The 111,757-nt window shown below is 33.2% G+C and overlaps 1 protein-coding gene across 4 annotated transcripts; it reads right to left on the bottom strand.

Moving 5' to 3' along the window:
* Window positions 1-1,921: 1,921 nt before the first annotated feature.
* On the bottom strand, window positions 1,922-89,765 carry LOC127723031 (MAM and LDL-receptor class A domain-containing protein 2-like). 4 transcript variants are annotated; one of them, XM_052229444.1, is made up of 38 exons: window positions 86,415-86,664; window positions 68,622-68,683; window positions 67,331-67,513; window positions 67,054-67,146; window positions 65,049-65,246; window positions 64,094-64,168; window positions 62,781-62,885; window positions 61,968-62,058; window positions 60,224-60,365; window positions 56,825-56,900; window positions 54,663-54,875; window positions 53,065-53,191; window positions 48,993-49,109; window positions 46,537-46,646; window positions 45,058-45,173; window positions 39,745-39,899; window positions 38,612-38,725; window positions 38,020-38,111; window positions 33,080-33,212; window positions 29,480-29,655; window positions 28,119-28,200; window positions 25,506-25,580; window positions 24,423-24,511; window positions 22,882-23,011; window positions 21,172-21,347; window positions 20,343-20,427; window positions 19,697-19,834; window positions 19,616-19,651; window positions 17,097-17,191; window positions 16,526-16,658; window positions 15,677-15,852; window positions 14,389-14,467; window positions 13,025-13,153; window positions 9,722-9,813; window positions 9,214-9,346; window positions 7,433-7,614; window positions 3,922-4,003; window positions 1,922-2,489 (listed from the first exon to the last, which is right to left on the bottom strand). In XM_052229444.1, exons 1-38 carry the CDS (start codon window positions 86,494-86,496, stop codon window positions 2,476-2,478), a joined length of 4,386 nt encoding a protein of 1,461 aa, XP_052085404.1. In that variant the 5' UTR covers window positions 86,497-86,664; the 3' UTR covers window positions 1,922-2,475. The 4 variants fall into 4 exon arrangements, 3 of the variants coding, with proteins under 3 accessions (XP_052085404.1, XP_052085405.1, XP_052085403.1); XM_052229445.1 differs by lacking the exon at window positions 86,415-86,664 and adding an exon at window positions 89,743-89,765 and having other exon boundaries at window positions 19,616-19,834; XM_052229443.1 differs by having other exon boundaries at window positions 19,616-19,834.
* Window positions 89,766-111,757: the final 21,992 nt, after the last annotated feature.

The raw sequence follows: 111,757 nt of genomic DNA, 5'->3' as shown, positions 1-111,757 counted from the left end.
TATTGATACAGGTGACGACTTTAAACCAGAATCTATGACAAACGGATGCTCCTTAATTTCCAATTGTCAACTTCCCATTTCTCAGCGGTAACATACCCTTCTATCCCGTTGTATGGCAATAACATATCTTAATTAATATGTCACAATCTTGCATGTGCAGACTATACGCATTTCATTAACAGGGATGTGCTTTTAACATAAAGACCGCTCCAACAGAATTGTGAGAAAAAACGACTAAAAAAATTAAAATAACAAAATTACCGAACTAAAAGAAAAATTCAAAACGGAAGGTCCCTTAACAAATGGCAAAATCAGAACGACATCAAACGAATGGAAAAAAACCTGTCATATTCCTTACTTGGTACAGGAATTTCCTTGTGTAGAAAATTGTGGATTAAACCTGATTTTATAGCTAGGTAAACCTCTCATTTGTATGACAGTCGCAAAGAATCCCATTATATTGACAACAATGTGTGAGCAAAACAAACAGACACATTAGGCAAAAATGTCGAAAATTCGGGTACAGCAGTCATCATTGTGTTTTAATCTTAATCACTGTGAAAACAATCAACTATGTCAACAAAGAAATCCACACTACTTAAGGTTTCTGGTCACCATCATGTAGTGTTATACCGATACGATATGCAGGTGTCTCAACTCACTAGCGACATATTTTTGCTGTCTTATATCTTTAGATACCAAAGGTTGTGTCTAACTGTAATTAACCAACTGCGTCCTATTCCCTATTTTGACATTTTCCTGAGTGTCGAATAACCATGTGTTGCTCCGCTTGAAGGTCACACGATTCACTCAGTTTTTAATTGTTACCTTGATTTGTATCTTCTCAATCAATTTCTGAGTTTTGAACATCGGTAAACTACTGTTGCCGAAATTTGATAATATATCAATGAGTGTAATGAAAATTCAAAGTATCACAAAACACAAACACCAAATATAAAAAAGTAAAATAACAAAAATACCGAACTCCGAGAAAAATTCAAAACGGAAAGTCCGTAATCAAATGGCAAAATCAAAAGCTCAAACACTTCAAATGAATGGATAACAACTGTCATATTCCTGACTTGGTACAGGCATTTTCTTATGTAGAAAATGGTGGATTAAACCTGGTTTTATAGTTTGTCTTTAACATAGAATCTGAGTAATGTTAAAAGAAAAAAAAAAAAAGCAGTCAATGCTCAGTAGTATAAAAAATAATTTCAATCAAGAAAATTGCTAACACAGCAGATATTAAATATTATGAAATTGCACATCAAATATCCAATTATTCCTTCACACAGAAGATGGGTAAATCAGATATGGGTTTAATAACTTTACAACATATGACCATTACATGTAATAATTCAAAATTCTCTGTTCATTAATTGAGAAATTAATAGGAAACTAAGGCTTCACCTCCCTCAAGCAAAGTTGGCCTTAGACTAATTTGGTTTTTCTGTTAAGGGTCCTTTTTTATGATATAGCCCCTAACGTTGCAGCGTGTTTACGCATCCCTGGCTTACACACGTTTAGCTTTGAGTGTTCCTGTCGAAGGTAAATCCAGACATGCGCTTCGGACGCACACATTTTATAAAGCGTGATTTTCATTTACAATGTTTTTTATTTCAATCACATTGCAAAATCATCCAATTAATTTACAATTTCATTTGCCCTTTCTTAGAAATGTAATTAAATGTCCAGCAATTGCATTTGAAAAGGGATTGGTAATTACATTATAAATTACATTTTCTAAGTTATTGAGTGAAGATTACATACTCTTTAGTTTTCTTTGTTGTATTTGTTAGACGGTTGTTTGTCTTTTGGTCATCTTTTGTTTTTCCCCCATGACATTTTCAGTTCGTTTCCGACTTATGATTTTAACTATCTCTTTGGTATCTTCCGCCTCTCTTTTACAAACAATAAATATGATTGATCATTTTTATTCTAATAACTAATGGTTACTGAATACATAATTATACATTTAGAACAATAACATATATATCATATATGTGTTAATAAATTACATGGTAAACACAAAACTTTTGGACAATTTAAATCAATTTCCATCATTTTCTGATATCACTGTATACGTTGTTTTAAAGAAAGAAATGTTCAAATTTATAAACCACGAACCCGACTCTGAAAATCGTATAATGATTGTTTTAGAAGAACATACAACCCAAAGTTTGTTGACACTTGCTTTCAGCTTAGTACTTGGTTTCGTTGATCATCCTTTTGCAATGAAACTTTAGAAATTCCCACATCAATTATATAAAGCGGATAATAAGTATATTGTGATTAATTTACACAATTAATATATATATATATATTTAGGATTTTTTCATACAACTGTTAGTAGAGATAATGTATAAGTAACTGTTTATATCACATGACCATAAAGTCATTTTTGTCGAGAAAGCTCTTTGTGTTAATATCACATAACCATTGAGTCTTAATTTCAAGGTTTTTCTTTTTCTTCTATTTTCCTGGAACTACAAAAAAGATAAAAAAAAAATAAGTGTTATATGCTCCCAAAGAAAAACATAAATGGCATAAAAAGCGATATTGCTCTATTCCTCTTTGATACTGAAAGACCTTTGAAAACATTGGTTTTCCTCAGTATTTTTCGTAAAACATGATAAAGAGTCATACAACTTCCTGCAAATTTGTATATGAGTAGCATACTATTTCTTTTTTTATTTATTTATCTGCTTACTGAAAAGCATGTTCCTAAAAACCGTTTGCACCAAAAATCATCGGGAACTTCTTAGTTACCATAGCACCTACGTCATATTATTGTTTGCCTTATTTAAAAAAATTGTTATAGTATTGAGAATTATTCAAATGTTTCACTTTTTTTAAATATCACCATCTTATGCATTCTGTATCATTAACAAAGTACAAGGATGATATATCTATATAATGTATCCCTTCCATTCTTTTTCTATTTCAATCCGAAATAAATACTCACCGTTATGACAACTAAAATATAAGTTTATACAAAATCAACTAATTTAAATGTTCAAGTAGAATATGATATGCTTCATTTAAAATGAAAGTTTGTATTACCGCATCATTGTAGCAAAAACATCAGGATTTGCATATGTGTTAACTACAGAATTGAGTTAAAGTCATATTTCTACCCGGGAAATGAACCAGTTAGTTTGCCCTGCTCTCAGTGAAATATGAAACTTTTGTAACAATTAATGTAGACGAAGAAGATGCTCGTTTTGTCAAAGTCGAGCAATATGGAACAGCGGAATTTGTAAAGCTAACCAAAGTAAAATAACACTAAAAGAAAAGCTGATATTGCTGTTTTACTATTCCAGGACTATAATTTGGAACTGTCTTGGAACTTCGTTTTGAATGGAGGAAATAAAACAATGTCATTAATGTATTCAATTTCGTATTAAAATGTTATTGAATTTCAACAAAAAACATCCTTAATCATCTAAAGTATCTAAACTCAATCATATAGTCCCCTAATATCATTAAAGTCAAATAGAAAGTTATATGTGTAGTGACTTTTGTTGGCGAAATATTCAGTGGCAAATATTTCATGCATATTCATAAAGTTGAACGGATTAGAGCTTTGCGGCAAGGATTTTGCTCATTAATGAAGGCCGTACGGTTATTTACTAACATCTACGTCGTTAAGTAGATAATTACCTCATTAGCAATGATAAATATCTCCCTATTATAACTTACCCAGATAATATCTCCCTATTATAACTTACCTAGATTTAACTTCTTTTGAAAAAGGAAGACAGTTATATCATTGAAATAATCATTGAGAAGTTCGACTGTTTACATCCTGTGTGTTATAACCTCGTTTTATCTTACATAATTCAGAAAAAAATCAAAGCTTTTCTAGGATTTAACTTTATCAAACAGGTTATTTTTATGTATCGGAGTAACACTTACAACATCCGCCAGACTTGAGGGTGAGATCATCAATAGCAATGTCACCACTGTACGACGAACCTCTGCTCGCTTCTATGGTAATCTGAAAAAATATTAATGAATATATCTATGCCATAAACATGGTAAAGAATCTCTTTAACAATCATCATTATTGTTACAAGCTCACTTTCGGGTTCAAGTAAAAAAACATACATCACTTGCATATATATCATCAGCAATCATGTATACTTTATAATTGTTCTGAAAAATTAATTGCGATTTATAATAAATTGTTCGTTGACTTATGAGTGATTTTTGCAATAATGTTTTAAAGGAAATGGCTACATATGTCTTTCTAGCTAATCCATCCATGACAGATAGATATAAGAATATGTGGTATGTGTGCCAGTGAGAAAAGTCACAATTTGTTAAAGTAAAACATAATAGGTCACAGTATGGCCCTCAACACGGAGCCTTGGCTCACACCGAACAGCAAGCTATAAAGGGCCACAAAAATGACTAGTGTAATATTATTCAAACAGGAAAACCAACAGTCAGGATGTCTTCTGATTAGAGTGATAAAGTGTTTCCGAAGGTAAAAACCGGGAAAGACTTCATGCAATCTGATTGATATACAGATCGTATGTCCATGCTTCGCATGTAAGGACCAAAATCACTTGTTCTACTTTATTACACCAGCCTATGAAACTTATGCCTACAAGTCTTTGCAGGTGTGTATCATTATGACAAAACCAGAAGATCCCGAAAGGTATTGAAAACAGAAAGCAGTACTCAGAGTTATCAGGTACTTGTATTCAAAGCATGGAAAAGTGTCTGTTTTTTTCTGTAATCAGATTGGAATTCACGTGAACAATTAGGGTACCATTCAGTTACTTAGAAACATCAATCAGGAAGCAAAGTAAAGATTGTTCATGCGAAAAATGTGTTCCCAGTACAAAAGCAAAAATAATGAACAGCATGGTAATTGACAAACTACTCTGGATATCTGAGAGAAATGCTTGAAGCTGAAATTGCCGACATTACAAGAATTGTTTGTCTTTTGATTTTTCATTTTTTATCATGGTGTTGTCAGTTTGTCATCGACTGATGCGTTTGAATATTCCTTTGATATCGTCCGTCACTGTTTGAATATTCCTTTGGTAACGTCCGTCACTGTTTGAATATTCCTTTGGTAACGTCCGTCACTGTTTGAATATTCCTTTGGTATCGTCCGTCACTGGTATTGTCCGTCATCGTTTGAATATTCCTTTGGTTACGTCCGTCACTGTTTGATTATTCCTTTGGTAACGTCCGTCACTGTTTGAATGTTCCTTTGGTATCGTCCGTCACTGTTTGAATGTTCCTTTGGTATCGTCCGTCACTGTTTGAATATTCCTTTGGTAACGTCCTTCACTGTTTGAATATTCCTTTGGTATCGTCCGTCACTGTTTGAATATTCCTTTGGTTACGTCCGTCACTGTTTAAATATTCCTTTGGTAACGTCCGTCACTGTTTGAATATTCCTTTGGTATCGAACGTCCGTCACTATTTGAATATTCCTTTGGTATCGTCCGTCACTGTTTGAATATTCCTTTGGTATCGTCCGTCACTGTTTGAATATTCCTTTGGTATCGTCCGTCACTGTTTGAATATTCCTTTGGTAACGTCCGTCACTATTTAAATATTCTTTTCGTATCGTTCGTCACTGTTTGAATATTCCTTTCGTATCGTCCGTCACTGTTTGAATATTCCTTTGGTATCGTCCGTCACTGTTTGAATATTCCTTTTGTATCGTCCGTCCGTTGGTAACGTTCGTCACTGTTTTTATAACTTCCGCATGGTAGAATAACACTTATGTATCCAAATCTACAGACAAAAACCCAAATTACAACAAATCAGTACTTCTTCATAACTCATTCGATATACTTCTAAATTTATATCTAAACTGAGATACATCCGAATGTGTTTTTATGAAAAATTCTTTTCTGAACCTGAAAATTTAAAAACCAACATTGTTACAAAAACTGTGTGGAAAAAGTGAACGGTTTTAATGCTGTATATTTATCAAGCTGTAGACAAATGTGCAAGTAGTCGACAAAGATGCACCAATGAAAATAACAAACAGAATGATTTAACGAAGAAATTAAGGATGGCATTCATTATAGAATAATGCATCATTAAAGAAACTTTGGCATTAAGGGGTTAAATAAAACAAAACAAAAAAATAATTTCAATTTTAAAATGGAGTATAAAAATCAACCGTCTTATACCCCCTAGATATTGTTAATACATTATAAATGCAATTTCACATAAAAAATTATTTCAAATAATACGTCTGAAGAACAAAAGTGGCAAAAATGCTGATGCTTCACGAGTTGGTTGACCGTTATGGAATAACCGTTTCACAGATGATATCGGATATGTTCCTTATGTCGTAACTACAACACCCTTCCCTTTTCACGAAAGTGACCTACCGAATTAGACTATTTACTGGATTTGTAATAACATAAGCAACACTACGGGTGTCACATGTGGAGCAGGATCTGCTTACCCTTCCGGAGCACCTATGATAACCCCCAGTTTTTGGTGGGGTTCGTGTTGCTTAGTCTTTAGTTTTCTATGTTGTGTCATCTGTACTATTATTTGTCTGTTTGTCTTTTTATTTTTGGCCATGGCGTTGTCAGCTTGTTTTCGATCTATGAATTTGACTGTCCTTCTGGAATCTTTCGTCCCTCTTTTACGATTTTAGACTCATCTACGACCTAACACCGACAGTAGCTATGTCATGGATACCAGAATAACTGGTATTTCAATCAGAATAAACACAGACCAACCTTGATACCAAAATGGGAACCTGCGTCTGCTTATCTCTCGTCATGGAACTAAACTGTATCATTATACAAACTAACAACTTGAATACCAATAAATAAATAGAATCTTGCACTTTCACGTCTATAGTTATGTTATGCTACAATTTACAGTTCAACCCTTTGTCAATTTTGAGCTTCATCCAAAAAAATTGTTGTTTTAACTTTACTAAAATTTACAATTTAAATTCTAATGTTTCATTTATCAAATATCAAACGTAAGTAGATTTAAATCATCAAAGTAATTACAGTTAACTTAACTGTATTCATTCCATAAACGCATTAATACAAAATAGGGTGATATGATATGAATGCCAATGAAACAACTATCCATAAGAGACCAAATGAAGTGTGTGCAAGCAAATATGGTTACCAAACGGCCTTCAACAATGAGACAACCTATACCGCTATGAAAAGTACTGACATTAGGTCAACCATGGGTGAAGCATTTCTTTGCTGCTCAATTGCAGGTAATCAGATTGAATCGTAACTCTAATTGGCCTTAGGCGGCCGAAAGGATCAGTCATCGAATCTATAAATATCCTTATAACTGAGAATACATACAAAAGGCTATTTCAAAGCTAAAGTACTAGAATAAAAACAACATGATTCTTAAATTGTGGTATGTCTGTAGTAGCAGTTCTCTGTTGTAGAAAAATACTTACAACAGGATTAGTAATTTGTGGTAACTCTAAAGTAGAAGTTTTCCATTGGTCGGGATCTGGTTGTTCTCCAGTTTTTTTCCAAATACTTGTCAAAGAGGATGTTTTATCCCCAAAAAATACTTCTAATGTTCCAATACCTCTCCCTTTCATATGGTACTGGAAGGACAGACACCAACCTCCAACTGAAATAACAAAGGAATTTTTTAAAATAACGAAATAAGCTATAATTATCGGTGAGATATCCATCTTCAAGAATATTAAAAACTGCCAAACAATATAGTTTGAATGCATTTAATTTTCATAGGTGCCTATAATAAAAATGTGATAAAAAATTATTAAAAAAAAAAACACGATGGTGATAGGGGCGTCTTTATCTTATTTTTAGGCTATGTTTTCTTTCTCTATTTAAAAAATATTGTGCCATTTATTGTATGTTCTTTATATTGTAGCACCATATTATTCTCTATTATCTAACATGGTTGGTCATTATTCTCTTTTCTGTAAATCCCATCTAAACAATCATGCATGCACTTTACTCAAGTAATTGTTTAACACTCTTTTTTTATCCATGATGGTCAAGATTACACAGCACGGTATATAATCGTTTTGTTCTATGGTGGTTAAGTACACAACATGGTATATTTTTTTTTTAAATTAATCTAATTTATCTACATTCCCTCTCAGTGCTTGCACTACAGTATTTATTGAAGATAAGCCTACCTTGTAAAAAGTAAAATAAAAATACCAAACTCCAAGGAAAATTTAAAACGGAAAATTGGCAGGCCAAGTTGAAAAAACAGCTTTATCCATTTTCACTCTGAATGTACCAACATATTTGTATATATTTTACAGTCAGAAACAAATCCATTGTCTGAAACGTTTCCAACCCGCAAACGTGTCTATATGAGATCACTGAACTTCAAACATGTTTACCTTGTGTAGGACGCCGAAATGTGTCCATCAATTTATGAAAAGTGAATCGTTATCAAACGAGGGTAGGAATGATCTTTACTGACAGCTGTCAAATGATCTTTACTGGCTACAGCTAGCGTAACATTGATTATTTTTGTATCGTGATCGTCCTGAACATGCATGAAACATTTGCAACTGGACGTGAAGCAACCAACATTTAAAAAAACATGTTTAGACCTATCGTGATTCGTTGGAGGTCCTGATCAAATTTATCTTTACCGTTTTTCTTTAGAACTTGGGCTGTTATTTCTTGTTTGGCAACAATTTCTGTGACTAACATTAAGTGTTTGACTGCGTCCAGATTCCTTTGTATAAACAATTTTATGTATCAATCATTATCCTCTCTGTTACTTTTCTGATAATATCTGCAGTTTTACGATGTTACCATTTTGGATTTTATTCGTGTAACTCAGTTCCTTTTTTGTCAATATCCTGGAACTGTATCAAACTCTGCAGTGATGTCCGTTTATAGCGGTTTTGTTTTGAGTTTGTCTTTATATTTTTGTCTTCAGTTTTTGATTGCCCTACATATTATTGATTCACAGAGGACATATTAGCGCTAAAAGTTTTGAGACGTTTTGGTGTCTAAATGTGGACACGTAATACGGATATAAATTTTTGGATACGTTTGGGCGAGGAAAAAAACGTACACGTTTTTGCGATTTGTGACTTTTAGGACACGTTTGAGTGAAATAGTCACGTTTCGGCGAAGAAGAAGAACAAAAATCAAATTTTAAAATTTACAGTTCAGCCTTATTTCAAATCAATCTCAGCGTCGACACTTTTTTATTTATTCTATAAAAGCTTACCTTGTAAGTTAGTCGCTTCAGTTGTGAGAACAGCTTTATCTCCAAACTTTCTAGGGTCTGACGCCTCTGTATATAAGTAGTAAGTTCCTACAGCTGCTATATCGGGTCCAGTATATGGACTTGGGGTAGTAAACTAAAAAACATTGGCTTGATGATATCAATTTTATTTACAACAATATCTTCTTACAATGGGTCCTAGAAAGAAAATAAATCATACATTTTTTCGAAAGTCTTTTCCACGTGTGTGTAAAAGTGAGCACAGAACTCATTTTTTTCTCAAAGCAGACTGTTTTATGATTAATCTTATCGTTAAACATATAATGATATGAAACTGTCAACAAAGAGGTATATATGTGCCTAGTTAGGTAAAGTGGATAACCATTAATGTAGCTTACTCGATCTAAATATGAACAATATACTTACTTTAAAGTCGGCAAATTATGACTGGTCTAAAATCAAATGTAAATAACCGTTTTTGAAACATTAACCAGGTTGTAAAAGAACTTACAGAATTCCAAGTCCAGTCAAAATCATCCTGTGATGAATTCTTGAAAATACATGGTGCATCAGTCTCAAATCCACAACTAAAACTTGATAAATCTGTAAAAATATCAAACTTGTATTTCCTGATAAATCTGTAAAGATATCAAACTTGTATTTCCTAATAAATCTGTAACATGTGTAAAGATATCAAACTTGTATTTTCTGTAAAATCTGTACATGCTGTAAAGATATCAAACTTGTATTTCCTGATAATTCTGTAAAGATATCAAACTTTGTTTTCCTGATTAAATTGAAAAGATCTCAAACTTGTATTTCCTGACAGATTTGTAAAGATATCAAACCTGTACCTCTTGATATATCAAGAACAAAGTATTATACTTTGTATTTCCTGATAAATCAAACATTTGTTTAAAGTCTGTTTACTTTATCAAAACAGACCATTTAATTCAACTGTGCATCAATCTAGTAAGTAGCTACGTTGGATATATATTGCTTCTGTAAGTTGTTAACAAATGTGTTTGGTCTTATTTGTCCTTGTAAAGACATTAGACAAATCCTGTTATACCATTTACTAAGTACATTTTGTAAATTTAAAAAAAAAATTAAAAAATGTCTATTTCATCCAAGCCATGACTAGTCATTAAAGTAATGTCTTCAAGATCATTGTTCAGATTTGTAGCTAAAAATGAAATTTGCAGGAACCGTTTGGCTAAATAAACAGAAAGAATGAACGTCGGCAAAACATATTTTGACAGTGAATGCATAAACACAAAATATACTTACTGTGTGAATATCTTTTTGAAGGATACATGTAGTTATGGTTCATATTATTCATACATACTGTAGATTCATTTATTTTCGTGAGTGGAAGAAAATATGGTATTCTCATAGATATTTGATATACTTGCCGAATTATGTCATTTAATGCTGTATGATCGATGAAAAGCAGTCTGATTAAAATCAAACCTCTCAGCGCACCTGTTTTCTGATATGTTGCGCGACATATAAATAAACGATTGCAAGTGAGAGGTTTGATTTGAATATGTTTTATTAAGGTGGTACCCAACACCTTGACTAATATTAATTTGGCTCGTTTAATTTTCTTAAAATTTTGACAAAATGTTTACTTTGACCCTTTGACAAAAATATAAAAATTTCAAAAAAATTGAACCAACCACTTTATCAGACAAATTTCATTGGTTATAAAGCAGTTTGACAAACACTAATTTTGATCATTGAGTAGCTTAATATTTCCTTAACAATAAAACGTGATTAAAACGTTTAGCTGATTTTTACAGAGTTATCTCCCTGTAGTGTTAGGTACCACCTTAATATGTTTTATTAAAGTACATTGATTTATTCTTTATTTCTACAAATGAAGGATTATTTGATGTACAATTGATCTTAGCCAAAATTAGTAACTTCCCTTTTTTCTTCTTCTTATATAATGAAAAGTAAAATAACAAAAATACCGAACTCCAACGACAATTCAAATCGGAAAGTCCCTTATCAAATGGCAAAATCAAAAGCTCAAACATATCAAACGAATGGAAAACAACTGTCATATTCCTGACTTGGTACAGGCATTTCCTTATGTAGAAAATGGTAGATTAATTCTAGTTTTATAGCTAGCTAAACCTCTCACTTGTATGGCAGTCGCATAAAATTCCATTGAACAAAACAAACGGACATAATTTTTGGGGCCCTTTATAGCTTGCTGTTCGGTGTGAGCCAATGCTCAGTGTTGAAAGCCGTGCTTTGACCTATAATGGTTTACTTTAAGTTATTTTGACTTGGATGGAAAGTTGTCTCATTGGCACTCATACCACATCTCTTTACATCTATATTATAAGTAAAAATGTCAAAAATAGGGGTACATCAGTCAACATTGTGTTATAATCTTAATCACTATAAAAACAAACAAATATGTCAACAAAGAAAAACAAAGTGGCATATAGACAAAGTACATAAGCAAAAATGAAAGACAAGAAAATAAAAAATGACCACACCACAACAACACATTGGCGGGATGCGTAAGTACCGAGCCACACCAAAAAGATATTACCAAAAAATGGACTAAACAGTAAAGGTTAATAATTTACAAAGACAAATAAAAGAACACTATAACAAGTTAGATGATAAACAACATCAGAACCTATACTTCAAGACCATCATGTATAGTTTGTGAAGTAAAGACCTATTTATCGTCTTGATTATGTATGATATAATTACAATTTGGACATTAAGGAAGCAACAATCAATCGATATAGATCTACATTTGCACTGATTAGAAAATGTGCGAAGTCTAAGTACAATTAGTAACCTTGAACTTGGCTATTTTTAGGTCCCTTTTTGTCATATTCTTCTTCACGTCTTTAAGCCTTTTCGATCGTTGGCTTTAAAATGTTTGAGTTTGAGCTTTTCGGATGACGGTAAATACAGAAAAGCGCATCGGACGCACGAAATTAATAAAGTATTATTTTCATTTTACTGAAAATATCACTGAGATGGTCCGTGTCCTCTGTTACGTGTGCAGTAGATTGTGACTACGGTCTCCGTCTAGGACAAACTAAATACTTTAAAATTGGTGTTTGAACACAACATTCAGATTAAGAGCAAAGCCTAGGTCGACTCGAAGTTAAAATAATGTGGGCGAGTTGAGCGAAATATCTTCCTGTAGCCTTTAACCGTTCGTCCTAGCATGCTTAAAATCAAACTCAGTTCGTTAGTCTTGTATTAAGCAGGATATTTCCATATCATATTTACATGATATTGAAAAACACATTGCATCAATCAATTTAAAATAAATGCATATATATACTAGTTAACACTAGACATAAAAGACTGATCAATCAATGTTACTTCAAATCAAGCAGATTTTACATTATTTTGTAAAAGATCAACACCATTGAAGACTGAATATCCTTTTCAAATCCTTTTAAGAAGTGGAAAACAACCTATTCAAAAATGACAAATACCTGTATATTTAGCTGTAATGGTTATTGAACCATGAATGATTTACCCTTATAATTGTTTTCAAATAATTGATTTAAACAACAGCATGTTTCTTCCCATCATACATGGTCTACTTGATGCCTTATATTACAAAATAAAATGTCACACCTTTATACATTTCTCTCTCAAGAAAATTTACAAAAAGTATCTTGCATAATTTTAATAAATTTTAATCTTTATCTACTTGAATGCAATATTTCTCAATCTTTTAAAGTAAAAAAGAATGACGAAGAAACACCTCAAAGCCACTGTTGTTTGACATTATCCTTACATTTACATATATACTCATTACCTTTAACATCACAAGAATCTCCTGACCAGCCTGTCATACAAATACATGTATATCTAGCAGTACTCCCATCCTCATTACATCTACCACCATTGATACAAGGGTTTGTGATACAGGCACTTATAGCGGGACCTACAAATATCAAAGTGTTAGAGAAGACAAAAAAATTCGATTTGTCTTCAAAAATAACAAAAAGGTCTAGACAATTACAACGACTTTCACGACGCAAGACAAGTGTCATTGGAACAGGTAATGGTTATCCTCAGTTCACCTCCAGTTTTTGGTTGAGTTCGTGTTCCTCTGTTTTTAGTTTCTATGTAATGCTTGGTTATTGTTGTTTTTTATTTCGCCGTATTTATTTTTTGACCTTTATATTGTCTGTTTTTATCGGAAATGATTTTTTCATTGACTCCTTGGTATCTTTATTTTTTTGTTTACTAAGTCCAATGGCCGTAATCAAACCAAAATAAGGTCAACCAGAACGAACTGCAAACTCAATATGAAACCTATTATTATACACTAATGTACATACATCAGATCAATATATGCAGGCATAATAACGAGAGAGAAAAAAAAAGTCTGGATAACTGTTTTATTTTAAATGATTTATTTAGAAAAAAAGATTTTATAAAAAAAAAAAAAAAAATGAATAGCTATGATAATGCATACTATTATTCTGAATAAACATTTGTAAAAACTGCTTCTTAATTCATGCATGCTTATGAAAATAGCAGATTGTGGATAAATGGAACTTCTTAAGCTAAAATAAAACTCGAAAATCATAATCTAAGAAAATATTGTCATTTTGAATAAACATTTCTGAAAACTGTTTTTAATTGCTGTCAGTGTCATATAAGAATAGCAGATTAGGGATAAGTTGAACTTCTTAAGCTTAAATTAAACTAAATATATCGAAAACCATAATCTAAGAAAAAATTTTCATTCTGAATAAACATGTGTGAAAACTGCTTTTAATTCCTGTCAGTGTTTTATAAGAATATCAGTCAAGGGATAAGTAGAACTTCATTAGCTAAAATGAAACCAAATAAATCTCGAAAACCATAATCTAAGAAAAAAATTGTCATTCTGAATTAAAAAAAAACCATTTGTGAAAACTGCTTTGAATTCCTGTCAGTGTCTTATAAGAATAGCAGATTAGGGATAAATAAAACTTTTGTTTTAGCAAAAATGAAACCAAATAAATATCGAAAACCATAATCTAAGAAAATAATGATTGTAAGTATTTGAGAATTTCATTATGATCCATTATGCCAAAAACGTAAAAATGCTTTGGGTCATTCCCTAAAAAAGACATGAAATATATGAATCTATCAGAGATACCCTACGATTCTGTTGTCGGTACTTACATTCTCCAACGCTAAGTTTTACTGAATCAAGGGCTATGTCAGATTTAAATGATGAGCCTCTAGATGCTTCGAATAAGATCTAAAATGAAAGTAAAAATTCTGAATCTTCTGTCTTTTTTTTTTTTATCATACCTTGAAATGAATCTTCTGAAAAAATTATTAGAAATGAACATCGGGAAACTACTCTTCTAATTTGTACGGCGGCTTGTTTTCTGTTATATATATAAACACAATGTCTCATTGTTATATGAAGGCTTACATTTTAGTAATGAAATGAAAATAAAATTATATAATGTCGTGTCTCCAGAGAGCTGTCCTGGATAAACATCACAAGGAAAATGACATTTTGGAACATTGCTAGTAACATATGTTGCCTTAATTCATACAACAGTACAAATCAGTTACATTGGAACTAACTAATTAGATTTGTTCTACCCCCTCCCCCACTCCAAAAAAGAAGAAAGAAATCTAACAAAATAACACAGACATAAAGCACCATCTCCAACGGAAGAAGAGTTAAGACGCAATCAACAGTGTTAATAACGCATGGACTTGTGCAATGCCGAACCATAAGTTTTGACATGATACATGGGTAGCAATATAACATGTTATAATTTCATGAATTTATCGATTGAAAATACAATCAATGTGATTAAAATGTGAATATGGGGCAGGTTTTCAAATGCTTTTCGGGCCGAAAAAAATCAACTTCTCCATTAAAAAGTAAATATCGTGAAAAGAACGTATAGATTTGCATCAAAATAGCTTTCATTTGTATTTTATATAAAAAATGTACTTTATTCTTGAGAACAATTGCCAACTAACTTTTTGTGAAAACCGTAGATACTTCCTCTTTAATAACATGTGAAAGTTTGCTTTAAACTAAATGTATCTGTTGCATATAGATTGTAACTACTTTTATCAATATTCTAATAACAGGTGAAAAATATGGCATTAAAACCTTTTAAGGGAGTTTATGGACTTTTTCGAAAATATATTAAAACGTATGGATCATGGAGCTATTTTCAAGCTAAACGTTAGAACAAAATGAATAAAACAAAACAATATTCAGTATAGGTAAACTGTCGCAATAAAACGATAAATTACAGAAATTTTCTTCATTTAAAAAAAAACTACAATAAAATTGCATTTCTGTCTAAAAGGACATGTGCTTAATTAGTTAAAGCACATTATCTAGACCAATTGTGTCTGCTAGTTTACAATCAAAGATGGCGAACGATACCGGATTGATTTAAATACAAAGAAAACAAATAAACAATTGGTTTACCACTGGATTGCTGAAGCTAGGTGGTAATTCCACTTGATGATGTTTCCACTGATCCCCTTGGTCGCCGGACATTGACCACACAGATGAAAGAGCACCACTTTCACCATATTTAACATCCAACATACCAGGCTCACCATACATATGAAGGTAAAACTGTAAGCAATGTGTACTTTTACCTGAAAGTATATATAAAATTATTTCAAAAGTATTTGAAGTGATATCTCATCATTTTGATGTTTCGGTTTGTCCTGGATATATAATGTAAAACGAGTTTGAAATTAAACAGATCCATACAGACTTTGCACTCCATCAGTCTAGACTGTACTCAATTTTCATGCGTAAAACATATAATTAGATTTTACGATACCTACACAGAATCCAGACTTAACGATTCTGTACTTAAAAAATTGCAGTACTTATAGTCTATATATTACTCATTGCCAGCATAACTGTCTATATATATCATCTATTTGTTATTCGGTTGCTGTATCATTAGTGTACCCCCACATTTTTTTTAGTTATAGTCTATCTCAGTATTAACATTTGTATATTACTCGTATGAAGCATACACAGTCAATGTATATAACTCATCTAACGTAATTAAAGTCTCTATGTAACTTATATGTAGTATTTACCATCTATATGTATCTCGTTTGCAGTATCTAGTTTATACATAACGTATAGGCAGTATACAAAGTCTCCATCTATATATAACTCATCGGTAGTAATAACAGTTTATATATTTAACTCATCGACAGGGTAAATAGCCCAAATGCGTTATCAGTAGTACTAACCATTCATATATTACTCATTAGTTAATTCAGTATCAATAATATGTTTCTTACTCACCGGCTAGTCTTGTATTAACAGTTGACAACACAGCTCTGTCCCCCAGTGAACGTGGAGAAGACATCTCAGTGTAAATATACCCAGAACCTTCATAGGCATTATCAGGACCCGTTGAGGAACTAGATGTTGACCCCTTGAAATAAAAATATGATAAAAGAGAAATATCTTAAGTCGAAATTGTGCAGAACCTAAAAGATAATATGATCTCCTGCTCAACAGATCATGTGTATACTGATGACTTTGATAGTAATCCGCAGCAAATAATCTACTTCATGTCTTTTTCTTCAAATATTTAAACGTATTTGAATTGAAGCATTTACTTAGTTATAATTGATTCTAAATTGTATGTCTTATAATGCCCCTCAGCAAACATCTAATCCTAACAGAAGGAAGCAAAGGTTAGAAGAAAAAAAGTTGTGTTTTACCAATAAGACTGACTTCACTATAATGACAAATTTCTTCATTGCTAAAAATTCTATGAGGTATTATTCTGTTTTGTTATTGTCTCATTGATTCATACCCAATATCTTATACATGTTATATTCATTTGTCATAAACATGCAACACTCACAGTATTAAAATCCCAGTCAAAATCATCCTGATCAATATTTTCAAATACGCACTTCCCTTGACCTTCAAATCCACATATGTATTCTGATCTGCAATCTGCAACACAAAAAAAGAACAAGTGATATTTAAATCATTTCAAGTCCTGTGTTTCTAATCCCTCTTCCAGAGCAAGGGTGACTATTGGCATTTAAACCGTCCCATATATATATATACAAGAGGCAGGGTATTTTGAGGAACCCACTTCTTAAGAAAATATATTCGCAAGATTCCCTGTTTACAAATTAAGACATTAGTATGAATAATAATTAAGAGTTGTAAGATACCAAAGGGACATTCAGACTCATAAGTCGAAAATAAACTGACAACGCAAAAATGCTCAAAAAAGAAAAAGACAAACAGACAAACAACAGTACACAAAAAAACAACATAGAAACTAAAGACTGAGCAACGCTAACCCCACCAAAAAAGGGTGAACTTGGTTATTCTGTTTATCGACCTTTTGGTCATGAAGTTTCTAATTTGTTTTCGTTTTTATACAACCATGTTTAGTCCCCTATGTTATCAAAAGTTGGGTAGCCAGTACGTTGGTATTGGCATGAAAATACGGATATTACTTGATTGAAATTTGCTGTTGATTGATTAATTGATTGATTGTTGTATGCTTAATATTCAGTGGCAAATATGTTATGCATATCCATCGCGTTACTAAGAACAATTAACAATACCCAACTAAAACAAGCATTATATTCATTATTCATCGATATAAAAGTAAGAAACTTTTTGATAGGTTCACATTATTTAAAAAATTGAAAGGAAAAAAATCTGAAGCATAATCGTGGATGTCTATTAATTAAATTTTAACTGTTCCTGGCAAACCTGGTACACTGTCAAATCTTAACCTTTTGTGTCTGACTGTTTTGCATATTTGCCAAATATATCAAAGTATATCTTACCTTGTTTAAGAGTGTAGGCCTTGGTAACCCCTAAATTTTCCTCTCGTTTAATTTTTCTTTTAATTACACCATTTAAAGGGTAGGGGTCCATGCACCATCTGCCAAAGTCTTGTTGAAATTCACCATTGCATTTTGTGTTTAAGGTATATTGAATATAACCAATTTTGGGGTACACTAACAAACGGTCGCAAACACTAGTAGGCATATATTATTATGTGTTTTTGCACATGTCCTAATCAGTAATACCCTTGATGGTTAAGATGTGTAGTAGAAACATACTTTAAAGTAAATGTGATATAGCCTAAAAGTAAATACATGGTTTAAAACTATTGAACAAGTCGAAATTACTGGCCAGTTCAGATAACATATTTATTTTTCAAACTTAGCCGGAAAAAAATATCGTTTAATTCCAACAAAAAATTGCCGAAACAATTATTGTTTCTCAACTTTGAAAATCAGAAACTTTTATTGAATTTGACAGTTGAAATTTACATAATTTTCATACAATTCGGCTTCTAAACATAGCCTTTTTTTGGACAATATTCATTTTTTACATTATTTTTGTGTGTTTAAATGAAAATTGTATGGTCTTAACAATAACTGTAGTCAACTTTATCAAGAAAATCAGTTATACTCAGCATAGGACGATTACCCTTGGGACTAATTGACATATCTACATTGAAATACGTAATGTTGGTTTCTCTACCCAAGACTACAAAATGCCCCTGTCATCGGTCGAGCAGACCGTCAATTGGACATTTTGACAGTTTGTCACTATCTAGTACTTTGTGCTAATGTAGGTTATCTGTTAGCATTAGATTGAACTAGAATGGATGTTTCGATCATATCTTCTAGAACATTGCCGTTTGTATTTGAAAAACCAAAGACATACAGTTAAGTACAGACAATCAACCAATATATTAGTAGTAAAACCTTCTAACTTCATTATTCAATCTACTTTTTTCCAATTCAATTTTTCGTAAACCTTTCAAATGTATGAATGTTAATTTTTCTTACTTTTCAGATTTAGATTTTTTAATCTTGAAAAAAATGATTCTCTTAATTTAATGTTTGGTCGATTCAAACTCCTGCATCATTCCCATAACCAAATGTAAACAACATAAATGCTTTATCACTATTTCAATCACTGCTAGGTTAAAACGCTCAAATGACTTCAATACCTTTGTAAGAGTTGTTTCCCATACCCCAGATATATCCCCTCAATAGGTCATGCAAAATATAAGATATTACCTACTAGTGACTGAAATTTTCCTTGATGGACATTTATGATTTAATATTCCAAACCTATCTAAAAAGAGAAATTTTGTTGTCTTCTACTCAAACTAGTCTAGTTCCAACTTTGATCGTACCCTTGGGTGGTTAAGATTTTCCTTTCACCGGCTTAAATGAACAGTTTCTCATCTGTCTATTACTTCAACAAGGCTCGAAGAAATGATTTATTTTCTATCAAACAAACACCATCAATTAACATACCTGTTGGTTGATTGGTAAATGTAGATTCTTGATTTGTAGAGGTAGAAGCAAGCAATCCCATTAATTAACTTACCTGTAGGCTGAGTTGGATTTGGTTTAGTTGTAGTTGTTTTAGTTGTAATTGGTTGAGTTGTAGTTGTTTTAGTTGATGTTGGTTGAGTTGTAGTTGTTTTAGTTGTAATTGGTTGAGTTGTAGTTGGTTTAGTAGTAGTTGGTTGAGTTGTAGTTAGTTTAGTTGTAGTTTGTCGAGTTGTAGTTGATGAGTTTGTTGGACCATTTGTGACTGGGTTGGCTGAAATAAAATATCACTTTAGAAAGTCAAAACAAATAAATTCAAAATTCTTTAAAATTTCTATTCTATTCTATAATCTTCAAAAATATAAATAACAAGTAATCTAAATCATGTCTGTCCATTGTAGAACTGAATTACTAGTGGTTTTTGCATGAAAATTCAGTACTTTTAGAAATTGTCACACAATATTATTTCGACGATCCCATTTACTCTTTCTAGAATTCATGCGATTTCCTCAGTCTATAGATTCTGAGTTACTCCTTTTTGAGTTGATGCTATTCCCTCATTTTATTTTGTCTGGTCTTAATCGATTTGTGAGATTTGTACATCGGCAAACTACTGTCGTTTTAATTTACAGAATTTGATTTAGTACCTTTTAGATTTTTACTTGCCTAAAAGATTAATCATGCACAATGTTCCTTAACCTTTGACGTTTTGTGCAGTTTAAAACTGTGCATGTAGTTTCTGAATTATAGCATAGAAATAAGATTTTATATACAAATATTACCATAACAGTTTCCACTTTTAAGTTCAATATCATCTAAAGCAATATCTCCTCGATATGTAGTTCCTTTGTTTGCTTCTATAAATAACTGCAAGAGGAAACATATATAGAAATCAATTTCATCGTTATTAGTCTGTGAAAAACAATACAAGATGAATATCAAAAATTAATTCTATGTTGAATGATCTTTGATCTTTGCGAAAATATCAATTAATCAGAAAATCTAATGTATCATCAAAAGGATTACCAATTGATGATTACTGCAATGGTTAATTGCATTTACCTTTGGAATTTCAGAAGACAAGTATTCTGCTAGTCAACAAATACAAAAAGAACATGTATGACAGTCTGTAACTTGAAGTGAGGTTCGAGTATTTTGTTTTGCTCTGTGTTGAAGGCCTCACTATGACTTTGAGATGAAGAACAGCATAAGACGCGCTGTTCTTTTGCCTTTTGTGAGTGTGCTGTGCATGTGCTGATCTTCTGTCATGGATAGATGGGCATATCCTTTCTTTTTCTATTCTTTTGGTACATAGATTAAAGTACCATAAATATGCTCAGCTTAACATGTAATCATTTCTAATCATACAAGTAAATTAACTTGTACAAAAAAAATCTTATGTGTGTTTTGGTCCTTTAAAGATTTTGTTTTGATTGTTCCTTTTAAACTGATTCCCAATTTGTATAGACCTGTATATTGACCTCTAAATCAACTCTTTTATGTTGTTACTAAAATTATTTACTTCAATTACATATCACAATTAATATATAACAGTCTACAGATGAAAATAAATAGATGTTGTACGGTGGCAAATGAAACAACTTAGAGAACCTTCATTCGAGCACCAGATGTAAATTCAACCATCCCTTTATTCCACTGGTCACCATGGTTACCAGATTGTTTAAAAAGTTCGTTTTCAGGGGCTGTAACTCCTGTTGAAATTTTCAGATCTCCCATTGTATCTGCTCCAAACATGTGATATGCAAAAGTCAAACAGTGATCACCACCTGTAATTAAAGAAATGATATCTTAAACATAGTCACAACCTAAACCTTTAAAATACATACAGTAACCTATGTTTTTCGAATATTCTTAGAAAAAAGAAAGCTTTAACTACAATCTTGAAAAGAAGAAAAATATATAAATATAAAGGTTTGTTTTGTCATCATTTACTAGCCTTAACACGGAAAAATTCTTGTCATTTTGTTTATTACTGATAAACATGAAAAGCACGTTTATTTAATATAAATTGACCGAATCAATTAAAACGTATTTCCGTCACAAAATATTAATCTTTGATTGTTGTGAATGTAAATATTTATATGTTAAAGTGCACTCCCAGTGATTTTCTGGACATTTTTCAGCGAGATTTTCGTTTTTGAAATACAGTGCACGTTGTGTTAAAACGTTGAAAATATTAACTGCCAACATCCATTTCTTAAGCATAATGTCTACGCTGCCATCTTCAATCCCTAACAATATGACAGAGCGACAACTTAGAGCATCAAACCTTTCTTATTTCACAAAAGATTTTCCAATTATTGATCGTCAAAAACTTTTATATTCTTACAATATTTTTTAAAAATATTTTTTTGTTTATTTTGAGGGAGGATTGACCTTAAAAGCGTGTCGGCTTTATGCCATATTTTTCACTTGATTAAACTTCTAGATCGAATATCTAAACAACATCTGATTTTGAGATATATCTCCACCCAGAAATCACGATACAGAAGTTCATTGCTGTAGATCTTTATTTCTTTCATGTCAGTTTGGATCATAAAATATATTTCTTAACGTTCTCAAATATATTATTTCTTGCAGTTTGGTAACAATTAGCAGGGAAAATGATTTTTTATGCTTTAGTCATAATTTCGATTCGAAGTAATTTTGACCCCATGTCTGAGGATGATTTTGGTAAAAGAATATAGTTTGAAATGGAGATCATAAACAAAGCATTTAACAAGTTTTGAAATTTGTGTTGTATACGATTTTTCAACAGATTTACACTAAGTTTTTGGTGTAATTTTCTTATGTCAGTAATGTTTATGACAAGGAGTTGAAGACATTACCCATAAATATTACAAAAGTAACACAATGAAGTGTGTCCCTAAACGCAATTTTTGGTAAAAATAGGCATTGACATAAATCTGACTTTTTTATGATGATGTCAAATTGTATATGTTTAGTCTAAATTTGTCAGTCATGTTTGATGGCAATTTATCAGGTAACAATTGAACCTAAACATGATTTTGAAATTTTTTTACTGCTTTTATCAAAGCATTCTATTTTCAATGTTGATTAACTTCTGTTTTCAGAAAAGATTGATGAAAACACCAAAACTGACAACAGCAACTAGCAACAAAAAAACTTACAATGACCTTTGGTGAAAGGTCAATATTGATTAGAAGTTAGGAATATAATACTAGTGATGTAATGCGAGCTTATTTACCGTTTCTATTTTGTTTTTAAGATTGTGTCAATAATTTATATTCCTGCATCACTTTTCATTCATATTTCATTAAAAACAATTATACTATTTACCATTTAATGATGAAGAAGACATCAATCTAGCAACAGAGTTGCTTCTCACTGGGGACGATACCTCTATGTACTTGTACATCACACCTTCAAAGGCAGAAGCTGGTCCTGTTTTCGAAGATGTAGTTTCCCCCTAAGTAAAATCATATATTTAAAACGATCAAGGTTTAAATCATATTTTTATCATATTACTTTGCAGACGCTATATAAATATTATGACATTTGCATATGCTGAACTCCTTTTAGACATCAGATTCAGTTTGGATTGGACGGAGTTGACGGAGAGAAGATAATTCAAGAGTTTATTTGGCAGTGCAAAATCACCTAGAACCACATGATTGCATGCTATCTATTAATCAGAATAACGGCCTTTTTCAAATGTGAAACATAGCTTAGGTTAATGACATCATTTGACTATAACGTCATCAAGGTGACATTGAAAGGGAGCTTAGTCATATATCTAACAGATTATGGAGATGAACATATTTGCTAGATTAACAATAAGAACGTGAAAAGCCTTGAACAATTATTTTCTATGGATTAGATAAAAACAAACCACACGTTATTTGCAAACATTTTTTTGGGCAAGGCCTGAGCTCTATATCAGTTATCAACATACATGTATATCAATTAAACAGTCTCCCTTGACAGAAATCTTAAACTTGGGCTATTTCATAACCGCAATAAATAGTGCTAAAGCATTCAGGTGATACAAATGCCAGAGATATTTGTGAGAATATATTAATACTTAAGAGGCAACAGTATCATATACTTTTCTAATCTTGTAAATCAATATTCAATATACAAGCCAAGTTAAAATAAACACTGGAAGAATTGCACAAACTCCAAACGAAGCTAGACCAGATTAGTGGAAAGTGTCAGTGTCTCCTGTTATGCATTCACCATCCGTAATGCGATTCAAACTCATTCTAAATTTCAATATGTTGATCCCCGACAAACACCATTACCACAAAAAAAACAAAAAAACAAAAAACAAAAAACAAACTCTAAATAAACATTTATTCTCTCATTTTTTTCATTTCGTACAAACGAAATTATTCAAACCAAATACTTTTAAATCAAAAGAAATAAAAGAAGGAGAACATTTACAAAACTAAAAAATGCTAGCTCCCACAGATGAGACAAACCCGACCAATACTTGTTACCATCCTATTTATTTTACAATATAAGGAAGGTCCCAATATAACGTACCATTTTGTTTTTTTTTTTAAAATAGGCGAAATATAACAACTAAGCAATCAAAATTCATGAGTTGAAGATAATTCAAAAACATAATAGCAAAAAAGAAAATCGAAAAAAAATCAGCAAAACACTACATAGAAATAGAATGCTCAATTATGCAACAGTGGATGAATTCATTTTGGCATGAGAATTCTAAGAATTTTATCAAATTAATAATTCAGTTTAAAACTGTGAGGTGAGAAAAAGTGTAATACTTCGTTTTAGAAAAATGGAAAGTGCCAAACAAGACATATGCATGTGTGTAATCATTATAATTACTTAAATTAGTTGCCATGACTTACATAATTAGGAGTCCAATCAAACTCGTCATCAGTAGCTTCAACCAAAAAACATGAAGCACCAACCTCAAATGTACATGCTTGGCTGCCACCTGTAAAGAAAGACAATAGCCCGGGATAGAAAAAAATGTTCATTCCGTTCGAATTAAAAATATATATTATCGATCGATGTGAAAATAAGCTATATTTTCTTTTCATGCAATATTAGCATGGTTAAGAGTAGATTTGATATAAAAACATGAACAAATGGATCTTTTACCTAGTTTAAAATTGCAATCCGGAAGCTGAAATCGAACCACGTGACTTTAAATTTTAATTTTTATCATTGGTCACACAAATGGCACCCATTATTGACTGCAGCTATGGCTACGGACCACATTGGGCTATTTAAAAGCTGATACAGAGGATCGCTAAACATCATTGGTTGATTGTCGTTTGCTTAACATTCAGAATTATATATTTCAGGACGACACTTAAACAAGGAACAATCCCTAACTGTCCTCTCTCTAAAAGTTTGATATAAACATTTGGTGTATGATTCTTTCCCCACATTATACACAAATAGATATAATACAATTTCAAACCTTTTTTGAATAGAGAAACATTGTCAAATCAAAAATCTTCCAATCTGTAAATGATTTACTTTTTTAAGTCTTTTTCTCATCTACATTTTGTCAAAGTTGAAATCGTACATGTGATGGCTTTCACGTCTTATGATAGATTAACCATGTATCCTACTCAAAGTCTTGTCAAATGAACAATCACACGTAAGATTGTTCTAAGTTTTTTTCTGGCTAGGACAATGGATGGATTTCACTTTTGATGTACCCCAAGTTTGGTACCATTTGAAATCATACCTAAGATTCTCCTAAATTTTCTTGTCTAGGACAAATAAGGATAGATTTCCTATATCCCTGACCCAATGTCTTGTCATCCCTAAATGTCCCAGAAAATGTTTGAGTATCTCTTAATTGATACTGGTTTTGCTTGAAACCATCTTGTAAGGTTCTGATCTTCAAAGATCTCACTTCAACGTTGATCAGCAGTGGGTGTACAAAGATAAACAAAGAAAGTCAATAAACATACCTGTTGGCTGAAATGTAATTGTAGTCGGCTGCGTTGTAGTTTGTGAGTTCGTTGGAGCAACTGAAGCTGGGTTGGCTGAAAAATGTAACTACCAATTTAAATCATAGGACAAACCCATTAATATATAAACTGCTGTCCCAATGCTTTTTCTAGCAAAAGTAACAAAATAAGATGCTGATTACAAATAGAAGTCTAGTCGTAAAATCCTCAGGGAAATAAAAAATGTAGTCTGATCATTCAGTTTTTGTTATGCCCCACCTAGGGGCATTTTGTTTTCGGTCTGTGCGTCCGTTCGTTCATTCGTCCGTCCGTCCGTCCGTCCGTTCGTCCGTTCGTTCGTTCGTCCGTCTGTCCCGCTTCAGGCTAAAGTTTTTGGTAAAGGTAGTTATTGATGAAGTTGAAGTCCAATCAACTTGAACTTAGTACACATGGTCCCTATGATATGATCTTTCTAATTTTAATACCAAATTGGAGTTTTGACCCCAATTTCACGGTCCACTGAACATAGATAATTATAATGCGAGTGGGGCATCCGAGTACTATGGACAAATTCTTGTTCTCTTTTATTTTTATGTCCCTATTTGTCATGTATAGCTCCTCGCATCTTCAAGTAATCATACATCCTTGGCTGGTACTTTCCCTTGCAACACACGGGTATCTCAGACACCCTTGTTGTCAAGTCAGAGACAAACAGACAAAGGACAGGGAACCAGTCTATCATACATCCTTGGCATTATTTTTTGCGGTGTTGAGCATTCTGATTGAAGGTTAACCTAGAACATCGCCACGGACGCACCAAATTTGTTAATATTATTTGCATTTACTATACTACTGTACTTGTACTTATTTTCGCGAATTATGTATTTTAAATAAGTTCGCGGGTATTAATTTTCGCGATTTTTTTTCCAAAAATAATATTAAAAAATCGTAAGAATTATAATTATTGTCTAGTGTGTCAATATGAACTGTATTAATAGCGTAAATAGCCGTTGGGTAAACTGTAATAAAAGTAAATGCGTAAATAGCCGGCGGGTAAACTGTTAGTACTGAAATGATTTCAATTTCAATTCATTCTTTTGTTATTCTTTATTTGTAAATCAATATGTTAAAACGTTGGTTATTTCAGGAGTACGACCAGCCACATTTCCGCACGTAGTAATCGTCGTGTGTATTTATTTGTGCTTGTTTTATTTTCATAAAGTCTAATTATAATTATAATTTTGTTTGTTATCAAATGATTACAGTAAAGCTTTCAAAAACATTGTCTGCTACTTTACACACATGTTTGTAAATCAATGGATAACAACAACAATAGAAAAGTCATTGTAAAATTTTAATGTCGGATAAAGGAATTTAAATTCATTGATCACATGTGACCTTTCCGAGTCTGTATATGTATCCCTGCATGGATTAAGCGTAAAAAGAAAACGAGACCAGGTGCATGGGTAAATCGTGGTTTATTTGTAATTCGGGTATAAAAGACAGCCAATTAAATACAGTCGCTTGATTTGTTCCCGACGATGTACAATAATATTGTTATTGTGCGTCTTCAGGCCAGCGAATCCCAGAATGCAGTGGCAATACTGTAACATTCACTGAAGCAATTTGACGACTCAGAAAACAGTGACAACAGTCCGGGTCAAGAGCTGACCGTCAACATTCTGGCTACCCTAGAATCACCACAGCAGCTCATTACCTGAACTTGCGGGTCATTCAACTGAGAAACCGGATTGTGACAGCAACAGAAACAGCCTTCGAAGAGTATCGACACAAACTCTTATGTACCGCTCTTTTTAAAAGTACTAACTCGCCAGATGAATTTAGGTTGGTTTGCCATGAGATGCAATCCCCGCCTTGCAAGAGTTCGATCGAGCAATTCCTAATGCAAAGACGAGATGGCTGTAACCGTGTTTAAAAGCAGCAGAATGAAAGTTTATAAAGAAATTGTGATGCCTAGGTCAACAACTTCGTCAGCAGAAGTGTGGTGATGTAGAGAGCAATATAGTACAGCCAGAACACACGGCTGGTGTATATCCCTGGCAATAGAAACTACCCTCGCTACAGAGACAGAATAATGTCTTGTCTGGCTTTGACCTCCGTCAGGAAATTTATCAGCACGACAACGCTCGACTGCACACTGCTACAGTAGACTCTCTTGTATAAAAGATTTTTACAGACCTTCTATGGCCATTCAAATCACTAGATTTGAAACCAATCAGGCATTTATGGAATTATCAAGATCTGGCCGGGCGTAGTCGACAACCAGCGCTTCAAAATTTCAAGAAATGGCATATATATATAAAATGATGTAAAATTCTACAGGACCTTATTCGGCGCTTAATTTAGTTGATGTAAAGACGGATCAGAGCTGTCTTTTTAAGGCTTATGTTTGGAAAACCAGATATTGACATTATTGTGGCGCTATCTGAATGTTTTGTATATTTTGATAAATTCCGTCATTTGCAGGAATTGTGAGTTCGGAACAATGAATATGCAAACTTTTAACTCAATATGACACTTATATCTAAAATTGAAATTGATTTTGAATATTTGAAGTAAATTCTTTTTTTTTTAACATGTTCGGGTTCTTCTTTTAAAGAGTAAACATCTTACCGCATGATCCTGGGGTTAATGAAATATCATCAATTGCAATGTCGCTTGACCAGTAAGATCCACGAACAGCTTCAATTGATATCTAAAACAAATCACAGTTCATTATGTTTTACTGGCATAAAATAGTCTATATACAACTTATTGATATTTATGTTTCGTTATGTTGCAGAAAATACTTAATAAAAGATATGATTATAATTTACTTACTTAGGACCAGGCAAATTTATTTCATGACATTACTTTGTAAAAAGGGTGCCTCTATTTGAATGCTAGAAAGCAAATATTCAATTTAAACAAAAATGTAAAAGTAAGGGAAATAAGTATCTCTGAAGATATAAGCTAAAAGAGAAAAAGTACTCCTGTTATATGTTTCACCATTAAAAGCTTTTAAAGGCTCTGGTGGAAAATTGTAGGGAGGGGATCGCTAACACAATTTAAATTAATTCCCTCAACCTTAACATGACTAAATTTCATCATCTAGAATATCAGCAAATCCAAATGTGAACAAAAAATAAGGTGCACATCATCAATGTATACACCAACCAGTCTAGAACGTTGAACGATGAATAGTTTAAGGGTTGAAAATTGTAGGAAGTAATTAAACAAAATGAGCACTCTACATAGAGAATGGAGCTGGAAATGTGTAAGATTTTCTATCTGACAAATCAGCAGCAAATCTCAAAAAAGTCCAAAAAATAAAATCTTCAATGTTTATACAAATATTCTAGAAAGTTTGATGATTGTGCATTGAAAACTGTAGTGGAGGTATTTATACAAAAAAGATACCAGTAATTGAAAGTTGCTTAAAATGAAGAAATTTCACCATCCGGAAAATCCGTAAAATTCTTTAAATGTAAACACAAAGTAATGTGTACTTTGGCAATGTTTATAAAAACATCTTTGAAAATTTGCTGATTTTGGGTTAAAAAATAAAGAAGGCGATGAGAATAATATACAGGATTTTGTGCAATCAAACGAGAACCCAATCCAATTTGAAAATAACTATGCTTGCAGAAACGAAGCTTAATGTATCAAAAGTGAATTTACTTAGTATCATGACAATCCGATATGTAGTATAGAAAATATACCAGTTTTACATTTGATTTTTGTTTTCATCCTACTGATTCCTATTGACATTTTGATTCAATAAACTTCTATTATAACAACGCACTATATTATTACATTTTCACTGGAATAAGGTCTATTTTCCTAGTGTTTGAAAAAAATGAGAAAGCAGTTTTTGGTTAAAAACTTTATGCTTATATGTGTAAAAGTCATAAAAAAATAGGGTTATACACACAAATCAAAACCCTCTTCTGTTTGCTTAAGTCCTTTATTTGAGGAAAAATTAAAAGACTTACCTTACGACCAATCATAGCAGGTACGTTGACTTCTCCTTTTATCCAAAAATTGCCCTGAGCTCCGGATCGACTCCATATATTAGACTTTGCTGTATTTTGTCCCTCAGAGTATATATTTAATGTACCCATATGAGTTCCTTTCATGTGATACCAGAATGTCATACAGTGGTCGACATCTACAAATGCATCATATCACGCAAAATTGAAATAAAGATACCAATTTATGAAAATTACAAGGAAGGTTAAGCATATGTTCATCTCTGTGATTATGCTGTAGGAGATAACTTTAGTTTAAATGTTATCAATTCATATGGATAATAAGAATGTATAGAACCGCAAGTCAATTTAACTTGAATTTTTATATACGGTAAGATAAGACATTTGTTTATCCACATTGATAATGTATGTCTTTACATTGATCAAATATGGGTGCCACATATGACTGAGGATCTGCTTACCCTTCCTGAGCGGGTTCTTTTGCTCAGTCTTTAGTTTTCTATGTTGTGTTTTGTGTACTGTTGTTTGTCTGTTTGTCTTTTTCTTTTTTAGCCATGTCGTTGTCAGTTTATTTTCGACTTATGAGTTTCAATGTCCCTTTAGTATTTTACGCCTCTCTTTTAAGGTAAAAGCTATTAATAATCAAATAATCTGTGGCGATGAAGACAAGATGAAATTGCTCGGCTACTATCTCATTGAGGACAATAGCCCTAAGATGAGATGTAGCCAAATAACTGCCTAGAGTTTGAAATACTATATATAAAAAAATGTGGTATGATTGACAATAAGACAACACTCCACCACAGATCAAATGACTATAGGTCACCGTACGGTTTTTAACAATGAAAAAAACCTATACCGCATAGTATACTATAAAATTCCCCGAAATGACATGTAAAACAATTCAAACGAAATAAACACACGGCCTTATTTATGAACAAAACAATAAACGAAAAAAAAAAACAAAACAAAAAAAAACTAGCTGTGTTGGAACCACACGAATGGCCCCGCTCGCAAATAAAGCCTGAAGCCATTTTTAGGAATGGAAATTTGAGAATGAAAGTCCGTATAACTGTTATTTTCACGATATTTTCAAAGTCCAAAGCCCGTTATTTCGGCACAAATCAGCAAAGCAGAGCAGAACTAAACGTAAACTCAATCTGTAAGTCATCATAGTAGACTCACACACTAAAGATCAGCTCAATATGTGAAGTCGTTTAGAAAAAGTCTGTATTACTCTAATTTTCACGAAGTCCAAAGCCCGCTATTTCGGCAAAAATAAGTGAAGCGGAACCAAACGTAAAATCGATCTGTAACTTATCATAGCAGTCTCACAAATTAAAATTCAGCTCAATATGTGACGGCGTATAGAAAAAAAGTCAGTATAACTGTTCGTTGCGGAATGACGGATAAGGGTAAAACTATATGTCTCCGACTACTTTGACACTTTATATCTCAATAATTTTTTTTAAAAAGAAGCTTATTTTACTAGAAATTGAAAATGAGGGTTGTTTTGGGACTTTAACTACAAAATTTAACTACACAAGAAAAAATTCTATCTCCCTACTTTGAACTTTTAATTTCTATGTAGCAACGTTCTAGAAGCTGCTGTTTATGGAATATATAACTCAATATGATATTCCAGGGCTTGCTTTTCATAATTTGGTTTTTTGAGGGAGAGCTGAAGCCATCAAGAGTGTTATGGCGGCCAACATGATTTATTTGAACGTTATGAAATATCTGTGTCAAAGATGACCATTGATATATTCAACTTTTGTCTTTTAGCCTTGAACGAATATTTCGTTCTCTATTCCTCGTTAGTGACATTACTGATGCAAATTGTTTTTTTTTTTTTTTGCAATTTTTTATTTTATCAGAAAAAAAAACCCAAGCATTGAGATACATAGATATATAAATAATTTATGATATAAGTATTAATATTAAATTTTTCAATGGCAGTCAAAAGCTAAAATGTTAGGTACTCTAAATGTATGCATATATATGGTAATTATCTACTAGATCCTACTCATCTTTTAACAAACACTCTGGAATAAATTACATGAATACGTCGAAAAAATTTAATGATGGCATTGGCCTTCTCCTCTTTCCACATGTATCTGTGTCAATACTATGATGTCGAAAATGAGAGGCACCAGGAGAGACCACCAGAGATCATTAACATATAAGGGTCAGACATGACAATTTTGGAATTAGTACTTTTATGGATTGTTCTTTGTAACTGTTTCGGTCATGGTGTTTTCTCTTTTTCTTCGATGCATAACTTCCACGGAATCCCCTCCTCCCACTCTACCTTTTTGTAACGCACAGTTTTTAACTTTTGTAGTTTGAAAATTTAAGGATTGTCATGTGTTTGGTGATGTAATCCTATCTTCTATGTGAACAGGACTAAGTGGTCAGACAATTTTAGTACTTTTGAGTAACACAACAAGTCTTACAATGTCATTATGATACAATATGCAAAAAAAAATTAAAAGTCCTATAACTTCTGCAAAAAAAAAAAATGAAATCAAAATGGCATTGTTGGTCAACTACAAATAATGGAAAGTAATCTCACTTTGTATAAAATATTTGGGCATATGGTTGCATTGAAAAAGTGTGTTTATGCTTAAATAGACCAAACAAGGATGTTATTACATTAATTTTGCCAAATCTGTCAAATAAAAAGTTCAGTACTGTGACGTCAACTATAAATGAAAACCATTTCAAAACATTTTAAAAACATTTTTAAAAAACAGTCTAAGTGACTATGAAAGCTAATGCAAATCTTTGACGTTCAAAACGTATATGCTACAATAGACCAACAAGGGTCAATGTTCGATAACTCATCCAACCAATTTCAAACATAAAGGGAGCAAATTATTAAACATTTACCACAGTAGGAATGAAGTAGAAACGCTTTTAAACCACGATCTCCTTTCACAAAAAAAAAACATATTTCGAAAACAGCCATGATAAGCTTATGTAATATTCTATACAAAGCGCAATAATCTCGTCATTCACCTAAAAATCTAACCAAAACTTTAAACAGACTATTCACAAGAGATAAAGTTACGATGCTGTTGTCAAATCATTAAAGATAGGGTCTTTGCGTCGTTTCCATTCTCAATTTTATTACCCCTACTCTACGCAACAAAATAAAGAGGAATTCAATTGCAAAAATAAAACTGAAAATATAATATCTTAAAATGCTTTGTTAGAAAGGGGGGAAGATATCAAAGAGCCAATCAAAAACTTTAAGACAAAGAAAAATAGACATTATTATAACCGAACAATATATGCCTATCAGACAAACAAAAGCCGACTTAACACTACACAGAAACTAAAGATTTAGCAACACGAATGGCACCAAAAAACGGGGTAAACTCATTTGCTCAAGCTTGTTTAGCAGTTTCAGATCTACTAGAAGAGTCCGCCCTGTCTCAATGCGGGTAGACATAGAGTTCATTTGCCTTTTCCACAAAAAGTCTTGCAACAAGTTTGTTGTAACATTTTGTCGAATTGTTTGCTACTTTGAGAGCTTTCTTTTCTGCTGTCAGATTTCTTGAAGGAGAAAGCTAAAGGCTTATTTTTTTCTTAACTTACTAGGTAGCTGTAGATTTGTAGATTTCACAGCTTTATCACCAGCCTGAATGTTTGCTCCTGTTGCCTCAATATACACATATTGATACCCTTTGTGAGCAACATCTGGTCCCGTATCGGGTGATGGTGTACCTTTCTGTTTGAAAAAAAAAATATAGAAAATAAAAGTTAATAGTATTGACGAGAAAAAAATAATTTATGTTCTGCACCGATGTTGTCTCCCTTTTTATGATTTTGAACAGTAATGAATTCACAGTGAAACATTATACAACAAATAGCAACTAAGAATATTGCATTCCAGGAAATTTTCCTATTATGTATCTCTATTTTGTATTGAATTCCTGTTTGTTGGTCAACAGGTATCATAATTCTCACAATTTCATTTTTTTGAATGAGTAATTCATGTCATTAAAAAGAAAAAAAAAGATTCCAGCAAAGACTTCCGGCATAACAATATACCCCCTTCATCATAGAAACTATCCTAACCCTTTCTTCTGTATTTGTCCTCTTTTTTATTTCGTAGCTTTTGTTTGTTCTTATTTGTTATTTTCCTGAACATGCCAATAAGTACAAAATTCGTTGTTAAAAGGCGATAACTCATAAATGTATGACCCCTTGTGTTCGGCAATTGGACATTTTTGAGGATCATGTGCTGATGATCATTTTTGCTCCTAACAATTTCTACCAATCCTATATGGTTTTTGAGATAAAAAGCAAAAACATCAAAATTAGCAAAAAAATTTACTTAAGGACAATTACCTATTAAGGGTTATCGTCTGATAATGATGATGAAAAAGAAGAAGGTAGATTCTGGGGATTTTTGTCTTATCAGATTATCTTTATAATGGATTTCCAGATATAAGGCAATTGATTGATTTTACTCCCATGTTTTACTTTTAGTCAAAGCGACAATGTTTGCTGCAAAAACAACTTTACACAAGTCTGGTTGAAATTTGTTTAGTAGTTTCAGAGAAAAGGATTCTTCAAAATTTACGACGACGACGACGACGGACGCCAAGATGGAATAAAAAGAAGATAAAAGAGTCAAATAACTCCCGGACAACAAATCAGAAAATCGTTGAAATCAAATAAAAGTTATACAGACTTTTAGTAAATAACTTAATTCAAATAAGCTATAGGCATGTAATTAGAATTTATCTAAACAACTATACCAGATATGCTCGAAAATACAATTTTTCTCCATCAAGGAAATTTGTACACACGGAAATATATGAATGTACAGTAAGTGTATTCGTTCAATGAAATCAAGAGTCCTCAAAGCCCCGAAGAAAATGACATGTAGATATGGTATGATATTAACACTGCCTTGTCCTGGAACAACACAATGAACTATTTTCCACATGTCAGATCTTAGGATGTCAGATTAACATGAAACTATTTTCAAACTCTTAAATGAAAATAATTTGTCCTATCTAATATATAGCATTTAGAGGTTGGATTTAAATATAAACGCACAGTGCACATACATCTAGGGGATAACAATCTTTAACAAACGATAGTTGTCTTCAACATATATGTTAAAACGGAAAAGAAGACCAAGGGAGGGACAATTAAAAAAAGTATTATATGAAGAACAACGATCATCACAGCAAAACAAAAACTGCTTAAGACTAGCAAATCAACCACACACTACGGAAAAGTTTTCAATTGGGCAGCATGAACCCCAGGTGCTGCAGAAGGGTTAGCAGTTTCGGAATCTTCCTAAGTCTACACAAAGTACAAATAAGTTCACTACAAGTAAACCATATCTAGGGAAACATGTGTATTTCTGATGTCTTATTGGCGTAAACTTGACATCTTCTTTTGTTATAACAATGACAGCCATCGTTGAAACTCCTGACCCTAAATAAACAAACCATGATACAACAGAGTAGAAAAAGTCAATTAAGCTCCCAATCCTTCCCTCTTTTTTTTTTAATCTTAATCAGTGGAACAAAAATAAAGCAAGTCAAATGTCTGTTATTATATGTAGTCATACCAATAACAGTCTTTAGTTTAATTTTGCTGAAAAAAAGTAAAATAACAAAAATACCGAACTCCAAACGCGGAATGGCGGTATAAATAAACAGCTGCGCCATGAGCGCATGATACGCCCGTCGTCTTGTGTGTGAATTTTTATGCAATAAGCATAAATAGTTTCTGACATACGGCGTGACATGCTAAAACCCCCCCTTTTTTTTACAAAAAACTCAATATCTCTAAAATAAAATTTTGAATCAAAACCAAAAAGTATACAGATCTTTAGATTAATATAACTAAGAAGTGTGTAAAATTTTAAGCAATAATCATAAATCGTTTTTGAGATACGGCGCGACATGTGAAAACCCCCCTTTTAAAAAAAAAAATCAATATCTCAAAAATAAAATTTTGAATCAAAACCAAAAAGTATACAGATCTTTAGATTAATATTACTAAGAAGTGTGTAAAATTTTAAGCAATAATCATAAATCGTTTTTGAGATACGGCGCGACATGTGAAAAACCCCTTCCCCTTTTTTTACAAAATACTCAATAACTCAAAATAAAATTTTAAATCATCACCAAAAAGTATACAGATCTAAAGTTTAATATAACTAGGAAGTGTGTAAAGTTTTAAGCAATAATCATAAATAGTTTTTGAGATACGGCGCGACATGTGAAAAAAAAACACACACCTGTTTTAGTTACTAAATCCCGTAACTCAAAAAGTTTTAATCTTATTATCACCAAAAAATATACAGATCGTTTGACCATCATTAGAAACAACTATGTTAAGTTCATGAAATTCGGATAAGTCATTCTCAAGTTACGGTGCGACATGTTTACGCCGGACAGACAGACGGACAGACAGACGGACAGACAGACAGACAGACGGACAGACGGACGGACGCCGGACATTTGTAAAACATAATACGTCCCGTCAAAAATTTGACGGGCATATAAAAAAGTCAACTGCACATGATACCAAACACAAATATCAAGTATGAGAGATCTCTGTCAAATAGTCTCAGAGGAATTACGATCACAAACAAACGGTTCTAAGTCTCATAAATCCCGTAAAATTGAGGCGGAAGATCCCAAATGCTGATTCAAATCACAAGTCGATGGTAAACTGACAACGACATGGCAAAAAAACGTTAAACTATCAAAAGACAAACAACAGTATACAAAGGACAACATAGAAATGAACAGATAAACACAAACCCCATTAATAATCGGGGTGGTCTCAGTTGCTCAAAACAGCAGAATCTGTTCGATTTGTGATATCTGTTGTCATGTTGTTCATGTCGGTACAAATTCGGTGATAAATCAAATACGGAAAAGAAGATGAGAGCGTGGTTACGAAGGTGGAACATAATGAAAATATAAGAGCTTGTAAATTTATGACTTTAACTTCATCACTTTGAATTCTTGGTTTACTAGCTTTCTTGTAAAGGACGACAATGTCCTTGAGGTTTAATAGCCATAAGGCTATTAAAGTAAGAGTAAAAATCGAATCAAAATGTCTGCACGATATGGTCAATTACATATCATGGCAAACAATTCCACTAAGTATGAAAACTAAAACTGACATTATCAAGTAGCTTGATTTCTGGATTGACAACATAGTTGTTACGTGTAAAGGACGTGTTTTAACAAGAAATCGGAACTCGCATGGGAACCAACTGCGTTCTCCTCCTTCCAACCTGTAACTCATTTTTGCGCTATATAAAGGATGTCCTCTCAATAAATAAAATCAAAGTTTAGTGACTATTCTGAACGTATCTGTTTAATCGAACTAAAAAAAAGGTTACAGCAGATACAGTTATGTCTGCCTCAATTCATGACAATAACGGTCGTTTGAAAACAAATCTTTATAAAAATTAAAAGATGATTTCAGTTTCCAAATTGTGAATTTTCCATTTCTATTGTAGCAACATTACAGCAGCGCCTGCATATGGAGTATATTTCTCCTCGTTGAAACGCCATTCCAGAGCTTACATTTCCTATCATGATTTCCTTGATAGACGGTTGCTGTTTACAAAGAAATTATAAAAAAGTATAACACAAATACCGAAATCCAAGGCATATTCATAAAGTCCATAAAAACTGACAAAATCAATAACTATCAATCAACGGAACAAGTGAAAAACAACTGCCATATTCCTGACTTGGTACATGCATTTTCCGAAAACAAATGTTGGGTTAAACCTGGTTTTATAGCCACCTAAACCTCTTCTTTGAATGACTGTTGTTTATGGTTCCGTTATATACTAGTAAACAAAATTGGGTGAGCAACCAAAACAAACATAATAGATTAATATGACAATAATTGGAATCCAGCATCCAAAACTGTGAAACATACATAACAGACATACCACACAACAAAACAAGAGGTCCAAGATGCTAAGTTGATGTCATCCCTTTTGAAAATTTAAGAACGCTATCAATAGTTGGTTGACCGTTATGAAACATCTGTTTCACAGATGACGACGGATATGCTCCAATTGTCGTAACCACAATCCAGTCCTTATTTCTTCGGAACTGACCTTCCGATTTGAACTTATCGACGAGTGTGCACTTACACGACCAACACGACTGGTGCGTCATATGGAGCATGATCTGCATACCATTCCGGAGCATCTTATATGACCCCCGGTTTTTGGTGGGGTTCGTAGTGCTCAGTATTTAGATTTCTTTGTTGTGTTTTGTATACTGCTGAGTGTCTTCATGTCCTTTTTTTCAGTTTTAGCCATGGCATTTTCAGTTCGTTTTTTTTTTACATGAGTTTAAATATCCCTTTGGCAACGCCTCTCTTTCACCCTCGAAAGGGATGTGGGTACAATTATTGTTGTTCAGCACATAGCCTCACCAATTTGTTGAATATAACGCTGTGACGTAAGCGTTTGAAAATAATACACAGAATGCTTTAGCTTCTGAGAGGGCACAATGTTCTTTACTTACATTCATATATTCCCAATTCAGCTGATGATTTGCCTCATTCTCAAAAATACACCTTTCTCCATATTCAAACGAACACTCGAATACTGAGGATGCTAAAATATAAATTGTTAGTGTAGCAAATTACATTGACAGTTCGTATGATATTAAAGATAAATATTCATTATAATTGTAATTTTTTGTATTGTCTATATCATTACAGGATAAAGATCTAATCTTATGTTTTTAGTTTCTGACCGGGTTCGTGTTGCTCACTGTTTAGTTTTCTGTGTAGCGTTTATAATTATTTGTTCGTCTTTCCGTAGATTTTCGTTTTTTTTTGTCATGGCGTTATGACTTTACTTCGACTGAATATTTTTAAAATGTTCCATTTGTATAGTCGGCCTCTCATAAATAAGGTCGATACGACAGTATAAAAATACATACGAAATTTCAAATCATTTCTAAAAGCAACATCTGAGTAACACACAAAACAAATACTGAAGCACAAATAGACTAAAAAATGGATTCATGAACGGTGAGACAATGTCATTGCAGTATACCACTCTTTCAATGAGTTGGTATATGAACACAAATGTATCGTTAGCATACTCACTAGTCAGTACATCGCAGTTTGTCCCTGATATACCTTGGTTACATGTACATGTATAGCCACTGGTACCCTCAAGACTATTGCACGTTCCATATACACAAGGGGCATTGACACATCCTGAGAAAAATAATAGTCACCTTTAATACATATAAAGAAAACAACTGAAAAATCTTTCAGTGCATTTTTATTACACATCTTTTCATAAATAAAAATACATTTTAAGACGGAACAACTGGTTACGACATTTAGGTAAAGAGAAAAAAAGGTTAACTGAATTGATAAAAAACAACATGTGATGCTCGCTTAAAAAAGTTTCCCTTTTACCTTTTTTTCCTTTTTTGATTCGAGCGTCACTGATGAGTCTTTTATAGACGAAAAGGGCATCTGTCGTACAAAATTAAAATCCTTGTATCTATAATGAATTTATTTCCATGGCTCATTTTGACAAGTTTTTCCTCCAGGTAACCCAAAAATTGTTATACCAGTCGACATTTATTTAACTAACATTTAAAGGACAACAACATATGACTGCGATCATATCTGCTATGTTTTAGACAAACACACTGAGTCATATTATTCATGTATAACCAATGATGTAAATGTTCAAAATTTACAATCTACAGAACTACAAATCACCCTTTCCTGGACGTATTATTCTAATTCCGTGCCAGGGACAATATGGTGAGATGAACAGTGGGAGCGGTATTCCTACTACTTCTACTCAACAGTCCCTTCGGAACAGCCAGGGACAATGAAATACGAAGTTGAAGGGCAATAAAAAAAAAACAAATGTTCCCGATAAAAGCAATTAAAAAACTTCATTTGATAAAAGCTAATAAAAATCTTCAAATTTCGTATTCGAATGATCAATGGTTTAAGAAAACAGTTGATAAGATGCTTGAAAATTGATAACATTCTCAAAAAACGTGTTTTCAATACGGATAGAATATATTTAATAAATAAATCATCGTGCTGCCTTTAAGTAAAATATCATCAAAATTTAACAAATATTGATTAACAAAAAAGTAATAACGCAGAGACATATGGACACATACAGTCTAAAGTTAAATCGTCCAAACTGCTCTACAAGGTGGAGACACAATTGAAATAAATTCATTTTTAGGGTAACTACAAACCTTTTCCAATTGATTGAACTTTAATGGAGAATCCTGTTGCAGCTGGTTTTGTTGAGAATGTGTTACTGTCAAATATAATCATCATGGCATTGCTCAACTCATCTAGTGTACTGTCCCATATCTCTGCATCCGCCACAAAGTTTGTACCACATTTCCTGTATTTTAAAAGAAATATTCAATGATAGAAAAAAAATGTGGTGCAACACTTTAGATTTTCAAACTGTTATTTTACAGAAAAATGGGCTTTAAGATTATTTTTTTTGTATGGCAAAAAACTTACAGGCCTTTTAGGAATGTTGCCTGCTTATGAACTGACCATTATTTCTAACACTAAAAGCTATTTAAAACATATCAAATACCCCAGTGTAACAAGTCTGAAAATATAGAAATGTCTCACTGATTCGTTGATAATGACAAAATTTGTTAGTTAAGCTTTTAGATCAATTTCTTACTACAGGTACATGTATAAAGAAAAAACGAAGTTATCAATGACCAAGACAATGAAGTAAATTTACCCAACAGTTGATATCCGATTTTCAAATATAAAAAAAACGATATAAAAGACAAATCAAAGAAGCAAAAATAATAGTAATTACATATACAATGCTTATTTTTTTTAAAAACCAGACGCGAGTTTCATCCGTATGAGGCTCATAAATTGAGCTCTAATATTGACAGTTGGAAGACCAAATCAATAAAAAGTTTAGGAATATTGAAAATCAAGAATTGCAAAACATAATGCCAAATCTGAAGTAGCTAATCAATACCTGTATATATATATATATATCGATATATACCTATGTGTTTCAAATTATTTTAAAAGTAGTCTTTACAGTAGATATACAGAAAATGACCGCATTAAAGATATTTTATTTCAGCACTTAACGTTTACCAAAGAACCAAGAAAATTAGCGCACAAACACACAATACAGACATAGAGTATACATAATTGATATACATATTACAATAACAAAGACATTTATTCAGACAAAATCTGTAAGAATGACTTGTGCAACTTACATATATTCTATACACTAACTATACTTGACCTATTACTAATAGTAACTGAGAGAATGACAACTTCATATAACGTTAACATTATTCATTGTGAACCATAAAATTAAAATAAGGTCAAGGTCGCTGAACCCTGTCAGACAAACCTTCCAACCATTATTTACACGCATACAGTTTCCGTATTGCTTATAATAAGGGAGAAACTAATGATATCAAGAAAATGTTACTTCGATCAATGAACAATAAATAGAATATCAAGGCTAGGTTAAACCTACCAGAAGGATATGTAAACTTGCAAAGATTCAATATCTCAAATATTGTTGTCCAACTATTCGTAATAACTAAATTAGAACGTGATAAAAAAGACTGTATATTTTTATGCTCTTTTTGAACCATGAAACTGATAAAACTGAGATAAAAGAAAACAGACATATATACTTTCGTGTTAATTTGACCTGTTGACACAATTTGAAATGCATTTCTGTTATTCAATGCTTTCTTATTTTGTGTTATATCTCGTCGTACTATTTTTAATATGTATCACCTTTGATAAGTATTTAGTATGACGATAAATTTTCACTTCTGTACTCGTATACTATGACTAACAAATGTAAAAAATGTTTCGGTACTCCTAACAACAAAATTATTATATTTAAATTAACCTGTGTACGTTACTTTATTTAACGCCATTTTGTCCTAGGTTAATGTTGTCTTTTTGACATTGATACATCTTTTTTATTTTATATTGTGTCATAGATTCAAACCTATTCGTTCAGTGTATATTTACTTGTTTTTTGTGAATATGTCTTTTTGATCGAGTAAAGCCATTTCAATTGATATTTTATTGTGTGTCTTTTTATGTTGTAATGTTACACCACTGTTTCAGGTTAGGGTGAAGGTTGGCGCCTGTTAAAACGATTAAACCCGCTGCATTTTTATGCACCTGTTTTAAGTCAGGAGCTTGTTGTTCAGTGGTTGTCTTTTGTTGGTGTGGTTCATAAGTGTTTCTCTTTTTTTATATAGATTAGACCGTTGGTTTTCCTGTTTGAATTGTTCTACACTAGTCATTTTGGGGCGCTTTATAGCTTGCTGTTTTGTATGAGCCAATAAATGATATCCATAATGCAACCAACAATACTCATTTCGGACCTTTCTGTCCTAAAAAACTATACCTTAAATCCAATTAACAATACTCACTTTGGACCTTTCTGTTCCAATAAATTATATCTCTACTCCAATCAACAATACTCACTTTAGGCCTTTGTGTTTGTTTTTATAGTGATTAGGATAATAACACAATGTTGACTGCTTTCCCCCTATTTTTGACATTTTTACCTATTATGTCTGTTTGATTTGTTCACACATCGTTGTCAAAATAATGGAATTTTATGCGACTGTCATATGAGTGAGAGGTTTAGCTAGCTTTAAAAGCAGGTTTTATCCACCATTTTCTACTTTAGAAAATGCCTGTACCAAGTCAGGAATATGGCAGTTGTTGTCCATTCGTTTGATGAGTTTGAGCTTTTGATTTTGCCATTTGATTAGCGACTTTCCGTTTTGAATTTTCCTCGGAGTTCATTATTTTTGTGATTTTACTTTTTTCGCAATAAATTAAATCTATAATTTAACCAACAATACTCACTTTGGACCTTTCTGTCCCAATAAATTATATCTATACTCAAACAAACAATACTCACTTTGAACCTTTCTGTCCCTATAAATTATATCAATACTCAAAACAACAATACTCACTTGGGACATTTCTGTCCTAATAAATTAAATCTATACTCAAAAAAACAATACTCACTTGGGACATTTCTGTCCTAATAAATTATATCTATACTCAAAACAACAATACACTCTTGGGACATTTCTGTCCTAATAAATTATATCTATACTCAAAACAACAATACTCACTTGGGACATTTTTGTCCCAATAAATTATATCTCTACACTAACCAATAATACCCACTTTGGACCTTTCTGTCCCAATAAATTATATCTCTACTTCAATCAACAATACTCACTTTGGGCCTTTCTGTCCCAATAAATTATATCTATATTCCAACCAATAATACTCACTTTGGACCTTTCTGTCCCAATAAATTATATCTATATTCCAACCAACAATACTCACTTTGGACCTTTCTGTCCCAATAAATTATATCTATACTCCAAACAACAATACTCACTTTGAACCTTTCTGTCCAAATAAATTATATCTATACTCCAACCAACAATACTCACTTTGGACCTTTCTGTCCCAATAAATTATATCTATACTCCAAACAACAATACTCACTTTGGACCTTTCTGTCCCAATAAATTATATCTATACTCCAAACAACAATACTCACTTTGGACCTTTCTGTCCCAATAAATTATATCTATACTCCAACCAACAATACTCACTTTGAACCTTTCTGTCCCAATAAATTATATCTATACTCCAACCAACAATACTCACTTTGGACCTTTCTGTCCCAATAAATTATATCTATACTCCAACCAACAATACTCACTTTGGACCTTTCTGTCCCAATAAATTATATCTATACTCCAAACAACAATACTCACTTTGGACCTTTCTGTCCCAATAAATTATATCTATACTCCAAACAACAATACTCACTTTGGACCTTTCTGTCCCAATAAATTATATCTATACTCCAACCAACAATACTCACTTTGAACCTTTCTGTCCCAATAAATTATATCTATACTCCAACCAACAATACTCACTTTGGACCTTTCTGCCCCAATAAATTATATCTCTACACTAACCAATAATACTCACTTTGGACCTTTCTGTTCCAATAAATTATATCTATACTCAAACCAACAAAACTCACTTTGGACTTTTCTATCCCAATGAATTATATCTATATTCCAAACAACAATACTCACTTTGGACATTTTTGTCCCAATAAATTATATCTATACTCCAAACAACAATACTCACTTTGGACCTTTCTATCCCAATGAATTATATCTATACACCAAACAACAATACTCACTTTGGACATTTTTGTCCCAATAAATTATATCTATACTCCAAACAACAATACTCACTTTGGACCTTTCTGTCCTAATAAATTATATCTATACACCAAACAAGAATACTCACTTTGGACATTTTTGTCCCAATAAATTATATCTATACTCCAAACAACAATACTCACTTTGGACATTTTTGTCCCAATAAATTATATCTATACTCCAAACAACAATACTCACTTTGGACCTTTCTGTCCTAATAAATTATATCTATACTCCAAACAACAATACTCACTTTGGACATTTTTGTCCCAATAAATTATATCTATACTCCAAACAACAATACTCACTTTTTACCTTTCTGTCCTAAGAACGTATACCTATCTCCAACCAACAATACTCACTTTTAACATTTCTGTCCCAATAAATTATATGTATACTTCAATCAACAATACTCGCTTTGGAACTTTTTTGTCCTGATAAAGTATACCCATACTCCAACCAACAATATAAAGATAAAGAGATGTGGTATGATTGCCAATGAGACAACTATCCACCAAAGTTCAAATGAAGTGGATTTAAGCAATTATATGCAACCGTACGGTCTTCAATAATGAGAAAAACCCATACCGTATTGTCGGTTGTAAAAGGTCCCGACATGGAAAATATGAAACTACTCAATTGAGAAAACTAACGGTCTAATTTATAACAAAACAGTATACGAAAAACTAATATGACAGACATGAACCAACGCCAACAACTGGACTACAGGCCCCTGAGTTGGGTAGGCACATAAAGAATGTAGCGCGCTCAACCCTCCCCTAATCTGGGGCAGTGGTGTAGTACAACATAACAACAAACTATAAAAATCAGTTGAAAAAGGCTTAACTCATCAGATGGATACAAATATAAATACATCTAACAAAAACACAAAGTGGACGTGGACGGGTACTTATACATCCCAAAAACAAAAAGACACTAAGTACAGATATGAGAGTACTGCCCAGTTACTGACAGCTAGTTCAAAGTCAATAACAACTTATGAAAAAAATCATGTATCTAAGACTAAAATATCAATCAGTACACATCCAACATCCAATGGATTTAGTATAAAGACGTCATTAACAGTCAGAGAAAAACATGCCCTTGTGCAATGTCAAACTATAAGTATCGACAGATTGTAGTACCGTGAAAGTACATATGTGTACTATTAAGTATGGTTTTAATTTACTGATAACAAGATCAATATTTACACCAATAAAAACAATATTCAAAGATTTAATTACAGTGTTGAATACTCACTTTGGGCCTTTCTGTCCCAATAAATTATATCTATACTCCAACCAATGATTGCATGCAGCATCAGAAGATATATCCATGTACTGTACTGAAGCTCGAACTATATTATTAGCAGTTCCCTAAAAGTAATGTAAAATATACACCACCTGGAATGCTTCAAGAAAGCTTTAAAATTAACTAACTATAATTTAATGGAACTGCATTGATTACACTAGATTGTAAATATATCAAATGGAGTACAGGCGTATACCTGTTTGAAATCAAACAATTGAAATGGAACTCTTTATTTTCAAATAGAAAACTGAAAAAGTTGGCAAATTTGGATCGTTTACCTCAGTGTATATGGTCCTTACACGTTTAATATAAAATATGGGATGTTTTTTATATTACACATTACTTATTCATACACTAACTACACTAAGTAGTTAAACGATAAAGTTTATATTGAAATTGCTCAATAAAAAAAAATGCATTTCTTAATAAAAAAATAATTATTTAATATAAAAAAAAAATAGACACACAATAACTGATTTTGTTAGGCGCAAACCGTTTGTGATCCTGAATATGCATATTCAAGTATTTCATTTAAAACAAACAAAAGAATGATAAAAGATTGCTCTTGGAAAAGTATTATCATGCATCTCTGTCCCGGCAACAGTATTTTGTAAAATATCCTGCAAATGGGTAATATTGAATCAATTCTGGTGAAGCAGAAATCTATTTGAGTACATTTTAGTCATGCTTGATAGTTTGATAGTTTGGTTTTAAGCCGATTGACAAATCTTACCTAATAAGATACACGCTGGTTTCTTTGAATAGTATTGTAATTTCACCAGTCGAAAATACTTTTTAAACTAGGTATACTCTAGATCTGTAGGATAATATGTCGGATAGTTTTAAGATCTCACCTGAAGAAAATCCTTCAATAACCAAACTCTATGTTCTTGTGTGACAATTAGCTTTACAGTTTGATTTCAAGAGGTGTCAATTCCTTGGAGTTCGGAGTTTATGTTATTTTACTTTTTTCTTAAATCTTTAGGATGTACCCTTCTCTTGTTTGTTACTTTTTGTCAGATATTTGGAATCCTCTAGTTTTATCCATGTAGTGCCAATAACAATTTTGCCCTCTAATGCTTCCACATTTTTTCAAATTTTATTACATAAAGTTTAAAAGGCCATTTTTGAAAATCTTTTGAAATCCTTGTTTTTTTCATAATTTTTAAAAGTGAAAAGATGTCAATGTTAGATGTATGAACAATCTAGAGAGGATCATTTCCCGCCAAATTTTCAATAGATTATATCTCAAAACAAGGACAAGGAACTTTCATATTTTTCTGTTTTTAAAGTTACGTTATTTTTTTATACATTTTATACATTTGTGCTATCAATTATAACAGTCATCTTTAAACATTTTCACTCTACACCAGTGGTATACTTGGTTGTAAATAAAGATTAGTGATTTCATCAGATGGCAATTCTTACCTTTATTAACCAGGTACATTCTAGCCCTGTTGGATAGTTAGCTGGATAGTTTGGTGATTGGATGAATCTTTCCTCTCCTACCCCAAGGGTGATAACACCACCACACGTTTCTATAAGAATCAATATTTATTGTTTTGTAGTCAACGCCTAACCGAATATACATTTACCCTAATATTTTTAAGATCGCTTAAATAATGTCGTTTTAATGATATTTTTTTTTCTTTTAATTGTTAATAATGTAAGTCTTTTTTCGTTTCATTGTATCGCGTATTAGCTACAAATAATCTAAAATACACAATTAAAGGATTCGTGAATCAATTTGATACACCATATGCAAATTTGCAAATATACATAAGTGTTCATGTAAGCCAAATAGCAGAAAGCCATTTGTAATGTATGAATCAAACTTTAAAGAGAATCAGATATGTCGAGTCAAATCTATGTTAAGACTCAAATCTGTCTCGTTTCCTCAGATTTATTTTGTGCCAATCTTATATTGTGTCATAGATGTCACAAATCTATGTCCTTTCTAAACTGTGTCCTTTTAAACAAGTCGTGCCCTGTCCTATGTCACCTAAGTATGTGTTGATTTAAAAATTAGTAAAACTTCATCGAGGAGCATGAAAAATGTTTTTGTCGTCATATCTTTGCTGAATACTGAACTAGTAGAGCATTTCAGAGACAACAGATTTCCTAAGAAATATTTCAGGACTCTTACACCAATCATTTGGATAAATATTCAATTCTGGCAAATCAAGCTATGGACAGTTTTAATTTTAAATTATATTGATTTTCGAGATTTGTGCCAGTCTGAATAGTCAAGCAGTTTCCAACTGATTTTCAAAGTGTTTTCTTAAACCACGGTCCCGGGTGAGGAGAAGGTTAAGAGCTCGCCATCATGTCAACCCTGTTACATTGTATTTGTACCTTGTCGTCCCAAGTCACAGCTCATTGCTGAAAGTCTTTATTATAAAAAGGACACGGATTTGAAAAAAATAATGGCCAGCAATGTGAGTGAAATGACGAAACGGGGCAAACATCGGAGAAAACACACGGATTTGAAAAAAATAATGGCCACCAATGTGAGTGAAATGACGAAACAAGGCAAACATCGGAGACAAAGACACAAATTTTGAGGTAGGACAAATGGCCACAGATATGAGTAACGTGACGTCTTTGCACGTATTTCTGATGAAAGGATTCAGATTTTTACGCTGGAAATAGATTTAACCCCTACAGATATATTAAATAGTATTAAACAAAACTCCTGATCAAAACCTGGACATTGCAAAAATAACCATACAATTTTCCAACCGACCGTGCGAGACCCTCATGTGTAGTCAAGCTTGTTAAACATTCCCTAGTAGTATTAATTTATCAATAGTCAGGCGATAAAAATGTGATTGGGCGGTATGTCGAATCTTTGTAAAATTCGGTATGTATATGACTCGTTATACTGCGTTTTAATATCGACATAATCATAAATATGGCAGACCATTGATTGAGTGAATTTTAATCGGAAATGCTAGCACTGGAATATAATATCAACTGGAAGGTACATACTCAATATGCAGGCGCTGCTGGAATTTTGCTTCGAAAAAAGAAATATCACAATAGGAGATCTAAAAAGTTTGGTTCTCAAACAACCCTTATCTATATTATTCACGATTTCATGCAGACTTAACTATATCTTTGGTATCTTTTATTTCAAGTTCGATGAGATGGGTTCGCTGAAAAAAGCCACCAAACTTTGAATAATTAAGTGAACGAACATCATATATATAACGGAACGAGAAGTTATAAGCTGACGCTAGCTACTTCTTATTCTGTCTGTAAAGCTTCAGTATAAAGTATAGAATTTTGAACATCGAATTAATATTATTTGCAGATCTAAGGCCGCGAAATTACGTTGCTAGCGAGTTGAGGAAACGAGAGATTGTATCGGTAAGCCAAATCCCTGATGTTGATTATGAAACGTATACACTGTCGATTTCAATCGATCTACCTTATAATTCTGTTGGAGTAGTTTTTGTGTATGAATAAATCGTTAATTATTTTCGCCCAGAAAGTCAACTATTTCTTATGCAATATTATTTTGAACTTTCACCTAAATACACAACGGTGCATGGAGGGCGTACGTTCCCTTTGATTGGAAAATAAACAATTTAATTAGTATGAAATCGTCCAAACTTTTTTTTCTCTACGATCGGCGGTATTTCTCCACTTTTATGGAATTATCTTCTCTTGTACAGATGTAGCATATTCAAACACCATTGTCGTCTGAATTTCATACGATTCTCCCAGTATTTATCATCGGTATACTACGGAGGCTCCTTATTCAAACAAGCGATTAGAAAAATAAACTGTTATTATTTCAATCTAAATACTAATTTATTTCAGTATTTAAAGCATTTATTGTATTCAACATTATTCATAGGAGTTAACTGGATACTTACGACTATTTGAGACCGTTTGTTCACAGGTAGCACCAGTCAGGTGTTCTGGACAAGTACATGTGCATTGGAAATTGACGAAACCGCCATTCTGACAGTTAGGTCTGTTAGTGCAGTGATCTAAATATAAGACATTATAACAAAAATATATCAATTAATTACATTTGTCTTAAAAGTGTTTTTATTGACATTGTTTATAAAAACAAAAAATAGACATTTTAAATATTTTAATATTGTTTATCCCTTTTTTCAATTGCAATTGTTGGCATTGTAAGCCAATGAAGGCAACTGGCGATAGTCCGAGGGCAATATATTTTGTGGCAAAACATCCAAATGGTTAACACATGCCTGCATTTGGTTTCTTTGATCTAACACTACATCCTTTAAGGAGTATGACGTCAGCGGATAGCGTGATATGCCTTTCCATATTGCAAAAGACACTTATCAACTATAGTCGTACATCTTGTCGATACTTATACTGTAGCATGGTCATGTTTATCTCACATTATTAAAGAAGTCTTTTTCAAAGATAGGTTTGTTGGAGTTGAGGTGATTTCGATAATTATCTGAGAAAACAAGATTTATCTATTACTTGAAAATAGGCTCTGAACTATCTTACCGTAACTGCGAGTACTCTTACGTCGGTACGTAATGTCTTTTGTCTTTTTGTTATTGGTTTTTGTGATTAGTACCGATCTGATGAGTTTATCCCGTTTCAAATGATTTGTACAGTTTGTTCAGTTGTTTGCACTGTAACACACCTGTTCCGGGTTAGGGAAGGCTTGAGCGCTCACTAACATGTAAATCCCCATCTGTATGTGACTGTGCATATCTAGGAACATGTTATTAAGTGGTTGTCGTAGGCTGCTGTCTGCCAACATTGATTTTCGTTTATTGTTTTAGTATAAAGAAAATCACAAAAATACTGAACTCCGAGGACAATTCAATCGGAAAAGTCCCTAATCACATGGTAATATCAAATGACAAAACACATCAAACGAATGAACAACAACTGTCATATTCCTGACTTGGTAGAGGCATTTTCAAATGTAGAAAATGGTGGATTGAACCTGGTTTTATAGCGCTAAACCTCTCACTTGTACGGCAGTCTCATCAAATTCCGTTATATTTACAACGATGCGTGAACAAAACAGACATAATAAATAAAATAGTCATAATATTGGTACAGCAATCTGAGATTTGCTTATTGACGAAGTTCGCCCGGTTACCTGTTATTGTTCACATCTCTGTTCTTTAGACTATGAAAAGTTATCTCATTGACAATCATACCTTATTTCCTTGTTATCATACATTTTTCTGATTGTTTACATTTCTATGAAAAACTAGAAGCTCTCAAGAGCCTGTGTCGCTCACCTGATTCTACTTTGGTTTTGGAAATCATGTAAAAGTAGATTAAAATCATAACAGATACCCTAATAATGAGTGAGGCCAAATTTGGTTGAATATTGGTCCTGTAATTTAATAAAAAATCCTGGTGGCCATCTTGAACAGTAAATCGGCAACAAAGTAGCAATACTTAATCAGCACCTCATAAGAAACATTTATGCCATGTTTTGGTTTCATTCCATTCAGTGCACCTCTAGAAGAAGCATTTGTATGTATTTCCCATAGGTTCTTATGTTAAAGGAAGTCCCCCCCCCCCCATTGGCGGCCATCATGGATGAAGGATCAGCTTCAAAGTAACAAAACTTAATCAGAACCTCATAAGGAACATTCATGCCATGTTTGGTTTCAATCCATTCAGTATGTGGTTCTCTAAAAGAAGACATTTGTATGTATTGTCCATAGGATCCTTTGTTAAACATTGGCCTTATCTGGCAGCCATAATGGACGAAGGATCAGCTTCAAAGTAACAACACTTGGTCAGCACCTCAAAAGGAACATGCATGCCATGTTTGGTTTCATTCCATTCAATGGTTCTCTAAAAAGAAAACATTTGTACGTATTTCTCATAGGGTCCTATGTTAAACTAAGTCCTCCGCTGGCGGCCATCTTAGATTATGGATCAGCTTCATAGTAACAACACTTGGTCAGCACCTCATAAGGAACATTCATGCCATGTTTGGTTTCATTGCATTCAGTGGTTCTCTAAAAGAAGACATTTGTATGTATTTCCCATAGGGTCCTATGTTAAACTAAGTCCCCTGCTGGCAGCCATCTTGGATTACGGATCGGCTTCAAAGTAACAACACTTGGTCAGCACCTCATAAGGAACATTCATGCCATGTTTGCTTTTATTCCATTCAGTGGTTCTCTAAAAGAAGACATTTGAATGTATTTCCCATAGGGTCCCATGTTAAACTAAGTCCCCCGCTGGCGGCCATCTTGGATTATGGATCGGCTTTAAAGTAACAACACTCGGTCAGCACCTCATAAGAAACATTCATGCCATGTTTGGTTTCATTCCATTCAGTGGTTCTCTAAAAGAAGACATTTGTATGTATTTCCCATAGGGTCCAATGTTAAACTAAGTCCCCTGCTGGCGGCCATCTTGGATTATGGATCAGCTTCATAGTAACAACACTTGGTCAGCACCTCATAAGGAACATTCATACCATGTTTGGTTTCATTCCATTCAGTGGTTCTCTAAAAGAAGACATTTGTATGTATTTCCCTTAGGGTCCTATGTTAAACTTAGTCCCCCGCTGGCGGCCATCTTGGATTATGGATCGGCTTCAAAGTAACAACACTTGGTCAGCACCTCATAAGAAACATTCATGCCATGTTTGGTTTCATTGCATTCAGTGGTTCTCTAAAAGAAGACAGTTGTATGCATTTCCCATAGGGTCCTATGTTAAACTAAGTCCCCCGCTGGCGGCCATCTTGGATGATGGATCCGCTACAAAGTAACAACACTTGGTCAGCACCTCATAAGAAACATTCATGCCATGTTTGGTTTCATTCCATTCAGTGGTTCTCTAAAAGAAGACATTTGTATGCATTTCCCATAGGGTCCTATGTTAAACTAAGTCCCCCGCTGGCGGCCATCTTGGATGATGGATCCGCTACAAAGTAACAACACTTGGTCAGCACCTCATAAGGAACATTCATGCCATGTTTGGTTTCATTCCATTCAGTGGTTCTCTAGAAGAAGTTCAAAATGTAAAAAGTTAACGCCGACGACGGACGACGCTGGACGACGACGGACGACGCCGGACGACGACGGACGACGCCGGACGACGGACGACGGACGCCAAGTGATGAGAAAAGCTCACGTGGCCCTTCGGGCCAGGTGAGCAAAAAATTATGTCTTTCTAATACCATCAGTTGACTTTTTCATTGATAGAATTCAGAGAATGACGGGAAATGTAAAAACCCGGTACTTTTGGAAAATATTCGAAATAACGTAACGTTTTAGTAGTTTGTTTGCTTGTTTCATCAATATGTGAAAAGAACTGAGATCAATTCTTTTGAATTTGAAATTTACACCATCTACACATATAAGAATTATGTAGACTTAACTTTATTTTATTCAAATGAATTTCAAAAACATTTCAGCATCAGAATTCATAATCTTTATAATATGTTTACTTGCAAACCAGTTGAAAATGAACATCAACTTCAAAAAGACTTATCAGTACATTTTCAGGTAAACAGGTACTAAATTTCTGTCTGCCATCAAGTAAACCAGTGTTAACATCTGACCTGAATAAGGTGTATCAAATGACGGTTTCGGTATTGCTGTTTTGTATGCATGATGATAAAATCCAACTTTTTGAGAAATCAGACATGAAATGTAAAGATATTGCAAATCTTTTCTGAGAAATCTGTATGTGTAAATAAAAAAAAACTTTGATATCTTTGGCTTGAATTTTCAGTTACAGTATTAATACTATAGCGAAAATTATGGCAGCATCGATAGATTGTTTGTTGTTTGCTTAACGTCCAGTTCCGAAATGTTTCATGGATACAAATGGTAATACAGAGAACTTCTGTAATTGACATTACAGTAAGTGCTTACATGCGTACATAAACTCTGTGTAAGGTCTTTCCAATTATTGAATAGATTCCTTCAAGATTGGACACATAGTTCTTTGAAAATTTCTTCACTTACCTGCACATTTATATGCATCTGTAACATCTTGTATATCATAGAACTCTAGACCATCAGCTGAATCAGCCAAAAACTCTAATCTTTGATCTTTAAACTTGATAGTTTGTTTGCCATTCGTGGAAAAAGCCTACCAAATGAAAGAGAGCAAAAAAGTCCAGTACAAGAAAATTCCAATTCATATCGAATTAGTATACCTGTAAAGCAACAGTCCACACAATACTACACGGAAAGATATAGATAGAACCATACAAATCACACCGAAAGCCAAGATTGTACTCAGGTGCTCCGGAAGGATAAGCAGTCACTGCTACACTAGTTGCACCTGTCATGTGTGATAATAGGAAACCGATGCTTTGTATGCTTAAAGAGGCCTTGACCAGGCTTTCTTTACCATGTGATATATTGATAATATATGCGTATACATATACAGCAACTGTTCACACAACACTACACGAAAAATTATAGTTTGAGCCATATAAACCACACCAAAAGCAAGGAGTAGTCTCAACTACTCCGGAAGTATAAGTGAGTGATACTCTAGCTGCACCTGTTATGTGTGATAATAGATAAACGCTGCTGTGTATGCATTGAGGATCCTTGACCAGGCTTTCGTTTCCATGTGATTTCTATTTACTATATGCGTTATAAGCTATATAAATTGCGTGCATTCTTTTTTACGAAATAATATGTTAATAACTTTGCGTTTTTGTTATCTATTATACTATTATATAAGTGCTAAGTGCTTTTCTTACAATGATTTGTATGGTTTGTTCTTTTATGTAAGTCATGTTAGTTCATTGATAAAAATTGAAAAGAGAGAGTTTTGAGATCAGAAAAAAATATGACCCCGTCTGATATTAATGTGCCTGTCCCACGTCAGTATGTTCAGTTGTTGTCTTTAACGTGACATCTTAAATGTTTTGTTGTTTTTTTTGAGAATTTGGTGTTAATGACAGTGATTGATTCTCTTTATTTCTGTAGAACGTATGTACACTAGTGATTAGTTAGAGGTTGTGTTCTGGATAATCGTGCCAATTACAGGATTTAATGTAATTAACAGGTATACAATTAAATCTATTTCAGAATTTATAATGTCACCACTTTCATCTTCATTTTACTTATTTTTATACAGTACATTTCTCATACTGTTTGATTAAAATGACATCATAGTATGCTACTGCAAAAATAAGTATACTTATTTTAACATTTTAATTTTAAGAACATTATTTAAGCCAGAGAACCTAAAACTCACATTTATAATTTATATATATATTATGGTTTTTCCTCTCTCTTTTACAACAGCTTCATTGATTACATAATCTTTAATAGATAACTCAAGTTGCTTCAAGTCTTTCTTAATGTTCTGTTTATTTGGTGTTGATGACAGCTCTTTGACAGTGTCTGTAAAAAGTGTTCACAATATTTCTAACCTCAGACGAGTAAGAGGTGAACAAATAGCTCCGAACCCTGTTGAGGACTATATATTAACCTTGAGATATCTTTTGACTTGTGAGGTGCTATTCATGAATCGCCACAATAGTCCACATATCTTTTTTATATGTTACAGTCTTCTGTTTTGTTCTGTACTGAATACTTACAAACAAACTATACTGCATAGATGATTCTGCATCATAAGGGTTATTGTCTTGTGTGTTATACTTCTCCATGTTGTTATTTCTCACCCATGTCAGTCCATTCCACCTTTGCTGTACGTTTGGCCATTCAATTGTTACGTAATTATCACGATCACTTCTAGATTGTTCGTGATGTCCTCCCATTGCATGTAACATTTCATGCACAGCTGTACTGACCTACAAAAGATGTATTAATTTCTTCTGTGTTGACATGAATTATCATTGATACGGTCATAATTATAAATTAACTTTACATTTTTGAAATACTAAGGCTTTTCTACCTCAGGAATAGATTACCTTAGCTGCATTTGGCAAAACTTTTAGGAATTTTTGGTCCTCAATGCTCTTCAACTTCGTACTTTATTTGTTTTTTTTAACTTTTGTTGATTCGAGCGTCACTGATGAGTCTTTTGTAGACGAAACGCGCGTCTGGCGCAAATACAAAATTTCAATCCTGGTATCTATAATGAGTTTATCATTAATTTAAACTTGAGAATTATTGAAAAAGAAAAATTAAAAGCACAAAATTTGATGTAAAATTAGAAATTTATTAACTTGTATAAACATGATTAAACACAAATACATGTACGTCTTTCATATTAAAGTGTTGATCACTAGTTCAACTACTAGAAATTATTATTAGTTAAGAGTACCTTCAAATAATCCAAAGTACGATAAAGTTTAAATTATCTAACTGGAAATAAAAGTCATTATTCAACTCCATATATGTGCAAACAGAGTTAAATGGATCATTCCTTTCAAACTACGTATATTGCATGGACAAATATAAGATGTTATAGCCATGTCACTCAAGTGCAGAAAATTACTGTAAATCAACTAATTTTCGCGAGTAGAAAAATAATGCAAATATAAATCGTCGCGAAAGTGTAAAACTTGGATCTTTCTTTACTACACCAATCAAATTTCAAAATTGCGAAATTAAGTCGCCGCGAAATGGGCTGGTAAGGGCTAGACGCAAAGTAAAGTATCCGCGAAAATAAGTTGGTTTACAATATTTTGGATTGTCAATTTTGCGACACTACTACTAGTATGCATGTCAACACATCGACAGTCCCCAGGTAGGGTAATGATTGTCAGTGTTACAGATTTTGTGTTCAACTGCCATGGAAAAAACTAAAGAGTTAGGCAGTTCACGTTTATTTAGTTATCATTCTGAAAACAATCAACTGCCATGGTAAAAACTAAAGAGTTAGGCAGTTCACGTTTATTCAGTTATTATTCTGTAAACAATCAATTTTTCAATAAAATCTTCAAGATTGACCAAACATTTCCACTTAACGTATACAATAAACTTTAAAATGAACGACAATTTTATCAAAGAGAACTTTAAAGATATCAAAATGATTCAATTTTTAACACAAATGTGTTAATCAAAAAGTTTCAAAACACATATTCAATATCAAAACCGGAATGAATCGACGATTCTCTTATCTTTCTAAGTGAAGGTATCAAAATCAAGAATCGGCGTGTTGGTAATCAACTGCTTCTATGTTTTAAGGAAGACTGTCTCCTGCCTACGAACAAAAAAAGCTACTGTTACTAAAAATTTTTTTTTTTAAAGTTATGTTTTACCAAGGCTCCTGACCAGTTTATACAAGTTTTGGTAGGAATGGATTAAATTCATAGTTTCTTTCTTATGACAAAGATTATATGTATTGCATCTATAGGAACAAATGTGTATTTCACCAGAAAAGATTTTTGAAATCACTAAGCCAACTGGAATAAAATAAGATCTATTTTTAATTTCTTATCTATGTACACTTTAAAGCTATTTGTCAAGCAGTACATATCATTTCAGACGTCTCCTTTACATTTTGACGTTACATGAGAATATTTCTGACGCCATCGTGCAAAAATGATTGTTATATTACATCTAAATGTAAAAATATAGGTTCTAGTGTCATGGACAGTGATGAGGTCCTTTCGATAATCGTCCAAATCTTTCTAAATGACTATATTAAAACTGATTTTACGTAAGCTTAAATATCTTAATTTATAATTTTATCTGCAAATGCAAAGTCGATCTCCTGAAAAGTTGGAATGTTTCAGGCCGACCAACAATAAAGTAACTAGTAAACATGTATGTATAAAAAAGACATACTTACACTAACACAACCTGGTTCTTGTAAGCTTAGGTACTGTCCATTAAGAAAAACATTGCCTACATAGGACCAACAACCTCTAAAAATTAAATAAATACAATACTTAAAATATATAGAATGCAAATATCACTAATTAGACTAAACACTGTGGTAAATATTTCTTATTAGACCAAAGACTGTGGTAAATATTTCTTATTAGACCAAAGACTGTGGTAAATATTTCTTATTAGACCAAAGACTGTGGTAAATATTTCTTATTAGACCAACGACTGTGGTAAATATTTCTTATTAGACCAAAGACTGTGGTAAATATTTCTTTTTAGACCAAAGACTGTGGTAAATATTTCTTTTTAGACCAACGACTGTGGTAAATATTTCTTATTAGACCAAAGACTGTGGTAAATATTTCTTATTAGACCAAAGACTGTGGTAAATATTTCTTATTAGACCAAAGACTGTGGTAAATATTACTTATTAGACCAAAGACTGTGGTAAATATTTCTTATTAGACCAACGACTGTGGTAAATATTTTTTATTAGACCAACGACTGTGGTAAATATTTCTTATTAGACCAAAGACTGTGGTAAATATTTCTTATTAGACCAAAGACTGTGGTTAATATTTCTTATTAGACCAAAGACTGTGGTTAATATTTCTTATTAGACCAAAGACTGTGGTAAATATTTCTTATTAGACCAAAGACTGTGGTAAATATTTCTTATCAGACCAACGACTGTGGTAAATATTTTTTATTAGACCAAAGACTGTGGTAAATATTTCTTTTTAGACCAAAGACTGTGGTAAATATTTCTTATTAGACCAAAGACTGTGGTAAATATTTCTTGTAAAAGAAATTGTAAGGGTCAACATGATGAGGTTGTTTTTTGTTTTTGTTTCTATTGCTTTAATTTGTTATGTTTTGTTTTTAAAAGGGATAAGGATAAGAATGACCTACAGCAGGCACATATTTCGTTTTCACCGAGTCTATTTTGAGTATTGTATAGATCGCTTTATTGGAAATCCAGCATTTGATACTTGTCAATGGAAATAATGACGGAGATCAGCATTGTTTCGATTAATTCTTCAGCGTTATTAGACTGAGATTGAATTTGCTTCACGGTTGATACTTGCAAAGCCTAAGACGTGTATTCTTTTGATTCAACCATATGCTCCGATTGAGGTTCATGTGATTTCCCTAGTTTTATTAGTCCTGTATTGTATGTTTAAAATAGATTTACTGGTTTTGGGTTTTCGGTATACGTCTGTTGTCTCTTACTTAATTTATGTTGACGACATATACATAAACATGTTAGAATTGGATTTCAAAATTAGTCCGTGAAACCCTTAAAACACGTGTTTTTTTTCCTCATATTGCGTCGACTATAGGCTCTTTGCAGATTTAGTGTAAACAATATTTTATTTTAGAAAATAATAACGTAAACATTACAAAATGACAATTTTATTGGGATTGGAAAACAAGTGAATCTTTGTAGATTTAAGCATACAGCAAAATAAGGTTTTTTTTCAACAGATTGGATATGAAATAAAATTTTATTAAATTTTTCGAGGAAGATGTTACATTTTTCAACTAATGCAGTTTGTTAAAATGGTAAATTACTATCATAAGGATATATAAGCCGAGCTTTTGGTATACTTATTTATTAGCAAGAACCAAATTCTATGCATTTCAAGACTGAACAGGCACCAAACTATCAAGTGCTTAGTTTAAAGTAAATACAAAGGAGCGACAGATTATCTAAAATTTAGTACACATGTTTCAAAACAACATTTTTTTTTTATCAAACAAAGGCGGAAAAGTTATGTATAGTATTCTATGAGAAATAGAATATTACTAGGCTTAGCTGTGAATACAATTGGTTCTTACGATTGAGTATAAAAGTGATCCGGTAGACGTTCAGAATTTGTTTCAACACCATAAAGTGCAAAACGGCATCGGATTCAATATATAATAACACACAGCGTCGTGGGGACAAATACATTTTTTTCTTAAATTAAGATAAAGCAATGCGATAAATGTAGTTTCTGCAATGAACCTATTGAAGATTTTAGGACATAAGTTGGACATGCCGTAAAATGTAAGATTTGTGGATAAATTAAACTCGACGATTGGATTTATAACAAAACACAAATAATAAGTCCTTTAAACAGGGATATATTTTATTAAGAAATTGAAGACAAACAGTAAATATTAAAATTTAAAACTTGATAATTCTCTTCACAATCTTATTTTATTTATAGGACAAAACTTGAAAAAAATCAAATACATTTTTCCGGAGTCAAAAATTACCTCACAGAAAATCTAATAGTAGAAAAAAAATTGTTAAATTTATGCTGGGACCCCTAGCTTCCAATACTGAAATAAGTTGTAAAAAAAAACCCTAAGCATTACGTAATTTAGTCTTACTATCTATAGTTTAGCCGTATCCACATTTGTTTTTAAATTTTATATTGTAAAATAATTTTGTGTTGTCATTTTTGCACTCATATCCACATGTATACTTTTATAAAATTGAGTATGTAAATGGGGAATGTGTCAAAGAGACAACAACCCGACCAAAAAGCAGAAAACAGCCGAAAGCCACCAATAGGTCTTCAACACAGCGGGAAAATCCCGCACCCGTAAGGCGGGCCTCAGCTGGCCCCTCAACAAAAATGTGTACTAGTTCAATGAAAATGGACGTCACACTAAACTCCAAAACATATCAATGAATTGAAATTAAAAATTATACAAGACAAACAAAAGCCAGAGGCTTTATAACTATTTGTGCTTGTTTAAATTTAACCCCATGAATAGAATGCAATATCTAAACATATTTTCGCCATGAATGTATATAATGTTGCCAAATATCTAAATTGCTGTGTTTATTTATTTTTTCTCCAAAATATAAGTCATTCTTAATGGAAAGATACTATGAAAGCAGGGGATATATAGTGAAACCTGTCTGAACCGAAAAGCTGTCTTAACCAAACATGCTCCTAAGTACAGTCATATCACATTTTATCTGTTATGAACCCGATTAAACCGAACATCTGCCAAAACCGAATAAAGTACCAACGAGGTTTAGTTGAGACGGGTTTCACTGTATTGTAAATGAGGAATGTATACTTTAGAATCATGATTACTAAGAAGTAAACACTAGTTCCTTCAATATACAAATAATGTGTTAACGAGGCCGGGATAAGGCATTTTATGTATACATATCACAATTGATATAATTTTCAGTAACGTATGGTACAATCAAAAACGAAAACACAAGAAGAACTGCATTTCATATATAAGTTATAACGTAAGTTTATATTTCTTGGCTAATTGGATAATTTCATTTAATAAAAATCTCTGATTAACATCCAAAAATGATTATGAATTCCATCACACTTACTGTTCATTTATAAATGTTACGAAATTCTGGTGTCCAAGTGCTGATGGGTTAAACAGGGTATCAGTGGTTGATATCCATTTAATACATGTAAAGTCATGGAATTGTTGAATGGCTTTGTCGATAACTGTTACAGAGCTTGTAGCTGCAATGATAAAAAGAGATGTCGACAATATTATAGAGTTGAAAGAAAATAAAAGTTAAAAAAGCATTAAGTCTATCTGCTACACATATTTCAAGTGAATCAAATTAATGACGAAGAGGACAAAAAATTAAGTTGTGTCAAATATCTTATCAAAAAACCTCTCCAAAAAGAAATACAAAGTGAAACAGAAAATCAATACAACAGATGACGTATACTTTGTCTAAAATGTAGCCAAACAATGTTAGATCTGCATGTCTGTAGTAAGCAAATTGTTTTTACGGAATTTTAACCTGCGGTTTTGTTACTCTATCTGCACTCTGTCCAGCCCCCAAGACCACATGACCAACCTGGTCATATCAATATATAACTTTCCTAATTCGAATATTATCTTTTCTTGTCGTCTTCATCTAGTGTTGATATATTCTGGCATGTGGAAAGAGTACCGTACAGTTCAGCTGTTTTGTCTGTGATTAGATTACAATATATCAAACAGCGTTACACCGTCGCAGTCATTTGTGAAGGGAACATGAGTTTGTTAATGATATGATTAAAACAAACCTTTCTTAATTTCCTCGTACAAATATAACAATTATTATGAAACTAAGGTTCTAACTCGCTCATGCAAAGTTGAATTTAGATGGATTTGGCTATTATCTTTGGTCCTTTTTTGTTTTATAGCCTTCACATGTTTCAGGGTTTATACATCCTTGGCTTTTAAATTTTTCGCTATGAGCATTCATGGTGAAGGTAAATCCAGAAAAAAGCGTTAAATTCATAAAGTTTGAAGTGTTAATTTTAATTTTAATCATTAGTTTCAATATTAATCAATTATTTTCAGGCAGGTTATTAAAACTTATTGCCAATATTTGGTAGTATTCTGAACTCTTTATTTCACATGTGTAGGAGCCACCATTTGACTTTAACCTTCCCATTATATGTAAAATTTGCCAATATGGTACTTCTCAAAATAGGAAAATGTTCGTATCATTCTAAATGCAAACATGACCCTTTAATTGCAAAACGAAACCATCAGACGCTTTTTTTGATTTAAAGATGCTGACATGTGTATATATATACCCAATTTGTAACATTTCCACCTATTGTGTATGTTTGTTTTGCTCATTATAATGGAATTCGATGCGACTGTCATACAAGTGAGAGATTAGCTAACAAGTTTTCATCCACCATTTTCTACACAAAAGAAATACCTGTTCCAAGTCAGGAATATGACAGTTGTTTTCCATTCGTTTGATGTGAGTGAGCTTTTGATTTTGCCATTTGATAAGAGACTTTCCGTTTTGAAATTTCCACGGAGTTCTGTTTTTTTGCTATTTTACTTTTTGTAATGTTGTGGTCTTTTTCAAATAAAGTATTCTCAGGACCACTTAGGTTTTACATAAGAATAGCTTTCGTTAGTCCAGTAAAACCTTTCCTCGTCAGGTTTTCAAATAGTTCGACTTGTACAACAAACTGTCTCAAAATTACACAAGGATTGCAATGTAAAACTATCCTGACTGTCCGGATCAATCGAGTGATATGTTTTATATTTTATAGGAAACAATGAGTGACACTATTTACGCTTTTAAAAAGTGAAGTACTTACACATGTTATATATCCTATAGGGAACAATTCCGTCTTTCCAAAGATAATCTGTATCAGTATCAAAATTTCTATATCTGATGTCTGATTCGACCTGGAAAGCATATGCCGTATGGTGTTAATATCAAGATTTAAAATTTGTAAGGATAAAACAAAACAGTAAAGTAAATCAAAATCTGGTATTTCGCTTGCTTTCAATTGATAATTAAGAGTAAACCAATATGTTTGTTTACATTTTTTAAAAATCTAGATTACCATAAAAGTTAATAAAAAACAATAAGAAAAAATTTGTCTGAATTTGTTACAGATATATATAAATAGATATCACTATATCTATTTTTATCCTCAGCAATATAGAAATGTATCTTGTCATAAAGTTCAACATTAGAAAGGAAACAAAATAACTCGTAACTTTCAAATACTTTTGGTTATAAATGTAGGTAACTGGATTTATTACCAATTCTAAATTTAATCAATTATGTAAACGTTGTTATATCTTTTTGCCATAACTTTTGTAATTGACTACCCTTATTCTAATAAGGAGTAAGTTCAAACAAGACTTAAAATAGTACTGAAAATCCTGGAAAATCGTAGCTTGGAAATAACAAAAAAAAATTCTAAAGAAGTTTATGAGGTAAATACTGCACATATTACTAAATTCCATTTATCTTCCAACAACATTCACATGACATTTAACACTCTCAATATGCTAGAAGCTCTATTGTTAACACAATTTTCAATACTGTACGGATATCTCAATCAAGATATGCACATGTTTGACATTGGTATACAATGAAGTTTGTAAATTCTACTCACCGTCTTTTTTAATTCAAGTTTAGCTATCTGTTCTGGTATAAGTCTATGTGAGTCGTGTGAATCACCGAACGTCTTAGCACTATCTTCTGGATGAAGTCCCTGAACCTGTTCATTATAATTACTTTTAAACACGATTTTGTTCTTTATTATTGTTTTCAATATCCTTTGAAGAATGCAAACGTCTGGAGAGTACCCCGAGGAATTTGTTTGTCCTTAATACTGTCACAATGATATTTCATTATTGGATAATAAATAACAAACAACTATGTTATACGGTTTTAAGAAAAAAATACTACTTTTTTGTTTTATTTTTAATGGATTAAAACATACCTATCAAACATTATAAAGTTTATGATAGAGTGAACAAATGTTTTGTTTTAAGTACATTTGGCTTTGTGTATCACAATATGTTGCTTTTTTAGTTATAAACCTGAATATTGGTGAAACCATTCCTTGTAATTTTCAAAATATTATAATTGAAATAAACATAAAAGTGAGACATGCATTCTTTTGACAGCGATCCAACACCCACCAAGATAAAAGACACTTTACGGTTAACAATCAATGTAGATAAATATCCAATATGGCATGACCTGGGACAAGCTTGCACACGTTTAACAATTTACACGACTCCTTATTTATGTACTTCTCAGATATTTTTCTATGCAATCAAAAAAGTATAACAAAACTACCGAACCCCAAGGCAAACTCAAAAAGTGGAAGTCCATAAAAACGGACAAAATAAAACACTATCAATCAGAGGAACAAGTGAAGAACAACTGCCATATTCGTGACTTGGTACAGGCACAAGGTTAAATCCTAAAACACTTTACTTACATTCTTCATTTTTGCAATGATGTTTCTGCATTTTACCAAAATAAAGTCATTTAACACTAAACAGCGGTATTTTTTTCTTAAAACCGTAGAACATAGTTGTTTGTTATTTATCCCATATTGAAATATCATTGTATTAATTTCTACAATATAATCTATCAACGTTTTTTTTTTGGTGTTGCCCTAATACAATGGGACTAAACACTTGTCTTATAATTGACAATTTATGACATAGAAACTAAATAACGAGAAACCTTACTTCGTTTGAAAAAGACAACTGTATATGAATGAACATTCAACCTGAGAATTTCGTTTCTATTTTTAGAAACTATTTACCGCAGTGGTACCATGGAACACTAAACCTTTATATTTTGTTGGGATGCTGTCATTTAATTTTCTTTCGTATTTCACTAGTTACTAGTATGATACTCGGGATATTTTTTCCCTGTAGTCATCTTTAACCTTGTTAGAATACTTACAAGATGTAGTTTCCCCTTGTTCTCGATTTCCATGCCTTCAAGTAGGTTAGATAAAGGGTCATTTGGATCAATATTCTGAAAAAAAGAAGATTGCAACATGTACATTTACATCTTTTAGTAAATTGTAAATTTCTAGCATATAAATATTTATTAATTAAGAAAAAAAAACTATAATTGTTTGTTTTAAAACATGCAAACAGAAAAAAGCTGAATATTTGCAGTGAAATGTTATATTGGCAGAACACATGTATAGACTTCCTTCAAGAATTTTATCTTTTCTTCATTTTAGCAAAACAATAAAAAAAAACTAAGTTTACAGCTTGATAAAACTTTGAAAGCAAATCAACAATTCTTTTTTAATAAATTTTTCCATTTCCTCATCATTATAATTATATTCCTAAAAGCCCTGATTTTGTTTGTCAAAATTTCTCAAAATTTATAAAAAGAATTATTTAAAAATTCAATAATAAACCTTATCTATATTTCCACTTAGCTCTAAGATTTTCAATGATAACAACTGAGTTCACGTTTCAGCTTGTTTTGAGAAAGATGGCGTTAAGGTGCTCTATTGAGGTATGCAATTACCATAACGGCATGGGATGATTAAAAATTATGGGATTATGTTAAAAGCTAACCTCTGTTTTAGGAATTTATACTCTAATATCAGCTTATGCTTGAATGTCCATGGGATTCCAATGCTTTTGTACAAGGTCGAAATATCAAAATTTCAAAATCCATGTTATTAACTAAAATAAAGAAGATTTTTCTCAAAGGCTTTGTGCTAATGTTTTTCTTTTTGACAAGCATTCAACATATTCATCATATAGCCGTCACACATTATTGATTTTAAACGCAATCATTTTTATTTAAGATGTCATGTAAAGAAGACTCAATTCTCCACCCGGTCTATTTACTATGTAACAAAGAATGAATTTTTGCCAAAAATTCTTTTTACCTCCGGATTGTCTATTGGTAATTCTTCTGTGTCTTCTTCTTTTTCCTCTTCGTTTCCTTTTCTCCAATCTTTGATTTTTCTCTCTATCAACAACATTTCTTTATCAGTAAATATTGGCATGTATTCTTGAGACTTGTCAGGTCTATCAAGACGTGTTTCGGATGTAGGCAACTTTTGACCAAATTTTACCTGTCTCCCCTAAAAAAACCAATTCAGAATTAACATACAACATGAATTGTTAAAAAACCAGAACGTTAGTTTATTGGTTTATGTTTGTTTAATGTGTTTATTACATTTGTCCAAACTATCATTACTAGCTAATAACCTGTTAAAGTGATTAGGTATGAGATGGTTCAACTATTGGATTCATTGGATCGTAGTACAGAAGATCGTTTTTAAGTTATCGAAGACCTTTCAAGACAATTTCAAGGTTAATATATACGATACTAATACCACGTTTATGTCATGCTGGATGAATGGTATCTTGACATTTATGCAGACTGATAGATTGATCAGGATTATAACATGTTTATACCTTATGCTCTTATACAAAACCAAAACTGAATCAGAATCATGGCAACACGTGACAGTCGGATGCACTATCTGTACAAATTATTATAAATTTGAAATAAACAAAAGAAAGAATATAGTGTGCAGGTATAAATTTACGGAACAAAATTTCCACACGCGCTTGACAACAGCTTCCATCATACCCTTCCTTTCCTTTTTTAAAACAAAAATGAAAATTACTAATTGAGTATTTTAAGTTTTCGAAATCAACTAAACTGAGGGCATCACATGGACTCCAAAAGGATTTAAACCAGGCACGTCGACAGGGTAAGCGTCTCATGCTATGCATACATCAATCCCCCCCCGTTCGAAACAAAACTAAAAATGTAACAATTGGGAATAGGGCATAATCGGTAAGTTAGTATATCAGACGACTATTCTCGTACCTTACCTAAGACAACGTATCGTTAGTGAGTCAAGACACGAACACATCGTATCGGTTGACTTATTCGTCATACAGACTGAAAAAGTTCTAGAGTGTCGATAACAGTTGTTTTTCCTAATGCCTCTGTTGGAGCAGTTTATGCACATCATTATAATGAAATCCGTATGTGAGGGACAGAAGATACCAAACACATGATTCGAAAACGAACTGACAATGACATGGCAAACCCCTCCCCCCGAAAAATGACAAAAAGCCAAACAATAGTTTACAAAAAACAACATAGAAACCCAAATACTGAGTCATATGAACCCAACGAAAAACAAGTGGTGATTTGAGCATGCAAATTCCCATCGTTTATATTGATATATGTAAATGGCTAACGATTTGACAGATCTTTCAACTGAGCATGGATAATAGTAGCGTAGATAGTAAAAGGTTTAAATTTTTTCGAATTTACTGCAAAATTGTAAAGATGGCAATTGAAGACTTTGTAATAGATTTCTAAGAATCAACACCAGACATCACTGGTGAAGTAAACTTCATCACAATTTGTCTGAATTCCATCTTTAACAATAAAAAAATAACGGTAGTAAGATCTTTGTAAGGATTTTCACACGACCTGTGTATATATCGATCTTTATCAGGATTTTTGTGAAATTTAGGTATCTAGTTTAAAAATGGGAAGTGTTCATCGTCTCCTTTATGTTTATACCATAGGAGAGAACACAGATTTGTGAATTCCTGAAATCTCTCCTTTGCAGGAATATATGAGGGAATCTCAGATTGCTTCAAATCCCAGTTTCTTAGTTTCACATACAGTAATGATTTTTCATTCCAAAACAAAAATATAAAACATTAACCAAAATTATGCTTTAGTGATAATACTAAAAACATTAACAGTACCACTTTTACTGCATCAGATGCACATTTCCACAAATGATGTCTCCTCAGTGATGCTCGACGCCAACAAATTTTGAAAGTCCAAAACCTAGCTTATACAAACGTGGAAGAGCTGGTAAAACCGATAAGGACCAATAAAGAAAGCCAAACCTGTAGCTTATCAATCTCATTCATCTCCTTTTCATTCGAATTCTCTTGATCCTTTTCCTTTTTGTCTTCGGCATCACTATATTCTTGTTCATCCTAAAACAATGACGTAGAAACATCAAACAAATCGTTTAATTGTTTTATATTTTAAGAAACAAACATTAACATAACAGTAGGTTTAACTATTACTAATGTTTTTCATAAACTGAATACAAAGAAATATCTAAAACATTTTACTTCATAAATTGTATTTGCAATAATGAACAAAATTCTGTTGAACCTGATTCATTTTATTCTCTTGTGCTTTCATTTCTTCTTCTGTCTCCTGGGAAGTCTCCATTCCTTCTTCTGTCTCCAAGGAAGTCTCCATTCCTTCTTCTGTCTTCAAGAAAGTCTCCATTCCTTCTTCTGTCTCCAAGGAAGTCTCCATTCCTTCTTCGGTCTCACTTTGATCTTGATCTTCCTGTAAAGAGTATAGCATTGGAAAGACGTCTTTTTGCACTTATAAATATCATTTGAAACAATAAAAAATGGTTGCTTTAAACAAAAACTGATGTCTAAAATTAATAATATAAAGTCTTAAAAAATCCGCAAACTAAAAATCAAATTTTTAAATAATCTAGTACTTTTCGAAGTATTGAAAAGAGTGAGTAACAGCAACAAAAATAATTTCTTAACAATTTATGTGTTTGCATGGCAATCTATAGTTCTAGACGTTTAAATTGAGTTATTCGGCGACAATAAGAATATTTAAATATACAAAATAAATTACCTCAAACTCATGTGTCGTTTAGTATTTTGTAGACTGTAAAAATGCCATGTCTAGTTTGTTGTTGGTTAACGCGCAGTCATCTGTAGTTGTTTACATATTTGCCTTAAGTTTGATCATTTTGGATTGTTGTCACATTGGCAATCATACTACAGCCCCTCATTTTTACATTGTAATGACATTATGGTACTAAGTGTATTCAAAATACTAATTAAAGTAGGCACGATAATATGGTCCCCTTTTTATTGCCATCAGTCATTGAAATAGAACAGTTTTGACCAGAAGCTGGATACTTATCTTTGTTAAGTAATCTACTAGTATGTTTATAAGTTATGCTTTTATGCACTTGCAATTTCTTATCATAATGTCCTCTGTCTAGCAGTATTAACATTAAATGGCTGTCTTGCAATTGCATTTTCTCATCATAAGTTCATCTGTCTATCAAAAACTACATTTCAGGGCTGTCTTATACTTGTATTTTCTCGTCATAAATTCTGTTGTCTAGAAGTACTCACAGTTCATGACTGTCTTGTACTTGCATTTTGTCATTTAAAGTTCTGCAGTCTAGAATTGTTTTACTATCCATTACTTACATATTCCTTTAATCAGTATTGTTGTCTTGTACATGAATATTACAGGAATGATGTCATTAAAAGTTCTGCTGTCTAGAATTGTTGTACTGTCTAGTACTTATATATTCCTTATATCAGTTTTGTTATCTTGTACATGTACATGAACAGGAATGATCTCATTAAAAGTTTAGTTGTATATCAGTACTACAATATTGTACTATAGTACTTACATATTCTTGTTCTTTTAGTAGCTGTTCAAGTTCATTCAAATAATTTTCAGATTTTGCATCTCCTGAAAAACGAAATATTTAGCTCATGTGAATTTTATATACAAGTGGTGAAGTTTAGTGTACTATTGTTTGTCTGTTGGTCTTTTTCTTTTTTAGCCATGGCGTTGTCAGTTTATTTTCGACTTAGAAGTTTGAATGTCCCTTTGGTATCTGTTGCTTCTCTTTTATCTATTTTTTATCTATCCCCAATCGGTAGCCTATCTTGGATCGTGCTTTTGTACAATACAGTCAGATCTAATATAAAGAATATCTCTTTTAATAAAAGTCCTTTTTGGTTGCCCAACCTCTCCTTGTCCCACTGTAGTAATATCTATACATCAATTTATAAGGTCACTTCTTAGACCAATGAGGTCGTTTTCTGTGGCCCAACTAGAAAAGTCTTTATACGGCTTTCACTGTATTTGAATAAAAATAATGGAAACAACTACTCATTTGTTTGCTCATTAAGGGACTGTATTTTCAATAACTGGGATTAAACAGCAATAACTTTTTTTAAAATACAGACATACAACACAACTAATTAAAATTTCAAACAAATATACAAATAAATCTAGAGTTGAGCCAGAAGCCCAAATAAACGGCCTGTAAAGGAATATATTTAAAAGTTGAATTGCGTCATTAAATCTATTGTTTTTTTTTGTATTTCTAAATGTATTATGTTTGAAAGTATGATAAGAAAAAATATATCTCTGCCTTGTATTTATAAATATATAAGCTTGAAAAAGGAACTGATTTATATTTATTCCAATGTTTTAGAAATTTGTCCCCTTTCCCGACCATTTTTCGTTATTTTATATGTGACGTCATCCCTTGTCCATTGAAATTTCGGTTGAACAGTAAAGAATAATGTATAAAAAGAATATATCAGCCAAAGAAAGGTAGGCAAAGGGTGGCATCATCCAAAGAAAGGTAGGCGAAGGGTGGCATCATCCAAAGAAAGGTAGGCGAAGGGTGGCATCATCCAAAGAAAGGTAGGCGAAGGGTGGCATCATCCAAAGAAAGGTAGGCGAAGGGTGGCATCATCCAAAGAAAGGTAGGCGAAGTGTGGCCCAGCTGTTAATATTCCAGAAAACTGTCAAACATTTTGCGAAATGAGGCAATCAATTAAGTTTTTATCAAATTTATTTCTTTTTATGACATCACAATTTCCTCACATATGACGCAATTAGTGAAAATCGTTTCTTACTGAAAAATTGGACACCATAACACATGTTTTCATCAAACTTTCAAACATTATCGCAGTCCCAATTGTCCGATATGTAGGGTCAAAATTATGAGTTAGTGAACCAACTCCAAACACAGAGACGCCAACAATTTTTTTGGTGTAGTTGATAGTAAGTGCGTTCTGATTGTTTCATGCAAACCGGATCGACCAGGATGATTGGCAGGACATTTAGAATGCTGTTGACTGTAGAGAACACAAGAAACGCCACTTAATCTGAAAGGACCATGTTAATATGAACAGGTCTTAAAAGACTGAACAATAAATAATTCAGTTATGTTTAGTCTTTCAATTAATTTTTCGACTTTTCCACTGCAGTAAATTCAGTACTGTTCTGATACTTCGCCTTTGGTCAATTAACATCTGTTTATTCCTGTTTATTTTTAGATAGTTCAGTAGCGTTTAATTATTAAGACATTCAAGCCTTCATCTTCCATTACTCTGAAAGTTCTTCTAATAAATAGTTTTGCTATATGAGATATAGGAGGCGAAGTAGTCATGATCAAATAGTATTTTAAGCATTTAAATGTCTAATGATATCAAAAGGAAATCAGGCCGGGGGTTAGCTAGTACGAGGTTATATTTTTGTTATTTGGCAAACAATGTACGTGTGTTATTCTGACTGGTGCCCAAACTACACTTGTCTACTTTATCTTGGTGTCATTTCTCAGGACTTCTCTCGAATGAAATATTCTGAATTTGGGTATCGCTAAAGTACTTTACCTGCTTAACACTAGGCAGGTATTAAATGCGAAAAAAAACACAAGGTCCATAGTCATAGCTATTCAAAACAACATTTTATTCATTCTTAATTATTAATTTTGAATTTTATAACTATTTTTACATGTTGGAAGTGCTGACACAATATATATATAAAAAAGTTATATACAAGTTGAAATACCAACCCCATTGGTTTCCTGGTTAAGGCATGTACAATAAACAATAAAAATATTTGCATTATTTACAACGTGATTTTTCCCTACAAAAATCCCCGATTCTTATCTCAGAAAATCGTAAGATTACTTAGCGTTAAAGACGTATTTGTCATGAAAATAAACAGACGAAATTCAAAATGTTTAAACATCTTGTGCAATTAAAAGAACAAAACCTGCATAGACCAGCAGCATGCTGACAACTATTATTCTTTAGAAAGATTGAATATTGTCAATTTTACTTTCAAACTCTGAATCAAGGCCTTTCTAATTTGAAACTACAAGACACAGAAGGTGATCTTTTAATGGTGGTTTCTTTTACGATTATATTTGATAAAAATACGAGCCGGTATTCAGGCCGGTACGAACAGTTGTCAATTTAAAAATGCTAGTATGAAAAGCAAGTTTCTTCTATCAAGGTTGATAAATTCAGAAGATGGTCTATTCGAATTATACAGATCTTTAAATATTCCTTACGTGATTGTTGATAATATATAAAATGTATCAGGTTTCAATCATTGCATATTTATACCCGAATCTGAGAAAAAAAAGTATCGCTATCATTTTCATGCATTAAAATTGACGTTTGTTCAAATTGACATGTCGATAACAAAAGGGACTTAACATGGTTAAAAAGGTATACAGTAATATGTCAGTTACATTAAAATACAATAGTATAAATTACAATGGCATGTGAAAACCGCAAACAAGAAAGCTTACATATCAAGGAAGTGTTTTGTTTTTCAATTTCTAATTAAAATCTATTGTTATTCATACCAAGGATTTTAATTGTTTATCAAGGAATTAAGACAGTACGTTTTATGCAAACATGTTTTGTTAAATATCGATCTCATGCAGAAACGTTTTAAACAATGAATTAAACTGTGCCTTTCATGTATACGTAACAGTTTCAAACCATTCTATGAACTATGCATATATTGTTGTTTATTTCTGTTGTCATTTGTCCAGCAACTTTTCTCTGTTCAAAATTAAATGAAAAGAATGGGTCTATGGTTTTTTTTCTCAAGCTAAGCTGATGCAAAATTGTTAGATTTTGTTTCGATTGTGTATGAAAAACAAAATTGTGTGTGATACAAAGAAAGGTTGCAAATCAAATAAAACTTAATCAAACAGAGACATTTAATATATATATACAGACGTAAAAATAAAAAAAAAAACACATTTTTTAAAAATTTTGATGAAAAGTCTGACAATGAAAGTTCATTCTTCTCTAAAAATTTGCACATTTCATTAAAAAACTAGACCGAACATTTTCTGCTATTTAACAATCCAAGACGTCGAATGAAACCCCATCTGCCTTAAACAAATTTTGTGACATTCACAATGAGATTTTCGGTCTTTATGGCTATGTTATCACAACTGTCGTGATACAGTTATGTTTTCTTTGCAAATATATTAGAATGATGTAAAAAGATGATTTGTTTTGAATAAGTCAAGATAAACAAATCTGATATTTATTTGGTGAATAAAGAATAACTCAAAATGACAGAAAACTAATTGTTCTTTTGAACACATGTACTTCTCTATCTGTGGGATTAATCATTTAAATTGAAGTAGATTTGCATGATACAAAAAGGTATATACCCTTATTGAAGTTTAAAGAAACTACATGTACATAGCAAATCGTACATACACAATTGATAAGATTTAATCTTTGCGTACAATATTATGGTTGCATAATCCTGTTTTTCTCCTGATAAGATTTGGCACACAAGGGCAACACAATGATACCAAAAAACTGCGTTCGTGCAATTTAATATTCTTCTATGGACAAAAGTCTTCATTATCATATACTCTTTGTAATTACATGTAACTAATAGTTTTACAGTATTAGAGGTGTGTTATCAAAGAGTACAGAAATATCCCAAATATGCTAAGTGGGCTAAAGTATTATCAACTGACTCAGGTGTAATTATTGTACGTCTGTTCGCTACGTTATAGCTTTGTAAGGTGTAAAAGTGTTGAAGGGAAAACCTTTCATACTATAAATTTCTGCACCATCATCGCTTTTAAAATCCAATAAAAAAGAAGCCTTCAATATTATATTGACATTTGTGTGCTTAAACCATAAAAATAGCAAGTTGTATCGAGCTTTTCGTTTGTTTTCCTATGCATTGATGGGATATTGCAACAGGACGTACGCAGCAGCCATTAATGTCGCCTTTTTTTGAGAACAAAATAGAATTATTGAATGCATTGTAATTATTGTAAGCCAATCAAAAGTTCGAATGTTTCGTATAAAACATATATGCAATGTAAGTTTATTAACTTTTGTTAACAGATATCAAGATAAAATCGAAATTAGCTTATAAAAATATTTTCAAACCAATATTTGAGAGGGAGCAAAAATACTCGAACAATGGTCTATGATATCTGCACATACAATTGCATACCGATATGCAGCAGCAGATTTTAAATCGATTATTCTATATTTTTTGACAACATTCGGTTAATGATCCTGTAAAAATGTTACACTAAAACAAAATCATGAAAAGTCCCAATGGTCCTGAAAAAAAAACATGTTTTTGTGAAAGAAGTCTTATTTGGTTACATGAATAGGTAAAGTAAGACTTAGTAATTTTATTGTATTCCCCCAAAATGATCATATAATACATGCAGAACATCATCCTTGGTTCAACTTTTTACTCTTTAAATTATTGTTCATTCTCAAATTTTCAATACAAAAAGAATTGTTTACTTACTCAAATTTGAATTGTTGTGAATATTGCTAATTAACTTTGTTGACCATTGAAGAATAATTGATTAATAAACTACTTTACAATACTATAAATGTATAAATTATTGCGGGTATTTGTTATTGCAATTTTTTTTTTTAAATAGACAAAAATGCGAGTTATTATTGCGATTTTAAGAAAGGTAAATACATATATATGTATGTCATGTATGTATCAGGTATCCGAATATATGTGAAGTTGGCGACCGGTTCGTTCTTTGTTATACGATATTCAATATCAAACCGGCTGCTAGCAGTCGGTTCGATATTCAAATTTCTTAGTGTAATAAAAATTCCAATATTCGATAACATTAAAAATATGATAGTCATAGATATAAAGAGTAAAAAGATATGAAGAAACTCGTTTTATGACCCCTAAAAGCTGTCGTTAACTCTCGTTTTCCTCAAATATAAACCCATTGCCCCTTAGCATTACCCTTATGTTAATCGCACATTTGTCTTTATGAAATATAGATTTTTATCAATAAAATGCACAAAAAAAAGATGTACTTTTATACATGGTATTTCTAGAAATAAAAACAAACGATCACTCTAGTAACATTTAAAGAGATAAATAGAAATAATAATGGAAAGCCAAAAATAAAGGAATTGTCACTTTTCAGCTAAAAAATTTCGAAAATTCATGTAAAAGGGCACAGGGCAATGGCTATACCTCCCTGATCTCTCAATCTTCATAATATTAAGCAGATAGTTAGTTGATAAAGAAATACAAATGATCCCAAAAGGAATTTGGGTAAACTTCTCATCTTTTATGTTTACGGAGGGCTCAAAGTACCAGTTTGATATACTTTGAGCTCTCCGTAAACATAGAAGACGAAAAGTTTAACCAAATACCTTTTGATGTCATTTTTATCTATATATTTACTAACTATATGCATACTATTATGAACATTTAGAGATCAGTAAGATCTAATCAACGCCCTCGGTCCTTTTTTCTGTATATATTTTGAATATTGTAATAATTTCCACAGGCCCTTCCATAGTAAGACAATATAACAGAATACATAACAAAAGGAAACATTAAAAAACGTAATTACATTTATTGTCCACTGCTTGGTTGATCCCCAGTTCCCCTCCCTACAATTGGAAGTCACACTGAAACTGAGCGGCCAGGATTGGAAGTATCCCCCCATGCCCTCCTTTTGAATGATTCCTTTTCTTTCCCTTTGTGAATTGCCTAATATCCCACATACACCATTGTTTTCTAACTGTGGATGCACTGTGAGCAACTGCTGATTGTGAGGAGATTCACAATGTTCTAAGAAAGCAATGCCAGGGTCCCATTGCTGTGACTGTTCTCCATTCATCATCCCTGTTGGCATCAAACCAAGGGCACGGTCCCAAACTTTCAGCTTTGAATAATTATCTTCTTTCAACTAATCAAACTTGCCAAATTGCCTCCCATTCAAGACCAGACATTGTGGAGACCAAGTGGTCCGGCGCATCCCTCTTTCTGACAAAGGACCGAGCCCTTGATTTTATACTACCCCTGCCTTGAAAACAGCTGTATTCCCTAGATCATGAACTAGGGTCTTAGATTGTACTATGACTCCAATAGGGGTTTGATGCTGGCCCAGAGATTTGTCCCCTAATTTCTCAGACTCATCTACACATGACTGCATAGTTTCGGATAACTCTAGTCGGTTTAATGGAGTCTCTCATTTGGAACATGACATTACAGGGCTGGTGTTATTTATTGGGTGATTTTTTGGGCCCCCCTCTTATGTTTCAGGAATTTGGTTTTCTAGATCTAATTTTCCTAATGGTATTCCTGAAATCACGGCAATCCCTTCCGGCATGTGACCAGGTGTTTGAATTGGATTGAGAATGAATGACTCACTAACAGAAACTTTCTCTTGTGATATCGTTTCCCCTAACCTGTGTCCTTGTGATGTCTGATCTCTTCCCGTAGGGTGTCTGTATTGGGTGGGGTGATGTCCCCAGAACCCACTTGCTGGACTGCATTAACCAGGGAAGTAAGGGAATTATCAAACATGAGGTCCTTTACTGTTTGTTGCTGCGAATTATTATTAATCGTCTGTTTGAAGGATAGCCCCCCCCCCCCCTGGGAGGATCAATTGGTCCTCCTGGGCAACACTTATTTGACTTATTGTACCTTTCCTCATCCTATTTGCAAAGGAGGGGTGTTGGTTTATTTTGAGGTCCTTTATACTTCTCTGTATGAGGGCCAGACTTAGACCTCTGGAGTCGACCCGTTGGAGTTTAACGGACCCTTGGTGTCCTCAAAAGTAACTTTCTTGAAACCTGGTTTAGGAGAACTTGCTTGCAACAATTTAGGGCATCCCCTTTTAAATGGCCAACCTCACTGCAGTGGAAACAGCCTCCCCCTGGGAACTGAAGAGAGGGGCTACTGGATCCGGGATGGGCACTGTTCTTTACAGCAGAGGACAACTTCTGAATTTCAAACATTAAATTCCGCATGGTTCCCTGTACCTCCCCTTTAAACGTGCTAATCTGGGTTTGCAAATCCCTGACTTCCTTGGGGGAGGGATGCCCAGTGACTTCGGACATGCACTTTTTACCTCCTTCCTGGAAGACCAGTCATACATAGCTTGGTGATTATGCTGATGCCCCCATATTTTATCCACTGCCTCCTCAATGCTTTGGGACTTAACATTGGAGGTCATCATTCCCGCCTCCTTGTCTGCTGCCCCCTGACATAACCTCAAGACCGCCTGTTAATACATATGGTCCTCGGACAGGTGGCGAAATACTTTGGTGGCGAGGGACAAGACTATGTTGGCCAAGTCCTTCAGGGTCTCGTCCCCACCTTGTCGGGCAACGCTAAATTGAACCTGAGATGTTTCTGGCAACCCATAAAACCCAAACCGTTTGGCCAATTTATTCACTATGTCTTCATAGGACAAAACATGCCTCCTTTCCACCAACAAGGCATAAAACTGGCTTGGTTTTTCGTCCAAGGACCAGCACAATTGGTCATTGCGCTCCCCTTGGGACCACCCGCTTACCTGGGCCAGTCGGGAGAACTTGGCGTAAAATGCCTGCCAATTTGTTTTTTCATCGTACTTGAGACTCTTTTGCAGGACTGGTGGTCTACCCCCATGTGGGCCCTTAGCCTTCTCTTGGAATTTCTGGGCCTGTGTGCAACCCATTCCATAAGTATCCCGTCCTGAGTGTCTGTGGTCTCCCATCCCCATTTTTCCTGAACCTTGGTACCCCAGACTATAACTATACATATGTACTGGGATCTCACTCACCCCTTTGGAGTCCAAAAACATTGATAGTAACGCCTCAGTAGATCTGTGTACTTTGCCCCCTAGTTCCCTGGGGTTACTGTACTGAGATCGTGCCGTTTCTCCCTTGTACTTGATAGCCAAACCCCCATTTTCCCTGTCAATATCTCGGAGGTTACTATACTGGGACCTTTTGCTATTAACCTCTTTTGCCTTTCCTCTGGAGTGGGTCCACCTTTCCCTGACACCACAGCCAATTTCCCCACACTCAAGAAAGTCCTGGCTCCTCCCGAAAGGTTGGGAAGATGACCGAACTGACATCTCCTCCCTTGCTGTTCTCATTTGCACTGGGGTCCTTAGCCCCTGACTAGACATAATCCCTCCCACATAACCAATTGCTTCCCTAGTGGTAACATATCCTAGTTCCCCGGGACCCCCTACCCCTTACCTGTATTAAGCTCTCAATTCGCTGCACTTTCTCTCTGGGCCCCCTTTCCTATTTTGCCCTAGGATCTCCAATTCCACCAAACCCCCTGCTATCAGGCAAAAAAGGACTAAATCCATGACCTCCCGGACAGCTGGTGTCAACCTTAATTACTGTATCTGACTCAGGTCCTCAATGTCAATGACCCCTAGATCATCCCTCAACTCCCATAGTTTGCCTGCAATTTTAGGGTCCATCCCAGGAATGGATAACAACTCCTCAAAGGTGGCCGAATTAATGTTCACCCTTGCCATGTGAATGTTTTCGATTTGTAATGTTTTCGTGTGTAGTGTTGTGCAAGTAATTTTCAAGGATGCCAGATTTGTACACTGGTGCCTTGGAACTATTCAATTTTACCTACCAAGTTTTTACAGTATATAATACACGGAAACTTTTCGATTTCAAGACCCCTAGAGAACCCCTCATCCATCATTTTCTACATAAGAAAATGCCTGTACCAAGTCAAGAATATGACAGTTGTTATCCATTCGTTTGATGTGTTTGAGCTTTTGATTTTGCCATTTGATTAGGGACTTTCCTTTTTGAATTTTCCTCGGAGTTCAGTATTTTTGTGATTTTTCTTTTTTCATACAACGAGATCCCCAAACATAACAGCGTCACCACTGTAACATTCCGGGGTTCCAGCCGAGAGTTCCTTGAAAGATGCAAATAAAGTAAGGAAAACAAGTTACAATGAAAGTCGGGCAAAATAAACCCAATTTAGTCTTTCTCCTCTCCCACAATAGTAAAATAACGGCACAAAAAAGTTAAAAAAAATTTATATCCTGCTGATGAACTGTCAGGAGCACCAACAGGGGCAATATGGCTAATAATATCGGCTGCTAAATTCCAATATCCAGGAATTTATCAATCAATCACATGGGGTTAACGCCTTTCCCTAAAAGGGCCCCGTGAACGGCCAAGTGTGATACCTAGATAAAATAACTACTTTGTGACTGAAACAAACCCTATTGTCCCCACAAAACTCGTTAATTGCTACTTCTGAACAACTGAAAGTGGCAAACACTTAAAATTAGTGACCTGTCAGGGTTCACTAATGTCAAAATGTCGACTGCTATTGTGGCCCTATCTTTTTTTAATTTGGTCAGAAAAACGACCTCCCCGCTTAAAAATTCGACCAAAGGCTGCTCGCAGACGCCAATGTAATAATTATCGCGTCTGCTTACTTGTGGTTTAGTACTAAATGGTACTGATGCTCTATGATGGCTCTCTGTGTAATTGTAGCGTCTGCTTCCAAGTATTCATTCATCCAAAGAGGGGGATTGTATGTACTTCCGGTAGTTCGTCCTAAGATGGTTTGACTAAATACCTACCGGATACTACAATATTTGTTCAAGGGAAAATATCTTTTTTTTTGGGGTTTTCCATAGTTGTTTCTATTTATATTTTCAAACCATTCTAGTTTAGCTGTGTGTTTTTGTTTCTTGAAATATCATCTTTTAAATGTACATCTTTGATTATATATTTTATCTATTGATAAAAATCTACATTCCATAAAGAGAAATATTTGATTTACATAAGGGTATATATGTATTTTACGATAACTTGAATTGGACGGAAAAAGATTTCCCACATCTCTTTTTACCTAGTACCTTTTGTTAGCTATTATTCGTGTGTTTCTTTGTCCTATATGTTCTCCCATTTATTTGTATTGTGGTCCTGTCATGTGATGTTGTCGTTTTGGTGTTGTGTTTGACGTTGCCATAAAAGCGGGAGGTTTGGCATGCCACAAAACCAGGTTCAACCAACATTTTTTTCTTCAAATGTCCTGTACTAAGTCAGGAAAATGGCCATTGTTATATTATAGTTCGTTTCTGTGTGTGTTACATTTTAATGTTGTGTTTTTGTTGTGTCGTTGTTCTCCTCTTATATTTGATGCGTTTCCCTCAGTTTTAGTTTGTAACCCGGATTGGTTTTTATCTCTATCGATTTATGAGTTTCGAACAGCGGTATACTACTGTTGCCTTTATTTACTTCTTTTAACTATTACTATAACATGTATAATGCTTTAAATATTATTGAATGTTTTTATTATATTCAAATAAGAAAATATGAGTATGGAACCGACTGCAAGCAGCCGGTTGGATATTGAATATCGAATAACGAATAATGATCGGTCGCTAACTTTACATACATGATATCCGAATGCTAGTTCTTATTATTGCCATACTCAAGGAGTCGCATCATTTGCATTCATACTTGAATTTACAAGTGAAACATATAAGGTTTTAACTACGTAAATTTTGTAAAAAAAAACTCCGCCACATTTTGTGCCTATTCCATGCCGCGCTTTCTATATCATGTGCTATTCGTTGTCTGTTTGTTCGTCTATCTAATTCGGAGGACTAAGGTGTTGGTTTGATCTGTTGCATTGTCTGATATTTGTCGTTATTCTTGTTATCCTTTTAAAAGATTATTAAATATTTAAAAAGCGAAGAAAAGATTAAGCCTTAATTGTCTATAAGTGAACCTTTAAATGCTCTATCAAGTGTCGGTCAGCAAGTGATGAAGTTGAAATCATTCCTTCGTAAATTTTACGGACGCCATCACAAGTTGGTTGACCGTTACGGAATATCCGTTTCACAGATGATAACGGATATGAGCCTAATGTCGTAACTACAATCCCGTCCCCTTTTCCCGTATGTGACCTACTGAATTAGACTTATTAATGGGTTTGCACTAACATGAGCAACACGACGGGTGCCACATGTGGAGCACGATCTGCTTACCCTTCCGGAGCACCTGAGATCACCCCCAGTTTTTGGTGAAAATATACAAGTATGTATTCTAAAGAAATTTATCCTGTTGAACTTACTTTGAATAAAGCTAATACTAACAATGACCACTGTCCTTTCCTCGATCTTGATATCTATATCATTAACGGGAAGCTTAATACAAAAATTTATGATAAAAGAGATGATTTTTCATTTCCTATCGTTAATTATCCATTTTTAGATGGTGACGTTCCCTTGTCACCATCTTATGGTGTTTAAATATCTCAACTTGTACGATTCGCTCGTGTATGTAACAACGTATTAGATTTTAGCGAGAGAAATTTATGTATTACTGAAAAATTATTACACCAGGATTTTCGATATCATAAACTAGTCAAAACATTTACTAAATTTTATCATCGGTATAAGGACATCATTCGTAAATATAACTAAACATGCAGACATCTTATACGTTCGGGTATTTCACATCCAATCTTTTATGGTAATATTCTTTACAAAGCACAAAAATGTCAGTATTCACCTCAAAAGCTAACAAAACCTTTAAACAGACTTATTAAGAAGGGATATAGTTACGATACTGTTGTCAGGTCATTAAAGATTGCATATTTTGGCTTTAATATTGATTCACTTCTAGGGGTTTTGCATCGGAATTAAACATATTTATTCTAAAACCAGTTGTTGGCATGACACGGGTTATGTTCTTCTCATATATGTTATGACGGAATAATTCTAAACCCCTAACAGGAGGGATTGTGCCTGATATTCATATGATGAAGACATAATCTTTCAATCAGTTTAATTGAGGTCTGGAGCTGGCATGTCAGTAACTGCTAGCAATCTGTTGTTATTTATGTATTATTGTCATTTTGTTTATTTTCTTTTGTTTCCTATTCTGACATCGGACTCGGACTTCTCTTAAACTGAGTTTTACTCTGCGTACTGTTGTACGTTTGTTTTTTCGACATTGGCTAGAGGTATAGGGGATGGGTTGAGATCTCAAAAAACATGTTTAACCCCGCCGCATTTTTGCGCCTGTCCGTCAGGAGCCTCTGGCCTTTATTAGTCTTGTATCATTTTTAATTTTAGTTTCTTGTGTATAATTTGGAGTTTAGTATGACGTCCATTATCACTGAACTAGTATACATATTTTTTTAGGGACCAGCTGAAGGACGCCTCCGGGTGCGGGAGTTTCTCGCTGCATTGAAGACCCATTGGTGGCCTTCGGCTGTTGTCTGCTCTATGGTCGGGTTGTTGTCTCTTAGACACATTCCCCATTTCCATTCTCAATTTTAAGGTCTCGTTACAACTCCTTTCTTTTATTTTCTGCACAACTAGTCGCTAAATCAACCATTTTCACATAAAATGTCCTGGTAATAGTACTTGACTAAGTATACTAACAATATATTTTGACCTGGTTTGAATGCTGTGAAACGATGATTGCATCTTTGTTGTAAATCAACTAAACCGAAGCAGATTTACAGTAATAATTATCCCATGAGGACGCGGTGTGTCAGTGTAAGATCACCCCGACGGCCGGAGGCCTGAGGGTGATCTTACACTGACACACCAAGTCCGAATGGGATAACTATTTTACATCCCAGCTGTACTAGATTTTATAAAGAACCATTTACGCTTCATAACATCTAGTCTTAGAACGCCGAACAATCATTATAATATACTTTATATATATTACTATATAGTATATACCCTTTATGAGCCCCGGACACAATGTTTGAATATGCTAATTAACTGAGAGTTGTTTTTAAGTTTTATTGTGGATTTGACATTCCCGCCAAAATGTTATAGAACAAAGGAAAGCATTCAGAACAAAGAAACGTAAGCTAGGGTGATCTAGTAGGGGTGATCCGGCTCAGATCACCCCTGGTAGAACAAAGAAGCTGGGATGTAATGATACAGACACTATTTGTCATCAAAAGGCATATGCACATTTTCAAATTTCAAAAAGAAACTTACATAACAGATTGATGAGACATTTAAATTTTTATCTCAGCGTACAATCTTATAGATGATTACTTTATTCTCCTGATAATGTTTGCCATACATCATGGTTTATTGAAAGCATTCGTGCACATTGATATTCTTCTATTGACAATAGTATGATAAATATTATATAAAGAACTAATATTTACATACAACAATAACATTGTCAATATTTCACATTTTACCACATGTTCTTCTAGGGTTAATATACTAGTCTTAACAACTGCTTTCAGTTATTATGTTCACAACGTTATTGTGTATCAATTTGGCGCCACTCAGTCTTTGAAAATAAGCAATACAATATGACGAAAGAAATCAATTGATTGATTGATTGCTGGTTATTTAACGTTTATTGGACGAACGAAATTATTATAGGAAATAAATTATAAAAAATGCAACACAAATATGATAAATAGTATGCCGAAAATGCTGAAACGATAAACGCTCTATGAAATTACCACAAACTTCAAATCATTTAATAGTACCAAACTTATTCCTGTTTAATTTGATTTGTCAGTAGAACAAATTTATGAAATGACGTTACCAAATGAGTACGATCGGTACATTTGTGCTGATACGAAATATCATATAGATATTCATTTTCTTTAAATTTACTGTTGATAAAATATCAAAGTTTTGAAAACGCTAAGCTTTGTTCCACCCCGAATAAACATTGCCTTATCCGTATTTGGTACAACGCTTCGGAATTTTCTGTTATTACTGCTATTCAACTTTTCAACTTCGTAGTATTTTATTTGGCCTTTTAACTATTTGATTTAATCGTTCGAGTGGAACTGATGAGTCTTATGTAGACGAAACCCCTGTTGGCAAAACAAGTTATAATAGATATAAGAAGATGTTGTATGAGTGCCAATGAGACAACTCTCCATCCAAGTCACAATTTGTAAAAGTAAACCATTATAGGTCAAAGTACGGCATTCAACACGGAGCCTTGGCTCACACCGAACAGCAATCTATAAAGGGCCCCAAAAATGACTAGTGTAAAACCATTCAATCAGAAAAACCAACGGTCTAATATATATAAAAAACGAGAAACGAGAAACGCTTATGAACCACATCAACAAACGACAACCACTGAACATCAGGTTCCTGACTTATGACAGGTGCAAACAAATGCAGCGGGTTAAAACGTTTTAATAGATGCCAACCTGCACCCTTCCTGAAGCAATAGTGTAAAAACACAACATAGAAAGACACACTATAAAATATCAATTGAAATGGCTTAACTCAATCGGAAGACATATTAACAAAAACAAGTGAACATACATTGAACGAATAAATTTGATCTATGACACAATGTAAATACAAAATTGATAAAAGAAGGGGGTTAAATGTAAAATAATATCGAAAACAACCATAACTTTGGACAAAATGCCGCCAAATAAAATACTGACATTTTTCCCATCAGTTGATAATCACCCCAACGGCTCATGGGCATATTTTGACCACGGTATATAAAAAATGGCATGAATAAATATAATCAAAAATATTTTTTCAGGATCTCTATATCTCTATATTGTTCATTTAAAATATGCATCTCTTTATTTGCTGTTATAAGTTATATCTGAGTCAAACTATTTTATGTAAAGTTTAGAAACTGCTGGTCAGGTATTGTCTTTTCTAGATATATGTGTAGTAAGTATAAGATCAGTCTGTACGGAACATATGACATCAACATGGTCACCAAACTTTAGATAATTCAGTTAGATGCAATTATCACATTTATGAGTTGCACATTTGCTTAACTTCGAAGATATTTAGCATAACATATATTTTGCAAATTATGTTAGACCTTTAATTGCTTTTCAACATAATTATATTCATTTAATTCTCATCACTACTTTCCAGTACACAATCTACAGATTATCTTCCAACCAAAAAAAATTAAAAAATGATTGGATCTCAATTTGGAAAGCATAGAAACTAATTCACTGTAACATACAAAACAAAATGAAAACATTAATCTGCTGCCTTCAAAACTGTTTGCGTATTAATTTGCATCATGCACGCCAAAAACTAAATTTAAGAATGCTAAATGTTTATAAAAACATGGAGTTCCATAAAACGAAAAGGATAAAAATTATGCAGACGCTCACTAAAAAAGAAAAAAATTCAATTGAATGACATGGATGCACTATACAAATAGATAATCTTTTGGAAGGATGCGAACTCATAATACCAAAATATTGTCTATTAGAATGGTCTAGATGAACAGTAACAAAATGTAATCCATTTGAATTATGTGGATGGAGTATATCAAAAGACAATTCATTAGTATGAAGAGAATGCACCGTACCAAAAGATATCCGACGGAATAACACAGACGCATGATTCCAAAAGATAATAAATTGAAATGAAGTGGAAGCACAAAACAAAAAGATAAAACATTGAATACGATGGCAAATAATAAAAAACGAATCAATTGAATAGCATTGAATGATCCGTATTCATTATACCAAAAGATAAGTCATTGAAACGATACGGATGCATAGAACCAAAACGATGTTCATTGGAGAATGAATTAATGCAACAGTAGTTTATAGGTGTTTGAATCTTATCAATCGATTAGGAATACAAATCAATGTAACAGACGGAATCGCTTGAACTCCCAAAAGGAGCTCCACTGGGTTCGTAGATAGGTTAAGCGTCTCGCGCTACGCATGCATCATTAAAACGTTTAAACCCGCTGCAATTGTTTGCACCTGTCCTAAGTCAGGAATCTAATGTTCAGTAGTTGTCGTTTGTTGATGTGGTTCATAAGTTTTTCTCGTTTCTCGTTTTTTATATAGATTAGACCGTTGGTTTTCCCGTTTGAATGGTTTTACACTAGTAATTTTTTGGGGCCCTTTAATTAAAGCTTGCTATTCTGTGTGAGCCAAGGCTCCTTGTTGAAGACCGTACTTTGACCTATAATGGTTTACTTGTATAAATTTTTACTTGGATGGAGAGTTGTCTCATTGGCACTCATACCACATCTTCTTATATCTGTATGTATATCGTATCAATCACGTATTCGTGAAGGTGACCGTTAAACTCATGTTTGTCTATTTCAGTCCTTACTTCATCATAACTCTGTTTGAGCAATTTTGTTTCAGGAGCACACTCCAGCTGATGAAATCCATAACGTATTAATTGAGATATGTAAAAACCATACGATAGGACAAAGGGTGTGTTATTGATAAGAAATTGGAGGTTAACTATTGAAAATTTGAAAATATTACGTTTGTCATATATTTTAGTTTGAGGTCGTCATTCTGTGTCAATATCAGGAAAAAGATCAAGATATTAAAGACCTTCTACTTTTGGTAGTATCCCTAATCTCACGTTCACTGGGATATATAAGTTGTAAGCACTCACTAAAATGTTTGATATTGACTAACAGGATCATCAATATATGAGAGTGAAATTTAAGAATTTAGCAAGATGTATTTTTTTCGTTTAGTCTCGGAGAAGATTTGTAGGAGTTCTGCTACTTTTGAGTGCAACAATAACAAGTCGGTCAGCAGGGATGCACATTTAGTACCCATTGGAGTACAGACTATCTATTTTAAAATCAATTCACCTAACCAAACAAATAGTTTGTCGAATAAAAAGTTCAGCATTTTGGTGATTTACTCCTCGGTGTGTTCGTTTTTGGAATCGGTACGTTTATTCACAGAGAAAGATTTTTTATGACCAAAGAATTGAATTTCTAACAACCCCATTTTTGTACCAAAAAAACTTTGTATAATGAAACGATGTATCCGATCTTGGGCATGTATAGTTGTATGGTTAGCGTAGAAAAAACAATAATTAAGTTAGAATAATAATTGTAAGAATTGTGATAGCAGATTGTGCAGATGATCTTAAAAATGTTAAAGAATCCATATCTGATTTACACAGCTGTTTGAATATCAATCTTTAAAATATTTCTGATTGCAATATTTTACCGTAGACAGAAAAGTGATCAAAAAAGATATTTAGTTGAACATTTTGACAATCCAGCTATATATCGGTCTGCATTTTTTGGTAATTGTAAAATTTAGGTTTCGAGTATATAGACAGGAGATTTAAATTATCCTTTTTTTATGTTAACACCAAAAAGGAGAGAAGGATGGATCTGTGATCCTCTAAATAATGGCAAGCATAGAAATAAAAGATAATTCATAGGAATGGTGAAGATACATTATCCGAAAAGTTGCTGCATTTGAAAAACACGGAAGCACAGTATAAAATGATAAACCATAAGAATTATATGAATGCATAATAACAAAAGACAATCCATAAGAATGATACAGATGGATATGACCAAATGATTATTAAAGTGAGTAAAATTGTTTTACTTACGCAAATACTTTGCTGGAATTTTATGCGATGTGATCAAACAAGTATTCCAAAGTACAAACACAAAAAACAATGTAGTTTTCATGTTGAATGAAAACTTTTAACTGAACAAATAGTGAAATACTTTTTTTGTGTTTTTCTGTTATATCATTCTATCCACAACTCAGTTCTGGTTTTAGCTTAGTTTCTAAAAGTCCTGTTTATATAGGCGGAACCATTCACCCATGTACTAGAATGTACTAATAATGTTCTCGTTGCAAAAAAAAAAAACCCATGACGTAGGCGATTTAAATACATATATGAAATGTATTGTATTTCAAGATAGTGTGTCGGAATAATGTAGAAAGATATTTTAAAATAAAACTTGGTCACCTTTTTTAGTACTCTATGTCATTAATTTGAAACTTATATTTTAATTTTCATTATTGATTTTTTTTTTTTAATAAATTGATGTTGATTATAATCATTTGAATACACCGATAGAAGAAACAAAAAAAGTTTCACACACAATAGAATTGAGAATGGAAATATGGAATGTGTCAAAGAGACAACAACCCGACCAAAGAGCAGAAAACAGCAGAAGGCCACCAATGGGTCTTCAGCGCAGCGAGAAAATCCTGCACCCGGAGGCGGGCTTCAGCTGGCCCCATAACAAATATATGTACTAGTTCAGTGATAATGGACTTCATACTAAACTCCAAATTATACACAAGAAACTAAAATTAAAAATGATACAAGACTAACAAAGGCCAGAGGCTCCTGACTTGGGACAGGCGCAAAAATGCGGCGGGGTTAAACATGTTTTTTGAGATCTCAACCCTCCCCCTATACCTCTAGCCAATGTAGAAAAAAACAAACGCACAACAGTACGCACAGTAAAACTCAGTTTAAGAGAAGTCCGAGTCCGATGTCAGAATAGGTAACAGAAGAACCTAGCAAAATGCTATTTTATATGGTTCACATTCTTTTCGAATGTAAAGCACAATCTTAATGTATAACAACATATTCTACACATATGTTTATGTACTTTAATGAATTAACCTATTTACAGCTTTATTATGAAATCTTAAAGGCTCAAAAATAAAGAACTGCTACTCCAACTACACCAAACATCTGAGGTCAATGTTTCTCTCTCCATATGTAATTTTAATTGTTTTATATATTTGTGTCGGAGCTTTATATAGCCGACCAAACAGTATGGGTTTTTTCTCGTTGTTGAAGGCCGTACGGCTGCCTATAATTGCTTACATTCACAGCTTCTTATTTCTATATTCTAGAAACTCATTTTAAATGACAAGATTAAAATTTTGTACGCCAGATTCGCGTTTCGTCTACAAAAAACTCATCAATGACGGTAGAATAATAAAATTTAAAAAGGCCGAATAAAGTACGAAGTTGAAGAGCATCAGATGACCTAAAATTTCGGAAGGGTTTACCAAATACAGTTAAGCTAATAATCTTGAGTATTTCGAAAAAAAATCAAAGTTTTGTAAACAGTTTATATATAAAAAAAGTAAAAACACAAAAATACTGAACTCCGAGGAAAATTCAAAAAGGAAAGTCCCCAATCAAATGGCAAAATAAAAAAAAAAAAAAACACATCAAACGAATGGATAACAACTGTCATATTCCTGACTTGGTACAGGCATTTTCTAATGTAGAAAATGGTGGATTGAACTTGGTTTTATAGCTAGCTAAACCTCTCACTTGTATGACAGTCGCATCAAATTCCATTATATTGACAACGATGCGTGAACAAAACAAACAGACAAAATAGGTAAAAATGTCAAAAATAAGGGTACAGCAGTCAACATTGTGTTATCATTTTAATCACTATAAAAACAAACAAATGTAACGAAGAAGCACAAAAATTATGACCATATCAATGATCATGCATGTCAACACAACAGTGCTGTATACTGGGTTGGTGATACCCTCGGGGAGAAAAACTCCACCAGAAGTGGCATCGACCCAGTGGTTGTAAAAAAACTTATCATAGATACCAGGATTAAAATTGTGTACGCTAGACCCGCGTTTCGTCTACAAAAGACTCATTAGTGATGCTCGAATAAAACAAGTAAAAAAAAGTGCGAAGTTCAAAAGCATTACTAAACTATCTCGTTATCATGTTACAGTAGCAGGAGTCAGATTTTTCAATCTGGAGTCAAGAGTCTTTTAGAAATACCAGTTATTAGTTTTGTAGGGTGAATGAATTTGCCGATTTCCCTTCCGCTTTAGCTCATAATATGGTAACTCACTATCATCTTTACACATATATTGCCAAACACTTTTCGTCTTCAGTTTACCATTCAGGACAAAATATGACATAGCCGGCTGAGATATCCGAAACGTTTGAGGCCGTTTAAGTGCCGAGATCTGTTAGAAATGTCAAGCAGATGATAGACAGCTAAAACAAATTCATTTCACGATAATTTTATTGTAATAAATACAATGTTAACAATTTATTCGAATAACATTTTATTGGTGTGTTATTTTAATACCATGATTATCTGTAGCGTTGAATGAGCAAATTTCCAAGTATTGTGTTTTAAAAACACATGTTTCTCGAAACTGAAATCAACTGGTTATAAGTTTAGTATAGCAAACACCATAGAGAAGTCTTACTAAATAAATTGGGAAGGAATACATCAATGATAATCAGTTCGAAGGTTTGTTTGCGGTAAAATCTGGCGGGATAAACGTGTTTTTGAATATTCACAAATTATTTTGAAATTTCTTTTTCTTCAAATAAAAAGTATATGTTATAGTGTTTATTCTAATCAAGTTTATCAAGATTCCTTTCAGACTTAAAATATGAATATCGCGTGAGAAATATTAAATGTACAGCGATAACCCGTAAGATAATCCTGTAGTTGGGTATGGTTAATTTTCAAAAAATTATAAAGAAGTTCAAATTAAGGTCACTAATAGGTACATTTAAATTTCAAACTAGATCAAATAAAATGTGCTTTGATTTTTAATTTGGTATATCGTTAATTTACTACAATAAAAGTCCTTGCATAAAATCAGTAAAATACGAACAATTATTTTGAATTTCATAAATTTTTTCGTTTCTGATGTTAAAACCAGATTAAAACCAGAAGTAAAAATAATAACTTTTATTTCAGCATTTAAATACTACACAGTATTGGATTTAAAGAACTTGAATATTCAATATACAATATACGGCATTATATAGTATGTATTCACACATTATAAATATCGAATTAAAGAGCGGATTATGGCATCAAAACATTTAAAAGGTTAACAACACATATTAGTAACATTTTGAACAAGAGAAGATTGTGAATGTAAAGCAGGAGACACTTACTCTGTCGAGGCTCCAGTTCTTGCTACTTTTGAGTTAATACGATTCCCTCAGGTTGTGTGTGTTACCTTAATTAGTAGCTTTAAAAAAAATTACTCAGTCGTATCACAGGAAATCGGTCACTGAAAAGAGTTTTAGTAATCGTGAATAATTTGTTTTCTTATTACCAGTCGGTATCTTATGTGCTATGTTGTGTTTTGTGTACTATTGTTTGTCTGTTTGTCTTTTTCTTTTTTAGCCATGGCGTTGTCAATAGATATAAGAAGATGTGGTATGAGTGCCAATGAGACAACTCTCCATCCAAGTCACAATTTGTAAAAGTAAAACCATTACAGGTCATAGTACGGCATTCAACACGGAGCCTTGGTTCACACCGAACAGCAAGCTATAAAGGGCCCCAAAAATGACTAGTGTAAAACTATTCAAACAGGAAAACCAACGGTCTAAGCTATATAAAAAACGAGAAACGAGAAACACTTATGAACCACATCAACAAACGACTACCACTGAAGAACAGATTCCTGACTTAGGCCAGGTGCAAACAAATGCAGCGGGTTTAAACGTTGTAAAAGGCGCCAACCTTCACCCTAACCTGAAATAATAGTGTAACATCACAACATAGAAAGACACACTATAAAATATCAATAGAAATGGCTTAACTCAAACAAAAGACATATTAACAAAAACAAATAAACATACACTGAACGAATAAATGTGATCTTTGACACAATGTAAATACAAAATCAATATAAAAAAAGGGTGGGGTGGAGTGAGATGTAAAACAATATTAGAAAGTCAACTATAACCTTGGACAAAATGCCATTTAATAAAATAACGTACACGGGTAAATAAAAATAATTTTGTTGTAAGGAGTACATGGAGTACGGAAATATTTTTGACAAAATAAATAAACTTGTTGTTTATAGTACGAGAACAGATGTGAAAAAGTATCGTCATACTAATAACTCAAAGGTTGTATATATTAAAAATAGTGAGACGAGATATAACACAAAATAAGTAAATATTGAAGCACAAAAATGCATTACAAATTGTATCCACAGGTCAAATTAACACGAAAGTACGATTTACTGAAAGCTAGTTAAAAGCCAAAAACAATGATAAAAAATCATGTATCAGAGACTAAAATCAACTAAAACACATCCCAGGGATTTAGTGTTTTAACGTCATGGACAGTCAAAGAAGACATGACTTGTGAAATGCCAAAATAAAAGTATCGACAGGCAGTAGGATAGTTAGGGTTTAACCTTTTAATAAATATGTATAATGTTATATAGAGATAAAGTTATCTCTATATAGAAAACGAACGTGGGTGTGTATTTATACATCCCCAAAAAACATTTCAAAAGAATACAAATTTAGTTATGTTTTAATTTGTTGATGAAAAAATCGATATTTGTGCCAATGTAAACAATATTCGAAGATCTAATTACAACATTGATAAGATAACCTTTACTAATAAGTTTGTTTAAAGTTTCGATGAGTTTACACGAATCACATAGTGATTTCCGCGCTTTCAGCACAATATAACCGTGAAAGTTAGGATGTGAAATACCGCATTTTTATAAGTTTTCTACAGGTACAGACAAATTTACTAATCAAATCTTTTTATCTATGAAAGAATTTAGTAAAAGTTTTAAGTAATTTATGGTAACGAAATCCCTGACTTAATAATTTACCAGTGATGCATTGATTACGTTCGTTAAAATCTATGACATCACTACACACACGGGCATAACGAACGAGTTAGTATCTATCGCCTCTCTTATACGTTTTGTAACATTTTTATATGTTAGGTCAAGCGTGTTATCTGATTGTATCAGGTTTTCGTACATCTGTATTTTCACACATAGCCATTTGATACAGTTAGAGATCATCAGAGATTATATTAATTAGGAGTTATATTTAGATTTCTCTTTTTGACTAGTGAGCCCTAATGATTTGCATATGGTGCCCTAGTAAATTTATGTAAGGAGCACGGAACACTAGGAGCCCGGATCACCGGAGCACCCGGAGCACCCGGACTTCCGGAGCACAGACTACACGGAACCCGGTTGCCCTAGTAGTCTTTATTTGTATACGGGCTTGTAGGAGTCATATAAAAGAGAGAAAGAGCGTGAGATAAGGGGGAGAGAGAATTTATAGTGAGGAGAGGTCAGTTACGTTTATTTAGTAGAGAGGAGAGCCGTATTGTTGAGCCTGAAGTTAGATGTACATTGTGTTATACTTGTAACTTTGTTATAGTCTTATGATTTTAATAATACAGTATTGAACTTTTATTCGATTTCGTGTTTATGTTCACTTACAAGATTTCGTTCAGACTGCACCAGGATCCATTTATTTATTTATGTGACCAGGATTCCCTTAATCACGCTACCAGTAGATTTCAAGGGTAACCCTGTTAAAGAGTATACTTGGCATTTGTCGTCCGTGTACGAGTGAAAGGCACGACCTGAAACTTAAACACCCAACAACACAGCACAAACACACGGATACGCACTTTGGTTCAAGTACCATACTACACTTTTTCGTCACATTGGTGGCAGCGGTGGGATCTACTGTGTGTGACTTCAACGAACTTGTAATAATATAATGGAAACACCAAGAAGAAGAATAAGGACATCAACTCAGGCTCCAACGCTCTCTCAGGTAAGGCAGAATTGCTTAAGAAGTCAGATATTTTCCCCAGCAGCTTCTGGGTTAAGTAGTTCGCCTGCCACTGGTACTCTCCATGATGTTCACACGGAGAATATGCCAGATAACCGGTATCGCCGGAGAATCGGGCATTGTTCACCCAGGAACTATCAGGATAGAGCTGTCCAGGAGATGAGCAATACGGAAAAAGACGGAGGAAATGGTTGGAAGAAATTTTGGCAAATATTGGTTAGTTTGCTTACTCTCAGTAGCGGCCTCGTCGCATCAGCAGGGATTTATTTTCCTAACAACAGGGTAGTACAGAAGTCTCAAGAATATGTAATGATTGGATTATTAGCGATAATATGCCTGATAATTTCAACGATAGTTTTGAAATTTGTATGGAATTCCGTCATTTCTGGTTATAAGGCAGAACACTCTGTACATTCATGGTCCAGGAACAAGCGAAGCCCTAATCCTATGTATAATGGGCTTAGTCGTACTCCGGATAATGTTATCACTGATACTGGTACGCCCTATGACTCAGATGAAATACCCTTGTACTCGAGCCCTTGGCCTTATTGCCCTGTTATAAACGGGCAAAGGCAAATGGAGCTTGAGTCACCCGGGCAAACATCGGAAAACATGGGCTTATCACTAGGACATGTCCAATTGCCAGAGTCTGATAGTATAGAAAATGAATGTACTGACATAAACGGAACGACTACGGAATACCCGAATACTTGGTGTATCCGTGGAAGGAACGTTCCTCCATCTAATGAATATCCTGTACGGAGGACCTTTTCAGGAGCAAGGAATGATGTTTGGAATGAGTTTATTCAATACTTCGAGAATATATCCGAGTTAAATGTATGGAACAAAGAAAAGTCACGAAGGGGCCTACTAAGCACTCTTAGGGGACAAGCGGAGACGTATGCATACGGGATGCCAGTTATAATACAGAGAAATAATAATCGTCTAAAACAAAAGATGGAAGAGAGATTTGGACATACGGCGATGAAAGAAAGGTATGTAACAGAGGCAAAACTGAGAAAGAGAAAACCGGAAGAATCTTTGAGAGATTTTAGTCAAGCCATAGAGGATTTGTACCGTAGAGAGTATCCGGGCAATCCTGAGATTGTAGAGGAGAACTCTATTAAAGCGTTCCTTGACAAGTGCGGAAAGTCAAAAGATTTTCGCCTTGCTGTCAAGCGAACCAGACCTAATACCCTGCAAGAGGCGGTAATTAATTCAATGCAGGAGGAATGCTTAAAGGTAGGTGAAAAGGACCTCGCCAAGCATTTAAAACCAGTTCAGCGGCCTATATTTGAAGTTGAAGACGGGGATAGTGATGAAGATGTAACTGCAGAAGCAGAAGGAACACGAAGAGAAAATGTCGACAGAAATAAAGTTCCTGATAATTACCCACGGAATAACGATAAAGGATCCCAAGGGCGATTCTATAACCGTGATATATGGCATGGAAGAGACAGATCCCCGATGTTTAAAAATCGTCCACCAGAATTTCCGGAACCGAGAAGGGGACCGTAGAGATCCTCGAGAGACAGATTTACGCAGAGGAGATCGACACCAGAGGCCAGGTGTCGGTCATCCGGCATGGACGGTCTAATGAAAAGAAAAAACCCCATAATGAAACGACGGAAGAAGATAGTGAATAAACCAAGTGACTTTATAAACAGTTGTTTATTTATTGTGTAAACTATGTTGTTTTATACAGAAGTTTTTCTGTGTTTGTTTATAAAGTAGAAGTTTAGCTTTATTTGGTGCTCGAAACCCTAAATACATTTTTATGGTGTCTCGAAGCCCTTTAAAATTACAATATGTCGCTTGAAACCCTTCAATCATGGTGTCTCAATGCCCATTAAACAATGATGAACTACATTTTTTTAAGACCAGTAAACTCCATTGTTTTGAAAGTCTTAAATCTAAAACTATTATGTAGACTTAAAATATATCATTGTCAGCACTATATAATTTTTGTATTTTTGTTATATTTCTTATTTTTAACAAGTGGTGCTTATTTTACATAGACTTAAATTTTGTTCGCAAAATTAGTTTAAAGTAATTTTGTTTATATGGAGCCCTGTGACCCTTGTTATTTACTTGGTGTTACCTGGTCCAATTTTGAGTGTACGTTTAAACATTTTAAAGAATCAAATCTTGGATTCCGATGGTTTTTTTTATATTCCATAATAAAAATATGATATCTCTGTAAGTTGTGTTAAGTTTTGTTATTTAGAATCGCATAATACTCAAAACTAGTCAGGGGTGCTATTTTTATATTTTAAAAAGTTATGATAAGGTTTTTTTTTATTATCATCTATCTCAGGGTACATGTACATTTTTGTTTATATATATAATTTTTTTTATCTTAGAAGTTCTTTTGATGCAAACTATGATATGTTTTTGATATATATACATTTTTTTTATATACATGTACTACTTGTTGGCTACGTGTGTATTTGTTATAAGGTGCTCAAGAACAATATTTAATTAAATTTTTTTTTATATAGTGCTGTAAACAGTGGAAGTTCATAGTTAAGAGGGGGGCTGTGTAAAATTTTTATATGTTTTAAAGTCAACCGTGTTATCTGATTGTATCAGGTTTTCGTACATCTGTATTTTCACACATAGCCATTTGATACAGTTAGAGATCATCAGAGATTATATTAATTAGGAGTTATATTTAGATTTCTTTGTTTGACTAGTGAGCCCTAATGATTTGCATATGGTGCCCTAGTAAATTTATGTAAGGAGCACGGAACACTAGGAGCCCGGATCACCGGAGCACCCGGAGCACCCGGACTTCCGGAGCACGGACTACACGGAGCCCGGTTGCCCTAGTAGTCTTTATTTGTATACGGGCTTGTAGGAGTCATATAAAAGAGAGAAAGAGCGTGAGATAAGGGGGAGAGAGAATTTATAGTGAGGAGAGGACAGTTACGTTTATTTAGTAGAGAGGAGAGCCGTATTGTTGAGCCTGAAGTTAGCTGTACATTGTGTTATACTTGTAACTTTGTTATAGTCTTATGATTTTAATAATACAGTATTGAACTTTTATTCGATTTCGTGTTTATGTTCACTTACAAGATTTCGTTAAGACTGCACCAGGATCCATTTATTTATTTATGTGACCAGGATTCCCTTAATCACGCTACCAGTAGATTTCAAGGGTAACCCTGTTAAAGAGTATACTTGGCATTTGTCGTCCGTGTACGAGTGAAAGGCACGACCTGAAACTTAAACACCCAACAACACAGCACAAACACACGGATACGCACTTTGGTTCAAGTACCATACTACACTTTTTCGTCACAGTTTATTATCAATGTACGTATACTTTCCACATCAATATTTTTATCCACTGAAAACATGGTAAACACCTAGCTATATATAGATTTATACTCTTATTATTAAGATACGTATATTCTGCAAACTACACATCTATACGTCAATTTAATTTACATATATTCGTAGGACTCTAAGATGTGATGGTACTCTAAAGTGCGACGATAATATGTATCACGTTCGAAAAGGAAAAGATATGCATGTTAATATGTTAAACATTTAAAAAAAAAACTTTCAAAGATAGTTGCCATGGTAATTAAGGTTATAGGAAATCTAAATATAATGGGATGGTCACTTTTGAGGCTATTTCCTGTTGTGTATTTGTAAGAAAGCAGTGATAACAAAGAAAACAAACGGAGGAAATCACATCATCTTAAGAGAAAGAAACATGTAAGTTATTACTTTAAAAATTCTAATATTATGAATGACAAATACAATATGTTTTTTTTTAATATATATAAGGGATGTTGTTTACAAATAAAACATATAATTTCTATCATTTTATAGCATTGATCTTACGTTTCGGGTGAAATAGATTTTGTTTAAATCATTTTTAATCCTAAATAAAAATAAATAATTGCCACTGAACATACGTATCATTAAACAAATTGTATATTACCAATATTTCAATATTTTATTTCTGAAATCTTTGTTAAATATGAAGATTGCATTTATAACCATTATCAATGGAAAAGTCTGTTTTAGGATGTACCTTGTTATGTACTGTTTCAGAAATGTTGTTTAATGATTTCTACTTCATACAAACCTGAAAGAACAAGTTTACATTCTAATATAAATTTATAGGTCAGGTATTTGAATACTACAGAAGACAAAATAAATCAGAGTTCAAAAGGAATGGTAGGAAATCGTAGACAATATTCTTGCTAGAAAATGCATGGAAATGGAGATGGGACAAAATGCAAAATGAATTACTTTAAGAAGTCTTACCATTATGGTAAAGCATGCCTTATGCCTTTTGCTGTGGCGGCGCCTTGTATAGTCTAGGTAAAATATAAAAAAAAAAACTATTTTCCACCTATTTATCATATTTTTGTTGTGCCAGGTCACCGAAAACAATGTATTTTTTGTCTTTTTGCTTATTTGTTTAGGATTTAGTATATTCTTAAGAAGTATACATTGAGTACTCATTTATTCATTACTCTATTACAGGGGCAGTGAAATAGTTTTTATGAAGATTTGCTATACTTGATAAGAATTAAAGATAAGACGGAGTCAGAAATAGTGACAAAAAAAGTGAAACAGAAAACAAAAGGAACACTCTTGTGAATAAAAACCATGTTAGAATACAGAACTAGGAAAATAAGTGTATGAAGTAAATTACATATACAGTAATGAATTATTATCAATAGACTTTATAATTTTCATTCTAGATCTGATTTAGCAACGTGTAGATACATAAAATTAAACTTTTAACACTTTGCTGGTTGTCTAGCTAAAATAAATTATATATATTCATACCTTTGTGTTCATTATTTAAGAAAAATAGGTAACATAGATGTGTTGATTGAATTCATTCAAATATGGGTAAAATTCTAAAGTACAATTCCTGGAGAGAAAAATTGATTGATTGTTGGTTGCTTAAACGTCCAGTGGCAAATATTTCATGCATGTTCAGGAAAATTGATAGAAAGTGGAAAAATAATAAATTGTCAGGGTAGTATGTAAGAAACAAAATGGTATAACAACAGTGGATCCTTAAAACGCAACAATTGTAACATTTTATAAAACTAATACTTTCGCAATTTTGAACTGATGTAAAAATCAGGAATTATTTCAGCTGTTGCTTGGTTGGATTTTAGCATCCTTCATATGGATCGAAAAGTTTACAAACTGAACCAACAGAGTGCCAGCGTTTGTTATAAGTTTGTAGTACTACGTTGGCCCAACATTTGTTCAACATCGGCCGTATTATTCCATTATTGGGCCAACGTTGGACCTATGTATTGTATAAAACCTTATTAAGTTGTGCCAACGTTTAGCCATCACGTTGGGCCAACATAGGGCCACTTTGCACTTATATATTGGGCCAACGTCTAAAAACAACGTTGGGCCAATGAATGTAGATACGTTGGGCCATTGTTGTGCCAGCGTACAAATGTTGTCTGGGACTAGGTTAAATTTTGGTTCCTGATTGGTAACACAAGGTTCTATAAAGGTTCCAGATTGGTTACACAAGGTTCTTTTTGAGGTTCCAGATTGGTTACACAAGGTTCTATCAAGGTTCCAGATTGGTTACACAAGGTTCTATTAAGGTTCCAGATGGGTTACACAAGGTTCTATTAAGGTTCCAGATTGGTTTTTCATAACGTTATATCATAACGTTCTTATAACGTAACTGGTAGTCCACACATGAAATTATTAAACGTGTTGTTTTCAATTTTTTACATCACTGGGTCGATACCTCAGCTGGTGGACTATCAGTCCCCGAGGATATCATCAGCTCAGTAGTCAGTACTTTGGTAATGACATGATTTATAACGAACCTTTCTAAAATTGTCCGTTGTTAAATTTTGAAATTATAAAGAAACTAAGGTTTCAACTCCCTCAGGCAAAGTTGACCTTAGATGAATTTGGCTATTTGTTTTAGGTTTTTTTGTCATATAGCTCTTCAACTGTTTCGGTACTTTTACATCCCTCGGATTTCAAATGTTTGGCTTTCAGCGTTCCTGATGAAGGTAAATCCAGAAAAGCGCTTCGGACGCATGAAATTATTAAACGTGTTGTTTTCAATTTTTTAATGTTCCCACAACGTTAAATCACAACGTTTTCACAACGAAGAGAAACGTTCCAGGAACTTTCTGAACGTTTTTGTGTTTTGTGGGTTGTAACCATTATGTAAATATTGATACAAATTGCATTTTGGTGTCTTTTAAAACAAATCATAAACCTTCAGATATCTTTATGACTTATTATTGACTAAAAGAAAACAATGTCCATTTCCAAAACTTAATTGTGTTGTAATAATTTTTCCGTTAGTTTTCTCAATTGAATTGTTTCATATTTTTCATGTCAGGGCTTTTTATAGCGGACTATACGGTATGGGGTTATCTCATTGTTGAAGGCCGTACGGTTTGCCTTTAATTGCTTACATCCACTTCATTTAAACTTTGGTGGATAGTTGTCTCATTGGCAGTCATACCACATCTCCTTATTATTATACACAGCTACTTTTGCATAGGTACTATTTCTGTACCAAAAATCTATAGTACTGGAAATCTACTTTTAATATTCAGTACTATTTTGTTACTTTAAAATTATTGTAATATTTAGGTACCTGTATTTTACAGTACTTGATATGTACTTGAAATTTAAGTACTACAAAATTTTGGTTACATCGTTACATTTTCAGCATTTTGAAAGTTTGTCTATTTTAAATCTCTTAAAGTTATGATTTTCAAACATGGAATATTGTTATCACTGTTGGCATTACTTTTGTACCAAACATTTCAAGTTCAAATCAAGTACTGTAAAATACAAGTACCTAAATATTACAAGAATTTTAAAGTAAAGAAATAGTAATTAATATTAAAAGTAAATTTCCAGTACTACAGATTTTTAGTACAGAAATAGTACCTATGCAAAAGTAGCAGTGTATTATATTAAATACTGTTATTTGCTTTAAATAGCCCATATCAGTATCTGCTCTTCGTATACACATAGTTACATACAACGTCAATCTTCACAACTCGAAATGCCCAGTATGATAAGGAGTTCCTTTTCACAACATTTAACTTTCCTATATATTCTGCTTTATGAAAAGCCCAAGTTTTGACAGGTATTAATCATTATACTTGTAACAGGTAAAGATACTTTATATACTATATATATCATAAGATGTGTTAAGTCAACTGAAAGAAACTTTTCTACCTTTTAAGGTAGATGGGGTGTCTAAATTATAATCCATAGAATTTTTTAATAATTTGCCAAAATGTAGTTTATATCAAGCTTTTTAAAAAAAAATGATAAAAAGAATGGGTCACGGGGCTTATTTTCACGCTACAGGTTGTTCAAAATCAACAGATTTTGTATAGATTATGCATGGAAAACCCTATTTTCTGCCATAAAACGAAAACTGCACCATAGAATTTTCAGATAAAATATGAGAAGATAGCTTTAATATAATGCTTTCAGATAAGAAAAAGAAAAAATGGGGTCACCGGACTCGTTTTCTTGCTACATAATAAAATAGGTAAATTCCTAACACATTCTATTGTAAAAGTACCTTTATCTGAATTATCTGCCCTTACATTTGAGTTGCCTCCCCTTATGTGGCAAAGTTGGAAAAAATTGAATCAAACAAAAGTTTTCTGTTTTTTTGTAAAATACAACCATAAATATGATAAAACATGTCATTTTCTATATTGAAATGAAAATTCTTACATATGAATTACCTACTACTCTCAAAATTTGCACATTCTATTAAAGATCTAGACCGATTGTTTTCAGGTATTACAAATCCAAGATGGAGGAAGACACCCTATCTACCTTAAGATAATGCATCTTTGGTGTAGTAGTATAATTACAGGTACAATTAACGAATTACTCCCTCAGTAAACACATGCATTACACTCTTGCACTTTTTACATTTAAATACCATTTTTCATTATCTTAAGTTATACCTTTATGGTGCAAATTCCAATTACACCCGTACTGTGTTGAACACTCATTAACAGGGTCTTTTCTTTTTGTCGTACATTTACACATGTACACACGTGAAAAAGTTCTCATTTTGATTTTGTATGGTTCACTGTCCATTTTAATTATGTCTATTTATATATAATCTACGTAGACAGCAAAAAAACAAGAGGCTCCGCTTAGCCTGAATTGTTCACCTGACAGCTATGTGTAACATTTAAACCATAACACTATAGTTGTCTTCATTATCTTCCTTTGGTTTGTAAGGGATAGTTGTCTCATGGACAACACACCACATAGCATTATCATAATATTTATTATTATTATTATAAAGAAAAAAGACAAACACACAAACAACAGTACACAAAACACAACATAGAAAACTAAAGACTGAGCAACACGAACCCCAACAAAAACTAGGGGTGATCTCATGTGCTCCGGAAGGGTAAGCAGATCCTGCTCCACATGTGGCACCCGCATGAATGAAAAGATACAAATCAAAGTTACAAATGATAATTGAGAAAATCGCATGAACTTCAAAAGGAGCAACACCGGGTTCGCCAACATGTTAAGCATCAACCACCATGCGAATCAACACGAGGGCAAATGTGACACTCGAGAATAGGACGCAGCTGGTAAAATTACAGACCAGACACATCTCTTGGTATCTAAAGATCTAAGACCGCGAAAAATGTCGCTAGTGAGTTGAGATACCTGCAAATTGTATCAGTCAGACAATTCATGATTTATTTAGTGGGGATTTCAATCGTCCTTTCTCAAAATTCTTTTGGAATATTCCTCATGTTTAAAGCACACCCCTGTTAGTTAAATGCGTACAGTGTGGTGTTGATATGCACCATTTTTGACATATTTAAAATTAATAAAATTGAGGATGGAAACGGGGAAATGTGTTTATTTAGACATGTTTCTTTCAGTTGATTTAACGCCGGTAGCGAAAGCAAAGAAACTCTCTCCAGTCATTGTAGTACAAATAGAACGCCTTACTCGACGCCTGCTATATCAACTTCATATAGCCCGTTACAAGATGGTATGCGGATAGTAATAAACCTAGTGCGAGGTGACAATAAAATAAGCGAGTCCGTTATCTCAACATCTATAAGGGCGTGGTTGGGGGAACCACACAAATTTCTGGAATCAAGTGAACTAAACTGTAAAATAAAGGATTTTACGCAAATTGTGTGGGGGTAGGACTTCAATGTAAATATGCGCACATCAGATATCGAATGGTGGAGGGAGTAACAGCACTGTATATAGATTGCACCCGAGCTGAGCATGTACATATGGTTAGATGTCCAATGGTGGAAGGAGAAGCAGCACTGTATATAAAGAGAGCACCTGTTCTACATATGAAAATATGGTTCCTCTACAAAGGGGGTTTAAAGATAAGTTAGATTAGATTAGATTAGATTAGTTATTGCCATACGATGGGATAGAGGGTTTGTTACTGCTGAGAAATGAGAAGTTGTCAATTGGAAAGTTAGAAGCATTCGTTTATCATAGATTCTGATTTGAAGTCGTTCATCTGTATCAATATCAGGGAAAAGATAAAGATATGAAGCAGACCTTGTAGTGCCGGTAGTGTTTTAATCTCTAGTTCACTGGGATATGAGATGCAAGCACTCACCGAATGGGGATTGTTGAGTTACGGAATATTATTAATATATCTGAAAGTAAAAGCATTGATCTTACAAAATGATTTCTTTGAATTTTCTTTCTTTGCGAAGTTTTTTTTTTTTTTTAAATCAGCTTCATAAGAAGATACAAATAAATCAGCAACAGAGATGTATAATTAGTACAAACAAGTGTGTTACAATATCAATCTGTAAAACTCAACCAAGATGTTGTCGATCAAATTGTCCAACATTTTGATGATATCTTCGTGTATTTGTTTTGACAGTTAAAGACACTGGCGATGATTACACACAACTAGAGGCTCTCAAAAGCCTGTGTCGCTCACTTAATTCTACTTTGGTTTTGGAAATCATGTAAAAATAGATTAAAATCAGAACAGATACCCTTATAATGATTGAGGCCAAATTTGGTTTTATATTGGCCCCGTAATTTAATCAAAAGCAGAAAACTTTTGTAATGTTTACAGAAATTACCAATAAATTCATTGAAATTGTAGAAAATGACTTTACACGGACAATAACTCCAACAAGATGTCAACTGACAATATTGCTCATGTTGACTCATGTGTAGATCTTCTTTTCTTGATATTTTTGCAGTTTACAGTAGATCTCAATCTATAAAGATACATGTATTAAGGTCTTCATCAGTACCTCATAAGGAACATTTATACCATAGATATAAGAAGATGTGGTATGAGTGCCAATGAGACAACTCTCCATCCAAGTCAAAATTTATAAAAGTAAACCATTATAGGTCAAAGTACGGTCTTCAACACGGAGCCTTCTTTAGTTTCATTCCATTCAGTTCTCCTCTAGAAGAAGCATTGACATGTATTTCCCATAGGGTCTTATGTTGAACTCAGTCCCCTGCAGGCGGCCATCTTGGGTGATGGTTCGGCTACAAAGTAACAACACTCTTGGTAAGCACCTCATTACGAACATTCATGCCATGTTTGATTTCATTCTATTCAGTGGTTCTCTAGAAGAAAACATTTGTATATATTTCCCATAGGGTCCTTTGTTAAACTAAGTCCCCCATTGGCAGCCATCTTGGTTGATTGAATGGCTACAAAGTAACAACACTTGGCCAGCACCTCATTAGGAACATCCATGTCATGTTAGGTTTCATTCCATTCAGTGGTTCTCTAAAAGAAGACTTCTGCATGTATTTCCCATAGGGTCCTATGTTAAACTCAGTCCCCGCTGGTGGCCATCTTGGATGATGGATCGCCTACATTACAACACTTGGTAATCACCTCAAAAGGAACATTCATGTCATGTTTTATTTCATTCCATTTAGTGGTTCTCTAAAAGAAGACATTTGTATGTATTTCCCATAGGGTCCTATGTAAAACTAAGTCACTCTCTGGCGGCCATCTTGGAAAATAAATTTGCTACAAAGTAACAACACTTGGTCAGCACCTCATAAGGAACATTCATGTCATGTTCGGTTTCATTCAATTCAGTGGTTTTCTAAAAGAAAACATTTGTATGTATTGTCCATAGGGTCCTATGTAAAACAAAGTCCCCCAATGACGGCCATCTTGGATGATGGATCGGCTACAAAGTTACAACACTTGGTCAGCACCTCATAAGGAACATCCATGCCATGTTTTAATTTATTCCATTCAGTGTTTCTCTAAAAGAAGACATTTGTTTCATTTCCAATAGGGTCCTATGTTAAACTAAGTCCCCCATTGGCAGCCATCTTGGTTGATTGATTGGCTACAAAGTAACAACACTTGGCCAGCACCTCATTAGGAACATCCATGCCATGTTTGGTTTCATTCCATTCAGTGGTTCTCTAAAAGAAGACATTTGCATGTATTTCCCATAGGGTTGTATGCTAAACTCAGTCCCCGCTGGCGGCCATCATGGAAGATGGATCGCCTACAAAGTAACAACACTTGGCAATCACCTCAAAAGGAACATTCATGTCATGTTTTATTTCATTCCATCTAGTGGTTCTCTAAAAGAAGACATTGGTATGTATTTCCCTTAGGGTCCTATGTTAAACTAAGTCACTCTCTGGCGGCCATCTTGGAAAATGGATTTGCTACAAAGTAACAACACTTGGTCAGCACCTCATAAGGAACATTCATGTCATGTTCGGTTTCATTCCATTCAGTGGTATTCTAAAAGAAAACATTTGTATGTATTGTCCATAGGGTCCTATGTAAAACGAAGTCCCCCACTGGCGGCCATCTTGGATGATGGATCGCCTACACAGTTACAACACTTGGTCAGCACCTCATTAGGAACATCCATGCCATGTTTTATTTCATTCCATGCGGTGTTTCTCTAAAAGAAGACATTTGTTTCATTTCCCATAGGGTCCTATGTTAAACTAAGTCCCCAATTGGCAGCCATCGTGGTTGATTGATTGGCTACAAAGTAACAACACTTGGCCAGCACCTCATTAGGAACATCCATGCCATATTTGGTTTCATTCCATTCAGTGGTTCTCTATAAGAAGACTTTTGCATGTATTTCCCATAGGGTCTTATGTTGAACTCAGTCCCCTGCAGGCGGCCATCTTGGGTGATGGTTCGGCTACAAAGTAACAACACTCTTGGTAAGCACCTCATTAGGAACATTCATGCCATGTTTGATTTCATTCTATTCAGTGGTTCTCTAGAAGAAAAAAATTGTATATATTTCCCATAGGGTCCTTTTTTAAACTAAGTCCCCCATTGGCAGCCATCTTTGTTGATTGATTGGCTACAAAGTAACAACACTTGGCCAGCACCTCATTAGGAATATCCATGTCATGTTTGGTTTCATTCCATTCAGTGGTTCTCTAAAAGAAGACATTTGCATGTATTTCCCATAGGGTCCTATGTTAAACTCAGTCCCCGCTGGTGGCCATCTTGGATGATGGATCGCCTACATTACAACACTTGGTAATCACCTCAAAAGGAAAATTCATGTCATGTTTTATTTCATTCCATTTAGTGGTTCTCTAAAAGAAGACATTTGTATGTATTTCCCATAGGGTCCTATGTAAAACTAAGTCACTCTCTGGCGGCCATCTTGGAAAATGGATTTGCTACAAAGTAACAACACTTGGTCAGCACCTCATAAGGAACATTCATGTCATGTTCGATTTCATTCTATTCATTGGTTTTCTAAAAGAAAACATTTGTATGTATTGTCCATATGGTCCTATGTAAAACGAAGTCCCCCACTGGTGCCCATCTGGGATGATGGATCGGCTACAAAGTTACAACACTTGGTCAGCACTTCATAAGGAACATTCATGCCATGTTTTATTTCATTCCATTCAGTGTTTCTCTAAAAGAAGACATTTGTTTCATTTCCAATAGGGTCCTATGTTAAACTAAGTCCCCAATTGGCAGCCATCTTGGTTGATTGATTCGCTACAAAGTAACAACACTTGGCCAGCACCTCATTAGGAACATCCATGCCATGTTTGGTTTCATTCCATTCAGTGGTTCTCTAAAAGAAGACATTTGCATGTATTTCCTGTAGGGTCCTATGTTAAACTCAGTTCCCGCTGGTGGCCATCTTGGATGATGGATCGCCTACAAAGTTACAACACTTGGTAATCACCTCAAAAGGAACATTCATGTCATGTTTTACTTCATTCCATTTAGTGGTTCTCTAAAAGAAGACACTTGTATGTGTTTCCCATAGGGTCCTATGTTAAACTAAGTCACTCTCTGGCGGCCATCTTGGAAAATGGATTTGCTACAAAGTAACAACACTTGGTCAGCACATCATAAGGAACATTCATGTCATGTTCGGTTTCATTCCATTCAGTGGTTTTCTAAAAGAAAACATTTGTATGTATTGTCCATAGGGTCCTTTGTAAAACAAAGTCCCCCACTGGTGGCCATCTTGGATGATGGATCGACTACAAAGTTACAACACTTGGTCAGCACCTCATAAGGAACATCCATGCCATGTTTTAATCTATTCCATTCAGTCAGTGTTTCTCTAAAAGAAGACATTTGTTTCATTTCCCATAGGGTCCTATGTTAAACTAGGTCCCCCATTGGCAGCCATCTTGGTTGATTGATTGGCTACAAAGTAACAACACTTGGCCAGCACCTCATTAGGAACATCCATGCCATGTTTGGTTTCATTCCATTCAGTGGTTCTCTAAAAGAAGACATTTGCATGTATTTCCCATAGGGTTGTATGCTAAACTTAGTCCCCGCTGGCGGCCATCTTGGAAGATGGATCGCCTACAAAGTAACAACACTTGGCAATCACCTCAAAAGGAACATTCATGTCATGTTTTATTTCATTCCATCTAGTGGTTCTCTAAAAGAAGACATTGGTATGTATTTCCCTTAGGGTCCAATGTTAAACTAAGTCACTCTCTGGCGGCCATCTTGGAAAATGGATTTGCTACAAAGTAACAACACTTGGTCAGCACCTCATAAGGAACATTCATGTCATGTTCGGTTTCATTCCATTCAGTGGTTTTCTAAAAGAAAACATTTGTATGTATTGTCCATAGGGTCCTATGCAAAACGAAGTCCCCCACTGGCGGCCATCTTGGATGATGGATCGGCTACAAAGTTACAACACTTGGTCAGCACCTCATTAGGAACATCCATGCCATGTTTTATTTCATTCCATGCGGTGTTTCTCTAAAAGAAGACATTTGTTTCATTTCCCATAGGGTCCTATGTTAACTAAGTCCCCAATTGGCAGCCATCTTGGTTGATTGATTGGCTACAAAGTAACAACACTTGGCCAACGCCTCATTAGGAACATCCATGCCATGTTTGGTTTCATTCCATTCAGTGGTTCTCTATAAGAAGACATTTGCATGTATTTCCCATAGGGTCCTATGTTAAACTAAGTCACTTTCTGGCGGCCATATTGGAAAATGGATTTGCTACAAAAAGAGGGACGAAAGATACCAGAGGGACAGTCAAACAAAAGTTACAACACTTGGTTAGCACCTTGTAAGGAACATTCGTGTCATGTTCGGGACTTCGTTTAACAAAGGACCCTATGGAAAATACATACAAATGTCTTCTTTTCGAGAACCACTGAATAGAATGAAACCAAACATGGCATGAATGTTCCTTATGAGGTGCTGACCAAGTGTTGTTACTTTGAAGCCGATCCATCATCCAAGATGGCCGCCAGCGGGGGACTTCGTTTAACATAGAACCCTATGGACAATACTATATAATCAACACATAGCTGAAAGGGTGATAGAGCAGATTGTTACCCCAAGAAAACATTGTCAAGGTCAGATGACACTTGCAGACAGACAAGTGTTCTTTGAAATTATTTTATGGACCAAAGATACTTAATCATTAATGATAGCAGCAGAGAATCTGACCTAAGCATGCATTTGCAACATAGATGCTTGAACTATAAATATAGGTGAAAATTGAGTGATTTCTGTCATACTTCAAAGTAAACCTTATATAGATTGTTTACACTCAATACAATTTACCTATTGTTCATAATGAAGTCTAAATGACCTAATCACACAAACGTACATCACCAGCAAGACTTTGACCAACATGTATGGTAAAGGCCAACAAGAAACATCTGCCCTTTTTTCCACAAATACATACAAAATATGATTTTTCTAGTATTCTACATCTCTATATACATGTATTAAGCTTTATACATTAAGTTCATATCGTCCGTCACTACCTGATCAGCATCCCATAGTCTTGAAAGTGAGATGTAAACCAATCCACATAAATAAAAAAAAAAAAGATTCAGTTGATTTATTTTTTATTAATATCTCAGCAACAAAACAAAGGTATATTAGAATGGATTCTGATAAATATACTGTATACTGTAACTTCAGAAATTATTGCAATGTTTTTATTGATGCCAAAAATTGGACAGCAACAGGTTTGCAATTATAAAAACTTGTGTCCATAATTTCTGCAGTAATTATCCTTCATCAAAGTTTGGCAATTGCATTAATTAGATTTTATGAATTTGCCAGTGGTCAAGGATTCACAATAAAAATTGCATCTATAAATTTCTGAATTTACAGTAAATATATACATAATATAATTTTTTATATGATTTGTTACATAAATGAAAACAAGGAATTGAACCTTATAGATGTTAATTTTCAGTAAAATATGAACATATATTTCAAAATATATGAATATAAATAAAAAACGACATAAAAATTTATATTTGACCAATATTCAATGATTATCAAATAATTTCTGAGAAAGAGAAAGCAGAAAAATACAAATATTCTTTGAATTATATAAGGTAACAATATCTACCAACTGCATTAAAATTTAATGGGGCAGGGGGAGGGGAGGGTAGACATGGGTAAGGGGAGGTTATCCTACAAATCATTAATGTGTTTGTAAGAGACAGAGTCAGCCATACTTTTTAAGCATGCTTTTGAAATAATATGAGACAGGTGCTACCTGATGAGCTCTCTGTGGTCATGATGGTTATTCATGCATATCTATTTTATTTAACACTATACTTTTTGGTTATCAAATATACAAATTTGTAGGATATCATATGCTCTGCAGGAATAATCTAATGCTACTTTGAGATGTTTTATGAAAAATCAGGAAAGAGAACGAAAAATGGGATATGGTTTTACAAATCACCATGCATTTGAAATTCTTTCAGTTCCTTGGGATTATGAACAAAATGAAGCTTTATACCATTTATTTTCCTTTTGTGAGCATATAATCTAAGCTTCATAGAATTACATAAGAAAGTACCATATTTACTTCTAGATCATTAATATCTCTTCAGTGATGCCCCAGGCCAAAGTATTTGAAAACCAAAACCCATTAGATATTTTAAACAACTGATAAAATCAAAAGGACTAAAATGATTGGAAAACCCTGACGAAATGCATAAGGGGAACACTTTTCACATGATTTTTTAACTCTTAGTTAGTACAGTTCAGAAGTAAATGTTTTTTCAAAACTGTGTATGTCGAAATTGTCTCATTATTTCATGACTAATTTCATTAAATATTGTTATAACTGGGATAAAACTCCTATTTTTCTAGAAGTTGGTAAATTGAAAGAAAAGTTGTAAGCCCAGGATCCCAAAATATTTGACAACACTATAGAAAGATATGTAGGAATTAAAATAATGGACTTACAGAGCAATTTTTTGTTCACTTGTGCAAATGTTTTTTGATCAAACAATTTCGAAAATAATAAAAATGACCATAGTTTTTTTTTAGCGATAGAACACTACAGCCCCAATACTTTTCTTTAAACAAGTATGTACTTTGTTTCTATAAGAGACAGACCATGGGCTTTTGATTCTGTAATAGTCCCCAATTTTGCAATGTATGATTTGCTGAGAACCACTCATATATTAAGTTCAAATCATTCACAATATCTAAGCATAGTATACTAAGGTAATTTTGATAGTATCTTTTGAAGAGAAAAGATTTCTGAATAGTAAAGCAACAGCACTATAACAATATTTTTATCTTCCAATCTCCAACTTGATGAATAGGCTATTATAATACAATGGTAAGAATGGAGATGGTGAAATTTCTGTATTATACATGAACACAACACATATGCTTCATTTACAATCCTTCAAATTATAACTGACCTTCCTGAATAATAATTTAGACTAAGCTTATATACAATTAATTCAAAAATTGACTTAAAAAACATATGTTCACCGGAAACATGAAATTTGATAATAGTTTATTTACACAAATATCAATCTAAGACGAAAATCGGATACTCTGTTGCTTTAAAAAAAAAACAGATAATATAAATACATCAAATTAATGAGAATATCTATTCATTAATGTTATGAATTTTTTGTAAACAACAGACAGTTTATCTACCGGAAGATTCTCTGATTTTCTGGTACTAACAGGGACTTTCACTGGCATAGCTGTGTCAGCGAAGTTATTGTTGACAGTGTGTGCAATATTGTTGTAGAATAAAGAGTTCTTGTATTATAGTTGCACCTGGATCTCAAATATATATCTATCTTTATTTTTATCAAAATTGGACACAGAACACTATAAGACTGACACAACAGTTTGACCTTTAACCTTTTAAGATTGTTTGTTTCAATAAAGCTTCAATAGAATATTGGTGCTTTGGTTTAAGTCCAGTAGCAAATATTACATATGTAAATATATAATGAATCACATGACAACATGAATAAAATAAAAATAAAATGAGCAAATGTAAATCTAACAAAAATTATGACTAAATTTTCTATCATAGCAAGATCATACACCTTATCGCTATTTGTCTGGAATTACTGGCCGTCACAGACGTTCCTGTAAAATGTAGACGTTACTATAGAAAATATCTTACATTACAAAGGAAAAGTTTTTGTTGTATGACGTCAATAGTTCAAATGTCTCAAATTCTCCAGTCAAGTGTTACAGATTATGAAATAGCGATAAGGTCTATTTATAACAAATATGGCACTCGTATTAACAAATTAGCTTCATTCCAATAATTACAACTATCGCTATTTTCTCAAATTTTCCTTTGATCTTTCTGCATGATAATTTTCAATCTCAGGCTACTCCAGTGATATGACTTTCCCTCAGTGGAATAAAAGGAGAATGTAATGATCTTACATCATCGATGGTGTTGAGTAAATCAGCGAATAACGGATTATCAATGGTCTTTCAAACTCGAAAATGTTTCTTGATTACATCAAAAACACCCTCTTGCTTAAACAACTATTGATTTATAACCATCTATACAATATAATCTAATAAAGTAACCATTGACCATAAATACAAATATTTACATTAAATACAAAATCATATTGTGAAAATAAAAATACCCACAATTCAAAATCATAAACTCTTCTGATCTTTAAGTAATTAGTAGTGTACTTCAAAACAATTATGCAGAAGTATGTGAAAACTGTAGGACACACCTTTGGTTATTTGTAGTTGGACTGATTTATGAAAGACATTAATGTTAAATGAATGGTAGGTTGTATTAGTTTGTCCCAATCAGACTTACAGGTTAAATAAAAAATACATGAAAACTACTTTGAAAACATGACAATAAAGGAACATAATTATTTTCATCCAAAATTAAAGCATTGTCTACTAAATTACAATATGAAAATCTCCTTAATTTTACACCACTATTAAAGAAAATCAACAATGTTAACCAAACATCTTCTGTCATTTCTAAAAATAAACATGATGCAACAATAAAGCTAGAAAGGAGGAGGGCCAATTTCTATGTCTGAAAGATCTTTATATATAACAAGCATTCTGTGAGTATTGCATGGCAATACATAGTCCCCTACCGCTTAAAAATTCATTGTATTGGAACAAAATTCTAACTTGACCTATAACTTGTCATGGTGTAAACAATATAACAAATATCAAGTCAATATCTTCAAGCATGATGAAAAAAAGTGTTGAAAACTGATTATTTCAGTGAATTTTCTAAGTCCAAGGACCATAACTCTGCACAAAATCATCAGACCGGAACAAAATTCAAACTTGAACTGTAACTTGTCATGATAAAACTATCTACCAATTATCAAATCAATATCTTCAAGAATGACAAAAAAAATGCGGAAACCGGTTATTTTAGTGAATTTTCTAAGTCAAAGGACCATAACTCTGCACAAAATCATCAGACCGGAACAAAATTCGAACTAAAATCTGTAACTTGTCATGATAAAACAATACACCAAATATCAAATCAATTTTTTCAAGCATGAAGAAA

The sequence above is a fragment of the Mytilus californianus genome, unplaced genomic scaffold, assembly GCF_021869535.1.
Source record: "Mytilus californianus isolate M0D057914Y unplaced genomic scaffold, xbMytCali1.0.p SCAF_13, whole genome shotgun sequence".
NCBI classification, from domain to species: Eukaryota; Metazoa; Mollusca; class Bivalvia; order Mytilida; family Mytilidae; genus Mytilus; species Mytilus californianus.
The sequence above is the reverse complement of the archived record's forward strand: the minus strand, read 5'-3'. Positions and strand labels throughout refer to the sequence as shown.

Excerpts from the sequence above, each read along its gene's own strand:
- LOC127723031 (XM_052229443.1), bottom strand. The coding sequence starts at position 86,496 with ATGAAAACTACATTGTTTTTTGTGTTTGTACTTTGGAATACTTGTTTG. Across the intron at positions 62,886-64,093 it reads ACAAGGGGAAACTACATCTT|GTTCAGGGACTTCATCCAGA; the intron begins GTAAGTATTCTA and ends TATAATGAACAG. Across the intron at positions 46,647-48,992 it reads ACAAACGGTCTCAAATAGTC|AAACGTGTGGTGGTGTTATC; the intron begins GTAAGTATCCAG and ends TGATTCTTATAG.